At 37.3% G+C, this 144,179-nt stretch overlaps 3 protein-coding genes and 3 long non-coding RNA genes across 29 annotated transcripts in view; 4 read left to right on the plus strand and 2 right to left on the minus strand.

Moving 5' to 3' along the window:
* Positions 1-4,616: 4,616 nt before the first annotated feature.
* On the plus strand, positions 4,617-121,055 carry tspoap1 (TSPO associated protein 1). 23 transcript variants are annotated; one of them, XR_014531819.1, is made up of 35 exons: positions 4,641-4,862; positions 5,899-6,886; positions 64,234-64,341; positions 64,534-64,662; positions 68,622-68,798; positions 70,462-70,620; positions 75,263-75,424; positions 77,250-77,333; positions 77,818-77,907; positions 78,109-78,231; positions 78,895-78,999; positions 79,582-79,632; positions 81,973-82,005; positions 85,164-85,341; positions 86,095-86,172; positions 88,483-88,697; positions 89,770-89,873; positions 90,051-90,160; positions 91,106-91,933; positions 92,032-92,183; positions 92,285-92,767; positions 92,844-93,236; positions 94,301-94,459; positions 94,732-95,451; positions 96,182-96,275; positions 100,838-100,968; positions 102,566-102,734; positions 103,695-103,763; positions 105,295-105,348; positions 106,057-106,163; positions 106,896-106,967; positions 107,617-107,736; positions 113,326-113,453; positions 116,846-116,896; positions 120,876-121,055. XR_014531819.1 is itself a non-coding variant. In XM_083531661.1 (34 exons), exons 2-33 carry the CDS (start codon positions 6,068-6,070, stop codon positions 113,437-113,439), a joined length of 6,390 nt encoding a protein of 2,129 aa, XP_083387787.1. In that variant the 5' UTR covers positions 4,641-4,862; positions 5,899-6,067; the 3' UTR covers positions 113,440-113,453; positions 120,876-121,055. The 23 variants fall into 23 exon arrangements, 22 of the variants coding, with proteins under 22 accessions (XP_083387795.1, XP_083387787.1, XP_083387788.1 ...); XM_083531661.1 differs by lacking the exon at positions 116,846-116,896; XM_083531662.1 differs by lacking the exons at positions 113,326-113,453; positions 116,846-116,896; positions 120,876-121,055 and adding exons at positions 108,077-108,112; positions 108,409-108,548.
* Positions 25,009-28,915, plus strand: LOC310720939. The gene is made up of 3 exons (XR_014531881.1): positions 25,009-25,587; positions 25,697-27,197; positions 27,402-28,915. It is a non-coding gene; the product is annotated as an uncharacterized lncRNA (long non-coding RNA).
* On the plus strand, positions 44,076-57,528 carry LOC310720936. Its single transcript, XR_014531878.1, has 3 exons — positions 44,076-48,211; positions 48,458-53,776; positions 54,253-57,528. It is a non-coding gene; the product is annotated as an uncharacterized lncRNA (long non-coding RNA).
* Positions 111,889-113,368, minus strand: LOC310720930. Its single transcript, XR_014531872.1, has 2 exons — positions 113,275-113,368; positions 111,889-112,248 (listed from the first exon to the last, which is right to left on the minus strand). It is a non-coding gene; the product is annotated as an uncharacterized lncRNA (long non-coding RNA).
* Positions 121,056-130,011: 8,956 nt separating the features above from the next.
* On the minus strand, positions 130,012-133,647 carry supt4h1 (SPT4 homolog, DSIF elongation factor subunit). The gene is made up of 5 exons (XM_083532077.1): positions 133,448-133,647; positions 132,153-132,259; positions 132,007-132,062; positions 131,862-131,915; positions 130,012-130,517 (listed from the first exon to the last, which is right to left on the minus strand). Exons 1-5 carry the CDS (start codon positions 133,514-133,516, stop codon positions 130,450-130,452), a joined length of 354 nt encoding a protein of 117 aa, XP_083388203.1. The 5' UTR covers positions 133,517-133,647; the 3' UTR covers positions 130,012-130,449.
* A 6,720-nt stretch (positions 133,648-140,367) lies between these two features.
* rnf43 (ring finger protein 43) overlaps positions 140,368-144,179 on the plus strand; it is a 101,991-nt gene continuing 98,179 nt past the window's right edge. The window contains exon 1 of one of the 2 annotated variants that reach the window (XM_083531839.1): positions 140,368-141,822. In XM_083531839.1, coding sequence (XP_083387965.1) covers positions 141,607-141,822 — 216 coding nt within the window. In that variant the 5' untranslated portion in view covers positions 140,368-141,606. The remainder of the gene's footprint in view (positions 141,823-144,179) is intronic. The other variant, XM_083531838.1, reaches the window with a different exon arrangement.

A 144,179-nucleotide genomic window follows, 5' to 3' on the forward strand; every position in this document is an offset into this window, starting at 1 on the left:
CGCTTAGGCAATAAAAACAAGAAGACAAGACCCTGATCAGAGGCTACATTTTGTTTGTACCTGATTTCTTTGTTCTGTTTCCTCTCCTTCTGTTTCTTTCTCCCACTCACCGTTTGTCACAGGTTCTAGTTGGCAGAAAACTAGTTGCATGAAAAGGACTGATCAGAGAAATGATTCAAATGGGAAAACTGAGATCGCATTTGATTGTTCGGTGACACAGAAATTAGAAAGACGATACAGTGCTTTATTGTAAGTAAGAAAGAAAATTATTTTTGGTTACGATTAGATACAAGGTTAGGTGCAAACACTTACTGAATGACAGGATTTGTTAAGAATATAGGTTGAGGGACTGAAAAGAACAGGTGCATTGACAATAGACTGGACCAGGAGGAAGAAAATCAATAGCTGTAGTATGGGCTTTAGCCTGGCAAAGTCTGATACCATATCACCACTGGGAGTGAAATCTATCTTAGTTTATCTAGGACTAGAAGCCATTGTGGATTTGGGAAAATTGAAAGGCACTAACAAATAAATTAAAAATGTATAACCTATTTATTTATGTAAAGCTGTTTTGGGATGATGTTCATTGTTAAAAGCGTTATACAAATATTGCATTAAACGGAATTGAATTATATTGAACTGTGGCAAAGTTGACCCAGAAAGTTGGCACAAAGAAAAAAAAAAAGTTTTTACCCGATTGACGTAATAATGCCACCCACCCACTAGCTCCCTCCAAAAAGCGGTGAGATAAAAATAATAATAATAACTTTAATGATAACACTTCTTGTTGAGGGATGGAGCATTCATCTTGTACTCTGAGTAAGATGAGCACTGGCATAGAAACCCTTTTAAACCCCTGGGCATTGTAGAAAACTTGCTAGTAAAAGCAGGTCATCGGGAACAAGTAGGGAGCAAGAAGTAAACAGCAATCTTTTGATTACTGCAGGTACGAATGTTTAGGTTTGTTAATGGAATAATCATGCAGACATTTGGTCACACAAGAGAAAAAAAATCTGACCACTTTTCCTCCTACTATTGATCAAATAGGGCAAATTTCTGAAATCTGAATCATTCAGGCAGGGTAATTTTCTTATTCTAAGCATCCCATTATTGACATGTGCACTTTCTCTTGTAGCTTTGGTTAGGAAGGGTGCCACATTTTTTGAAGTCAGTGTAAATGAAACACTTTAGTCAACTAATGTATGTCCTTTCCACTTTACAAATACATCCCAGGAGAATCTGGGTCAACTATGACGCAAAAAGTTTTCTTCACTTGACACAAGTGTTCCCTGAATTCTGTAATATGTGTATTGCCCAGAGGGCAGCTGCATGTAGGACATAATCCAGAATGAAGTGCAAAAAATGGAATTGCAATATTCAGTTAAAAAGGTCAGTGTGGAAAACAGTGACAATAGTTTATTGACATAAATTGTAAGGACATACGGAAAAACAGATTTTGAAATGCAAGAAACAAAAGTGTTTGTATGTCAAAAGGGTACCATGAGCAGTGTAAAAATCGAAGATTATGCATGTGCAGAAGTCTTGCCCAGGAACATCGGTCTGTATGTAACACTTCATTCGTGTTTCATGTATCATAAATAAATGTATTCCTTTATTATATGCATTATTGTTTACATAAGTAATATAGATAAGAAACTATGAATTTTCCACAAAAGCAAAAATGATTTTACTGCTATATACTTAAGATTAAAGTGATCCTATTCCAAAAACCTCTTAAAAACTGAACGCTAAAGTAAAACTTTTTATCAGCTTGGTCATGCGACAGACATAATCATGTTATATATGCGTCACGAGTTGACTCGCCCTGACTTTTCATGTCCATGTTGTGCCATGTTTTCATCACCAGTAATTGTAACTACCTGTAATTGAACACCTTTACCACAGCAGATGTCTACGCAGAGCTCACACCATCATCAAGGACTCTACACATCTCATTCACAAACTGGGATACAGGAACATACGCACCAGAACCAGCCGGTTCAGGGACATCTTTTTTCCATCCACCATCAGACTACTGAACTCTACACTACACCGTTATATCACTGTAAAAACACTTTATATAACTTCTGTACAATTATACATACAATGTACATTATCCATTTATAATGTTTAATATCATGACAGTCGGTCACAATTTTTAATAATTGTATTGTAGTTTTTTTGCATATAATTTTAATAGGCATATTTTCTACTTATAGTCACAAACGACTTATTTCTTGCTTACATACATTCTTACATACTAACTTACTATTCCACCACTAGTTCCCTAGTATATTAAACTAACACACTTGGTTGCTTGTAAACTATTTATGACATGTTTATATCAGTCTTTTGGTGTCAGATTTAAACTTTAGACCCTTTCCATTTCAAGCTAATTTGTTTGATTAATGACTTCTTCATTATCTTTCTACCCACCAACTTTCTTACTTAATTACTTAACAACATATACCTGCCTAATTTCCAAAATACTTACTTACATGCTTAATTATTTATTCATCTATTTATTTATTTACTGATTATCAACCTATTAATTTGCCTTCTTACTTATTTACTTAATTATTTGCCTATATAATTTCTATTTTTGTATTTATTCAACTACTGGTCTACACTTAAAGCCACTTAAATTGTATGTGTTTTTACTTACTTACCTAAAGTACAAGTTTACTTACATAATAAGTAACTTAATAAGACATTAACTTTATGACTTTCTTACTTACTTAGTTACTGTACCTACTTATGTATTTACTTTCTTACACATTAAATAACTCGCTTATTTCTGACCTACTTACCGACTTATGTCCTATTTACCAAACTACTTACTCTTCAGTATGTATTTCTACAAACAATAGTATTTTTGTGACATGCTCCCAATATCTATTCACAACTACACACCTGATAGCTATGACATAAAACTATTAAGGTGGATAAGGTTTGAATAGAATAAGGGGGCGTATGATCTAAAGCATATGTGCCTTTCTATGAAGGGCCAAAAAGCAAGCTTTATTGAGTGTCGTGAGCCAAAAATATATGTTGTTTTACACCAAACATTATATTAAAATTAAAGTTGCGTTGGTTCCTCTTTTTTGTGAGTTCATAATTTTTAAAAATAAATAAATAGAAAACATTACTCTTTAATTTACTGAACTAATGCAGTTTATCTTTAGTGGAATTAAATGAAATATAGAAATAATCAAATTTTTGTACAGTAGAGTTTAATGCCTAAGTAACATTTAATGAGAGACATAAAGCTGATCCAGAGTTTTCCCAGAAGTCATATTTCCCACATTTCCCATATTTCTCATATATGGCATGGTGGAACAAATCACTGTCTACTTACTTATGCATCTACCTCTCACTTACATACTTATTGCTTAATATCTTAGTTGCTACTTTCCTACCTAATTACCTAACTACTGACTTACATTCTTACTTATTTATTCACTTATCTCTTTATTTATTAATTATCCACATATTCACTTAATTGCTTACTGACTCAATTACTGATTTACTTACTTATTCACCTACATAGTGTTTATTTATGTATGTTTACTACTTGCCTAACTACCGATTGGCCTAATCCTTACCAACCTACGTGTTTACTAATTTTCTTATATAGCTACTTATATTTTTGTCTTTACTTACTTACCTACAATACATGCCTACTTACTGACTTGCATATTAAATCATTTAATTACCTATTTATGTAATACTTATTAAATTACTTGCTTATTTACTTACCTACCCAAAATACCTATTAAGTTACTGACCTACAAACCTATTTATCTTTTTATCAAACTACTTACTTACTTTTTTAGGGTTGTAACACTACGAACAATAGTATTTTTGTGAATTGCTCCCGGAATCTATTTACACCTATGAACTCGCTCTAACAGTAATTTATTAAGGTGGATAAGGTTTGGAAAGAAAAAGTGAGTGTATGATCTAAGGCATATGTGTCTTCCTATGAAGGGCCAAAAATCAAACTTGACTGAGGGCCATGGGCCAAAACTAAATGTTGCATAATACCAAACATTATATTAAATTTAAAGTTGCCATGGTATTTGTAAATTCATAACATGCTCTGAAATCTGCTTAACTAATGCAGTTCAAAATGTATTCAGAGTTTGGAAGATTATAATACAATATAATAAAAAAACAATCCAATTTATTGTACAATAGACTTCAATGCCTAAATCACTATTAGAGATATTAAGATAGTCCTTATTTTTTAAAGGTTTTCCCAAATGGTATGTTTTCCCTCTTCTCATTTATTACATAGTGAATCAAATCGAAGGACACCATAAAGGTTTTTAGTGTTTCTATTAAAATGTGTACTTACTTGTCGCTTAACAACTTATTTGCTTACTTACTTACTAATTACTGAAATACTTACTTAGGTTCTTAATTATTTATTTACCTATCTATTTATTTAATAATCATTCACCTGACTACTTATTTATTTACTGACTTATTCACCTATAAATTACTTTGAGCGTCGAAGAAAATAACGAGGCGTGCAGTACCAGTAGAATAACCACTAGATGTCAGTGTACACTCGTTAAAAAGCTCTGCTACCTCGGTAACGGGCTGCTTGCAGGTTTTGTGGGTTTTCAGGAGCCGGACGTTCGGTTTAAGCTGGAAGCAACTGGTGCTTTTGCGGATTCAGTCCGGGATCGTGCAACGCAAACATAATACACATCGACATGACAATGCTGCGTCGCTGTGCGTCTTTTCCGGCTTTTAGTGCATTTATTGCATTGATATAAACCTTTAATCCGCGGCCAGTCAAATAAAATGAATAAATAGAAAAAGATAAGGAGCTGCTGGACCCTGACTCAGAGGTAAGCGTGTGTTCTTGTCCCTAAAAAATGCATGGCGTAACATGAACACATGAATACTAATAACTATTTAACTGCTTCTCAACTTCAGCGTTGTACATTTAAAGCGCTGTGTTTATTAAAGAGACGCGGAAACACTGAGCGTTTATTCCCTTCTTTAATTATTCCTTTTGGCCTACCCGTATTCCGACTACATCCGTACAATTACAACGAATCCCGATTCCGGTTTATCCGTTCGAACTGCTCGTTTATTGGACCTTGTTACAAATATATCCAATCACCATGCAGGAGGCGGGACTAACTGAAAACGGGTAGGAGATATAATTATTTGATCTGCCGCATAACGGTTTGGATGTAAGAAGGAATGTCATGAATTCTGTACATGTGAAAGGTTATGGCTTTTTTTTTTAAGTAGATAAATTATATCTTTAATGTTATAATAATAATAATGCAATATAATACCAGCCACTGTTAATGAACCTGAAATCAAAGTTTTAAGACTAAAATTAATTAGAAGAGGATTTATTACTTTTCATATTGAATTATTTTTATATCTAGCCATTTTTGAAAGCCGGAGAACGCAGGGGTTTTCCAAAATGACATGTTCATGTGGATCCATAGGTCATTAATAATGAGGGTAAAGGCATAGTTTAGTATTTTTTCTTTGACATTCAAATACCAAGTGATCATTGGACTAAATTGATGTTTTTTAATTGCATGCTTTTAAACTAAATGCCATCATTTGTTGGATTTAATTCAATGAAAGTACTGATGCTCATGGCATGAAGTTGGTTCATGCTGCAGAGTCTAACTGAGGACATTACAGCTTACTTAAGCAGAAACAATGGAAACGGCTTCCTTCCCTTCTTTCAGTAATGTAATTTACAGGAAGCGTGGTTTCTCTCTGTTACTCAATGAACATGCTTGGACATTGCATGTAAACGCTTTCTTTATCCTGCTGAATGTAATGTCAGAATGAATGTGATGAATGTATTTCTGTTTGGTTAGTCTCACCTGTCCTTATCTTTGCTAATTTCAGTGGTCGTACGGAGTAGATTTTGCGATGCGTGCTTCTGACCAGCCATATCATGCATGAATGCATTTCTTCACTGTTCATTCTTCCATCGTGCATGCCTTCTGCCCTGGCCTGACCAGGCCTTTTTTCTCTCTGTCTCTTCTTCATATATAAAAACTAACATCACATCGCAATGGGCAAGAATGAAGCCGAGAGTAACTACCATTGTGTCTTCTCCAAAAAAGCAATTCTGCAATCAAGGAGGAAAACGGAGAACAAGAAAGTCTCGCCTTGCCACAGCGAACTTAAAGCTCAATCCCAGCCTGTTCTTGGTCCTGGATGTGAGAAGGAAAAGGCCCTGCAGCACCAGTACTTTGACCACACTAACCTCAAGCAGGCCGGTGAACTGTGCCAAAGGCTTGCAGATGAGATCACTGGCATCGTAAGACCAAGCAGGACAACGGACGTGGGTGAGAATTTGGCAGAAATTGACTCAAGTTGTAAAGGCAATGGAGCAGCATACTGTAAACTGGAGGAGTTGCTGAAGACTCTCCATGGAGGGACAAACAAGGAGAAGGATGGTCTTCTGCAGTGCCTCTGGGAGGAAGTGGAGCTGGAGAAGAGCTACTTCCTGTGCCACTTTTTAAAAGTACATGGGCATCCTTCACTAGTGGTAGAAGAGAGCGAGGACAAAGTTATAAAAGAGACAGCTAAGTGGAGGTCAGAGGACTTTCGGAGCAAGAAGTCCTTCACACAGAGAAGGCAAACCCATTACTACCCTGATTCTCAGAAACGTCTCCTTATGAAAAGAAACAGACAAAAACTGGAAAGCTCATCTGAAAAGCAGGATTCTGGAATAAGCCCTCTCCGTTCTTCCTTAGTGGAGGAACTGAACAACAAGAGGCATCTTCATCAATCTTTTCCTGATGAGGGGTGGGAACTCCAGAGTTCTTGTCCACCTCTGGAAAAGTTGTCTCCCTCCAGATGTTCAGAAGACAACATGGAAGACACAGTAAGTTCTGGTATTCTGCCTGCTTTTTTGAAAGGCTGGTTACTAAGCAACAAGAGTGAGATGCTCTGTGTGGGGAGTTTTTGTCTTTTTCATGAAATCTGATACACTGCTGCATCAATGGATTCCAGTTCAAATTAAACACAGTAGAAACAAAGCAAGCAGCCTGAGTGTGGTAGTAGTAACACCTGTATCCCTTTTCGGATGATTTTGGAGCAAAGGTTTTGTAATTACAAATGATGGTTGTTTGATAGAATAGCGAAGGCAGGGCCTGCATGTATTCTCTGTGCACTTTATAACCTTGCCTGACATTAGGCTAAAAAGATGTCTAAAATAGCTAAAAAGAGGCTAAAATAGCACCTTGCAGCCCAATAATAAAGATATTGGATATAAACAGAGGGCAGAGATACGTGGATGTGCACCAGATCTAAAGATCAACAAAGTCAAAATAAAGTCCTTAGGTCCTTAATATTTCATTGATACCCTGTATATATGTGGAGGCCGGAGCATTGATGTGTTCATGCTGTTCTACCTCTTTGCTCGTGCTGTTGAATAATTTATCCCTGCCGGTGCATTGCAGGCCAAGGAACAACGAGCCATGTCACTGTTCTGGAAAAGACAGCAAACTGCACCAATGTGCCATTAGTTCAGTCTCAAGTCATACATTTGTTGCTTTGAAAAAGAAATAATGGCACCCCTGGTCCATGGTGTAGTCATTGATCTATCAATAAGTCCCAGCCCTGTTGAGTGTAAAGTTTAAATGTGGATTTTTGAGAATTTATATTTAAGGTTTACAACCAAGAGTCTCCACCTAGCATTCTTTCACTTAATCCAGGGGTGTCCATCCTTTTCACAAAGGGCCATTGTGGGTGCAGGTTTTTAGTTTAACACAGCGTCCACACCAAATTCTACCTGTTTAAATCTAATGATTTTTATTTTCAATGACTATTAAGTGTGGCCCTTTATTTGGTTGGAATAAAAACCTGCACCTACACCGGCCCTTGGAAAATATTCGACACCCCTGACTTCAGTTATATCCCCATTTAAAGAATATGGAAAATAGGATGGAAAATAGATATGATATATGATATATATCACATAGAAATTATATACAAGAATGTCTTTTTTTTTCTTTTTTACTTAGCATGGAAAATGTCACTGAGGAGATTTTTGGGATTTAGCAGCATGATTTGTGTTAGGTGAATTGGTGAAGTTGACAAAGTTCATTATTCCAAGCATTTCTGGCACTTATTCAAGTTGTCTGAACAGGAATTAAGTCAAGTCAAGTCGAGTTTATTTATATAGCGTTTTTTACAGTGGACATTGTCTTAAAGCCATTTTACAGAATTTAAGAATTAAGGTGAACGATGTGTATTTATCCCTGATGAGCAGCCATGGCGACTGTGGCAAGGAAAAACTCTCTTAGATGTTATGAGGAAGAAACCATGAGAGGAACCAGACTCAAAAGGGGAAACCATCCTCATTTGGGTGATATCGTGTGATTATAAATCTTAAAACAATACACAACACTAAAGAGTGAGAACTAACGTGAGTACCAGAGTGTGTAATTATGAGTAATGTCCTTTCTACAGTCTTCTACAGTCAGTTGACGTTATGGAACCAGGAGCTACTGAGCAACATAAAATAGTCAACATTTGAGATCATCATAGATCCAACACCAACTTCTCCATGCCAGAGCATTTAAACACTCAAAGAGGTCCAATGTCCAAACTCTAAATGAAGTGGAATCCAAATGGTGCTGGTACGTCTCTAGATTGTTCGGGATGTTTGTGGGGTCAGCATCTACTTCTATAAAGGTCCTGTGAAGGACTGAGCTATTTCCATCTGTTTTGCTGAGTGTATGGTAATAGAGTTTTTTGCAGTATTAAAGTGGGAAGAAGAAAGAAGAAGACTTTGTAGATTTTTGACAGGGATTTAAGTCGTAATCATAAATATATACAGCACTCATTGTTAACTAACTTGACACGATTTATGACAGGATTTTAGACCATTTCACTGCTAAGCAGCTAGCGAACATAAGCTAACCTGACAAATATTCTCCCCTGGCAGAGAAATGGTATAAACTCCGGTTATAAATCATGTTAGTTCGTATTGTTTAGATAATTAGTTAGTTAAAGTTATACTCATAATTCTTAACCTTTACCATGCCATGTCCAAACCTTTTTTTACTGCAATGTTTCACTCATTCACTGTGATTGCTAGTTCCATAGCTAACATAAGCAAACCATAGCTAACAAACTCAAACACACTTCTGCTGGTCTGCAATCTGGAAAATTTAAAAAGAATATTTGTTTAGTGCCTATTTTTAGTTTTTGGAGACTACACTTGAGCTTGAGGTTAATGTTAAACTCTTGTTTGTTTTTTCGGTTTATTCCAATGTTGTTCATATAAAATGTATATTTTGTATAGCAACAAGATGCAGCAATAGCACAAAAAATAAAGAAATGAATTTGAACAATTTTTGAATATGGAGGAATTAACTCCCAGGCACATCTCTTTCTCCAGTTGGTATTGTTTCCTATACCCAGGGCAGTACCAGTTAAAATAATTCTTTATAACAGCTAGAATGTAAGTAGGCTTTACGAGCAAGTGTCCCAAAATAAAAAAAAAAGCTCCTCAAGCAGCTAGTGTTTATCCCTTATTGTGAAAGACAACTTAATTCAGTAGAGATTGTGTAGCAGGGTAAGCCTTTCTTGTGCCAATGTAATAACCTTGTTCTCCCTCTGCCTTTCTCTCTGTCAACACATGCTGCATTAATAAATTATGTTTTTCATCACTGTTTTAATGAAGGCACAAAATACTAGTTAAAGGCAAATGGTAAAAAATGGTACTTTATGCTAGAACAAATGTTTATAGGTTTATAGACAGCCAACGATTTATAATACTACTAGCAAATGCTATTGTTATAGATGGTAATAAGATTTGGTCTGGCTATTTATGTTGGTACAGTAGGTTAGTGTTCATTAAATATTCTGATAATCAACATCCAAATAGTTTACGACCATTCCTGCTAAAAAAAAAAACATGCAATGGTTTTAATAGTTGTAATTTGGAATCTGGAATGGAATGGAAATTGGAATATGGGTCTTTACTGGTAATTTGCTGCCTCTTATTGGTGCCATCTTATGTCTAGTGGATAACATTAAGGACCAAATAAATTTTTTTGCAATGGTTTCTTTAGTCTCATGATTTAATGGTGATAATACATAATAAAAACCAATTGGTAATGGTATTAATGGTTAACAAGTAATGGTTTGCAATGGTATGTTTAGAGAAAACCATTAACATTTCTTTTTAAAAGGTACTATTTTATTTTTTTCACAATGCATCTCTGAGTGCTTCACCAGTTGCTGTATGTGCACAATAATCTGTCAGTCCCTTTGTGTCAGCACTAATAATCTGTTTTTTATTCAATTTGGGCAATATTATGATATAAAGAAATTAGTTTCTAGCCAGTAATATTCAGGCTATTCATTGCACCTGCACAAACAAGATAAAAAAACATACTTTGAAGCATTTAACACCACAGAACACACAAACAGACTAATGAGGGTGTTTTTAAGTAATTTTTTTAGTTGAATGAAGAAAAAAAAAAATGAGTAATTAAGGACTCAGTAAATGTAATTAACAGTCTGATGTGCAGGAAAAAAATTGTTTTGCTTTATTTAACAGAATCAGTTTTTTAGTAAAATTGGTATGCAACATCATAATAAAGAAAAGTGTTCATCATCATTAAAAAACATCTTTTACAAGCAGAAAAGAGGCAAAAAAAAAAATCTGAATTTAAAATTATTCACATTCATCCTATATTTACACTATATATGGTGGTGTTTAAGTGCTTACATACAGTATTTGAGATTACAATGCAGAAAAAATTACTTAAAATGTATTTATTTATTTTTTCACATTCTCTGGAAAAAAAGTATTGTCACCCTTGGGTTTGTCAGCCATTTCTGTAATGCCCGATTTACTTACGTGTCTGGATTATGTCACAGACTACGATTCCCATCAGCCACTATACATCAAGGAGCCATGTCTGTTTGTGAAACAAAGTGTTTATTGACTAGAAAAGGCTGAAGAAAGAAGTTGGTGTGACTGAGATGCGATATTTGTCTATGCATAGCTTTTGTTCATGCTCAGTTTTTGTACCCTCAAGTTCAAGTTTTGCTTATTGATTCTTTGCTCATTTATTCTTTGTATTTAGTTTCATTGCGTTTGTTTTAAATGTAGATGTGATTTTTTATTTTTTTTTACTGCTGGCCACTTAAAAAATTGTAAAAATTAGTGTTTATTAGAGTTTTGCTAATTTATTGCCTAGTTAAATTGTTACTTGATAAATACAATTACAATTCATACTGCAGAATACATGCATGTAGAAATTAATACTATTTAAACTAATAACCTATTATTATTATTATATCACTGGTGTATATATTTTTTTTAATTGTAGCCATATAGCTAGTCAGGTGTGTCAAAGAAGTATTTGAGAGTGGTGCAGGACATTGTATGGGGACAGTGTGACAGCAGTGAAGTGTGCAGTAGGAACGACAGACTGGTTTAAATTGGAGGTTGGACTGCATCAAGGATTGGCTCTGAGCCCTTTTCTGTTTGCGGTGCTGATGGACAGGTTGACGAATGAGGTCAGACAGGAGTCTCAGTGGACTATGATGTTTGTGGATGATATTGTGATTTGTGAGCAGATTGAGAAAAGCCTGGAGAGGTTTAGGTTCGTGCTGGAAAGAAGGGGAATGAAAGTCAGTAAGAGTAAGACAGAGTACATGTGTGTTAATGAGAGGGAGGGGAGTGGAGTGCTGCGGTTGCAGGGAGAAGAGGTGGAAAAGGTGGAGGAGTTTAAGTACCTGGGGTCAACAATGCAAAGTAATGGAGAGTGTGTTAGAGAAGTAAAGAAAAGAGTGCAGGCAGGGTGGAGTGGGTGGAGAAGAGTGATAGCAGGAGTGATTTGTGATAGAAGAGTATCTGCAAGAGTGAAAGGGAAAGTTTATAGGACTTTGGTGAGACCTGCGATGTTGTATCGTTTAGAGACAGTGGCATTGAGTAAAAGACAGGAGGTGGAGCTGGAGGTAGCAGAGCTAAAGATGTTGAGGTTTTCGTTGGGAGTGACGGAGGATTGACAGGATTTGAAACGAGTTTATTAGAGGGACAGCGCATGTAGGACGTTTTGGAGACAAGGTGAGGGAGGCGAGATTGAGATGGTTTGGACATGTGCAGAGGAAGGACATGGGGTATATCGGTAGGAGAATGCTGAGGATGAAGCCGACAGGAGGGAGGAAAAGAAGAAGACCAAGGAGGAGGTTTATGGATGTGGCAAGGAAAGACATTAAGGTAGTTGGTTTGAAAGAGGCAGATGTAAAGGACAGGGGGTATGGAGACGGATGATCCACTGTGGCGACCCCTAATGGGAGCAGCCAAAAGAATAAGATTTGTAGTCATATAGCTGTAGTAAATTGTATTCTTTTTGTATTGTTGATGCTTCTTGTGAGGTGTGTGTGTGTGTGTGTGTGTGTGTGTGTGTGTGTGTGTGTGTGTGTTTGTGTTTGTGTTAGGCCGAATTTGCTACAGCTGTCAGAATAGGTAACGGAGGCTTCACAGACTTGTGGCACAGCTGTGCTGACAAATGGATTTGTCACTTTTTTGTATTAAAGACGTCACTTTTACACACCTTTATACACCTAAAATATGACTACACATTTAGTTTATGTGCATGCATCTTTGCTTACATGTGTGTTTGGCTGATCGGGCCATTTTTTCACACATATGAACTTTGAAATATCTCATAGCAGTGATTCATTTTAGACTGTCAGTCGATGATGTGGAGCTTAGCGTAAATCAAGTATTAATGTGTTCTCCTAAATCTTGACAGAAATGTGGCCTATTGCTGAGCTGCAATTTAAAATGCACTGTTCCCAGGAGGATATTAAAATACAGCGTGACATTTTGCTAAGGTTAAGAAAGACAGAAAACAGGTAGAAGGAAGAACAAGCAGTGTTTCAGGTTAGAAGGTTTAAGAGCACGGTTTAGCCCTTTATTAGCCCTATTTGGTTGGGATTTATATAACATAGGCATCTGGGACAGGTTCATTTCTTTCCTGCTTCCTAATGATATTGTTTTCTAAAATCGGTTCAGTAAACAGTGTAATTTGTTGTTTTAATCGCTTTTACAGAAGTACAATAAAAGACAAAGAAAAGTAATCAGAGAAAAGTGCACAATTCTTTACACTGATTGAATTATTGTAATAGCTACAGGAATAATTAAGAGCCAGTTGATATATGCTTTTGATAAATGCTTTTTTCTCCCTTTACAATTTGGTCATTTGAGAATTTCTATCCAATAACTACTGTAGCTCCTTTCTATCTGCCTTTAGTTACCAACCAGAGAAGCTAGAATCCCAAGACATCCAGGCAGCTATCACATTATTATTTTTTTTTTTGTTTCTTCAAACTGCCAATAATACTACATTACAGGGAAGCATAATGTACTTGTATAAAACTGCTATCTGCCCTCTTCTGCATGCCTGCACTCAGGCATAGAATAGAATAGACAGATAAAATTGCAGCATCTATTTTTTGTGCTTATGTATAGGATTTTTGCTGTGTATGGCTGCAAGGTACAGCAGTCTATTGTTCTAATAAGAGGGTGTACAACTAAAACCTTTAATTGTATAAAACTATTCTTTTTTTTATTCTCTCTCTCTATCTTTCTATATGTCTTTTTTGATTGACTATAATGGCCTTAAATTTAGATATTCAGTTCTTGGTTTGTTTATCTCTTCACAAATTATCATCTGAATTGTGACAGATTGAGACAGGCAGATGTACTTGTCTGTCTACGTGTTCTGCATACCGGGAAGCACTATTTAGGATTCATTTGAAGTCTCAGTCTCTTGAGGATTGGGTTCGTCAGGGATCGGGGATGGGAGTCTCTGTGTGTCTTTTTATTTCGGGGAATACGGGGTGGATGGTGGCATAACTAGGTCATGCCTGCGAGCCCCCCCACCCCCTCCCTCTATCATCCCAAAACTGGCATGAGATTGCCTTGAACAAGTGTTCAATTATTGATTAAACCCAAGTTTGATCTGATGCAACTTCAGGATTTGATGCTCCTTTGTGCATCGTTGTCTTCTTTGTCTTTAAAATGAATGTTTGGGGAAAACCTGGCACTTGCCCACAAAAAAACACCCCATAATCTATAAACCAGGGGTTTAGTGTATTGCCACATTTTGCCATTCTGGTGGAAGGGCTTTTGGTATAATTTTCCAAAATTGTATGTCAGAGCATGTGTGAAATTAGCTACGTCTTTGAAGTGTGCAGAAAATTTGCATTGCCTTTCTCTGGACCTAGTCAACTATTTTGTTTTCCTCTTTCCTTTCAGAGTCTTTTTTTTTCCTTTGCCAGAAAACACGCTTCTGTCTAATTCAAGTCGCTGTTGTCCTTTCCTTTATAGTCTTCAGTCCTTTTTTTATTCCTGTCCTTGAGAAAAAGAACTATAACTAAACTGCTGAAAGCTTGATATGAAGGATAAACTGAAAACAAGGCAATATTTATGACCCATAGTTTGTTTTCCATTTATGCTTTGGAGGTCACATTCTTCACCTTACTTCATGAATAGTTCTTTCAGGAAATTTGGCAGATGATGGAATATTGCTTGTCTGAAATCTGATAGGAAAAAAAATTGGGCCTCATTTATAAAGACGTGTATAAAATGTCAATTGTAATTGTCAATATAAAGTATTTTACAAATAGGTATGTCTAAAAATAATTCAATACAATTTCTATTTATCGGCTATTTGTCAATTGCTAAAAAGTGTATTATAAAGCACATTAAATTTGATTAAATTCAAGCAATTTTTTATATTACACAAAGATAACCCGAGTAAATACAACATGCAGTTTTTAAATGATGATTTTATTTATTATAGGAAAGAAGCTGTTTAAATGTACCTGGCCCTATGTGTAGAAGTAATTGCCCACTAAACCTAATAACTGGTTTTGCCACCTTTGGCGCCAACAACTGCAATCAAGCGATAACTGCCTTTCAGATCACTGTAGAGGAATTTTAGCCCACTCCTCTTTGCAGAATTGTTTCAATTTCAAACATGAGTGGCTTGTTTAAGGTCATGCCACAACATCTCAATCAGATTTTAGTTACTTTGACTAAGCCACTCCAAAACCTTTATTTATTTAGTATTGGAGCCATTCAGAGGTGGACTTGCTGGTGCATTTTAGATCATTGTTCTGCTGCATAACCGAAGGGCACTTGAGCATGAGGATGTGAACTGATGGCCAGACATTCTCCTCCAGGATTTTCTGGTAGAGTGCAGAATTCATGGTTCCATCAATGATGGCAAGTCATTTGGGTGCTGAAGCTGCAAAGCAGCCCCCATACCATCGCTCTACCACCACCATGTTTGACTCTTGGTATGTTCTTTTTGTGAAACACTGTGTTAGTTTTACGCTAGATGTACCAGGATGCACATTTTCCAGAAAGTTAAACTTTTGTCTCATCAGTTTACAGAATATTTTCCCAAATGTCTTGAGGATGTTTTTGGCAAATGTGAGACGAGCCTTTGTGTTCTTCTTTTATTGTTGAATCATAAGCGCTGGCCTTAACTGAGCTAAGTGAGGTCTTTAGGTTCTTTTCTGAGTTCCTCGTTAAGTCTTCTTTGTGCTTGTGGAGTCTTTTTAGGTAGGCCAGCCACTTTTGGAAAGCTTTACCAATGTTCCAAATTTTTCTTTTTTCCTTTGTTTGTAAATAATGTCTATCAAAAATAGCCATAGAAATAATTACTTGTTTAGGCAGGTTTAGACAGCTTTTTTTTTTTTGCCTTAAAAAAATTAAATCATCATTTAAAAAACTGCATTTTGTATTTATTCGGGTTATCTTTGTGTAATAATAAAATTTGCTCATTTGCTCAAAAAAAAAATCTCAGAAACAAAAAAATCAGGAAATACTTTTTCACAGCACAGTAGAACATGATAAATATTTTCTGATATCCTTAGACAGTGGGACACAAGCAATTGGATCTTAAAACTTAATATCATTGTCAAACAGACCTTGTCTATTAGTGAGGTCTTTAACAAATTGAGGACATGTGATTTCATGTTTGTTTTGTCACATGCACTTTCCATATCAGATCAAATTCTAATTCATAAAACAAAAATCCCTTTAAATGAAATATGCTGTTTAACCTGGAAGCCTGTCTCGCTGTTTTAGTACTCAACCAATCCAAACACAGAATTTTCAGTATCATTGTGTGCCAACCAGATTTATAAATGTTCCATCTGTTATCTGTGATAGGTATAATCCGAATGTGAGCTGAATGTCGATCTGACAGGAGATTCTAAAATTCATAGCTACTTTTCAGGTTAAACCAGTACAATGCTGGGATGAAACACCTCATTTATTAATCATTCATAAGCATGGTTTTGTGTGTACTGATTTCTTGAGTTTTGCTTACGCATGTGTGTAGATTACTGATCGTAGCATAATAGCTGGTAGAATAATTATGCAGGGCTTCCATATCACATTAGCATAATCGGGAGGGTAATCACCGATTTCACTGCACTAAGATGCAGCGAGTTGACGCAGTTGGTTCTTGCAGCTTTGTGGAGAGAATTGATTTATTTTTTCACACCACTGGAAACTCTTTTGTAGAAAGTAAAAAGTGGGTCATCAGTCTCTTTTCTTAACCCAGTACCATTTTATTTGATCTCTGTTATAAGACTTTGAGCTACTTATGCATTTAAAACGTGATTGGGGACGGTACTGGCATTTCCTAATTAACTATGAGTTAATTAATGACAAGTCATACTTTCATTAATATCTCTTATACTAGAACACATTGTCCAGAACCACTAGTTTCTAAATGTAAAACCAAATGAAATGCACACAAGTACTCAAAATATGAATAAATAATACAATTAATAATTTTTGTAATTCAACTTTTTTTTATTGTTCAACAGTCGAAACTTCATACCTCACCACAGTATGCAATATTTACCTTTCTGATCAATTACAAATCCACTAGTCACCATCAATGGAACAAAATAAGACAAGAGCACATGTAAATTATACAGTTTTTACATAGTCCTGCTCATCACCATTTAATTTGCTGGCAAAAATGATACCATGGTTTTTTAGTTTTTTCCCCTCACTATGCAGTTTCCCCAACATGCTCTCATATGATGCATTTTCATTCATGCCATCAATCCAATCTTTTAGACCAGAGGTTTAGGGGGCAATCCCATCTCGCAGCTGTGATACAACCAATCTTAGAAAAGGTAAATGCAATTGTTTGCTATGTTTGGTACCACTGATTTATCTCCAAAAAGGCATAATAGTGAATTCACAGTTAAACTGAAGCCTAACCACTCTTCAAGTATTTTCACATTTCTACGCCAAATCATATGTAAATAGGTGCCCTCTTCTCCCTTACATTTTCAGCATAAATATTTCCAGCTATAACCATCCTGTAAAGTCTAGATGATGTAAAAGTAGTATTTTGTAATGAATGAATTTCCCCCTAGCCTCCTTTGTGTTCTTACCCTCATTAGGTAGGATATCCATATGTTAAAATTTGTTTATTAGACAAAGTCTAAATTAATCTCAGACCTTATTATTGTTTCCTGTCATTTAAAACAAGCAGCTTTACAAGGCTACTGTGCTTTTTTCTATCAATTGGCATTTTGTACAGCTGTGCATACACATGTGTGATAAACACCCCTTTTCCCATGGTGGCCCTTGCACACAAATTTGTGAGATCCCAGGTACCCAAGGATAAATCTAACTGACAACTGGGATGCATCATCAGGGTTTGAGTTCATTCCATACACATGTATATAATGTGGAATACAAAAAAGAAGAATAGAGTAGAGATAATGAATAACATAACCCAAGAGTCACTGAAGACACAATTCACCAAAATTTCATAATCACTGTGGCAAGTGCGATAGTGAAAGAGAGAAACTGGCCCTATTTTAATATTTTATGCTGCGTTTGGTTCTGGTGGTTTTTGCCCATTGTATCTCACCTTCTCTTAGAAGGAGAGGTAAGTATACTGGATGTACCGGATAGAATGAACTTCCCCTAGATGTCCCTACAGCAGAGTCCCTGACTATTTTCAAGCGACGATTACAGACCTACCTCTTCCTGAAACACTTAAATGAGCACTTTCCAAGTTTGCTTTGTAGAATTCAAGAGTTATATTTATGTTATGTTTGTAATCTTGTGTACCAGTGTATATTTATTTATTGCTAGAGACTCAAAGCACTTTTGTACGTCACTCTGGATAAGGGCGTCTGCTAAATGCCGCAAATGTAAATGTATAAAGACATATAACAATGTAGTGACAAGCCTGAAACCAGTCGTCTCTCCAGAGAGTCTGGGACACATTTTAATTTTTTCTGTGCATTTTTTCCTCAACTTCTTCCACATAACTCCTCTAAATCTAATGATATTAATATTATACTTTATTTTTGTACACATAAATTTAAATGAGCAAAGATTCTTCTTATCCAGGTGATATAGACATCATTTGCCTTCTCCTCATACTTATGAATGACTTCGTCTTTAAGCTCTCCTCTAGTTCTCTAGTCTACACATTACAGGACAGATCTATTACTCAGTAAGATGAAAAAATGGCTCTAACCTCATCTCAAGCTGCTTTCCACCACAGCCGACGCGATAAATATGATTTCTACATCTCATTTTTTATTTCCTGCAGAGGAATATATTACAATATATAGTATTACATTTTACATATGAGACATGAATTGAATCCAGGAGCAGTCTACCTGCACCACAGAGATTTGTAGAGATTTTTTATTTTTTTTTTCACCGCTAGGTTTCTGTTGTAATTATTCTTTATTTATTCCTGACTGTATATAGTGTGTGGATAAAGAAAACTGGCCTCGTTTCTGTAGATCAATGCTGAATTGGTGGATGGATGAAGGTCAACCAGGAGCTGTACTTTGTCTCAAACCCCCAACTGAATCAAATCAACCATTCGGATTAAGTTGTTCAGTGCATTTCCATTTCATTCAGTTAAACGTATCAGGTTACACTGAATGCTGAGTTGGTCACTTGTGTATTTAAAAGCCAGCCTATACAACTAGATTCATTTAATTTAATTGAAGCAGCGAGCGCTAGTAATGAACACAGCTGAGCATCTGGTTTTTTTAGCCACACTGTCCGGTTTATCGCCTCAGATTCCACCTCAAATTTAGTTTTGATACCTTCTATGACCTTGTATAAGTAACATGTCTTATCTAACAGCTAATTAAAAGCTGTTGCATATAAGAGTTTTACTCTCCAGGTACATATGTAATAGAAGTTTATTCGAATTTCACAGTCACCTGTGTTAGATTATGCGATGTCCTTATTTCCCATAAAAATGAAACTGACTGTGCCAAGAAGTGCGCACCAGAGATAAAAATAAACTCCAAGACGGAGTTAATATCTCTGAAATTAAACTCTCGGAGTGTAGGAAGCAATAAAGTAATTAACAGGATGATGTCTGCGATTGGAATCTGTGGGAAGTGGTTTGGGATCTAATAAACTTCATTTTTTAGATATACACACACACTTGCTTGTAACATTTATTTAACTGGGATTCATTGTGAATTTTGTGTGGCAGTTCGATTTGTGTGTATACAGGGAGATGAAGAGATATAATGTGTTTGTTGTGGAGCTGATGGCATGATGTAATTTCCTGTTTTGTCCACATCGGGCTCTTGTATTCAGCGATCACGTCTCCATACGTCACTGGCAACATTGTGTTTCGATGGTAATGCTTGCAAAGTGTGCGTGTGTGTGTGTCCACTCGTGTGCGCCCGCCCACAGCCCACCGTGCTGCCTTTTCAGCAATCAATAGGCACGAACATCATTCCAGCGTCATCTCCATGGAAACCAGCTTTCTCCGCAGTTCAGATTGGCTCTGACTCAGAGTCTGCCTGCTTGCGATTGGTCGGCTGATTGCAGCCATCCCACCCCCATTCTCCTTCTTTATCATATAGATACACACAAACACGCACTGGCTTTTTCAGCCAGGTTTCAACCGAGGATTCTTCCGGCCGTCATCCTTTCGGATAAAATGTTGTCCCGGCGAGCACGGATTAGGCAGGAGGGAATAAGCAGAGGACTGTTTCATATTATCCTTCAAGTGGCATGATTGCAGAAGAGGAGGGTTTTAAAGAGAGAAGAGACAAAGATGGATACATAATGTACAAATGTGCTTTCATGTAGACGAGCTTATTTAGGAATCGTTTTCATTTTAAATAGGCATCCTGTATGTTTTGAGAGATCCTCAGACGATCTTATGAGGGAGCAGAAGCCTGCACTTCATGGTAGCACATAAAGATGTGCTTTAGACAGCTTTAGAGCTGCATCCTAACGTATCCCGACTTGGACTAAATTGTCTCATGCAGACTTGTGTCACCCCAGGAAGCAACGTGACATTCATCTCAATTTTCATCTGAGCATGATTCTGAGGGACATTCTGCACAGTTGACTGCTACCTTACCATTAAAGTACATTACAGTACCATCCTGTCCACCTTACCATTACAGTACAAGAGAGGAGCAGTTGTTCTCTGTCGTGATGCAGTTCTTGCTTTTCTATGAATAGGCACCAGTTTGACCGCTCGTTTACTGTGACAGTGCATTTTTGCTTTTCGACGTGATTCCTGGAGGCGACTCTCAAACTAATGCGCTGTGCAAGTGCACTGAGTGCAAACCTATCCTTTCACCTCAAACTCCAAAGTCAGCCTATGCCTGGCTGTTCTCTTTATCTCTTTTTTTCTCTTAACGAACCCCTACTGCCTTTCATGTCTTTCTGTCCATCGATTCACAAAAGCGAAAGGGCTGTTATTCCTTTACTGATCACCGTAATCGCTTCAGCCTCAGGCTTGAATGAAGCTTCAACACTGCCTTCCTGTTGCCTTGCAATTTTATGTGCTTTTTCTGGCGTAGTATTGACCTCCCCTGCTTTACTCAGCGTGCAGTGAAAGGGAGCTATGCATGACCTGTGCACCACGCCGGAACCCCCTGAACCCTTGCAGCACTTCTCTTCTGTAACTGCCTCCAGTGCAGGTGAACCTGAACCTCCAGTAGGACCAGAACCACCAGAGGAGAGAAAGCCGGAAATAGAGAAGGGAACGTCAGGCACTGTGAACATGGCAAGCCTGAGCCTGGCGACCATAACGAAGGAGAATGGCAGCATGCTCGGAAAACGTCACCATTCCCTATACGAGGATTTTAGCAACTACGAGGCGCAAGGGTTCAGAAAGGTAAGCAGATTGCTTCAAAATGTATCCTGAGAATTTATAGGATGCAACACCAACATAAAAACTAAAGGGACATAATGGGACTCATAGCTGTGTTTATTCTCTTGTACAGTTTTCAGTATGTTGCTGTTATCTGCATTTATTTTCTAGAATATGGAAGGTACAGAACATAACAGCAGTTATGTTAGAATGTTAGAAGAAAATATTCAGTGACTGGATGGTATGATGTCGTCGGATGCAATCGCAGCATGTCTGGAAGTGTTTTATTTCCCTTACACTGCAGCAGTTTGGCAGCCATCATGTTAACACACTGTACAGTTTGTCCGTTTATAATAATGTTTAATGTTGTTGAGTGCCTATGAAATGAGTTAGTTGTTCTTATAGCGGCTTTGCACTTTAAATCGTTCTCACAACCGCGTTTCTTCTCTTCTATATAAAACAATGCAGTTATGTTAAAATGCAAAAAGCAAATCCTTCCATCCTGGATATTCTGCAGTGTCGTAAGAATTTATCATGGACTGTTCCCTCGCCATATAATCTCTGACCCTGGCGACTCCTTTCGAAAAGTTAACGGAACACCAGTAAACTCCAGGAAGTTGTTAGTATAGAAATAAAGATATGAAGATGAAGATAGACTCCGCTGTACGGACATCTAGGGGAAGTTCATTCCACCACCTCGGTGCCAGAACAGAGAAGAGCCTTGAAGTATAGAGTAGTGTTATGGTACTAGTATAAGCCATAGTTTATAAAAAACTTTCTTTCTGCTACTCCTATTAGGGTTCGCCACAGCGAATCATCCGCATGTTTTGATTTGGCACGTTTTTACGCTGAATGCCCTTCCTAACGCAACCCTCCCCATTTATCCGGGCTTGGGACCGGCACTAAGAGTGCACTGGCTTGTGCAACCCTAATGGCTGGGGTTGGTTCCCTGACCCGGGACTCGAACCCCATAGTATATGACTTTTAAAATGTTAAAAGAAGCGTGGATTGTTCATATTTGTATAAAATACAAATGCTGCTCTATGACGATGAATACATGCCCTAGACTGTTGCACATGTTATAGGTTGGCATTAAAACATGCCCCCAAGTACGTTTCGCCTCTGACCTAGACACATGCACTCTATTATGCTTTAAGTATAACACAGCACTTACTTGCCATGCAGATCTGTTGTGCTTTGGAGGGTTTTTTTTTCTGTTGTGCTTTTGGCTGCTGTTTTGTCCTTCATTGCCATGTTGAAACACATATGTGCATTCTAAAACAGTGCTGACCAGCCTGTCTGTCTCCCAGACGAGCCGAATGTGGGCCAGTTAGCAGTAGCACAGGGGTAATGCGTTTAGCAGGAGCTATATACAGACACAGCGGGCGACCTCAACCCATATTTCACTGTTTCAGAAAAGAAACGGGACAGTGCCACATCCAGTGTGTCCTTCTAAATCAAAAAGGCATTTCAATGACTTCCTGTGGCACTTTAGTGGTGATTTAGTGAAGATTTGGGAAGGACACATATGCAATAGACATGCATACACACACACATACACATACACATACACATACGCACACACACACACACACACACACACACACATACACACACCATAAGTGGCCTGACCACAAGCCTATTTTTTTTTATTTTATTCTTCTCATTTTGGTTGATATATGTACATCCAAATTATCTTGACATGTTTTAAATATCACTTCTACATTAAATAATTGGGAACCATAAAGGAGAATTTGCATCCTAATTGTTATTCGAGAGATCAGTAGTAGATTTCTAAGAGAAGATCATTCACCATTTATTATTGATTAGACAGCATGTGGACAAAATGGATTGCTACAATTTAAAGATCCATGATTTGGGAGTTAGAGGTTAAAAAAATAAAAGATAGTAAAAAAAGTGGTAGGACAGAATAAGATTCCCCTGGTGCCTGTCCTCCGAAATAAATGTCTGCGCATGCCACCCACATGCTCATGTTCTAAAGGCCTGCAATAAAAATACCCAAGCGCAGAGGTAACGTGTGCGAGAGTTGCGTGAAGGCGAGCTTACAGTTTCTTCACAGTTTCATGTTGGCCTTCGCATACGAGTGCTCCTGTACTGCAGGCAGACCTGTTTAAAATTCATGACTATGTCCATGGCTGCAAGAAAAAAGCCTGTGTTCGACTTAACTATTTTTGACCTCGGTGTGATTAAACTACAAAATGTGAAAAAACAACATTTTCGCTGACAACCCAGCAACCTAACTGTGATGAGTAATATATTTACCTCAAAACTGTATTGTTATCAGTGTTACAAATTACGCAAGATATAATATCGGTGTTGATTAAACTAAAGTAAATACTATTATTTAATATTAAAAGTAAAGATATACTATTTTGTTTTCAGTTAATGGATGAAGCAGCCATATTGATGCCAAGCTCAGGGTTAGAGACCTTCCTGAAAGTGGAACCTCTAAAGGAGTTGTTTTCTTTGTTTATTTTTTTCAGTTAACAGATTCCTTAGTTATAGTTTAAGTGCTACCAACATTTTGCAGGAGGAATGCATTTTGTTTCGATATTTACAAAAAGAAACGACAAATAAGACACAGATGGTACAGACCATGATATATACATACATTAAAAACAAACATTTGAGCGTTTGTATAGTAAAACTGCAGTAAATCATGTTTGAAAACAGAAGTTAACTGTTGTGGTACTAATGTACAAATGCTATAAAAGAGAATCAAACAGTTTGTTGCAATGCATGCTCATAGCATATTTATGCATAGCATATTTTAGCATATTTAGCATATTTATCCTAGCTTTTGCATTTACAGCATTTGGAACATACCCGAGTTTAGAATGACTAATAATGATTTCAATTATACACGACTGAGGGCAGAGGTCCAGCTTTGATGGTGCTGGGACCTAAACTCAGGACATTCTGATTAGGAGTCCAACACCTTAACCATAGCTATTATGTATTTGAGCTGCATCTGCCAGTCAAATACAGTAGCATCCCTGCCTGAAGTATAATAAGACCTTTGGGCACTTTAGATCTGTGTAAAAAGTAAAAGTTTTTAACGTAAAACTGCATTTGAACATTTGTGTGTAACGCTGCATTAATTATACAGTGGCCTTTATCCCGTTGGACATATTATGAAGAAGATATACCACTGACCAATGTTTACTTTCCTCAAAAACAGTGGACCCCAGTAAAGTTGTGATCCAACCTCAGTTGTTTAATGGGTTATTTATTTTGGCCATGTTGTCTTGTTAATGCTAAAAGCTTGCTTATTGGTCCATTGGTTGGTTTGCTGCTTAGCGGATAATCATAAATAGACATTGTTTGGCAAAATGCTCAAGAAACAAGGTCTTAATGATTTAACCCTTTTTCTAGCTAAAATGAAATCAGTGTTAGTTAGAGCATATCAAGGCAGGAGAAAGAGGCGCTTAAAATGATGCATTGGAGATTATCATATAGAGCGATAGTCTCAGCAGGAGGCAGAGAACAGCATGTGTGTGTGTGTGTGTGTGTGTGTGTGTGTGTGTGTGTGTGTGTGTGTGTGTGTGTGTCCTCCAAGGAGTAATAAGGAATAATGAGTTTTCATGAAAGTGGAAGCAACGCACATCCTAATACTACTACCATGTGTGAGGTTTTATGTGTTTGGGGTTGTGGGGGGTTGAGATGTGGGGCTTTTTATGGTTGTGGGAGCAATAATGGGTAGGGCGTCAACCAATCTCGTTGTTTTTGTTTGTTTTTGATACAAGAGAGTAATGTTTCCAGAGCCAAAATGCTGTTATTAATCCAATGACGGCAAATTAAACATGAACATCTGATAAAGCATTCAAGGTGGTGGTGTTGGGGCGCCATTATTGTTGGCATGATACAGGACTATTGCTAATATCAGGCCAGTGTTGAAACTGACTTTCAGATTTGGTAGGGTTTTGGATATGTGCTTAATGGAAAACTTCACCCTGAAACACATGAAAATGCATTTTGTTGATATTGAGATATCTAGAGCTAATGTGTTGGTTGATGCTGTGTGGTATTTAGGCTATTGCTGTAAAACTATCCCCATGGTTGCCTCTCTCCATTCAATTGGGACATAGCTAGCTCATGCACAAAGGTACTGTAGACGAGAGAAAAAAAATCAACAATGTCTAACATAAAACATAGCAGCATGAGCTTCTTTTCTCGTCCACCATTTTTTCAGGGACTTCGATAAGATAAGATAAGATTTTATAAGCCCCACAGTCGGGAAATTTCCATGTTACGACAGCAAAAAAGTGCAAATTTGAAGCAGAAATACAGTACAAATATATGCAGTACAGTATAAAAATACAAAAGACAAAAACAACAATAATATTAGTAGTAGTTACGCTATCAAACAAACAATTTGCAATGAGTAATATTGAACTGTTTCAAACTAAAAACTAAAAAATTACTGTTATTGCACAGTTAAACAAAAACGGTATTAACACTGTGCATGATGGTGACTGGTTCACTGGAAGCAGCTCTGATTGTAAAGTCTAATCGCTCCTTCAGACACTTAGGGTGTAACATTTTGTCACTGAAAGAGCTGCTCAGAGATGCAACTGTTTATACAGGGGGTTAGAGTCAGTCTACAGCAATGATGATAGCTACCATACTCCTTTCTCCCACCTCCTGTACTGTGCCCAGGGGCATCCCCAGGACTCAGCTGGGCTTTCTGATCAACTTGCCCAATCTCTTCCTATCTGCAGTAGAGATGCTCCTGCACCCACAGACCACTCCATAGAAGATGGATGAGGCCACCACAGTAGTGCACCCTGCACTCCAAAACACCTTCGTCTCCCCAAGAGAAAGAGTCTGCTCTGTCCTTTTTTGTAAATTGCTTCTGTATTATTTTTCCAATTTGCTGTTCAGATAAACACTATTTTAAGAGTCCACTCTCTAAATGCCCTTCCCTGAAGGTTCACTGGTGAAAGTGACGAGTGTTTGTGCCGGCAAAAATCCACCAACAGTTCATATAGCAACGCGGCGGTTATGCCGAGTTACACCTGCAACCTGGTTTGGCTTAGTGATCTGCGACACGAGAAGCATTATGGTGTCACTGGTATTAGCATGGAATCTGGTGGAGTCTCTGTATTGAATCCCATCGGCACTACTATCAGCAGGTTACCGAACAGCATTGTGGGTAAAACCATTAAGAAGTAAAAAAAAAAAAAAAAAATTCTAATCAGAATTTTATCGCAGGATAAATCTTCGATGCGGGCGAATTATAACGATTTAACTGCAAGTCACTCAGGGTTGATTTGATGCGTTCATCGATTTTAAAACCAGTAATACCCAATAAAGCATTGCTAATAATACTATGCTTTCCATATAACATAAAGGTTATTAATTTTTTTATTTTTTATGTATAAATGAGTTAAAAAAAAAAAAACACTTCCACCCTAGTTTATGACTATGTGCTCTTTTTAAATTACTTTAGTTAATGTTGCTGCATTGAAGTCATTAAGATTTAGATGCATGCCCTATGTGGAGAACCAAAACTCTGCAGTGCTAAACCTCTGCCAAGACTATACTTACAATAATGAAACTCACAAAGTTTGGAATTCCTGACAGCACTCCTACTTGCCTTGCAGTTTGTGTGTATGAGAAAAATTTGTATAGTGATACACACCAAACAGGCATAACATTATGAGCAGTGTTGTGCTAGTTACTAAGAAATAGTAATGAAGTAAAATTACTTCATTCAAAAAGTTACTCAATTACTTTGTTGATTAGTTACACCAAAAGCAATGCGTTACTGTTAAAAGTAGCTTTTTAGTTACTTTTTTAAAGAACGTTCTTTAATGTTCCCATTAATGACCTTTTACACGTTATGGTCTATACAAACACAAAACTGACTTAAACACAAAGTCATTTTTAAACACTATTTTATTTAAGTCAGACCAGCACAAGCTGAATATATCACAAGGATTTCTGAAATAAATAACAAAACAAGCTGAATAATATATTCAGAATCAAAAAGTGGCTTCTGCATCATAAATGCTGTTGTGTTGAGCCCTTAAAAATGTTCCTTTCACAGCTTAAGTATGAAAACTATCAACAATGTACAACATAACACCGGGTTAGCTTCTAGCTTCGTCGAGGCATGGAGTTTCTGGAGGTGTTTCAACAGATTGGAGTTGCTGTTTATGCAGTAGATACGAGCTTCGAACCAGAAAGACACAGCTTACATTTGACTAAAAAGTTTTTGTCTTTATGCTCAACTAAAGTGAAATAATGAGCATATTTCCACTTTGAGAAACTCGTCTTGCTCTCGCCTCGCCTCGCCATTACTGCCGCACAGACCTGAATAAATGGAAACACGCCCACAGTGCGTCTTCTTTGTGTTTACAGTGGTTCATCCACCAATCCTACAGTGCGTCGCTGCTGTAAACAGGTTAGACTGTAGGCTACACTTCAGCCGAGATTTATTCATTTTAAAAAGTAACGGACAACGCACCATACGGAGTTACTTTATTTAAAAAGTAATGCGTTACTAGTAACGCGTTATTGCCCAACACTGATTATGACATTATAACATTATGACCGCTGAGTAAATAACACTGATCATCTCCTCATCGTGGTACCTGTTAGTTGGTGGGGTATTTTAGGCAGCAAGAGAACATTTTGTCCACATAGTTGATGTGTAAGAAGCAGGAAAAATGGGGAAGGTTTTGAACGAGTTTCACAAGGGCCAAATTGTGATTGCTAGACGACTGGGGCAGAGCATCTCCAAGACTGCAGCTCTTTTAGGATGTTTCTAGTCTGCTGTGGTCAGTATCTATCAAAAGTGCTCCAAGGAAGGAACAGTGGTGAACCGGCGACAGGGTCATGGGTGGCCAAGGCTCATTGATGCACGTGTGGAGCGAAGGCTGGCCCATGTGGTCCGATCCAATGGACAAGCTCCTGTAGCTCAAATTGATGAAGAAGTTAATGTTGTTAATGCTCAAGGAGTCACAACTGTTTTGGCAGAAAAAGGGGACTAACACAATATTCGGCAGGTGGCCATAAACTTATGCCTGATCAGTGGCCATAAAGTTTTGCCTGATCAGTGTAGAAATGTGTGATGTTCTGAAATTGTAAAGTTTGCTTAAGGACAGTGAAGGGCATTACATCATCTCATGCTGTGTCTCAGAAACCCTAATGTGTGTCATATTTTTTAGAGGTGTGTTGCAATTTAACTCCCAGATCTCCTCTGTTCTTTTTTTTTATGTTCTTTTATGTTTTTATTTTTTATTTTCTTATCTTCACCTGACATGGCCTTAAAAACTTTGCTCTCATGACTCCTTCTGTATTATGTTGGCTCCTTTGTGTAGAAGTATGAGGAAATTAAACTTTTATAAGCAGGTGAATATTATTCCCTGCACCCATCTGAGTTATTAAATGCTGAAGCTAAATTTTATTGTCTTTATTGTCTTTTTTTTATACTCAATCAAGCACTGAGATAACAGCTATTGTATGACGCTAATAAAGACAGTTCAAGCTTTTGGATAGCAGATAAAGACACGGGTGATGTTTGCCGTTTCTTAAATCTCGTGCTTTTTTAACAGTTAGATTTTTTGCTTCAGATTGCAGACAAACAGCATCATACATTAAATATAATACAGCATGGAGGCTCTCACACATAACGAGCAGATGCCTTTTAATAATTAAACAGAAGGCATGGAGGAAAAATGGGTAAAAGTAAAAAAATAAAAAAATAAGGAAATGGTGAGATCCATAAATAGTGTGGGAATATTTCCAAATTTTTTCACTTTATAACCACAAACTTGAATGTATTTTATTGGGATTTTATCTGATAAACCAACACAAAGTATCACATAATTGTGAAGTGGAAGGAAAATGATACACAGTGTTAAAGATTTTTTTTTTTTCAAAAAAACAAAAAAAACTGAAAAGTGTGGCGTGCATATGTATTGAGACCCAGAAGGCTCATGTTAACTCCCATGGAGGCCCATGGAGGAGCTGCAGAGATCCACAGCTCAGGTGAGAGAGTCTCTCCACAGGACAACTATTAGTCATACACTCCACCACTCTGGCTATTATGGAAGAGTGGCAAGAAGAAAGCCATTGTTGACAAAAAAGAATAAGAAGTCCCATTTGCAGTCATGCAGGGGACACAGCAAACATGTAGAGGAAGGTGCTGTGGTCAGATGAGACCAAAATGTTTTGGTCTACATGCAAAACACTATGTGTGGCGGAAACCTAACATTGTACATCAGCCTGAACACATCATCCACTGTGGAACATGGTGGTGGCAGCATCATGTGGTGGGGATGCTTTTCTTCAGTAGGGACAGGTAGGCTGGTCAGAGTTGCTGGGAAGATGGATGGAGCTAAATACAGGGAGAAAACCTATTAGAGGCTGCAAAAGCCTTGAGACTGGGGTGGAGGTTTACCTTCCAGCAGGACAACGACCCTAAACATACAGCCAGAGCTACAATGGAATGGTTGATATCAAAGCATACTCATGTCTTAGAATGGCCCAGTCAAAGTCCAGACCTAAATCCTATTGAGAATCTTTTGCAAGACTTGATTTGCTGTTCACAGACGTTCTCCATCCAATCTGATTTAACTGGAGCTGTTTTGCAAAGATTACAGTTTCTAGATGTGCAAAGCTGGTTCTTGCAGTTGTAACTGCAGAGAAAGGTGGATTGACAAAGTATTGACTCAGGAGGGGCTAAATTCATATGCACGCCACACTTAAAATTTTTATTTAATATTTTTTATTTTATATAAATCATTTTCCTTCCACTTCACAATTATGCAGTACTTTGTGTTGGTCTTTCACCTAAAATTCCGATAAAATCCATTTAAGTTTGTGGTTATAACGTGACAAAATGTGGAAATATTCAAAGGGGTATGAATACTTTTACAATGCACTGTACATTCCAAAATAAGCAGATGTGCAGAACAAAAATGCACATCTGCAAAAAAAAAAGAGAGAAAGAATCTCAAATGCTTTATATTTGCCAGTCGAAATTATGCTTTATTTAGACTAAGATCAAGAATAAATTCTTCAAATGCCAAGACAGGTATCTGAACGATCCAATTAAAGAATTCTTGTCAATAATTTGACGTGTTCCTACTGACATGGATGCATTAGTTATTTTTGCAGTTCTTAGCGCAAGCAAGCCTATAACACACAAGCCTAGTCTTGCTTTTGATGAAGCTAGTTAGCCAAGTTAAGATTTTATAATAAAATATAATACATTTAATAGACAAGTGTGTTTATTAATCAGTCAGAAACATTATAATATAGAAAATGTATTATACAATCGGTAGTCCTGATCCACAGGTCCTAGTTTGAAATCATTACTTAAGTAGTGTTAGCAAAAAACAGAAATGGCAAATGATACAACCTTTTGTGAATAGAACTAATGGAAAACGCAAAATTTTAATGTATTCCATGTGCAGTAATGTACAAATCAATGTGATTGAGATAATGTGCTAAAATGCTACAATCTTTCATACTGTTGTTACTCACAGCTATGCAAATATACAGCATAACCACACTCTCACATGTGCGATATTGCTACTTAAAAGCATCTTATTTAAAGGAAAATCAGGTATTTAAAACTATAATCATACACTAGTATTTAGAAGTGCATCACTGTAACTACAACTATACTTCAGAATATGGGTGGGGCAGTGACACAGATAATCATTTTCAACCATTAAATGTAATGAAGTACTGTGTTTAATGCTTTTTTTTATTAGGGTAATGCTTGGTGCAGCACTTTAGTCATTCCCTCTATATTGAATATATCAGAGCTCGAATTGTGATGTTTTAGTATTTGTTTAGACAGAAATGCCTATTCATTAACATAAAAGCCAGATCGGATGACGGATGAAAGTATTTTAATTCCATTTGCACCTACCGTAGAAAACCGCATTTTTATTTCTCTTACCACATTTTAAAAGTAGATTCGGCGAATAATTTTACTGTGCAGGAAAAAGAAGAATTAGCATTTTATAAAAAACGGTTTTGAAGAAAATCGATCTGCTCAACCGAGTCACACTGCTGTTTTGTCCATAATCAAGATTAATCATGTTAAATGATCAAAGACTTGGAGTCCTTGTGTGTGTGTGTGTGTGTGTGTGTGTGTGTGTGTGTGTGTGTGTGTGTGTGTCTGTGTGTCTGTGTGTCTGTGTGTCTGTGTGTCTGTGTGTTGGAGTGTGTCGGTCTCTCCAGGCTTGGCATGAGAACAGAGGGCTGATCGAAAATTCCAGCACTGTGTAACTCACTGCATGCTTCAATTTTGTGTTCCACTTTACACACACAAACTCAGGTTCAATTTTTCTAAAATGATGGGTGACCTTTAATATAAGTGATTCTTGACATATATTTTTTCTCAGAGAACGGATGATAGAGTGCCTAAATTTTAGTTTTGTTGCTGCTTGAAAAAGCAATCATATATATATATATATATATATATATATATATATATATATATATATATATATATATATATATATATATATATATATATATATATATATATGCATGTGGAATATATATATATAAACTATAAGATATAACAATATTGGTCTATAGCAAATATTACTGAGGGAAAATGCATTTAGGTCTATCTATCTATCTATCTATCTATCTATCTATCTATCTATCTATCTATCTATCTGTCTGTCTGTCTGTCTGTCTGTCTGTCTGTCTGTCTGTCTGTCTGTCTGTCTGTCTATCTATCTATCTATCTATCTATCTATCTATCTATCTATCTATCTATCTATCTATCTATCTATCTATCTATCTATCTATCTATCTATCTATCTATCTATCTACAGTACAGACCAAATGTTTGGACACACCTGCTCATTCAAAGAGTTTTCTTTATTTTCATGACTATGAAAATTGTAGTGTCACACTGAAGGCATCAAAACTATGAATTAACACGTGGAATTATATACATAACAAAAAAATGAACTGAAAATATGTCATATTGTAGGTTCTTTAAAGTAGGCATCAAGAGAATGCCAAGAGTGTGCAAAGCAGTAATCTAAGCAAAAGGTGGCTACTTTGAAGAACCTACAATATGATATATTTTCAGTTGTTTCACACTTTTTTGTTATGTATATAATTCCACATGTGTTAATTCATAGTTTTGATGCCTTCAGTGTGACTCTGAGGAGTTTTGATGTATGGTCAGACAGCGTTCTCGGTTTCATCATATTTTTAGTTACACCCGAGCAGAAGAAAAAAAAGTGAGACAATGCTGTATACTATGTGCCTTCTGTTTCTTTTAACCCTCAAACCCTTATTCTGCCATCGCTGCGCAGCCTGTCAGTGCGAATTGCCGATCAAAGCCAAACACCCACGCACACACACACACACACACACACACACACACACACACACACACACACACACACACACACACACACACAAGATTGTAACCTTCTTAGATGCAACACAACTCTATTTATCTCACCCCCTTTGACTGAACATTTGTCAGGGTCTGACATCATTATGTCTGCTTTAGTTTTTGCCTATTCTGGAAAGCAGTTTTACAGCCAGCAGCGTTAAAGGAAACACGTATTTTTTCGTGCGACTTGAAAATGCAAGATTCTCCAGTGGTTTCTAAAAACAAAAGCAAGAAAATCAGTCTAAAAAAATAAAGTTCTACAAAGCAGTTCCTGGCACACCTGTCAAACACGAACACACTTTTCATTATTGTGGTGTTTCTGAGCTGTGAATTTATTTTTGTTTTATTAATAGAAGTAGTGCAGCCGAACTCGTAGTGTGTCATTTTTATTTATTTATAGGCCACATCAGAATTCAGAAGCGTGAATATTATCTTAGGGAAGTGAGAAGCAAAGCAGCTCTGCTTCTTTATTCATCTGGCACACATACACATTATCATAATGCATGTTTATTGCACAGTGGATTCAGGCAAATTCATGATGTTTGTGGGGAAAAATGCAAAAAAAAAAAAAAAAAAAAAAAAAGCAGCTGAATTGCAAACCATGTTACAAGTAAATAAAATGTCAATTTCTATTTTTTTTCTTTGCATGTGTATTGATGTAGACTGAAAATTTGGGCTTCTCCGATCCTTACCTTCCACCCACACAAACACAGGCCTCTTTTTAGGATGTCAAGCTTGTTATCAGATCAGGCCGCCCCTTCCTGTGACGTGTAAGAGGAAAGACTTGTTGTTCTCATGCCTGTAGTTTTCAGTCTTTTCTTCTTCTTCTTTTTTTTTTTTTTACATTTTATTTATTGACTAATATTATAACTTCTAGATCAACATACAAACAGTTAAAGTTGTGAATGAAGTGGGTATTATCTGGTTGATACATTCTGCTCATTAAAGTCCGAGTTGTTTGAGAGATGCCATTTATAAAAATTTTTTGTCTAAAAGGCTAAAAACTGCTGTTTTTTTTTTTTATCAAACTTGAGCTTCGAATTTGCCCCTTTTCAGTGAGTCAGTTTATCTGAAACTGAAAATGAGTCGACTCTTTTGCACTTAAACAGCTCATCACTAACGTGAGATGACTCTTTTCGGCTCCCAAAAGGTTCACTGCCAATGTGAGTCAGATTTTTTTAGCTCCCAGTAGCCTCATGCCGTGGTGAGTTGACTGTTTCTGCTCCCAAGCAATTTATGTCAAGGTGAGTCGATTCTTTTGGCTCCGAACCAGTTAACTGCTAACGTAAATAGACTCTTTTGGCTTTTTGTGCTGTGCGACAGGTGAGGAAGCTGGCTTAAAAAAAAACAGACGCATGAATGCTGCCAGCTTTGCTTTGGAGGTTGCCTCTTTACAAATAAGCCTGCAAAGAGTTGGCTGAAGACAACCTGTCCAAGAGCATGGATTACTGGAACTATGTCCTGTGGTCTGATGAGACTAATATAAATTTGTTTGGTCTAGATGGTACCAGCATGTGTGTTAACACCCTGTTGAGCAGTACCAAGAAAAATGGGTCTGGCTCACATGGTGGTGGTTGCATCATGGTCTGGGGCTGCATAAGTGCTGCTGTTACTGGGGAGCTATGGTTCTTTGAGGGAAACATGGTTTCCAACTTGTATTGTGATATTCTGAAGCAGAACATGATGCTTAACCTTCAGAAACTGGGCCGTACGGCAGTTTTCCAACATAATAACGACCCCGAACACCATCCTCATCATAAAATGATTGATTTTTGGGTTTTAGTGCTTTCAAAAAGAACATTAGGTATTCAAACATATGAGAAAATACTTTTGCAATACACTATAAGTTATAAGTTATAAATAAATAAAATGTATTAAAATTAAATAAATAAAATATTCACAAAATAATTTATGAATCTACAAAACAATTTTTAATAAAACATAAAAAAACAGAATCATACAACTGAAACTGTAGTTATTTAAATGTAACCACTTACACACAGAATTTTTCGAATGTTGCTTTACATTCTTACATGCTTTTATTATTTTGGTAATTTTATATGCAGAACAATTTTGCATGGTGTTCCAGCTTTTAGTTTAGCACATGGCAGAGGAAGTTTAACATTATGAAGCTCTTTTATTATAACTTTAAAATCAGTGTGGGCAGTAAGAGATCTAGAAATTATGTAGGTGCATGCTGCTGTTTTTGCTTTCTGGTATGCAATTTTGGTTTGGTTTCTTCACTAGATTGCTTGAAATGTTGTACTTAGCGTAAAATAATGCAATGTTCCTTTAAGGTTGACACCCACAAGCAGGCACACAAGCAATTTTCGAGTTCTGAAATTGGGAGAGTCTGTTGGCATGCTGAATCTCCTAAAAAAAAATTGCCTGTCTTTTTCTGTTCCTTAGCCATTACTCAGACACACATACACAAACACACCTAAACCTACTTTAGTTGTGGCTATCGTTCCCTCTTGAGCTACAAATGTATGCAGACCTTAACACCATAATGCCATCAATAAAATTAAAATTTTTTAAAATGTCATATAATTTTGCATAATGTTTTTCATGAATAATGTTCTTTTTTTGTGAGGAAAAGATTGTACACAAGCATTGGCTTCAGGTTTAGTTGGGAGGCGGAGGCTTAGTGGTTAAAGCATTGGATTTTACCTCAGAAGGCCATGAGTTTAAATCCCAGCCAGACCATGCTGCCACTCCTGGGTTCCAGAACAAGGCTGTTAACCCCATGGCTTCTCAGTGCAAATGAGATAAATGTACAGTAAGTAGCGCTGGATGAGGGCATCTACCAAATACTGTAAATGTGAATGTAAGACTTTTGTACACACACATATATATATATATATATATATATATATATATATATATATATATATATATATATATATATATATATATATATATATATATATATATATATATACCCTGTTTTTTTTTGTTGTTGTTTGTTTTAGTAATCCCATGTACACTGTATTCATAGATTTTGATTCTTGTTTTGAGTGTAACCCGTTGTAGCCTGCTGCTGTTGTGGCTCGTCCACCTCAAGTTTTGCCAGTTTGTGAGCTGCTTTTCTGCTCACTATGGTTGTAATGTGTGGTTATTTGAGTTACTGTAGCCTTTCTGTCAGATTGAGCCAGTCTGGTCTTTCTGACTTCTAAAGGAATTTTATTTTATTGCTCTATTTTTTGAGTATGCTCTATGTAAAAATACCAGAAGAATTTCCTTTAAAATATTAGTAATTTTTTTTAAAATCCCCATCTGGCACCAGCAAACGTGCCGCATTCAAAGAACCAGAGTGCACAACTTTTCTCTCTTCTGTTGTTTAGTTCGAACTTTGCGCAGCACTCTTGCCATGTATCTGCATAAATCTGTGTTGTGTTGCTGATTGGAATATTTTTATACGAGCAGCTGTACCGATATTCCTAATAAATTGGTGTATTCCAGGTTTTTCCTTTGCAGACAAAAAACAATCACCACCTGGTTGCTTTGAATATAGATATTCTCACACCACCAAAGACATTCGTAGAGGTCTCAATGGTGTCAGTGTATGACACTTTCGACATTTTACTTGCGGGATAGACTGAGGACTTATGAATTATTGACCAGAAGATAAGAGGAAGCACTAGACCCTCCCATAGCGTGTCTTGTCTTTGTTCAGTGCTGCAGACAAAACATGGAGAGAAATGGACAAAAACATGTGTCTTAATCAAAACATCAGTAACAATAACTGTGTGTTTAGGTAGAGTCTCATGCTCGGTTTACTGTCTGAGTTTCCTTCAGGTTCTTCTGTTTGGCCCGATGATTAAACACCCCAGTAGGTTGATCAGCCACACTAAACAGGTGTGAATAAATGAGCGTGTAAATGTGTGTGGTGTCCAGATTGTAGCGGTGTCTCACATTCGGTGATCCTGTGATAGACCCCGGACTCTTCATGGTCTTGTCCAGGATGAAGTAGTTTCTAAAAATGATTTATTAAATAAATTATTGAGCTGAAATCTAATATGTTTTAAAGTTAATAACCCGCTCCTGGATGATGGTTGATAGCAGGATGTTGACATTCAAGAAAGGAACAATTCTCTCAAAGGGGATAGATTATTATTATTATATGCCAATTACAGAGTCCTCAGGTGTGGATAGAAATGTGATTTAATTACCCCCAGTTAATTACCATTAATCATGACTAGCAGAGGCAAAGTAGGCTTTACTGGCTTGTGGCATCATTAGATGCTTTCGAGATGAAAAGCTGAAATAGTTAGGTGAAGCTTAAGACCCTCAATGGATACTGAGTCGAAATATGAATTATATATCGTGCATTGCAACTGAAATTTGATTGTCTACTGTGTTTCCAATATCGAGGTATAAACTAGTAGTTTTGAATTGATTTATTTATTATGATTAAACACATTTGCTAGTAATTATTAAAATGACAGTTTTTATGCTAAGCATTTGCTCCTGGATCATAGGTGATAGCAGGAAGTTCACAGGGGCTATATCCGAAATGCTATTGTTTCCATACAAACAGGATGTACTATAGTCATGTGTACAGTGTAGAGTTAGACAGTATCATCATCATCATCATGATCATCAACACTCACTATTCTCTCTTGTTTCATGTTTTACTTTTAAGCTTTATTTTTGGCAAAAAAACTTTTATTTAGAAATCACTGCACCAAATTCAAAGAATTTGACGAGGATTTAGGAAAGCTGCAGTTCCCTCACGATAACACTTGGTATTCAGAACAGCGTGGGCTGTTGGGATCTGAGTCAACTTAGCGATTTGTCTCTTTGCATTCACACAGCTAATGTATTCTTTGTTTGCTTACTCTTTGTCTCTCACCTTCTTTTTTCTCACTCTGCCTCTCATTTGGCTAATTAGTAGTTCGTTTAAACGTTCATCATTCACCGAGTGTTCAGAAGAGTGTACACTCATATGCACACAAACAGGCTCAATGAAACTTTAAGGACCTTTTGACATTTGGGTGGTATTTTATTCAGCTCATGCTCGTGACACAGTTTTACACACATATGCACAGACAAACACTATGATTAGTGCAACTAAACCATTATATTGCCTTGCATACACTATCTGGACAAAAGTATTGGGACACCTGCTTTTTCCAGCCACATTCCCCAAACTGTTCCCACAGAAATGGAGGCACACAAATGTATAAGATGTCTTTGAGTGTGGTAGCATTACATTTTCCCTTCACTTTAGCTAGGAGACCCAAACCTGTTCCAGCATGACAATGTGCGCAAAGCCAGCTCCATAAGCTTATGTTTTCCATCAGTTGAAGTGGGAGATCTTGAGTGGCCTGCTATAGAACTCTGACCTAAAACACCTTTGGGACACAGGCTTTCTTACCCTACATCACTACCTGACTAACTCTTTGTGGCTAAATTAACACAAACCTTTACAAGCACCCTCTAAAATCTAGTGGAACATAGATTTCTACTTTCCAGAAGAGTTGAGGTTATTATAACAGCAAATAGTGACCAAATGTATGTATATGTAGCGTATTACCTCGAGGCTGTCAGAATTCATTTCAACATTCTACTCTAATGCAGGCTTTTAGATTTGTTTATTTCTTTAAAAGAGAAATTCTTCGATGTATACATTTCCATGTTCTATTTTTAGTCACCTCAGGCATTTCTATCAAAATGCATTTACTCAAATGTCAAAATTAAAATTGCCTATAGTTTCACTAGTGCTGTGAATAAATGTATTTATTGATGAATAGTAAACTTTATTTACATATCTAATTCTTTTCTTTTATATTGCTTAGATAACACATCAAATATTGACCGTTTAACAGTATCACAGCCGACAACCACTTATCAAGATTAGCAGTGACAATGTTAATATATTTGCTTGTGGCCAATCTTTACAGATGCTTTAAAGTTGAGGAGCTGAGAAAAGTGAAGAAGGGGCAGGTTGATGATGGATACTGTGTCGGAACATGAATTATCCTCCTGTTAATTGCAATTGATATTTACCGCCATGTTTCCAATATGAAGGTATCAAACTAACATCCTGTACATAATGTCATTTTTTTGTTTTTATGATATACAATATATTTATTTAATACTAATTTTACTGCCAGTAATCAATAGGCAGCGCTAAGCGCTGACGATACCTGCGATACCTCAGAAAAGTGATACCTTCGTACAATGGCAAAATTGTATTGTCATTGTTAACAACTAAATACTATGTACTATTCTATATATAGTATAGTATATAGTGTCAGAAATCTAACTGTACAATTATCTGTCATTACACAAAGAACACCACTCATTCCCTCATCAACAGCCCATTCGGAAATATGAGCGGTTAGGGAGTATCCTGTTGGGAAATCAATGCTTATTTGGGCCACCTGTCCTCATTAAAGGCAGATAGCCATGGGAGCCGAATACAATCCCAAATCCTAAACTCAAAGTCGTCCCAACACAGAGAATTTCTGACATTAATCCAATTCAACTCTAAACAAGGTTCTGAGCTAAATGTAAATTCTTTTATTCTTTTATGAGGCAAGTGTGAAAAATGACCGGCATCCTGCTGGAGACCGAACTCTGACAGTGATGGACGACAAACTGTGCAGACTCAAACAAATGCTGCAAGTCGAGGTCTCCTCAGTCACAACGTGCTGATGAGCTCTGGGTTGTGGCCACCCCAGTATGCTAAGCTCATATATAGTTCTTTATTTAATAACCATTATTACACTGAATGTCTGGAAATTACGAGGAGCTGAATGAGATTAGGACTTTGATTTGAAAGGGGAGAAAGATTTGATGCCACGAGTAGTTTGGCCTAAATGTGTCAATCGATATATTTTGATTTCATCATCCATCCTGCTCCATTTTAATTTCATTGTTTAAAGGTGCAATAAGCAGAGTTCTTTCTTACTAATACAACTAACCTGGAAAATAGATAGACCATGAGGGAGCTAATAAAATCAGAAAAATCTGTGGATCATCACAGAATGTATTTTTATGAAAAGTCCAAAATTCCCCTTCACTCTGCAACTATCTTGATTATTTTGGGGGAAAAAAACATTAAAGAATCCAGTCATCCAGCACAGTCCGATACTTACCATGCTGTGTTTCCAAACACAACATGACATTGAACATTGGATGGAATTGTCCAGTGTTCCTAAACAGGTATGCAAATCAGTATAAATGTTGGAATGGCTTTACATATAAAATCAAACATTCATTGTATGACAGAGGTGTTGATTTTGAACATTTTTGCAGCAGTAGATCAATATAAGAGAATCGGGCTGTTTATTTTTGTATTTTCAAATTAATCGGCCTGCAAATTAGGCCGACTATTATGGAAGGCGCTTCTGATACACCAAACCAAAAGTACATTCTGTGCTTGTGTGAGAAAACATAACTCTTCCATATCAAAAAGTGGCAGTAGTCTGAATTCGGCATCCACACAGGAAAACCAGAAGCGTTAGAACTGTGAATATAGCATATTTGTTTGCACCTACCACGATCATTACTAACGGATATGTGTATTAATTTTTTTTCAATCACGTCAAGTTGCAAAAACGAGCAAGAATGACAAGCGTGTTTTTTCTTCTTCTAGTGTGCTCATTTGCTAAGCTGAATAGCCAATTAGAATTTTTTTTCTCATTAACAAACTCTACCATTGATTCGACCTGCAGAATCGGCCGAAAAACCATCGAATCGCCAACGAATCGCCATCTGTCTAAAGTCTGTCTAAAGTTTAAAAAAACCACCCGACATTTCCCTGATGGCCGACCATCAGCTTGATGTTTTCTAAGCTTTAAATTCTTATTTTTTCGTTCTTAATCTAGCTTCACATATTTCATTGGTTAAATATGATGCTGCATTTAGAGAGAGAACAATAAATTTTTTTAAAAGTATTGTTAGAGAGCATTTAACCAGCTGTAGTTTAGACTACAGGTAGGAACAGGGACCAATACCTGTGCCTGGTTAAAGAATAATACTGATTAGAGAGGCTTGTGTTGTTTAATCTTCTTCTTTCGGCTTCTCCCATTCGGGGTCACCACAGCGGATCATCTGTCTCCATACCCCCCGTCCTCTACATTTGTCTCTTTCAACCCAACTACCTGCATGTCCCTCACCACACCCATAAACATCCTCCTTGGCCGTCCTCTTTTCCTCACTCCCGGTGGCTCTATCCTCAGCATTCATCTACCGATATACCCCATGTCCCTCCTCTGCACATGTCCAAACCATCTCAATTTCACTTCCCTCAGCTTGTCTCCAAAACATCCTACATGCGCTGTCCCTGTAATGAACTCATTTTTAATGTTCAATAAATGTTTAATTTAATAAATTTTCTGTACCATGTCTTATTAATTAACTGTTAGATTTTATGAGGTGGAGAAAACAGAAAATATCTATCATGCACATATACATCATATATCGGCCATTCCTTGCCTTCATTTCTAAATATCAACATCGGTTGGAGAAAAAACCTATATCGGTCGATCTCTAATTAAAGTGCAAACACTCATGTAATTGAACAGATTCTGGTGGTGTGTCTTTGTGTATATTGGCGGTAATGGGGTTTAAGTTTAGAGAGAACCTAATTCCAGTGTACTACATAATCTTTCTTTCTAACGCCTTTGAAGAGAGTTAGTCGTAATGCATTTGTTGGACGCTATTTTTTATTTTTGCTAAACCATGACTATATAGCCTCTATAACTAGAGTTTGCCTAGACACTGTGTTGACAGAACCACCTGATGCAGTAATGTTTGAGTATCAGGGGCAATCTGCCAGCTGTCATTTACAGCAGAGGTGGATGTTCATTCCCCTTGAAGATGCCCTCAGCAATTTGGAGGTGAGAAAACACAATCATCAATTTTGTCAGTCTTTCACTGGTGCATTGGAAAACCTAAATAAAGGCATAAAATAAAGTGAGAAAATTGTTCCTTTTCTTTTTTGGAAAAGTAAAATGTGTATGTTTTATTCATTTTTATGTAGTGAAGGTCTCTTAAAATTGACAAATTGAACTTTTGTCATTTAGCTGAAAAATATTGAAAATCTGAACTTCAGATGAGGTCGAATGGAAAATATGAGCCCAGATTTTTTTGCCTCACCATATCGAAAACATACTGTAGTTTTAGCTTCAGATTTATGTTCAGATTTTCAGATTTTTAGCCAATGTGATCATCTGATGTTGTATCCTGTTTACCTCATTTGATTTGTTGTGTTTTCTGAGTGCTTTTCTGCGCAACACAGACTTAAAGAGTTGTTATTTGAGTTTCCGTAGATCATCTCATATGGCAATTCTAATATGCCGTCTCTCATTAACAAGGCTTTTTGCCTCTCTGGATGTTTTCCCCATTGATTTTAGTGTCATATCTATGTCTATTGCTCGTGCAAATCCCAAGAGATCTGCTATTTTTTAAATACTCGAAGCAGCCCATTTGGATGCAACATCCAAATCACTGAGATGACATATTTTCTCCATTTTGATGTTGTGAACATTAGCCAATTGCCCAGCAGCCATGAATCATGAATGAGCAGATGTAAGGTGCTCCTGTAAAAACTGACAGGAGAATGTATCCTGTAAACAGCATGCACAAAGTAAATACAATAAATTTTTTCACTCGGTATGGAGCCTGTGGATAAGCACTCGAAGTCCCAGTGCATGGTATTGACCTCTTTTTGATAAAAGTATTTTGGCAGATACACGGGCAGAGTACATTCAGCAAAGCAGGTCACAGCGGTTACACCATCAAACCTTAACCAATTCCAAAAATGACCAAACACTGTGGGTTTTTTATAAGGTTGTGTGGGTTGAGCAATTTTTAGGCTCTTGAAAATGGCTCACAGAGCCTTTAGAGTGTTCTGTGTGTTGTACAAGATAACCAGAGCGTTCCGCTTTCTGAGATTAGGAAAAGCTTGTGTATTTTGCTACATATTATTATCACCTGCCTTCTCATAAAATTGCAGCAGCATTTGCTGAACTGTAGTCAACTGCTTAGTGTTGGGAAGAGATAGAGGACGAGTGTGCGCTACAATTTTTGTGTGCTCTGTGTAGGATTATCGCTCGCATTGCAGAGGAGTGACGAAAAAGAGGTGGTAGGATGTGCAGTTCTTGACTTCATTAAAGCTCTATTTCTATATGAGGCGTGGGCAGAATGTGTGTGTGTGTAGGAGAGTGTTTTTTGGATGATTGCACAGTGCAGAATTAAAACCTCTAGACTTAAAAGAAGCGAATCCAGTACATTATACAAAACGAAACCACACACCAACTTTTCTTTTGCCGCATTTGGTCGAATCGTATCATTTGAAATCTGAAAGGTCAGAGCTGAATTTTTAACAATGACTTTACACTAGCCTTTTAAAACTGACCTCAAGTTCAGTCTAAAAGGCAAGATGATGGCAGTGTAGCAGTGCGTGGGCATGAAGTGAGTATTAATTATACAGCGGCAGCGTGTGTGTTAAATTCTCCACACTGCTGTAGGCCGTAATTCAGAGTAAGAGATTAGCATCATTTGTTTCTAAGGTGTTTTTTTTTTTTTTAGTTACTTATTAACAGAAAACTCTTGGAGAATTGAAGTTGTTAGGAAAGAATGGGCTCTGCCCGTAGACCATCAATTGCGCAGATCATTACACTCGACTCTGAGCATGCTCAATAGTGCTCAATTGTGCTCAGTGAGCCCTTAACACAAGAGTGTTAGCAAATGTACAGTAGGTAAGATGAGGAGACCAGGGCCAGCATTCCATTCATCCCAAAGGTGTTCACTAGGGTTGAGGTCAGAGCTCTGTAGCAGGACACTTAAGATCTTTCACTTCAACACATGTAAAGCATGTTTTTGTGCACAGGTGCATTGTACTGGAAGGTTTGGGTCCCCTAGTGGAAGTGAAGGGAAAATCAGTGCTTTCACATTCAAAGACACCCTATACAAGCATATGCCTTCTTTTATGTGGTAACAGTTTGGGGAAGAATCACATTGGGCTTTAAAAGTCAAGTATCCCAATAGATTTGTCCATATAATGTATTTATCATCCAAAGTCGGATTGATGTTCGTGACAGAAAATCATTTGGCCGACGTATTTTCCACCATTCAAAAATTTTTTGGAAAAAGATGTGTTTCTTATGACCAAAAGCAAAGGGTCAGCAATGATAAAGCGCTTCTGTAGCACAGCGGGTTGAGGGCCTTGATCAAGGGCCCAAGACTGGCAGCTTGCCGATACCGGGTCTTGAATCCCTGATCTTCCGATCAGTGCGACCCCCACGATCAGAAATTACACAATCGAGATTTACACATTTGGGGAATTCGCAAAGGTCATCACAACCCGGGTGCAATGGCTGAGCCTTATTTTGGGCAAACCACAATCCTGATCATGAATAACTTAACACAATAATGTGCATATTATATTGTTAATATACATATTATGATTTATTGATTACATTGATTAGTTATTGATTAGCATTACTCATGTACTCATAGTCCTTTTGTGGTCTAAGCAGGCATGAGCGAATCCACCGAATTGTTTTGTTTTGTAGAGTTATTAAATAAATATCACATCCTCAGCCAATCATTACTGAAGCTCTGACCTCTTCATCTTTTTTTTTTTTTTTTGTATATCATAGCATGCACAGGAAAAAGCAGACAGTAATACCTTATTTTAAGATGCCTCATAGACTGAATTACAGGGCATCACGAGTCAGGGGTCGTAAAAAATATGAACCAAGGTCATACCCTGGGGGCAAAAATAAACTCAATGGGCATTCAGCTATGTGTATACTAGTTTTATTAAAGCTTTAGAAAAGAGCTGCGAAAATATTTACAAGTCCTTCACTCTGGTGATGGTTTCCAGGCTACTAATAGGATCGCATTACTACAAAAGCAGAGCACGATTCATCCTTTTTAACCGCAGCAATTTGATTTTCTAATTTCTTGAAGGCCCTCAAAGACTCTTTTAATTATCACCATGCATTCATTACATACACACACTCGAGTGAAATTCTCTCTCTCTCTCTCTCTCTCTCTCTCTCTCTCTCTCTCTCTCTCTCTCTCTCTCTCTTTCTTTCTCTCTCTCTCTCTCTCTCTCTCTCTCTCTCTCTCTCTCTCTCTCTCTCTCTTACTCTTTTTCTTATAGGAGCAAATTAATTGAAAATGTCTCCATTTTATCTTAGAGATCTGGCAGGCAATGATCCAGCACAGCCATTTAGGCTACTGTGCATAATTCTGTCTGAGTAAAGATTCATTATCAGGGGTGCTATCGGGCCATCTAATCGATCAGCAGGATTGATGCCGCCCTCTGAAGCAGAACCAGCATAGGCCCTGAGAGTGATGTATATCTTTTTTCATGGCTTGATACTGCATGTGGCAGGTCGAACCCAATGCTATAGTTGACTAATTTTGTTTGCTGAGATCAGCATTGCTTTCTGGCAAATAGTTTGGACTTTTTTTCTTGGATTCCTCATACACAGTGCCATTTGTAATTATCATTGCTTCTATTGTTTGTTATATTATAGTCTTCAGTTACCCCAAAACTGTTGTGTGTTTTGTAAGTTGGTTGTTTTTTTTTATTTACAAAATGAAATGGTGATTATTTTACTGGTCCAGAATCAAAGCTTTATTTATATAGTATGTAGTAAATGATAAGGATTTGTACCAACATGAACAGCTTGCTTTATTGTGTTCTCAATGTCTGAGGATTTCTAGGTTCAAATTTTTAGGGCACTAACGGAAATAGTTTTGTTTTATACTTTCATTGACTGTGCAAAGGTTACCTGAAGTTCATTGCTTTAATAAGGTTCCTATGGTTTGCTTTCTTATTATTGTTTTTGATATGAAGTTGTGTTTCTTTCTTAATTAACACATTTGTCGGTCATTTTATTGCAGCAAATACTGTAAAACCAAATCAAGCCATTTAGATGAAGAACCAATGTTAATCCAAGCAATTGTGCTTTGTTGGGTGTAAAAAACATATTTGTCATATTTATGATGTAAATAAAAGCCTCCTTGGTTTATGTCAACCATCATGATGATCATCATTATCACTATCGCCATTGAGTCTGATCCCAAAAACTGCAAAAAACTGGAATCACTACACAACACCCACTGCCTCAACTTGCCCTGTTTGAACAGCACTCACTACCTCATTTCTTTTGCACATCAATAATTACATTTTGCACAGTTGCACTTTAGTAGGGAGCAATCATAAGAAGTCACACTGTTTCTACCTTCCCAGAACTGTATTATGTATAATTCTGAAACATGTTTACTTCACATTCTGGTTCAACTTTTTCTTCTACTTCTGTGTTTCTTTCCTTTTTTTTTTCCATTTCTGTTTTTATTGTAAATTAAATTGTATCCTTATAGATTACTGTAAATAATTATATTTTATATATTGTTCATTGTTCTATTCCTTTATTATATTTTTGGTTTACAGTTTTAGATTTTTTTAGGTTACAGAAAATTCCTAAAAATCATTTCACTGCATGTCATACTGTGTATTGTTATGTACCTAATTTAAATCATTATCATCATCATTTCATTTATCTGGACAGAAAATGTGTGTAACAGAGATATATGAAGATCATAAGTGTCTGTATCCTTATTTGCTTCCTTGTTCCAATCCTGGTCATCCCTGAGAGGAAATGATTAGCAGATCTGAGAGAGCCCTGTTCTACATTCCCCTTCTCCTGAACTTACACTGATTGTAAAACCGTGGCGAGTCACACGAGAGAAACTAAATGGCACCCAAGTGATCCACTTTATGACTTATAGATGAGAGCGTAGTTCTCAACTGCTGTCATCAATACCCGCTCCTAAGCCGCTCCTCTGCAGTTAATTTCATTACATTGCTTTGTCATAAAGCGCCGTCAGGACTTGCTGCTGTGTGCACTTCATTCTCATCACATCCAGTATGCACATCTGTATTGCAGATTTGAGTTAAAGAGACAAAGAATGAATTGTGCATAGAGCAGAATAGGGTTTAACCTTTCTATTTGTATTCTGCATATTAAAATATGTAATATGTTGATAATAAGTAGTAATAGTTGAGTAATAAGTTGAAAGCATTCTATACATTTCCATACTTTTCCATTTCCAATCAGGCAGCAGGCTTTGACTGCAAAAACGGTAGCTGGTGAGTAGATTCATGACCCAGATTTCGTAGTGAAGATGAAAGTGGTTGGAAAAAAAAATGCTGAGTTTTAGATATTTGGGATTCAGCAAAGTGCCTTGGAGCTTATTTTTCCCAGTTCTGCATGTGCAAGGATTATTTTAGGAAAAAGCAGCATGGCAGGGAGTTATTTGTGGGCGTCCGTTCACCACAAGTGTTTTAGCACAATGCAGAGGCTGAACTGAGTAAGGCTCTTGTATGAGTAGTGCCACAAATGCAGCTCAGAGCTTTTTATTTTGCATGAAGGTAAGGGCCACTACAGACCAGTGATTTGCCAAAAGTCTGCGTTTTATTTTGTTATTTTTGTTGTTGTTGTTGTTGGTTTTTAATAATGGTGGAAATAACAACCAACCATTTTGAAAGCTAATACAATTATTATTGAGTTGTCATAGGCATTAGCCTGTTTTACTGACCACTTCAAATGAATAGGTTTAATTCAAACCTCAACTTTTAAAAAACATTATAAATATTGACCTAATGGGTTTTGCCAGTGGAAAATTCACCTCCAACATAAGCAGAATATTGCTTGTAGTGAACATCAAGTTCATTTGACACTTGAGGTTAAATAGCAAAAGAACCACGACAGCTTTACAAATTATTCTGCTAGCCTAAGCCTAACCAGTTTGAGAAAAGCATCAAGAACATGATACGATATCCAATCAGTTCATGTGATTCCCTCAAGGTCTGCTCTAGTGATCTCAGAAATCCACGTTTAAATCCAGCATTCAGATTGTAGAAAGTGCATTTTTCGTGTAAATTCCAAAAATTCATCAGCCTTTTAACCATAAAACGAGGTTTGTGAGAAGATATGTGTCATGTTTTTAAGCTTGACATCAATGGTTTAATCAACGGTTTTTAGTGTTGTCTTTCGGACCGTAACTCAAAATTGCAGACCTTGACAAGTCAGCTCTGGAGACCTCTCATGGTTTCTCTAATTAGAACCCAAGACAGGAAATTGATAGATAGGGAAGAAAAATGAAGAGAGGACAGAAAGTAGAGGAAAGCTCAGCAGGTCAGCCTGGCTGTGATTAAATAAAAAATGAAACCTAATTTCAACCCTGATTAGTGATATTTCATTGGATGGCATGCAGAAGCACAGTACAGTCAGGGGGTGGTTTTCTATTGCTTAATTGCATTTTGGTATTGATTTTGAAAAAGATTTCCAATTGCTATAGTAACTTCATTTAGGAGACCTAATGTGTTTTGCATATTGCCTTTTTAAAATGGTGAAAGTCTGTCTACAGTTTATACATGACTGAATTTGACCAGTTATTAGTCTGCGCTATTTATTTAGCTCCACCCAGGTCTTTTGTTTCTTCTGGCACACCAGCAAGAATAGAAATTGAGGTAACATGTTGGAACTAGACAACACCCTATTGTGAGTTAGGGTTGGGGTAAGAATAGTCATGAATCAGAGTGCAGTTTATAATCATAGAAAAAAGAGCTATACAATTAGTTTTCCCCTTTATTAAACTAAAAAAACTTTCTTTTCGGCTTCTCCCGTTAGGGGTCGCCACAGCGGATCCTCCGCACGTTTGATTTGGCACATGTTTTACGCTGGATGCCCTTCCTAACGCAACCCTCCCCAATTTATCCGGGCTTGGGACCGGCACTAAGAGTGGCTGGGGATGGTTCCCTGACCGGGAATCGAACCCGGGTCGCAGCGGTGGGAGCGCTGCATCTTAACCACTAGACCACCAGGGGTGTTTTCCCCTTTATTATGTTGTGTATAAAGAAATTCCTCCGATTCAAGCCTGGTTCTGTTTTATATGTGGTTTTGTTTTCATTTTGTTCATACTTATGAACTTATACATTTCTTATGTAATTGTTTTCACCTAAGTTGGATTTGTTCTAGAAACATTTGCTTGGTTACATCCTGGTATTTTATTCCTTTTTAATCGAATATACTTTTGTATGTGTTCATTGTCTTGTCCTGAATTTCTATTTTTGACCTTTTTTTATTTTTTTTTATTTTTTGCAAAAGATTTTTCACAAGTTTTTATTATACATTTCCTGAGTATTACAGGATATTGTTGCAGCTCACAATGGATTTTGGGTCATTTCTTTTCTTAAAGTCTTTCAAACAATTATCTTGACTTAGTCCCTCATGCCACCGAGAGGCTCATCTAACAATCTTCACTTGAGCGGAAAGTCGTCCCACAAGGAAAAGTGATAAATAGAAGCCGGGAAATGCTAAAAACAGACCTGGACTTTGTGGTCAAGTCAGTGATGGAACAACCCGCCCTATTTTCGACATGCACGCAATAAACTAGTGTTTGGAAAAAGGAGGCCTACTGTAGCTTCCTATACTTGATGCAGAATAATCACTGAGCTTTTAAGAGACTGAGAGAAATCAAGGAGTTTCTGACCTTCACCATTCCTGTTTTGCAGCAAAATGAAGTAAGGGCATGTTTACTCATTATTAAATGCATTCATTAAGGAAGTGCAAGAGTTGGGCAATTTTAAGGAACAAATGATTGAAGCCTGGTGGAAGGATGTTGGAGAATAATAATTTTCAGTTATAAAATTATTTTATGTTTGCTGTTTTTTGTCTGCTGAGAGGAACCTTGTAGGGGAAATCATGTTTTCATATAATAAATACTTTACAAGGTGTTAGACTATGATGTCCTTCTGTAACTGGTAGCAACTGATTATAATTTGTTGTTTGTTTGTTTTTTTTCCAGTATAGTCCATCCTTCTTGTTTTTCAAATCTGTATTGGTCCTGTGTCAAGCTCTGCTGATCAGAATGGTTATAGGCAAAGACCATTTTAAACCAAAAAGAAAAAGCACAGTTTGAATTTTGCCTAGGTTTTTAATAGGATAAGCAATGGCATTTATAAATCCTGGGAATCAAGGAAACAGGGCCATTTTTGCAATTAGGACAAGTTAAGGTTCTTTTTTCTAAAATACAGTACAGGTCTGAGTTTTGAAATACACTGACCTTATTTGGCGGTCTGTTTTTAAAGTTATGTATACCGTATTTTCCAGAATATAAGTCGCTACTTTTTTCCCACGCTTTGAACCCTGCGGCTTAAACAACGAAGCGGGTAATTTATGGATTTTTTCTGGGTTTTTCCCGGTTTCACAAACTTCAAGCCAAAAAACTCAGCCCCATAACATTAGACTAATAAAATTGCAGAATGGGCATGAAAAAACGCGCTTCACCTGTGTTCTCAGCTGCACGTCATTGGGAGAAAAGCTTCACCGATGGTGATTTTTAAACGCACGACGATGCCAAAAGATAAACTCTCAAGAGAAATAGTTGTGAAAGGAAGGAGGAAGACAGTGAACCATGACTTTCTTGGTAGACTACTGTTTAGATACGTTGTAGCGCGTTGAGTCTGGGTGAAGGGAGAGCTCGCTAACTCCAGTTGCAACAGAAATCATATAAGCACAAACAGGTTTCCAAAACTTGTGCTTTTTTATTTTTCTTGGCAACAACGTTACGGGTTAGTCAAAGAAACTTAGAAATGAGCATCAGGACATATTCCTTGCACACATGCAGTAATACCGGAAAAAATGCGGCGGCAGGCTATTCCCAAAATGCCGCTCTGCTTTTAAAGGAGCCACAACATATTTCACCGTTACACCGTGTAACAGACACTGTCTTTGGTTAAAGCCTGTGTAAAGTTCATTAGTTTCAATGTAGACGGCTTATAGACAGGTGCGGCTTATTTATGTTCAAAATAAAAATCTTTGTAAAATTCAGTGGGTGCGGCTTATATTTGGGTGCGTTTAATAGTCCGGAAATTACGGTAAATGTTTTTTGTAGGCCAAACTGAACTAAGCATTATTATATATAAATACGTTAATCATTTAATAACTGACGTAAGTTTTTATAACTGATTTTTGGGGGGATTTACAATTCTTGCTATACAGTATCTTATTTGAATTTAGTAACATAAACCAACACTCAATTTCACATTCGAAGCCGATAAACCGAGATTCACATTGACTGAATGATTCTCGTTATGTGAATTTACCAAAATTCATTAGTTCTTGTTTATTGATATCAATTTACCAAATGTAAAGTAAGCGAAGAGTATAAAAATCTTCATTAAATCAGTATTTGGTGTGACCACCCTTTATCTTTTAATTCTTACTTCTCAGAGTCAGGTGTATGATTAACCAATTACTGTATACCAAGTAGGTGCTAATGGTTGAAACACAGTAGGAGACTTAAATCAGGGTGAGGAACGTAGATGCGGTGGTTGCCCAGGGAAACTTAATGCAGCAAATGAAAGACGCATTATGCTTACTTCCCTTGAACATCAGGAGATATCCCACAGTGCAATCAGCAAAGAACTGGCGGAAACCAGGGGACCCAGGTACACCCATTAACTGTTTGGAGAAGTCTAACCAATAGTGGTCTTCAATGGAGAACTGCAGCCAAAAAGCCATACTTCTAACACTGCAACAAGTCTAAGCGACTCAGCTATGCAGAAAAACACAGGATCCGGGGTGCAGAAACATGGCAGCAGATGCTCTGGAATATTTGGCTGTAGCAGGATGCAGGTTGTTTGCTGAAGAGCTGGAGAGCAGTACAATAATAAGTGTCTGCAGGCAACAGTCCCTTGCAAGTTTGGGGCTGTATTTTTGGAGATCAAGTTGGTCAGGATTAATGGTGTCCTCAATGCTGAAAAATACAGGCAGATACTTACTGTATCCATCATGCAATACCATTAGGGGAGTAATCAGATTGGCCCCAAATTTATTATGAACCAACCCAAACATGCAACCAGTGTAATTAAGAACTTTCTTCAGAGAAGAATAGTGAAGTACTGGAAGTCTTGGTTTGCCCCCCTTAAAGCCCTGCTCTCAAAATGATTGAGTTTCTCTTAGATTACATCAAGAGACTGGAGGATTTGAGGCAGTCTACATCCACAGAAGATCTGTGGTTAGTTCTTCAAGATGTTAGGAACAACCTACCTGCTGAGCTCCTTTAAAAACTGTGAAAGTGTACCTAGAATAGCTGATGCTATTTTGCAGGCAAAGGGTGGTCACACCAAATATTTATTTAATTTTAATTTCATTTACTTTCCATTTTGTTTGTAATTATGCAACATTTTTTGTTTAAGTGATCAAAGGAATGGTTAGAACTTAAACATTTCAGAATCATCTGGATTGAAAAACTTTTTTTTTTGTCTAATATTTGGACGTAATATTGGTAATCATTGTTGGTATCCACCTTCCTACAGTATATTAACTCCAATCTGACTGATTTGCCTCATCATATACTGGTTCTGTAGCTAATAATAAGATAGGAGAACTTCACCAGTTCAGTGGGAAGCACAAAATGAAAAGAATGGAGGCCACTGCTGTAGACGGTGAGTATCTCGTTATTAAAATCTTATGCTGCGTTGCCTTAGGCTAATCTTCCCGCCAACATCCCGTCCAGGTGAGAAATAGAATCCCTCCCAGATCTGTCGCTGCTGCAACCCCCTAGAATCCAATTTATGCAGCTAAAATGAAATTCGCCCTCTTCCTGGGGCCAGCCTCAGACATCTCTAGGGAGGGATGGGGGGAAGCGAACAAAATGTAAATCTGGGATTTCCATTTCTGTCGGATAAAACGAAGAGCGCGAACAGTGCTGCTTTGTTCATTTTTTGCAATCGTGCTTGGGTGAAATAAGACTATGTGACCAACTCTTATATGCAGTACCATCCATCACTTCACACCTTCCTTTTTAGTTAATTTAAATGTCAGGGTCCTGTCATTGCCGCAACCTGATTTCGAGGGTTCAGATTTTGCATCAGGTAGCTGTCTATGTAGGGAGAGTATATTTAATGTATGCACCCTCCTCCCATTTTCCCATACATTCATCTTCACTATTCCCCCACAGCCTTTTTCTCCCTGTCATCCATTCAATCCCTAATTAATGCTATCCATCAGTCTATATTATAACAGTACATTAAGTAAAGTGTGGAAATTTGCACATGGCTGAGGGCCCCACTGCTTCCTACACATACAATTCACTACTGTCTCTTAGGCGTGAAGGTGACCAGACCTTTATTTATTGCTTTTTGTTGCCACTTGTAACTTGATGTCATTAGGTGGACCTGATTCCAATAAAGCATCACCAACCACCTCATCTAAAACTGCTTTGAAGTGGGCAGAGGAGGCTTTAAATTTCATCTGTTTACCAATAGATAGCCAGTCAAATAGCAAATTTGCAAATATTTAGTAATCTTTTTGGAACTAATTTATTGTTTTGCATACCCAAAGGTTAGTTTTGGAGTCATTCTTGCTCTATTTCACAGTGAAATGCACGAATCCACGCTTGTTTGTAATGGGGGACATCAAGATGAAGTTCTATCAAGAAGCATGTGTGCATGCAATTTCTAGGTGCAATTCTTTATTGGTTGCTTGTTTAGAAGATATACACATTCAAAATGTACAGTTTCTTTCTACAACCAATTGGAATCGACTATTTTATTGACTTCAGCTTCTAATCATAAAGTTCTGTCCAATCACATGCTCTCTACAATCTGAAGTGTCCCAAATATTATAGAATTTAAAATGCCATGGGTGGGCAGTAACGAAGAAAATGTAATTTGTTCTTACGTACCTTTTTTTTATATCTGTACTTTAAGTATTTCCATTTGGGGAGACTTTTACTTTTACTTCACTACATTTCAAAGTCAAATATTGTACTTTTTACTGAACTAAATTATGGGAAATCAGTCGTTCCTTTTTATTTATAAAAAACTTACCTGGTCAATCACGCAGCAATCCACCAATCAGGGTAGAGTTCTGAGTTTTGAACTTGTTTTTATTGCCACTTGGTGGTATCTACTTATCACAAACAAAGTTCATCATCAGTATAACAGCAAGTAGATCATTTTGAGATGAATAAATGATGGAAGAATCCCTCGACTCAAACTGATATTAATCAGTTTTTGACTAATTAATATCATGCTATTAATAGATTGATGTGCTTAAAGCAACATTAGTCTTTTCACATAAACTAAGTTGATTGAGTAAGAGTCTTATAACAAAAATGATAAAAGGACATTACAGTGGAACCTTGGAGCTCGCGGCCTCAGCGCTCGCGACCTCGCATGCTCGCGACTTTCATTCTGACCGGCGACTCTCATTCAGATCGGCTCGTGAGCAACCGCGAGCTGCTCAAAACGCTAGTTTTAACATTTCTAATCAAGGTTTATCTCATTAAAATTGTCTAAAAAATGCTTTAAAACTATTGTTATTATGTATTATTATACTGTACTTCTCTACTGCATACTTTACTGTACCTGTACTTTATTTTTTTTAATTAAGCATTGTAATTGCTGTTAATTTACATAAAGTATTGTTAAAATAGTCTAATAATTAAGTGTTATGGAGTGAAATAGTGTTATTTACTCATTTAAATCGATTTCATATAGTGTTCTTTGGGTTTTTACTGGGTTGGAAGGGGCGTATCTAAAGGTCGCGAAAATTTTCGCGACCGGTCTTGGTCCCTAACCCTCGCGAGATCCGAGGTTCCACTGTATAGCCATAATAAATCATAGTACTTTGGATACTTACAATAAGTACATTTGAGGCAAATACTTTTGTACTTTTACTCAAGTGAAAGTTTTAAAAGAGCACTTTTACTGGAGTCAGATTTTACCTAGTGTATCACTACAGCTTAGCCTATTTAAATGATATTGCCTATTTAAAAAGGAGGAGAAGCCAAAAGATATACCCTGCTTGACTTTCAATTACGTCAACACATTAAATAACGCTTCCTTTCAAGCCACTTCAAGGGGACTTTAGCACTGATTATTAGCTCCAGTTCAATCAAAACTGCTCACGTGTATGCTCTGTTCACTCTTTATAAAAAGAAGCACACCATTTCCTTTAAGCAGGAAGCAACATACATTACATTAATATGCATTATTCAATGAACAATGTTTATTTAAAATAAATTATTGACTGATATTTGCAGACAAATCCTGAGACTGCACCTCAGTCCCAAAACCCAGAATCCAATCAGCACCCTTCAAGTTGGAAACATGCCTAAATGATCATAGAGTAAATGTTCATGGCTTTCTGAAATATTTTATTTTGAATATATAACTGTTTAAACAGATATTACCAAGGATATATATGTATAATATATTATACATATTATGGTACAGTATATTACTATTTATTTATGTATTTTGTAAAGAATGTATGTAGCATGGGCCAACATTTGGTATATTTTGACCAACATTATTTCTTTTTGCCATTTTTTTTATTTATTTATTTTTTTTTACTATTATTGATAGCACAAGGCTCATATAAACAATTCACCTCTCCAGACAACCTTACCTGAGGAGTTCACCATCTGGGGGTTCTCCCTCTGCAAAAGAAATTAACTGCTGATGCAGTATGTAATTTTTTTTTACTACATACTGTCTGAAATAAAGGGTTGCCAAATGTCCCCAATTAGACCTGTTCTTTAAGACAGATCAGTGTCAATTGTCTATATAGAACGCTTTTTCTGTGTTTTTATTCCTTTTTATAGACTAAAGAAAAAAAATTGCAGTATGTTCTGTATTTTATTGCTTTTTATTTTATTGCAAACACACACACACACACACACACACACACACACACACACACACACACACTTTTAGTGGTATTTTCGCTTATCTATTCTTTTCTCTTTCAGCCCTTGAACAATGCCCTAATCACTTTTGATTTACTGCTCTATGTTTCTGTTTTGCTGAATTCGCAGTGGCGTTTATAGAACAAAGCAGCCATCTGTGATATTCCTCAACTCCAGTGTTTTTGTCATTATTCACTTCTACAGTCGTGAACATTTGACCCATGTGTTGATTATATGTTTCAATTATACTGGTTTTGCTATATTGCAGGCATGATATGATTATTATTGTGGAGTCTTTAAAATATATTTACTAAAACTGACCTAGGACTATACATTCATTATTTTATCTTTTAGTTTATTTAGTTTCAGTTTAATTGAAAATAAAAAATAACAAAGTCTAAATTCAGAATGAATTTTTTACCTGCTTTTATTTAAAATATCTATTTTATTTATATAACTGTATTATAACTTTAATTCTTACATTTTAGGTAATTAAGTGATAAATAATAGGAGTAAACAATAAGTGTAAATGGTTATGGGGTCCTTATTTGCTGGCTTAAATTTGGGTTAATTGAGCTACAACAAGCAAATACTTACATACATTTATTAATGAAGCTTTCTTTGATAATATTTAAGTTAAAATTACTGTATAGATCAGTTAAGAAACCAAAATGTTGTTTCATGTGTATCTATATTTTATTTTAGGTCTTTTTTTAGATCTTTTATCTGGTAGGTATTAGGTAGAAGGTACTGTAGGTGGACTAATTAGACAATTCGAACATTGACGTTAGTGTGTGGGCTCTATTAGGCAGCAAGTGAACATTTTGTCCTCAAAGTTGATGTGTTAGAAGCAGAAAAAATGGGCGAGCGTAAGGATGTGAGCGAGTTTCACAAGGGACAAATTGTGTTGATTAAACAACTGGGGCAGAGCATCTCCAAAACTGTAGCTCTTGTGGGATGTTTCTGGTCTGCAGTGGTCAGTATCTATTGAAAGTGCTCCAAGGAAGGAACAGTGGTGAACTGGCGAAAGGGTCATGGGCGGCTGAGGCACATTGATGCATGTGGGGAGCAAAGGCTGGCTCGTGTGGTCCGATCCAACAGACGAGGTACTATACTGTTAATGATGTTAATGCTCGATGGGTCTTTGGCAGCAAAAGGGGGACCAACTAATAATAAGGCCGGTGGTCATAATGTTACGCCTGATCAGCGGCCATAATGTTATGCTGTATTTACATTAAAAATACATTCAGCAAAACGTTTTAAAATTGTTTTTATAATTAAAGATATTTTCATTTAATATAATAAATAACGAACTGAAATGGAGTTGGATATTTGTAATTTTTTTTGCTGCTGTTCATCTTTGTCATGCGTTCATTTATTTGTATTGATTTCGTCCAGCTCTCTTTATTCCTTTAATCTTTTTTATAATGCCCCATACATTTTATCCAAGGCTCATTAGTAATGCTCAGTGCCATATGGATTTATCTGTATATTGTTCAACAGCAACTCCATCTTTATGATGCTTTCCATATGCACCTGTAATAAATAATGACACACGGCAGCATGTGTAGGCATCAGCAGTTTTCAGACACAACATTTAAACAGATGCAGAGTGGATTCGCAGGTGCCGGGGGGAAATGCATGTGTCTCCTGTCTCCTCACCCACTTTTTCTTCTTGTTCATAGCTTTTTTGTAATCCTGAACGTCGCTGCCTGAGTTTTGTGGATAACCGGGGTTTTTTTTTTTTTTTTTTAAAAAGGTAAAGGCAAATTATGATAAAGGAAATAAAGAAGGATATGAAGGATGTCAAAAAGAGAAGAAGCCTAGAATTAAGAACTAAAGAAACATAATAAAAAAGAGATTTTAGTAGTAGAGCAAATAGCATGAAGGAAGCAAAGGAGTGAGAAAGAAAGAAGAAAGGAAGGAAGACAAGAAATGCAGGAAAGAGAAAGGTAAAGTGACTGCAGGAAGATGGGAAGTAATGGAGAACTGAGGCAATGGTTGAATGGTTTACAGGAAAGAACTAAGGAAAGGAAAGAGAAAAAAAGCCTAGGAAAGGAAAGAAGGAATGAAGGAAAACTACAGAAGGGGGGTGAGGGAGGTTAGAAGATTACTAAAGGAAGGAAGGAAATTACTGAAGGAAAAAAAAAAGAAAATATTAAAAATACAATATGAGAATAGAAATAGAAAAAATGGAAGGAATGTAGGCAAGGACCATACAATGAACAAAGATCTTTTTTTATATGTAATTGTTTGTGTGTGTGTGTGTGTGTGTGTGTGTGTGTGTGTGTGTGAGAGTGAGAGAGAGAGAGAGAGAGAGAGAGAGAGAGAGAGAGAGAGAGAGAGAGAGAGAGAGAGAGAGAGAGAGAGAGATTCTTTGTGTCTTTGGGGTCTTTGTTAATACTTTAGTTGGCAAAGCGGGTCTGGTGCTTTTAAGAGTGACAGTCAACATGTCATCTATGTCTATCTATGTCTATCTCACTGTCTCACACACACACACACACACACACACACACACACACACACACACACACACACACACACACACACACACACACACACACACACACACCTAAACATGCACAATCTGTCTTAGTGCCTCCGAATTCTCAGGACTCCTCTGAGACAGAGCGTTCACTGACCTGTGTCTTTCCAGATACATGTTTTAGGATTAAAAATCTTTAGAGGATTTTTTTTTTCTTTTTTGCAACCACAAAGCGAACGCCTACATAGAAACACATCTTATTTTTAATGATCAGATGCATTTTTGCTTCATCTTTTTACACAGATATCCTCTGTTTTGTTTATCTTTGGCACATTGTTTTCCGGAATATTTCTTGATACGATTTGTGAAACCTTGCAACTTTACGTCAAAACATCTCAGATCTAACAGGACAGTCTTTTCTTACGATGTGAAAAAACATCCAGCTGTGACTGTTGTGCTGATTTGCATCCCATAGTGCCTCTTTGATTGCTATCGCTGTCAAAAAAAGTATCATTGTTGTTTTGTGTGTGTGTGTGTGTGTGTGTGTGTGTGTGTGTGTGTGTGTGTGTGTGTGTGTGTGTGTGTGTGTGTGCCCATCTGCACTTCATTAGCAAAAACATGGTTTACCTAAGTCTCTGCACTTTCTCTGCCCAGGTTTAGCACAACAGGATGCGCTGTAATGTAGGAATCGTCATGGAAACCATCTCTACTTTGGTCGCCTAGATGATGTGTGTGTTTAAAACCACTGCTCGTTCTTTAATTATCTCTGCTTGCGTCTGTTCTAAAGGCGGAGATATATACGGGTTTGAAAGGAAAGAATGATGGTGGAGAAGATTTGGGAGAGTGAGAAAGCAAAAGAAAAATGGCAATGGTTGAATCTAACACACTGCCACCAGAAAAGAATCCGGTCCCACCTTTTTTCACTATTTCCCCACAAATCTTTTCTTCTTCCCCATGTTGTTCTTTGTGTAAGCACGGGCAGCATCTGTGAGCCGACTGAATAGACCTCTGCGAGAGCTATTACCAACACATGGGTACACTCCAGTGCCCTTTGAATATAAATCAGGAGTGTGTATAGAACAGACTTTGGAGAGGGTGGAAAACTGGGCAATTTATAAGCAACTCAGAGGTTATGCTAAAAGCGATGGCAATTTTTTTTTTTTACCATGATAGGAAATGGCTTGGATCATGTTTATAGAGTGTCTTAAGAAAGGAATTAAGCATGTTGTTCAAATATGTTAATCAGTGATGGGGTAGTGTGACGGATCAGTATGCTGTGAAATTCTTTCTTCACATATCCCACTGATGTTAGGAAGCTGGGGTCAACCATCATACAGCACCTCTGGAGCAGAAAAGGTTAGGGCCTTGCTCAGAGGCTCAATAGTGGCATCTTGACAAAGCTGGGGCTTGAACCCCCAACCTTTTGTTCAGTAACCCAGAGCCTTAATCACTGAGCTACCACTTCCCTTGGTGATAGAGTTCTCCTGAAGGTGAATATTTTCCAATCTTTTTCTCTTATGCCAGAAATGTTCTAACAAAAAGCTTGTTTTATTTGTTAAAGACATGTATTTTTTATCTATTTTAAATTTATACAGAATTATACAGCATTGATATTTAGTATTTCAGCACTGGGCTACATCACTTGTCTGTGTTAATTATGTAAAAGTTCAACTCGAGCAATAGCTTGTTTCATTTCAACTGTAACTACACTACAGTCAGTCAGTCAGTCTTAGCGCTAGAAACACACCATGCTCTACCCAGCTGTGGCCCCTTTGGGAACTGTTTTCATTTGAGAGAGAACAAATAAAATTAGCGACTATATTGCGTCTGAAATGCATTTTCTGTTTTTATAACTGTATTAACACAATATCACACTCTCAATTGTGCTGCTTAACTGAATATCAACATGGCTGTGATCACCTGCCGTGCTGATGTTCAGTACGATAGCAATGCTAAGAAATAGCTCAAAGCCTGAGAACGTTTCTGTTGCAAAAAACACACTACCTGTTACAAAGCACTGACCCTGGAGACTCCTTTGATAAATTTTACAGAAGAAAACCAATAAAGCTTTACTCAAACCCCGTTACTCAGAATTTCTAATTGTAAAATAAGGCACAGTCTCCTCAAGTTCAGCAAGTAAAGACAAATCTAACAGAATAGCACATCTTTTCTTTACATGGCCTTTAGGACAATCAACCCACAGATCTAATACGGTTTGCTGTATTAAGTGGCATGTCTGACCATACTAGCAAAATACACGGTTATAGAAACAGTGAAAAAAAGCCAGGGATGCAAAAGTTATTACATCATACAATAGAAATGGAATATAGGTTTAAGGTGTTGCTCTTGGAAATACTTCATGTGAACATCATTATGAAAGAACAAAAAGAAAAGATGTGTGGTGTGAGAATAGTAGTGCAGGTGAAGGTGCTGGTACCAGGAGAGACATCATTTTTTTAGAACTGGGCAGGTTTTTATTGGTGTGTGTGTGTGTGTGTGTGTGTGTGTGTGTGTGTGTGTGTGTGTGTGTGTGTGTGTGTGTGTTCGCTTTATTTTGCTGGAGGCAGTGTGTTGTCTGTGACTGATGGCCCCCCTGAGAGCTGAAGGACAAAATGTGTTTCCCCTCCTGAGTCATTAAGAAGCTGTGTGCTGAGCGTTCTGAGGGATTAATGACAGCCAGGCTCTAATTGAGGTGTGTGTGTGTGTATGTGTGTGTGTGTGTGTGTGTGTGTGTGTGTGTGTGTGTGTGTGTGTGTGTGTTGTGGCTACTGCTTTTTGGCTTGGCTTTTTTCTATTAATAAAATCATATAATACATGACAGAATAATAGTTGTTATATACAGAATAATAGCTGTTTATCAGTTAAGTAGAAATTTCCATTAACTTACCAATTCACCGTTGTGTGTGTGTGTGTGTGTGTGTGTGTGTGTGTGTGTGTGTGTGTGTGTGTGTGTGTGTGTGTGTGTGTGTGTGTGTGTATTTGAGGTCTCAATGTTGGAATCGACAAAATAAAATTTGTGTGTAATGGAATATGCAAATAAACAGCCTTCACATGCAGGTTGCTTTATCATACCTCATCAAATTCCCCTGTCCAATTAAGGGCCGTCCTTTCGTCCTTGTACAGATCAGTCTGCAAATACAAATTCTATTATTTTATTTTTTTTTATCGTTTCAGCAACATTAGTAACTCCAATAATAATACCAATTTCTTTAAGGAAACTCAAATTGAAAAAGCAGACAGAATATGAGTAATGTGGGGTATTTACATGTTAACCCCTCTAGCTCCTTGTGATTATTTCATAAGTAGCATTCTGGTATTTATGGGTTTTTAAATATTATGCTCATCTCTGAAACTGACAAACTCAATGTCGCATACAAGAAACAGGTACTTACAGATCTTTTGGAACGTGTTTGTTTTTAAAAAGATTTCCAGATCTCTAAAACTGAACCAACAAGCCCTTAGATAAAATCTCATTTGTGGTTCAATAAAGCTTTTTTGACCAAGAGATGTATCATTATTAAAGTGGGGTCTATGAAGAAAAGACAGTGGGGCTGTTATTGATTCTTAAAAATATGTATACATTTATTTATTTATTGAAATTCGAAAATAAAAATAAATTGAAATAAATGGAAATAAATTGTTGCAGAAAAATATAGTATATATTTTTTAATTGTGTGGTTATGATCATGAGTGTTTATTTTGTAATATTTCCATTAGTTGGTTTTCCAGTTAAAGGGGTTCTTGTTTGTAAAAGGTTCAAGAACTGTTACACAACCAAATTAATATGACATCTTGTTGAGGTTACTGTTAATGGTCTGGAAAATGGAGAAATGGAAAAGTATGACAAATTTTCCCATTAAGCTTTATGAATACAACTTTAAGAAAAAATGTTGAATTATAGAAATATGTGGAGACAAAATATATATAAACTTATAGAGCTCTAAGTCAATTGCTTTTAGACTTTCCAATATATTCTGTGCAGATCTAGTTTCAGATTCATGATACACTAAGTTAGCAATAATTTACATAAACATAAAAATAATGGCATGAACCCTATATTTGGACCCGACAGTTGTTCATATTCATACCAAAAACAAAGAATCTTCTCATTAAAAATCCCATTATGGCTACCCAGAGTAGCTCGAATGAGAGACTTATTATTGGACATAATTAAATAAACATTACATCAATTAAGACTAAATAACAAATGATGTAAATGAAACAAGTGGTTGCTCAATGGTTAAAATGTTGGATTTCTGTTTTGGAGGTTGTCTGTTTAAATTTGAAGGCTGCCACTGCTTCAAGTCATGAATATAAAATTTAGCTTCAAACATGAAACTAACAGCACCTACACAATTAGCAATTCAGCATGACAAAGAACGCCATGACCTTAAATTTATATTGTTATACTGTAAATAGCAATGCGATTCTGTTTCATTTGAATACCTTATAATCAATAGTCCATCCACATCTACTTTATCATTAATTGATATCAGGGTCTTGGCAGGTCTGAGCCAATAACAGCTTAAGTTTTTGTCTTGAAAAACATTGGTCATTTATCAACTGTGTGCAACAAGCACAAATCCTAACTAGAAGGTAAAAAAATAATCAAATCAAGCAAAAAAAAAAAAAACCAAAAAAGTTACTCAGAGTAGGGTAAAAAAGTAGATTAGAAATGTGCTGCTAATGACAGTAAGTTAAAAATGTCATGCTGCTTGAATAAGATTGACCACTGCATAGATTCATTTTCCGATTTAGCAACTATACCATTTATTACACTAATATACAATTACATATAGAGTTTATTCATTGCAAATCTGTAAGCAAGATTGATTCATGGAAACATGTGAGGTTTGTATTAAATAGAGACACAGCTAAAATAAATACTGTGTTTACCAAATTTGTCTAATTGTGCAGCTTCATGCAGTCGCAATCACACTAATCATCAAGAAAAGTGAGCCCTGTTGGGTGACTCTGATTGCACAGCGGTATTTTTGCCAGGTTGTGTCTATTCATGCTGCCCGTCTCCATCTTCATGCACCACCTTGGCAGGATTGCTGCTTGTGAGGATTGAGCCTTGGCACTTTTTTAGACCCTTTGGCTGCAGGTTTAATAGGCCACGCGGCTGTTGGTTGATCATTGAGTCTGAAAGAGGCAGATGTTAGGGTGTCTAATGATCCTCGAGTCCAGACACAATGGCTATCACAAGCAGAAGTCTGGCATTGTGGGCACATTATCAAGGATTTTCAGTGTGTTTAATGAATTGGGTTTCTGATATGATTTGGTTGACTGTGACCAAAAAGAGTTTGCAGTCTGCTTCACAAATAATCCGATGGTTTTGCGTTTGTGCCATCCTTTTTAATGCATTTTTAGGTTTATTATTTAAATGCATTCAGATATTAATGAGCTTGCCACATACCGAGGGCACATTAGTAATAGTTTCCATATCGCAAAAATGCTGAAAAGATTATACATAAACTGTCACTTTGTATCCTAAAGAAAAAATCTATTATATATTATAATGCTTTTGTTATGTAATACTGTATTTATGTTTGTTTGTAGTTGTAATGAATCACAACAGCATATGAAAAAAAAAAAATTTACAACAGCATATGAAAAATCAAGCCTTTTTTTAGTGGTAGTGAGGACAGTTTGTTGCAGTGATATATTTGGGACATTTACAGCATTTGGCATATGCCGTTACCCAGAGCGACTTATAATTATCTCATTCATATTACTGAGCAGTTGAGGGTTGAGGGACTTGCTCAAGGGCCCAGCAGTGGCTCCTTAGTGATAATGAGATTTGAACTTGTAAGCTTCTAAACCCTCTTTGCTCTTTACAAGCAAATCTAGCAGCAACAAAAAAATTGGATAAAAACTGATTTTTCTTTTTTTATTCTTAGCCAATTAAGCGTGCATGTCTATTTCTGTGGAAAATGTACATTTGGTCTCTGTTCTGTTGTCCAGTGAGAAACAGAGGTCGGAGATATCAATCTGGTCCAACTGGCACAGATGCATACACACCATGATTCTGGAAGCAAAAGTGTGATAATAGTCCAGTTCATTAATTTAAATCTTGGAAAGCTCACAATGTTCAATTACAACAAAAGATTAAACAAAAATATTCATAAAAAAGAAATTCAAAGTCATACAAACATTATAATTAGTGATGTCACTTTCAGCTTGGCCCAACTGGGCTATATGTGTGTGTGTGTGTGTGTGTGTGTGTGTGTGTGTGTGTGTGTGTGTGTGTGTGTGTGTGTGTGTGTGTGTGTGTGTGTGTGTGTGCATGTGTGTCTGTGTCTTAATTAAGCACCTTGTCACTTCTGTTATGAAAGACCTGTGTGTAATTAAAGCTGTTGCAAAGAATGTGAACAATGCATAAAAATAACTCAGCTGTATTGTTTTGTCAGAACGGGGAAGATTGTGACTATCTAGTGCGGCAGAACTCAGAGCTCCTGAGAGCACTGGAGGAACTAGAGAAGACCGTCTCCATACTCCGAGAGGAAAACAGCCTTTTGGTAAGAGTCTGCTGATCTGAGAGCAGATCACTTCAGAATGATTTTTGTCCTCTCAATTTCTTCCCTATCTCTCCCGCCTTAACATCTGTTTCTCCCTCTCTCTCTCTCTCTCTCTCTCTCTCTCTCTCTCTCTCTCTCTCTCTCTCTCTCTCTCTCTCTCTCTTTCTCTTTCTCTTTATCCGTCACTCTAAGCGTAAGAGCAGTTGTCCTGAAACGGATGACAAGGTGAGGAGGCTGAGGAGAAAAAATGCTGAGCTGGCTGTCATCGCCAAGCGTCTGGAGGAGAGGGCACACAAACTGCAGGAGGCCAATCTTAAAGTGGTACATACACACACACACACACGCACACACGCACACACACACACACACACACACACACACACCACACACACACACACACACACACACACACACACACACACACACATGCACTCACACACCTGCCTGTGCATCTCTGTCTTAGAACCCTAAATTATTTCATACAAAGATTTAATGATAGAGGTAAATAGCGAGTTAAATTTGACTAAAATGTAGGGACATCTGAAGGTAATCCACCTGTGGGTAGCCTAGAATCCCAAAATAGTGGCCACACCGTAATATAGGACACTACCAGCTGAACATTCCCTGATCTCAGAGGCCTGTAGTTATTAAATGTAGTGATTATTAAATGCATTTTTAATGAATGGTATATCTTTATTCCCCACAACAAACTAATAAACTTGATTCAACTGATTAAAAATATGCACAAGAGTGGGGTCTGTTGGACTGGGATTGTAACTCAAATTGCTATATTCATTCTTAGACATTTTTTTTTTTATTCTAGAACCTCAGTACAACTTTCAAATCCCCTGTGTTCGTCTTTGTGTCCTCATTTCGATTATTCTGAGAGCCGTGGCTTGGGGATCTGCCTATTGATCTATTTTCCAGCAAACACACGCTGAGCTGAGATCTTATTTGTCATTCTTGTGTTCATTACAGGACTTGAGCACGTCTTTTTCCAAAAAATAACAAGCAAAAGCATTTGTGTGCTTGTTATAGGGGCACTGAATCTGGACATTTAATAGTGCTCTTGAGTCATTGTTAAAAGCTAAATAAAACCGTGTGTGAGAATTAGCAGTAATTTCACACAGCCTTTAATGTCATTTGGGGACTACAAGCTCAGGGTCATTCTAATTTAGTATGTGAGCTAGCTTACTATCCTTAAAAAAAGAAGAAGACTAGCCTTTAGTTGTCACATATACATTACAGCAGAGTGAAATTTGTTCCTCGCATATCCCAGCCTGCTCAGAAGCTGGGGTCATAGCGCAGGGTCAGCCATGATACAGCGCCCCTGGAGAGGGTTAAGGGCCTTGCTCAAGGGCCCAACATTGGCAGCTTAGCGATACCAGGGCTTGAACCCCCGACCTTCTGATCAGTAACCCAGCACCTTAACCACTGAGCTACCATCGACCATTATTATAAGGTTTCATTATAATATGTTCACACATTTTTCACTCAAATAGAAGTACAGATACTCGTGTTTTAAAAGTACTGGTTAAAGTTGAAGTACTGACTACATGTACTGAAGAAAAAATAGCCAACACTACTACTACCTTTTTTAGTGTCACGCTGGTAACTGGACCTTACATCTTATTAATATATTAATACAAAAGAATTTCACATTTTGTTACCTAATGAATGTATCCAGGCTGAACAACCACCATATAGAACACAAGCAGAGAAAAGTGATCAGGAATGTCTCTGTTCTCAGTCATGTTTACGTCACGGACTCTGTCTGTCTCATCCATGTTACCCCATACTACTTGTTGCCTTCTTCCGTGCTTGTTGTCAGCTGCGTAGGCTAGCACCTGTGGTAGATTGGAAAAAATTGAGTGAAAGTTCAAGTCCAAAAAATAAATAGTAAAGTAAAGTACTGATACAAAAAAAAAAAAATCTACATAAATACAGTAACAAAGTATTTTTACTTTACTTGCATTTTTGGCACCTAAATGAAATCTAAATCAAATGCAGGAAAATAGGAATATACCACACTCTATTATGCTAAAATATTTGTAATATTAAAGTGTGCTTGTGTGTGTTTAATTCTCATAGATAAGTGCTTTCAATTTTGCAACTTAAGTACAGTAACAAAGTATTTTTACTTTACTTGCATTTTTGGCACCTAAATGAAATCTAAATCAAATGCAGGAAAATAGGAATATACCACACTCTATTATGCTAAAATATTTGTAACATTAAAGTGTGCTTGTGTGTGTTTAATTCTCATAGATAAGTGCTTTCAATTTTGCAACTTAAGTACATCCAAAAGCTAGCATTTAAGTAGTAATATAAAAGAACATTTACCTCTGAGTAGGGCATTTGTGCTTTTATTATAAGTACAAGATTGCTCTACTTTGTTTCTTTTTATTATAATCAATTGTCTTACAATAATTCATGTTAGATTTTAGATTTCTGTGAAATATAATGACTAGTCGTCACTTCTACCTCCCATAACTGTGTGTGTGTGTGTGTGTGTGTGTGTGTGTGTGTGTGTGTGTGTGTGTGTGTGTGTGTGTGTGTGTGTGTGTGTGTGTGTGTAAGGGGAAAAATGTGATGAAAGGCAGGTACAGGAGATAGGGGTGACTGTGACATGCTGTGTGTGTGTATTTGTGTGTGTGTGGTAACTTTATCCCCAAAAGCCTCCTGTCCTGAATGGCCACCTGTCTACTCTCTGGTGGCCATGCAGTTTGGTGGTCTGTTATTACACCACACCTGTTATGCTCGCACTCTTCCAGGCGTTTCCTTCCACTACACACTTCTAGGAAACACACAGTCAGGGGTTAATAATGTTAGAAACTCCTTCAAATGAGAGAAAAATCAATTGCTAGTAGAAAGTCTGCCAAGTCAGGAGCTGTTATGTGCATCATTTGGGCTAGCTGTGGTTATGTTCTTTGATTTGCTTCTCATCATTATTAGATGACACACTATATTTCATATTTCCCTTTAGATAGTCAAAGTTACCTGTACGTAGAACGAGAGTTGACTCTTGTACGTTGGTTAAGCTAGCTAGCTGATTTACCTTACATTCATCTTGTCAAATTAACCACGGATTTATATTGAATTTAAAGTCTTCAAGGCTTATTATTGGGAATGATATATTACACTGTTTTTTGTTTTATCATTAATTAAAGAAAAGATTTTGTTTTGTTGATCAGGGCAGCCGTATCGGGGCGGTTGTAGTGAGCTAAGCTAGCATGCAATGCTGAGGTAAACAAGTTAACTGACAATTTTGTGTTACATTTAAATTCTATTGACTTTGTATATGTGGTAAGCGAGTTTTTTTTTTTTTTGTAGCATTGCTTCTTTTTTAAGTGGAGCTGCTTTTATTTATTTTATTTATTTAACTTTTATTTCTACATTTTGGGTGTAAAGAACCGAGCCCTGATACTAGGTTTTTTTTTTTAGCTGATGGGTTTAGCATTTATATATAGCGATTTAATATTTCTCTCCTGTAGGTTGTTTTGTTAATTTGTCGAACTGTGAGTAAAACAGTTTTAAATGAATGTACAGTACATTAACTACAGTAACTTAATGTCTCTTAATATTTGAAGTTCATATCTTGAATCGACCTTTGAATCCATCTAATCTTTGTTCCTAACAAGATGGCTAAGTATTAGCTATGTATTCTGCTCCATAGTTTCAGAGCTTGTGTTTTTCTAGCTGTCTTATTCTTTGTCAAATGTGGAAAGATCTTTTGCTGCAGCACTGAGGAAACATTGCAGTGTCTAAACAACATTGGGAATTTAGTTTTAAACCCCAATAGTTCACCTGGTGTGAAAAAAATGTAACCTTGAATAATCATTTCAGTGCTATTTCATGTTGGTGTTCTTAAAAAATGTGAAATTTGAATTAGAAAACCGGTTTGTTTGCAAAACTTTGGAGATCATGACAAAACCAAGTCATCCTTTGGAGTAAGAGTAGAAGTGCATCAGCTGAGCCGAGCGTCAAGATGGACTGTACTGCTTCAGATGTTCAGTGAGATAAGCTTGATCTGAAACCTTCAATACTTGTAATGCCATGAGACAGATTTCTTCATGCTCATAAATGATAGTTCAATGAATAAAAGTGGTTCTACGTACTAGTTTCAATCGGATCATGTTTAGTCTTATGGCTTGAATAAAGTTTTCCTGATGGGCAGGACAGTAGTAAAGTACAGTATGAAATGTCAATCAAAATGTCTATGTTGATTTCTGTGTCAGTTTCTGTTTTTCTTGAACTTCCTATCCGTCTTTTTTGTGAAGGTGAATGCCCCGATCCCCATAAAACCCGGGATAGCTGAGCAATACAAGAGAGCGTTTGCAAGGCAGCGGGCACGAGACCTGGCGCAGCACGCAGACACGCTCCTCTCCAAAGACAAGGAGATCGCCGCCCTGCAGAACGAATGCCGCCAGTTAGAGGCCAGAATCGGACAGGACAAAGTATGCCACGAACATAATTCATTCACACAACTGTTTTCCTTTACAGAAAAATTACCCTGCTATATTTTTTTCTTTAGGGTACAGCATACTAGGGAATGTTATTTTGTATGGCTGCTACTTTTGCCACTTTGACATCTTTAACTTAATTATGATTGAACAATTGAACATTCAATAACCACTGGTATATCAAACAAAATGTAAGGGAAATGCAAAGTGAATATAAATAGGAGTTAAGTGATTTTAAACAGTGACTATCCATATACATAAGAAGATCATACTGTAATGCTTTTGTTTCACTGTGAGGTTTTAGCAGTAAAACCGATTTAATTAACATTTAGTCTGTGACCTGGTTTGACTTTGTCTTGGTTTGCCCCCTGGTGGCATTTCTTTGGCACTGCACATACCCAGCTTCAAAATATTTTCAGCTTCAGAGAAAAAAGTTTCTTTCGGCTTCTCCCGTTAGGGGTCGCCACAGCGGATCCTCCGCACGTTTGATTTGGCATATGTTTTACGCTGGATGCCCTTCCTAACGCAACCCTCCCCAATTTATCCGGGCTTGGGACCGGCACTAAGAGTGGCTGGGGATGGTTCCCTGACCGGGAATCGAACCCGGGTCGCAGCGGTGAGAGCGCTGCATCTTAACCACTAGACCACCAGGGAGAAACATTACTGAATTTAATAAAAGTTGGCAATTATGGATTCAAACCATTCAAAACCTGCATACCTTACCTACATTTCTGTTATTTTTTTCGTAGATACTGAATAGTATGCTTTAAGGAGTTAAGTACAGAGATTGTGAGCAATTATCTTTTACATCTGTAGCAAAAGCCCACTTAGCATTTTAGAATAAGGTCACTGAGGTTCTCCATGCAGAGTGCATGACTCAGCAGGAAATGCTGTGGGAAATTTTTGAGAAAAAAGTACCATAAATACTTTACAGGGGAATTGGCTTAAAAAAATGTAAACTGTGCTGATAGATATAAGTAGTGTCTTTGTAAGAAAGCTTAATTAAGCTAAATTGTTTTATATATTTTAAATCAGTCTAGAGATCACAAATCCATGCACTTTGTCAATATTATGTAAAAACTTTTAATAGACTGAACTCACTTTAAGACTTCAGTTGTATGACTTAGTACAAAGTCACATTGACAATAGTAGAAATCTATGTATGTATGTATCTATCCATCTATCTATTTGTCTATCCGTCTGTCTGTCTGTCAGTCTGTCTGTCTGTCTGTCTGTCTGTCTGTCTGTCTGTCTGTCTGTCTGTCTGTTTCTGTTGTATGCTTATTTCTGTCTATGTCTGTTTCTTTCAGTTTCTCTCTTTTTACACTCAACAGTATAATTATTTCTATCTATCTATCTATCTATCTATCTATCTATCTATCTATCTATCTATCTATCTATCTATCTATCTATCTATCTATCTATCTATCTATCTATCTATCTATCTATCTATCTATCTATCTATCTATCTATCTGTTTCTTTCAGTTTCTCTCTTTTTAACACTCAACAGTATAATTGTTTCCTGTCTGTCTGTCTGTCTGTCTGTCTGTCTGTCTGTCTGTCTGTCTGTCTGTCTGTCTGTCTGTCTGTCTGTCTGTCTGTCTGTCTGTCTGTCTGTTTATCTCACAGTCTCTCGCTCGCTCTTTCTTTCAACAGGGTGGTCCTGGTCCAGCAGGAGCAGGGGGATTTGAGCGTTTGCTGAAGGAGTCCCAGAAGGAGGTGCTGCGACTGCAGAGGCAGCTTTCGGCCAGCTCGGCTCGGGATCAGAGCACAGCTGGAGGAGCCGAGAAAGAGCGAGAACTAAAAGAGACACCCGTAAGATCAGTTTCTTACTTTGCACCTGCCCCAAGTGGCTCCTGATAACACAGTGTTTTAGACCTAATTATAAGGCCTCAGTGTTATACAGTATGTTCTCACTTTCAGACTTGCACGACTTTATGCACTCGTCATGTGCTGCAAGTGGCCATTCATGTGTAACTTTCTAAAACTTTCGTGCTTTAAGTTTTGTGTCTGAAAGACATTTGTTATTTGTTAACGCTGATATATAATTCACAACAGAGAGATTTCTGGTAAGAAGGCTACTTTAATTGAAAGCTACTGGATGTATTTATTAATGGATTAAATTAATTTTCAATGTGTTTTTAGATATTTTTAGATGTTACAGCGTTTCTCATTGGGAGTGATGAGGATAAACAGGATCAGAAATTAGTTTATTAAACGGACTGCGCAGGTAGGACATTTTTGCAGACAAGGTGGGAGAGGCGCGAATGAGATGGTTTGGTCATGTGGCATATCGGTAGTAGAATGCTGAGGATGGAGCCACTAGGCAGGAGAAAATAAAGAAGGCCAAGGAGAAAGTTTATGAATGTCTTGAGAAAAGACATGCAGGTAGTTATTTTGAAAGAGGCAGATGTAGAGGACCAGGTAATACGGAGACGGATGATCCACTGTGGCGACCCCTAACAGGAGCAGCCGAAAGAAAAAGAAGTAGAAGGTACTGATCTATTACACAATATACAGTATATAAATGAGTATAGTGCTAATTCACATGAGCTAAAACCACTTGACAAAACCAAACTAGAACCCTAGAAGAACAAAAATCCCAGGAAAAATTCATTATCCACATAGAAGAGCAAATCTATTCTGTTTATTTGTTTGTTTGTTTGTTCGATTGTCTGTCATTCTATCTATTCATTTGCTCATTTAATTAGCATATTAGTTGCTTATTTATGAATTTATTTATTTTTTTGAATAGCCACAAGGGGCAGTGTCTTCTACATTTTGATTTTTTTTTCTTTGGGCCACTCAGTTGTGTTGATCATATGCCCTGCTCAGGTCTCACGCTGTCAGTATGTGATCATTACTAAGAATTTTTGCTCCGACCCCAAACGTCAGATGCGTACAGAGCACTTATTACACAGCATATCTGTTCTCAGTGTTAATAAATGGGTGTTTAACTGTATATACACAGTTTTGTTACAAAGCCTAATAATCCTAATACAATCATAATGTGTGTGTGTGTGTGTGTGTGTGTGTGTGTGTGTGTGTGTTTAGGTTATTAAGGTTTTGCAGGGGCTTAGTGTGTGTTTAAACTGATATAAATGCTGTTTGCTGCTCTTACATAATGGACTAGGCCATCATCCATTTCACTGCCTAATGAGCTGACTGTTGAACTTACGCCAGAGAGAGACAGAGATAAAGAGTGTGTGGGCTGAAGTAAATGGATTGAGAGCTGCATCGTATAGCATTGCTACATAAATGTTACAGACAGTATCTTACCACGCTTTCAGTGCACATATACATTCTGTATTTTATTTTTTTTTCCATAGGTGCTATTTGTTAACCAAAAGCTATGCATGTAAAAACTGGCTGTGCTGTTTTTCGATATTTGCGGTGGGGGGCAACGTAACAGGTTATAGGAAAATATCCGGCGACAGTTTAGTGTGATGTAGCCCAACATTTACGTTTTTTTTTATGACTAAACAAGGATTGTTCATGATATGAAACATTGTAGAGTTTATTGTTAAAAACAAGTCACCCCATGTTAGCATTTATGTTATAACAGGCATAAACAGTTTAATTGTCACCCATTACAAAGACACTTGAGACTCCTTACGAAATTAAATAAACATCTAACAGAAAAAAACACCTTATTAGCAAAGGTTTTCTTAGTTAAATAAGGGCACACTATATCATTTATTTTCTACTAGGCTCAGATTATTTGAACAAGAGCATTAAATCAAACCTAAGATTTGTCTTATCTTTTAACCATCATCACTGCTGTTGTTTACTAGGTAACCTGTTATAAGGACATATACAAATATTAGCCCTGGACTGGATATACTGTAATTCAGTGGAACAATATTCCAGTTTTAGGTCTAGGACTTCAGAATATTCTGTATGACTATGAAGACTATTAACTATTAAGTGAACAAAACAACACACGATTATATTAAAAGCCCTTTTTCAGAAGTTAGGTTTGGCCACAACTAGCAACCGAACTCAAAACCTAATTTTAATACCATTAGATCATTTTCCATTTGAACTCTAGATGTGAACCATTTTAACTGCTGTACCACTGGAACAGTTCTATTACTTGCAAAGCTCCAAATCATTAAGCAGGACGATTCTGCCAACTTTTTCGTATCACCATGATAATACACGTGTACACGCAAATATCCTTCTCTAAAGGAAAAATAAATCTTCCCAAACCAATCAGTCAGTTGAATTTGGGTCTAACAGTAAGTACTCTATGTGTGTTTCCCAATTTGCTGACTTTACTTTTCACTTTGTCATGTCCCTACTATCACTGCAAAGCCTGGATGAGAACGACAGCGCTGGTAATCTGGTCATCTGTGACAGTCACACACTCATGCCTCTTGTGCTGAAAGGGGCCAGGTTGCATGTCCTTTAATCCCCTGTGACAATGGAATGGTATGGTCCAGTAATCCCTTGGCTGTTGCAGTGGTAGTGGTGACAGGGTTTATTTGGTTGGTTTGCACTCCGAACTGGTGATCAAACGAAAGATTTTGACCAACTGTCCCTGCGAAAGTTTCTCGCAGCACTTTCAGCACACAGAACAGGGGGTACGTGTGTATTGGTGTATTTCACTAATGTGTCATGCGTAGTTGGTGTTCATATTAGGTCAGAATATGTGCTGTGTGCATGCTAGACGTGTTTGTCTTTTAGTTTTTTTGCAAATATGCAAATATTCATGATGCACTAATACAGTGTGTCTTCTTATGTCTTATTGTTTAGTTATGTGTTTCTCTGTAAGTGGATTTAAAGACACATTGCTTTCTGTAGCTGTGTATGGTGTGTGTGTGTGTGTGTGTGTGTGTGTGTGTGTGTGTGTGTGTGTGTGTGTGTGTAAGTGTGTGAGTGTGTGTGTGTGTGTGTGTGTGTGTGTACAGGAAGTGTTTTTCTGGAAAGTACGTTGATTTCAGCAGTGACGGTCTGAAGCTCTGCTCTGTAAAACACAGTGATTTTGAGCTTTACCATATCTGGGGATTTTGCACATTGAGGCATGTTGTGAATCTTCATACTGCTGCAGCAGGCAAACTCTCAGTATCAGCACTTCAATATGTATTTAAATAGGGAAACCTCACTTGGGCCAATCCATTAAGGTGCTTTTAAAAGAAGTGATCCAGTCACCCGTTTTAGGAGTGTACAGGGATTACTGCAATGTGCTTATGGCAAACAAGGCCTACTGTATCCGATACACCGGCTTTAGTACCACTCCATACAGAACACGCTAGCTAGCATAGCTACGGACGTGGCTACAGTATTAGCCTAGCCTGTGTTAGCTGTTAAACAGAACAAGGACTAAAATGTGAGCTGGAGTTAAAGGTTTAGGCATTTAGCTTCTTCCATGCATCTCATGACGGGTTAATTTACCGTCTTTAAGCCCAAAATATTTTCAATGAGGAGAGAAAGAGAGAGAGAAAAATAGAAGGATCAAGAGGGAGGAGGGGGGCAGATAAAAATGAAGTTCATTTGTATTAAGACACTAATTGATAGTAATAAAACTTCACCAGCTTTATATATGATTTAAGGGCACCCATCATTTTAGAACCATCATATTCATGTTTACATTAATTCACTTGGCATTTACAGGTGTCCGTTTCTGATGTGACACCTAATACACAAAATGGTGTAATTCGAATATCGACATTATCGACATATTTATTAAATGCATTAAAAAATACAACAAATGAAGACATACAAGGCATACGGTATAAACTTTCCTACAATGTTTATATTTAACAATTATGGATTTCTTCGGTTTCAGCACTTTGTAACAGTCAGAAGTAAAGCTGTTCCATTAAGTTTTGTTTTTTAGGACTGACATGGTCATGCTTTGTGGTTTCCCTGTTACACGAGAGAGTCTGTTCATCCATAATAGTGCTTTGTAGGTGATATTATGGGATAACTTGTTTCATTGATGTTTAACATCATTAAATGTTACTATAACTAATTTTCTTTTCTTTTTTTTTTTTTATAATATGACGATCATTGCGAAATAAATAAATGTAAATGATTTTTGCGAAAACGCTGTGGAAGTGTATACAGTTGATGTATTTTTCTATATTATTTTATTTAAGTATTGCCCTTGTGATGTGTAGCAATTGCATTACACACCTGGCCACCTGCAGCACAGTACAGGATGCTATATAAGGTGGAAAATCTTATTTTTGCACCCAACAGATAATCTTTCACCACCTTTTAAATGATAATCGGGTTAAATAATACTAATAACTGATGTAATGATGAGTTTAAATCTGGACTGCAATTGCTTCAATTTGGGAAGGTCCCTTTACTCCAACCCCCTGCACTTTTTCTCATCATATGACTTCCAGTATGACTCTGTTTCCAGGAAACTGCTGTATTCTTGTATTCTACCCTTCTGAATTTTTCTTTTTCTTTGTTTTTCTGAAGCTGTTTTTCTTCTTTCTAGGTTGTATGTGAAACCTCACAGTTTGTAGTTAATGAAGTTCTTGTTAAGGGGGAGGAATCCCTTAGAAAAGGGGAGGAGAATAGAGCACGAGTAATCCCAGAGCAGGACACAAGCTCCACCCACCAGGAAGAACAGACACCAAAGGACCGTATAGAGTTTCTGGTAAGAGAAATGTTGAGTGTGTGTGTGTGTGTGTGTGTGGATCAGAGGATGGAACAGGTTTGCATCTTCTCGTTCATGTGACAGGAACTTGGAGATGCAAACCTGTTCCAGCCCCTGTGCACAAAGCCAACTCTATGAAGATATGGTTTTCAAGGATCTTAATTGGCTGGCTATAGGGCGATGACCTCAACCCGCTTAAACGCTTTAGGCATAAAGCTTTTGTTCCATCTATTTGGACAATAATGGCTGTATATTTTGTTATTTTCAGAGGACAGTAAATCTATACTGCTATACAAGCTGCACATTGACTACTTTAAAATATATATGTTTCATTTCTATAGCATTGTCCCTTGAGAAATGTGGAGTGTACTCACTTTTGTGAGATACTGTATTATAGTCAGGTCAAACGTTTGTCTTTTATCATATAAAATCATTATCGTATGTTTCTGAGGAGTTCGGTATAAATCCGATTGAGGAGGTGAGACATATGGGCATATTTGATTTGATAGCAAGACAATGCTAACTGAATTCTGCATCTCTTACAATAGCATGAATTCATAGTCGAAGAATCCGGGTGCTGAACTGGTCTGCCTGCTGTTTACACCTTTTAATATTTTATATATAAACATCTGGCATATCATGAAACAAAAAATACAACAAAGGACACCCCGTATAGTTGAGCAGCTAGAATCCTGTATCAGACACATATGGGACAAAATTCCTCTCCAAAAACTTCAGCAACTGGTCTCCTGAGTTCCCAGATGTATACGGACAGAAGACGTGATGCTTCACAGTGGTATTGTGTATTGAAATTAGGGTATCTTCTTCTTCTTCTTTCGGCTGCTCCCATTAGGGGTCGCCAAAGTGGATCATCCGTCTCCATACCACCCTGTCCTCTACATCTGCCTCTTTTACACCAACTACCTGCATGTCTTTCCTCACCACATCCATAAACCTCCTCCTTGGCCTTCCTCTTTTCCTCCTACCTAGTGGCTTTATCCTCAGCATTCTTTTACCAATATAACTCATGTCCCTCTTCTGCACATGTCCAAACCATCTCAATCTCGCCTCCCTCACCTTGTCACCAAAACATCCTACATGGGCTGTCCCTCAATAAGGGTATACTGTACTAAAATAAAAAGATTTTGTTGGTCAGATAAAAAATGTAAGCGTGATATTAATCAGTGTTAAAGTTGAGCGTACAGTATCAATATTCAACATCATTCTACATCTGAAAGTTGGAAAAGCAGAAACTTCATCATTGCCATAGTTCTGATGTAGACACAAATATACAAATAAGTCTTCCCACACCTCCAGTCCACATCTGATAAGGTTATGTCATATAATCCCAAATCTGGGACAGCTACACTCAAATGCTGTTTTATATCATCAGTGTCTCGCTTATACTTTTACATACTCTCATACTCTCATCAATAATTGTGGTCCCTCTGTAAGTACTTGTTCTTCCACGTTCCCATTGAGTCCAGTCCCTGGTCTAACCAAGAGTGTGTAAGCTGCAATTAGGATAATTAAACAGGGCTAATCGTTTTAATTCTTTCCATGTTAGAGGTCAGTGTAGAAATTAGGCATAGACCAGAATTACCAGAACCTGTCAGTCATTTCAATTGATCCGGTTTTCAAATAATTTTAATCAGTAGCATAAAACAATAGCAGACGAGCATAAAACGTACATCGTTCAGCCATTTCTTGTTGAATGAAAGTGCCATTCTTTCATTGCTGTATTATAAAACATTTGCTTATGATATGTTTTGATTCTATTCATTTGAATGCCTGTTATGTTGTGGTTCTTTGCTGGTCCTTACAGGAAAGCGAGTTGAGCAAGAAGAGAAAAGAATGTGAAGGTCTCGAGCATGAAGTAAGGAAGAGGCAGAAGAGATGTCTCGATTTGGTGAGCTTATTCAATATGCATTCTGGAGCAACACTTGAATCCCACATTTCTACTTTATATACGATGTAACCTGTATTAAACAACCCATCTACTGTAAAAGCTGCACTATGAGTTGCTTCTAAGGAAATTGTCCAAAAAAAACAATGTCACATTGCTATTAAGTTGTATTGCAACTACTGATGCTGTTTGGGGCACAGACGGGATTTGTTTGAAGAAAAATGAAAAAAAACTTACATTTACGCTATTTGGCAGACGACCTTATACGCAGCGACTTTTGGTCATTTTGTCATTTTATACAACTGAGTAGTTGAGGATTGAGGACCTTGCTCAAGGGCCCAGCAGTGGCAGCTTAGTGGTGCTGGGATTTAAACTCATGATCTTTCAAGCAGCAGTCAAACAGATGAATCACTGAGCTACCAATTCCCCCAGAATCCCAATCTTCAGCAATAGCAGGTTGATTATGTTGAATTGTGTGTGTGTACAGGAGAGCCAGCTTGAGGATGAGCGCAGCAAAAATGAGCACTTAACAGAGGAGACCGAACTCCTCAGGAGGAAGGCTCAGCTGCTTGAGCAGGTCAGTGGCAGGACTAATGTGTGTGTAACTAACTTAACAACCACAACTTAGAAATTGTGTATAATGTTTGAGCATCATGCCGTGTTTTTTGACATCTTATTTCTGTGTGTGTGTGTGTGTGTGTGTGTGTGTGTGTGTGTGTGTGTGTGTGTGTGTGTGTGTGTGTGTCTTTCTCTTTCTTTCTCTCTCTGTAACGTCCAGTCTCAGGTCGAGAATGAGGAGCTGAGAGAGGAGCTCTCTACAGTGAGCGCTCGCTATAGTTCAGTTCTCGAGGAGAACCAGAGACTCCGTGCCAAGCTGGAGAACCTAGAGCAGGTCCTAAAGGTATTTCAGAGTTGAATTCAAATCCTAGGCAGACTGACACTAGTCCTGTTCTAATAAATTGTTTATCCAATAAATTCCTTTTTAATGGTCTGAGAGGTCTAATGGAATAACACTTCTGCTTATATATATACATACATACATACATACATAAAGATTGATCATTTAAGGAAATATGATCATTACATACGTTTGTGTCTACTAATAATGAAACTTTTGGTGTTAATTTATTTTCATGTTTAATCTAAATTCTTGTTTTAACGTTATTTATCTAGTTTGTCATATATATATCGAAATTTCGGCTTAGAAATCATCTATTTAGCTCAGTAAGGTCATTAGGAAATGTTTACTATAGTTGATAGTTGTCTCATGCTGTATGCAGCTGAGACTGTTATTATGGTCACAAAAATAGTTATGGTTTATAAGGCAGCACATGAATATAAAACAGTGATTGAACTGACTGGAACTACTAGTGCTTTCAACTGTTTGAACACACACTTTCACCAATCGAAATCAAATTACCAGATAGACCATCACGCGTTGTACATATATAAAACCATATACAGATATAACTGTGTTTTTAAGTGTTGGTCTGACTCAGTTTTAAAAGTTAGTCTGGCATAATGCAGTACTTTATATCATTGATTTTTTTGTATGTGTGTGTAGCATATGCGAGAGGTCGCAGAGCGCAGGCAGCAGCTGGAACTAGAGCATGAGCAGGCACTGGCAATCCTCAAGTTCAAACAGGATGAAATCAAACGACTTCAGCGGGTCTGTTGTGAAATATTCTACACCTCAGAACATTAAAAACAATGATAATCAATTCTAATTCATTTCTTTCGTTTTGCGTTGGACCAAATGTGAATTGTTTAATCAGATTGCAGTCAGCTTTGCTCTCTTGTCATTCTGGGTGTATTTAGTACAGAAACTAGAAACCCAAATATATTAAAAGATAGATATAGATATTTGATTTGACATCATCTGAACTAAATTGCATGTGGTCCAAATCTGATACATTTCTGCCTGAATCCAGAATCCAACAAAATATATAATATATATATATATATATATATATATATATATTATATATATTTTGTTGGATTCTGGATTCAGGCAGAAATGTATCAGATTTGGACCACATGCAATTTAGTTCAGATGATGTCAAATCAAGTGGCTGAGTGAATCAGTTGTGAGCTGTCTGAAGGTAAACAGCCTTCATGACTAGACTCCTAACCATTAACCCTGACTCATCATCTGCCTGGATATTTTTGAGATCTTACCACATTTTCTTTATACCTCCATGTTCGTTAGATGTTGTTCATTATTGTAACTGTGTGCTCTGTTTTCCATCAGGCTCAGTTATTTGCTAAGAGAGAGCATGAAGGAGTTGTGCAAATGCTGGAGGTGAGAATTCAGAAATCAAACCACTGTTTTTTTTTTTTTTCACATCTCACTGATTACCTGTCAAAACGAGTGTCTGGTTATGTCTCTTTCTACCTGTATTACAGCAGACAGACAATAGAGTTAATATATGTTAATGATGAGCTCTTTCTCCTTATGTGCAATTAATTTTCACATGAGAAATGTATGCAGCTAGTGCATTTTAAATGCATAATTAATCACTTTTTACTGTCATCTGTCAGTGTTGCTCACTCTGTGTCTAATCTAGTAGTACTGTGTGTATGTGTGTGTGTGTGTGTGTGTGTGTGTGTGTGTGTGTGTGTGTGTGTGTGTGTGTGTCTTCAAAATCCTAGGTTTTTTTGCTGTTCGAATAAATGTGTGTTTAATTGAACAGTTTTGTACACAGTGTTTCCCCTACAATTCTCAAAACTCACATGAATTAAAAGATTTTTAGAAGAAAAATCGGCTCTTAGATGTATAAGAATTTACCCTCATGACAAAATTAATAAAACACCTTGCAGGAAAAAATTCTTTACATCATGTCACTGATGTAAATAAAAAAAAAAAAGAAGTATCACAAGATTAATTCTGTGGTAGCATTTTTCCAGTTCTACCTCGTGTCCAGTGTTCGTGTTAGGCTTCGGATCCTGAGACTCAAGTGGTTATGACAGATAAACATGTTACAGTCGTTGTGTAAAAAAGTCAGTGATTAGGTGAGAAAAGAAACCAAGAGTAAGAGTTATTGTCGAGATACACAATGTATCTCACAGCACAACCGTAGTCTAGATATTGAACAAAGGCAGGAGGGCCCTATATAATCCTGTGTGATGTTTGTCACAAGCTATATTAGCAGAAGGTTCCCTGGTTTAATGTGTGACGGATAGACCAAGCGTCAGAAACCGGGAGTAACACAGAATGTTCTTTATTGTCCAAATATACACACACGAGAGTTTGAGATGTGACTGAAGTAAATGGTACACTTAACTGAGTACCATAGCCAGGAGCATGGAAGCACAGGGAACAGAGCAGTAGATAGTCCGGAATGATCTATGGTTGTAACCTCTAGATCAGACCATGAGTGAAGGGGAATAGGGACCTTATAAAGGGGACAGGTAAATGGAGGGAGGCGTGACTGGTGGTTCCCTGACATAATGAGAGCATAATGCATTTTTTACTTTTACTTTTTTACTTTTGAACAAACCTAACATTGCTCATAAAAAAACAGTGAAGCATGATGGTGGTAGTATTATGTGTAGTATATGTATGTTTGTCGTCAGGTATCTCTCTTAGCTGGTCATCTAAAAACTATTTTTCTTTCAATATGAGAAGAATTGTATTAAACTAACAGTATACACTATATGCACAGGTTTGTAAACACCTGAGTTTAAGATTCGCATATGATTTTTGAATATCCCATTCCACCTTTAGTCCCTATCTGCTGTTATAATAACCTCCACTCTTTTGAGAAGGTACTCCACTAGATTTTAGAGTGCTTGTGGAGATTTTTGCTGATTTAGCCATAAGGGGTAAGGAGGCCTGGGGTGCAGTCAGTGTTCCAATTCATCCCAAAGGTGCTCAATAGGATTGAGGTCAAAGCTCCATAGCAAGACACTCAAGATCTTCCACTCCGCTCTATGTAAAACAAACTGTAGGTTGAACCATTTGTGCACAGGGGAATTGTCATGCTGGAACAAGTTCGGGTCTCCTGGTTCATGTGAAGGGAAAATGTAATTTTACCACATCCAAATGCTATTCAATTAAAGTGTGGGGTAGAACCACATATGGCTGGGGAATTCACTTGTCTCAATACTTGTGTCCATTTATTATATGTCCACAAAATGAAAAGTTTTGTAATTCATTTATTGCTAAAAAAAAGTAATAATCAGTCTTGATCAGACAAAGTACAGACACAAGTATTGTATAACAGTCATGTTATACATCATAGCCCATAATCACAATTCTAAGCTGCGCTCTTTGAAAAACGTAAAACAGAAGCGAAATACCTACTAGAGTTATGGCTTACAAGATTTCACATACTGAGAGCTGTTATATGAGTAGATCTAACGTACTGAATGTGTAAATAAATATTACATTTCATGTGTAACCATATTCACAGTTAATTTATCTGTTGCTATAGTTACTGTATGCACATTGCATGAGCCTTTTTTTTTTTTAATATTAGCACAACCACCAAATTTTCCAAATTTTTACCAAAGTTTCCAGTCTCTGTGGGAAACACTGTGTGTGTATGTGTTTGAAGTATGCCCCGTGCAGGAATGCGAGTGTGCATGATATGGAATGAGTTACTGTCAATTGTCTAAATGAAATTTGTGTCATTTGTAGGCATTGATCCAGTTTGTATTGCTGAGAGAGCTGGTAAACTCCATCGTTCTTTGACTCTCTCTCTCTCTCTCTCTCTCTCTCTCTCTCTCTCTCTCTCTCTTTCTCTCTTTTTCTCTCTTTCTCTCTTTCTCTCTTTTTCACTCTCTCTCTCTCTCTCTCTCTCTCTCTCTCTCTCTCTCTCTCTCTCTCTCTCACTCTCTATCTTTCTCACATTATAAACTAAATGACTGAGTGAGTGTGGTATCTCTCCCCTCCAGAGGGCTCTCTCTCTCTCTCTCTCTCTCTAAATTTGCATAGACTTTTTAAATAGACCCAGTTGACTGACTGTTAATCATCTCCATAATTCATCAATATTTGACTCATTCAAGTCTCAAGTTTCTGGCTTCTGGAGAGATTTTGAGAGATACTGTGCATACACTTATTGTTCAACAGGTACTGGAATCTAATTGCAGTGTGTACTAACTATAAGCTATTATGTGGTTGACCTTTGACTTTCAATGCATGCATGCGTATTCTGAAGCTCTTTCTCTTCCTCTCTCTATCTTCCTCCCTTTCTCTCTCTCTCTTTCTCCCTCTCTCTCTTTCTGATGTGTGCTGAGCAGAACACATTGGACTGCATGCAGGTATTGATACTAAGCAGTTCTGTCATTCTTGCCTAATGCCTCCCAAAACCTCAGCTTCTTAGTCATGGTTGTGATTGCATACATGTATGTTTGTCCTTAAAACACACAAACGCACACACAAACATCAAGCACTACACTAGATTTTACAGATAAATTGCGATTAATTTTCAAGACAATTTTTATAGTCTAGTTGAAGTATTTATTAATTTTTATTTATTCTATTTATCATTTATTATTATTTTTTTATATTTATAACACAGCTTTATTAGTCTCTCAAATCCAATCAGCCAGAAGCTCCTGATGAATTGAGCTCTGATATTATTTTTACTGATAATAATAATAATAATAATAATAATAATAATAATAATAATAATAACCAAATTAATTATCATTAATGTACTGATTGTTATGAATTATCATTTCTATAGTAACAATCTACACAGAAAAGTGCATTTGGATCCTCAAATATTTTAAAACCTGTAATAAATTGGTTATTTAACTATGAAAATTTTTTTATTTACAATAATTTTTTAATTGAAAAAAATATATTTTTTTCTATCTATTTGTAGTTGCATTTACTGTTGCAGAATGTCTGTGAAACTAGTTGGTTCCTGATATCACTTATACTATATAAGCTCAAAAATAAACACGCACTCTGTTTAAAAAACAACAACAAAAAACTAAAATAATAAATACATTGTGTGTATAATTTAGATAAACAAATTGTGTGTTGTCATGTTACTTTAAACCTCACAATCGACAAGGTACTCGGTCCAGATAACTTTCCTGGTGGTGGAAAACTTCTGCTTTACTTTCTGTTACAAAGAACTGACCATTGAATCTCCTTCCATAAAGAATATTTTTTTAATAAAAAAATATTCTTTATGGAAGGAGATTCAAAACAGACATTCTGCAACAGTAAATGCAACTACAAATAGATAGAAAAAAAGATTTTTTTTTTATTAAAAAATTATTGTAATTGTTTGCAGGATCACATGCAGATTTTAAGAAATAAAATACATTATAAGAAAGTAAATGTTACAAAGTACATTCAATATATAATGTAGTTTGCACTACATTACAATTTAATCTTAGGATGTAGAATATGAAAGGAAAAGCTGTGTTATTGATCAAATGTGGATTGATATTGTACATAAATACATTTGCTGATTAAATTTAAAAGAAGTATGCTTGATGTTAGCACAGATAAACATAAATGTATGTACGTTCAAAGGTAATGATATTTAAGCCTATACCCATATACAAGTTTGATTTTTTTAACATAAAATCTCTGATCAGTCTTTTTCTCTATTACACAGTTAAACAGTTTTCCTCTCCTTTTGTACTTTAGGTGACACGTACTTAGTTGAGATATTTTACAGGAAACTGGCTGTTTTTTTAGAACTCTGTGTGTGTGTGTGTGTGTGTGTGTGTGTGTGTGTGTGTGTGTGTGTGTGTGTGTTTGTTTGAGTGTGATGAGGCCCTGTTTGCTCGGTGTCTGCCAAGAAGCTGAACCACAGTCCCGGAAGTGAAACTAGCTGTAGTTTCTCTTGGTCTGAGATACATGCTCTTTTCTCTGTCCCTGTAATACATACTCAGCAAAAAAGGCAAAATGGCTGCAAACCTCTCCCTATTTCCCGCTTCATCTTTCTACCTCTTTCTCCCTGCTACGATAAAATTCTCTGCCTGTTTCTCTGTTTCATTCTTACCAAAAGTTGTTTTAGTTGATCACTTCCCAGAAATGAACACCTTTCTGCCAGTTCATTATTCTCACATCCTAGTGATCACCTGATATTCACTCAGAAACATTTTTTAATAAAAGGTACTTTTTGTCACATGCACATTACAGCACAGTGAAATTCTTTCTTCGCATATCCCACCGACATAATAGCGCCCTGGAGCACAGAAGGTTAAGAGTCTTGCTTAAGGGCCCATAAGTAGCATTAAAGATGATAATAAAGAATAAATTGGAATAAAAAATACACTTCTTCTTTTAAATTCAATAATTGTGACCTGGACACAAAAATTTCAGAAATAGTGTTTTAATTTATTAAAACACTTTTTTGGCTTTTGGAGCACAACCCATATTATAGGACACCATGTTGTATATGCGTGCTAAACATGCTAGCTAACTATCCTATCTGATGTTATTGTTCTAATAGTTTGTTTTGTTGTAGTGGATTTTATCTGGTTTGATTTCTACTGTTAATAAAAGAGATAATAATTAAAATAAGAATGCAGCTCAAGCTTCAGATACTTAAGCAACCTCATGGCAAACTGAAAACAATACAAGCTAGTCAGTTAGCTAGCCTACTAGCTTTCTAAAACAGGGAAAGGATTTGTTTTCTATTTGCCTTTCCATTAATATTCTTAAAGGATATCGTTGTAGATTATTTTGCTGTATTGCCAATGTCAGATATACTAAAAAAATTCTTGTTTTGCTATCAGCTGCTCTGATATGCTAATATCATAAAGCTCCATCAGCTCCATCATGATCTATCATAAATTTCCTCTTTACATTAATCCTTAGAAGAATCTTAGTATTAATCTGTGTGTGTAAAATATTAGGCGAAGGTACGGGAGCTGGAGCAGAAGTGTCGCAGTCAGAGCGAGCAGTTCAGCCTTCTCTCTCAGGAGCTGGACAAATTTCGACAGCAGGCCTCTAAGATCGACCTGTCGGCTCCTGGACTGCTGTGCTCCAGCCTCACACAACTTCCCAACGGCCTCAGTCTGCCCACAGACACCGGTAAACTAGTTCACACACAGCACTGCTGCTTATAGTATCACGGTACTTTACACTTAAATATTACATTTATATCACTACTACTATTAAACTGCAATTAAATCTTATGATATTTATAGTTCCTCACTTTGATGTTCACTTTACTGTAGTATATATAACATGAGAGGGCATGCGGTTGCAAGAAAATAATAACCAGAGGGTGTTTTTGTTTATAGAATTTCATATGATTTGCTGTTGTGAATTAAAAAGCTGTTTTTTATAATTCTTTTACCTATTTGCAGTACCGTATTTACAATACATTTTTTTATAAAATCGCACAAGTTAGATCTTATCAATTACAGTATAGCAGCTATGAATTACATCGGTTTTAGATCATGTGGCTCATTCATTCATGTAAGTCTATGTGCATGCTGTTACTATAAAAAGTGATAACGTTTAAGAACAAGTGCAAATTGTATGCGATTTGCCTCACAGCTGGGACGACATCGCTGCTCTTATAGAAAATTCAGCACCTTCTGACCAATCGCAAATTCAAAACATTATTACTGATGGGATTAAAGGGTTCAGGATAACAGTAATAATAATTTCGTTGTTCGTTTTTTATTCCCCAAATTCGCATTTTTCTAATACTCGTTGATTCCTGTGGCCCGTTTTCTGTGTGCACATTCTGCCATGCTATTTCTCTCTCTCTTTCTTATCCTCCTCTCTTCTCTCTATCCTTTCATTTTGTCCATTACCCACACTTCTACTCTCTAGGCTGTAGTGCCTCATGGGATGACATCGCCTTCTGGAGTCTGGAGGGTAATGAGGCCCTCTGTGACGTCTCTGAGCAGGGTATTCGGGTTCATGTTTCTCTTATCAGGAGGCTGTAACTCCTGCATGACCAAACCAAACACAGTGTTTTAGTGAGAATAAACTCACTGGCTGCCTGCTTTTTAGCTGTATTTGTAGTTTGGTTCTGCATTATTAATATAATAGATTATGATTTGCATTTGTTTTTGCTGCGGTTAAGGGTACAATTTCATATAATGCAGCTCAAAAATTATTTTTTTGAGGATTGGTTTCAACTTTGCTTCAAAACTTAGCCATTTTGTTTCTTTCTTTAAAACATACGCCTGCATGCGGGATTTTCGTCTCAACTCAACCCTTATGGCTTTACTGGTTCTTTTGCTATTCATGCTTCAAGTCGCTGTTGTTGCCTATTTTTATTTTCCTCACATACCTTTAAGCATGTAGCTATAAGTACACGGTGATATATTTAATATTGGTCACCCTACCGACATTTTTAAACTAAGCATTGCGCCCATTTTTTTTTACCGATTTACTAGAAGAAGACTTAGTAAAGACCAGTCAGAAAAAAATAGACCTGTACCCTAACAAAATAAAATGGCTGTTTTGTCTGTTATATATATTATCTTGTACAAGTTGTACTGCTAACTTATTTTATAATATATATTTTTTTTTGTTGCAAAATTGCAATTTAAAATCTTTTAACAGCAATATGATGACCAGCTAACCAGACAAAAATACAACGGTGGTGTTACATGTCATATTATGATCATCATAATATTAATAATAATAATAATAATAATAATAATAATAATAATAATAATAATAATAAAGATGCGATCACTAAATCTATGGTCATAGTGTGCATATCTTAAACAGGTGTCTAGTCTGTTGTTGGCTTTTGAATAAACGATGTGTAACGTCAGTTTTTAACCCTGCGTTCACAATAGCAGGTGACAGTTTACTTATGTAACTTGTAGTTTGTCCCTGGTGCAAATATAGTGATTTCCACAGCTTTCAACCGCTTATTGACATGGTTTAATTGTTCCAATCAGAATCTGTAGTTATTTGAAATGTAAATGCTGTTATAGCTAACTATAGCTTAAATACAAATCCATTAATGCACTAATCAGTGATTTAGTAGGGAGTTTAGTGCAGTTTGACACTGAAATTATGGGTCAAGTAAAAACTAAAATGTATTTTTTTAACATCAATGAAATTAATGAGATTGAGGGATGCATTTTCTTGGATAAACTGATGAAAAGAAAGGCTATAAAATGGGTTCAATTATCTTTTAATTTGTGCTTGTCTTGATGTGTAGCCAGAGCCTCCCATAAGAGTGTGCAATCAGCTATAGGCATAAGCCATACGTCTCTCTTCACGTTTCCATCTCTTGCACACATCTATACATGCATTAAACATTCTCACACTTGTGCACAATATCTCTCACATGTTCTCTCTCTCTTTCTTTCTCTCTTTCTCTCTCTCTCTCTCTCTCTCTCTCTCTCTCACGCACGCACGCGCACACACACACACACACACACACACACACACACACACACACACACACACACACACATGCAAATGTGCCATAGTAAATGACTAGCTGGCTTAACTGTGAACTTTTCATATAGGAAAAGCATTTTTTCACAGCCAGTCAATCCTTTTATAGGGTTATACAAAGTGTAGGACAAAAGACGTACTTGCTGCATGCCCAATTACAATAATAACAAAGGGTGCCAATACTTTAATCTTGGTAAAACTACAAATAATTTTTAATGCATGATTGCCAAGTAAAGTATGTGAATTGTTATCTACTATGTAGGTTGCGTGAATAGTGAATAGGAGGTGATTTGTATTTGAAGCCTAAATATGTCTTTCATGTATTTCTAAAATAAATTAAGATACGATGGCACGTTTATTTTTTTATCGGGATTCTGTAAATACGAGTAAAAAGAAAATGTTATTGTAAAATAATGACATTATCAAGTAAGTGAAACATTTCTACCTTTCAGAGTTTATGTGAAGGACATGCATAGTATATTAAATTATTAAATATTATTTAAATACATTTGGAGAGTGTTTATTTATTAATTTAATCTCCTTGGTTTTTGCCAAAGTTACACATGACACTTGCGCTTTTTAAGCATGTCACCAGTTTCTGTAGCCATCATTCACCAATATTCTGTTTAAACTTTTTTTACTGTACAAAAGGCATGCGAGTTTGTGATAATGTGTGGCATCTGTGGTAACAATTCCCGACCCCCCCATCCACCCCCCTCCCCCTGCCTACGTTTTCTTTCCCTCTTGCTTTTCTCTTTTTCATTCCCCCTTTCTGTATAATTTTCCGGACAGATTTGGCTGCGGTCCTTCGGTCCGGCTCGACGCCATACTCAGCAGGTCTGTCCCAGTCCGAGCGCTCACCAGGCACCAAACACCGCGAGCTGCCCAGCCTAAACCCCAAATCCACCTCCACTTCCACCTCGAGCACATCTCCACAAAAGTCTGAAAACATCCACCTGTCGCCAAAATCAGCCACAAACCCACGTAAAGCCAGCCCCACTCACGAGGTGAGCCAGACATCATGCACACGATCAGTGTTTTATCAACCTGTTCAGAATATTTGTTAATTGATACAAAGAATAATCTTGAATTTTGACTCCAAGCTAAAATTTACAATGGAGGTCTAAGGACAGTGAATTGAGTTGCTATAAGACTCAAATATTAACAATTAATAATGCTATAATGTTTACTACACTGACTGAAGTCATACAGTTACAGGTTACAAGTTACATTCTTTACAGGTATTCGAAGAAGGCATAGCCTTTATTTGTAACAGTCCCACTAAGAAGAAGGGCCCTTCAGTGGAAGTTGGCGAGTGCCAGGGCTTAAATATTATGGAGCCATAATCACTGAGTCAGCATTGCCTTTAGAATACACAGTCACAGCAAACACATGATATATGCCTCCCATTTTTGAATTGGTTTCATTATTATTTGATAGTAAATCCTGTTTAATACTGTAGAAAATGTACAGCTGGACTGGTTTGCATGGTTGTTTTGTGCTGATGTTTGTTTTCTTACTTTGGAAGATTGTTGGGAAATATTTAGCTCCTACTCTGCTCTAAAGTCAAGGTTAAAGCTTTCATTCATGATGTGTAATTGTTCATTGGTGGAACCCAGTCCAAAAAAATTGGGCGTGGCTTTCAACTGGACCTTGTGCAAAATGACCAATAATTCTGTAGTGTATGTAGTATTGTAGTAATTCTTTAGTAGTTATAATAAAGTTAGTTATCTGGAAATATTTTTCCATTAGCCTTGATTTTGTTTCTGATAAAGGTTTACAAAAATAAAGGCTTAACCTGTAAGTACTATGTTATACTTATTTTTACTCTTCCTTTTCGATTGAAATATTCACCACACTTTGGACAATAGCATATAGAATTTTCAGGTTTATCTGTCTTATCAGCAAAATAACCATGTTCCTGCTCTGCTATCTTATACTGCTAGCACTCCTATGCAAGACGTGATAGTGCTTGCATAATGTAATTAGCTCTCTTTTTTGTCAGATTGAATACGATTAAACAAAGAACCCACGTCTAAAATCCTGGTGAAATTTCTTACACATGTTTGTCTGTTTTAGGTGGACACTGCCAGTGAGGTTGAGGAGCTAGACATCGATGTATCACCCATTCCCTTCCCAGCCAGTCGAGCTGCTAAACTCCAGGTCTTTATTGCACGTTACAGGTACCCTTTTCCTACTTTCTGTTGCATGATATTCACGAGCGACTTTGTGCTACTTTCCAGTGTTTCCCTAGCAAATTTTGTTCATTTTCTTGATAAAACTAGGTTTGAACTGTTTATGAATTCTAATCTCGATTTCTTAAACCCATATGATAACCCGCTATAAAACCTCGAATGAAGCTACAACCCATATGATGGCCCAAATGATAATCCAGAGGTAGAGCTGCCCTTGACAGCAGGGGAATACATCTATGTGTATGGAGACATGGACGATGATGGCTTCTATGAAGGTGATTTTAACTTCTTCCATCTTTTATATGTATAGATTATGGTTTACTCAGACCCTTATAATTTTTTGCATCCCTCCAAAAATATGCAAAACCTGTAGAGATCCAAATGCATCAATTCAAAATGGCAGCCGAATCAATCAACATGAAAATCTAGAATTATTTAGAAATCCATTAAACGAATTGAACGGAAGCCCCGCCCCATTCTTTCCATTTAATGTTAGTGGTCTTTTTGCCACTAAACTTTCGTTATTTCTCTTGAGGCTGGCAGGTCAATACAAGTAGTCCCTGAGTTATGACGGTTCGACTAATTATTCTTCGATTTTATGATGATGATCGCCAGACAACAAAATTGTAAAAACATAATTTTCGTGCCACAGGCAAAAGTTGAAGCATATATGTGGTACGATATTTTGGATCACTGCCAGGATCCCACCTTGTGAGAGAGTAAGGTTTACTTTCACCCCCGGTTGTCTCGTTGTAAGAACCTGTATTCTTTTCTGCATTTTTGGTGTTTCAATGCCCAATTTTTGCTTGGGTCTCTGCTTTATATTGGCATCACCGGACACTAAAAGCAGAGCACACTGATTAGTCTCACCAGCTGCAGATGTGCATCTTACTGCTTGCTTCATCTGGCAGTAAGAAGCATCTTCATTCACTCGACCATGCGCCTGCTACTACATACAAAATATACTGTAAAGTTTATACATCACGGTGCTATAAATTGCTATGTTTTGCTAAATTATGTATTGTACTGTACTTATGTATACTACCCCATATTGATCACAATTCTTTAAGACTCTTGGTTAGCCTAGGCTATATCTTGACTTTTTTTATATTTACAATATTTTATGATGGGGTCAGTGGAGCGTATCTCCATCGTAAGTCGGGGGCTACCTGTATTATTAACCCAGTAATTAAGTTTGCATCTATAATAATGTGCTGCAGGAGAGTTGATGGATGGCCGTCGAGGCCTGGTCCCATCCAACTTTGTGGAGCGCATCTCGGACGATGAGGCACATGAAGCCACCGACTTTTCCCACAACTCCTTCGTGGAAAGCAGCTTTCACAGCAACTCAGAGAGACCACATCAGCACCAACACCATGTGCGTTTAAGCCACAGCAGTACAGACAGGACAGAGGCCTCAGCTACCAATGAAATCAGTAAACCAGGCACTGTGCAACTTGTGAATGGTTTGGACATGGATCTGGACTTGGAGGATGACACAGAGGCTCACATCGTGCCTCATCCTCACAAGCTGACTCTCATCAAACAGTTAGCTAAGAGCATAGTGTTGGGCTGGGAGGCACCCACGGGAAGAGTCACAGTTCGAAGCTACAACGTCTACGTAGACCAAGAACTGCGCCTCAGTGTGCCTACGGGGAACCCAACCAAGGCCGTGTTAGAGAGGATGGATACGAGCCATAAGATTCAACGTGTGGCTGTGCAGAGCGTGACGGAGCATGGTAGCTCTGACCCGTTGCGTTGCTGTATGCTGGTAGGAAAGGATGTTTGCGCGGCACCCACCAAGCTGCGGGTAGATCGCATCATGGCCACTTCAGCTCGTCTCACTTGGTTGCCTAGCAACAGCATTTATGCACATGCCGTCTCTTTGAATGGTGAGCTGCGTGAGCTGGTGCAGGCTGGCAGATATTCACTGCGCCTTGGTGACCTTATACCTGGTCTGCACTACCATGTGGAGGTGGAGGCACAGCTGCCGTTAGAGCGAAGGGAGCACAAGTGTGCTGTTACTTCCTTTACCACACTTACCGCAGGTAAGGCACAGGACTAGCTAGATGGGATAAACAAATAGTACAATCTGCAGGCTCTGTCTTATTAACTTGTGTCTTTACACTGACTTTTAACAACCAAGGTCCTCCTGATGCTCCTCTGGATGTGCAGCTGGAACAGGGGCCTACCCCAGGGATTGCTCAGATCAGCTGGCTCCCTGTCACTATAGATGCTGCTGGAACTTCCAACGGCGTCCGTGTCACCGGCTACACCATTTACGCTGACAAAAAAAGGGTGATTGCAATTTTAAACGTACATGACTTTTAAATACGATATAAAATTGCTTACATTTGTACATTGTTACTTTTTTTGCACACTTTTTTTCCCACTTGTAGGTGTTGGAGGTGTCCTCACCCACAGCGGGCAGCGCTCTGATTGGTCCTTCACAGATCGAAATGCTTCAAACAGCCCACGAGCTTACTGTGCGCACCATGTCTCCTCATAGTGAGTCGGCAGACTCGACACCCGTGAATGTGCCTGCCAAGCTTCCTGCCATCGTGGCGGGTGCCTCCATGCCTCCCTGCCAACTTGTGCCAATCCACACTAGTGTCCTAACCACCAGTGCCAACAACAAGGAGCCCAGTGTCTGTGCCACCTCTCTGTCTGCTGCCAAAACACCCACAATGCCACTGAGCTCTGTACTAGGTGCAAGTCCTGTTCAAGATGCTTCTCCCATCAGGGATGTTTATGCCAACACACCCAAAGCTGCCACCAATGATGCCCCTCTGCCCACTGCCTCATATGTAGAGGCATGGGCGAATCCAGCTGTGGCTTTGCAGCAGTCACCGTCACCTCCTTGTGCCAGTGCCAACCTGCAGGTGGGTGAAAAGTGCAGTAATGTTTCTTTTTTACATTTATATAGTTCTTTATGCTTTCAAATGTTTTCTCTATCAGCAGGAAACTGTACCTTCACCAAAAGTTATCCCCTCTCCTGTGGCAGTCCCAATACCCATTCCCACATCCAGTGCCCTGGGATCAGCACAGCCCAGTGTAACACTTATAACAACTCCAGAGCCTAGCAGAGAGCCCAAGAGCCCAGGGCCACAACGTTCCCTTACTTCGGTTACTGATTTCCTGGATGACCCCTTGCCACACAAGTCATCATCCATGCCCAGTGTGCCCAAAGTCATGGCCCCAGAGACTGATCTGCTTGACACACCTGATACACATCCCCTGCGGCCACCTCACCCCTCACCCATAGAGTCAGAGCCGGAAGGTGACCGGGAAAATACTCGCCTGGTATCCATCGAAGAGTTCCTGCAGCCTGAACCTGTGCCCAGAACAAAGGTTTGATGAAGAGCAAATCTTCAGCTGACCATATCATTTTGCACTGCTATGATAACATTATATAACATTAAACACTAGTTTCTGTGATACTTTTTTGAAGACTTGTAGATTTCCCTTGCTACCAATGCCTCTGGCATGTTTACTAGGGATCTAAATCTATATCCCCAGTTCCAAAAAAGTTGGCACTGTGTAAAATATAAATTAAAACTGAAGGTAATAATTTGCAAATCTTATAAACATATATTTTATTCAAAATAGAATATAAAAAACATATCAAAGTGAGAATATATATATATACACCATTTTATGGGGAAAAAAAGATCATTTTGAATTTAATGGCTGCAAAAGGTCTCATAAAAAGTTGGGACATGACCAGTGTGTAGCATTACATCTTCTGTCAGTATACATCTGCGAATTTGAGGAGACCAGTTGCTGAGGTTTAGGGAGAGGAATGTTGTCCCATATACTGTCTGAAACAGGATTCTAGCTGCTGATCAGTCCAGGGTGTCCTTGTTGTATTTTTCGTTCTTTGATGCACCAAATGTTTTCAAACTGGGCTTTTCTATTGCAAAGTCATGCTATTGGTATATAATATTTAACCAGTATTTGTGGATGACATTGCAAACTGTGTTCACAGACAATGATTTTTGGAGGTGTTAATGAGCCTGTTTATTGATTTCCATTACATTACATCATGACCGTTTTAAATGCAGTGCCCCTGATGTTCCACAAATTGTGGATAGTCTTTCACAGATTGGTGAAGCTCATCCTATCAAATTCAAAATGACCTTTTTGTTTTTTAATTGGTACATTTCCTCAGTTTAAACATTTGATATGTTTTCTGTGTTTTATTGTGAACAATGATTGAGTTTTTGAGAGTTGCAAATAACGGCCTTCTGTTTTTATTTACATTTTACACATTGTCCCAACTTTTTTTAAATTGAAGTTGTACATCTGGATTTTGTATATTTGGGATTGTAAATCTGAATATTCTAGATCTGGTTTATATCTAATAGATGTCTGATGAAATGTAATTGTATTTGTTATTTACTGCGATGGTGCAGATTTATGCAGGAGGTCTGATGGACCCTCCGCCTGACTATCATGTGGAGAGTAGCCGTTCAGACCTGTCCGATATCCTGGAAGAGGAGGAAGAAGATCTGTATTCCGAGTCTGCCGCTGATGTAACACCCAAGAATTACAATTCTGGAAGTTCAGGCAAGGTAAGCAAAAATGACAAAGATGCATGTTTATTCTCATTTAACGTTCTTAATGTGAGTTGCAATATGCGGTTACATAGCTTTTATGATTACGTAGCTTTATTTTTTTTTCCATTTGGCTTCTCTAATTATCTTTCTGTTTTCCTTTTGTCTATATTTTTTCTCTAACATTCTCCAATGCCGACTTTTCCTGCTTGTGTTTCTGTGTGTGACCTGCACACTCAAACTCAAACATGTAACCTCTGATTGTATTTGGCTGTGGACCTGTTCCTCAGGCAGAGGGATGGGAAGTTGACAGTGATGAGGAGGTCTTGGAGAAGATCCTGAAACTTCATCCCCAGGTTTTTTCTAATAAACAGCTCTTCAGTATACCTGAGGTGACTGAGGAAGAGGACAATAGCGAATCAGAGCCTCACTTGAGGCAATCTCCAGCCAAAGGGCGCCTTCGGCGCCAGCCTGCTTCTGGAAAATTGAATCCATGTGGAGACAAATTAAAAACTACAAGAGGGACCACGCAGGTCCGGTCTCGACCCGAGCCGAATTACGTCAACACAGAGGACACCACCAACTACGAGGACGATGAGGAGGTGGATATTGATTTAGAAAGCAGCCCGTATGTGGGTCTATGCAGCAAAGTAATGACCCCACGACGTTCGCATCGGGTACAGCGTGAAAGGGACAGACTTCGGAGAGAAGCTCTACTTCGGAGCCAAATGACCTCCAACCTTTCCACCAAAAGGGTGACAGCACAAGGGCCATACATGCTCAGCACAACAGTTCGCCATGTTAAGACACCTGCTGTGGAGATAGATGTGGAGTACGGGACAGATAACGATGAAGAGTCATCGCAGTTTGACCCTGAAGAAGTTGTGGTGGAGCAGATGAGCTCAGAGTGGTGGGTGGAGGGTGGAAACAATGATTACCACCACACCTCGTCACTGCGCCAGTCCAAACAAGATACACTTAACGTCGTGGCACCCAGTCACCACAAATGGGTGTGTTGCATCACTTGTCCTGCAAATGTACCACCCCTTGGAACTATCCCACCTCAATGGAGATGGACAAAACCTTTTGCACCCCAAAATGATGGCAAACCCTCATCCTTAAGGCAGCCCTTACTATTTTAAGTAGATTTTCTCTGCATCCTTGATTTTCTTAGACTGTCCTTAGACTCTCACTATATCAGTACACACATTACATCATGGATCTTTCTATGCAAAAGGTTTAAGTCTATACTTTTTCCTCTTTCTCATCCCATAGTCATTATTGTCTATAGCTGGGATCCCTGTGTGCCTGTTTAATGTCTAAAATTGGAGCAAAAAGCCATATAGTGAGACATCCAGTGTTTGGACCCCTATATATGCTTTACTCTGTTGTAGTGTCCTCGTCCCTCTTGTCTTCCCAAGGAATTTCAACATGAAACTTTATGTCTTTCAAAGCCTCAGACATTCAGTTTTTGTTGAGGTGGTTTGGTTATCGAACCTGATGGATGTATTACCATCCCTTCACCCGGTCATGAAGGCTGTGTGGGCCTGCATGTGTCTGTAGTCAGAACAAACCCCTAGCTGCTGCTTTTGTTGTGCTTGAAGACAGTGTATAAGACAGCCTGCCATTGTGTATATGTAGGCACGTGGATGTGTGTCTGGCATGTACTTTATGTGCAACAGTGTGTAGCTTTCCTGTGTCAAGTACTTACTTTATGTTTGTGTGTGTGGCTTGCTTCAGAAGGCTGCTGGTCTTGCAGACGCAGGAACGGCTTGGTGTGGCCCCAGAGACGTCTCTCCAAAATGTAATCGATCGGAGACCAAATTGCCTAGAGGTAAGATATTCACAAACCTGTCCTTTAAATGTGCTGATTGTTAAAGATTTAGATCCCGGATTAAAATAGACCCTTGTGCTTGATTGGTTAGTGTGGCTTTTTTTTTATATAAGACAACTCTTGGCTATGATAAATGACATTAAGAAACGAAAAGAATAAAAAAAACTACATTGACAAAACTAAACATTTAATAAATTAAAATTATACCAAGTGCTATTTTGTAAGCTGATGTATAATGAGAGTGTGCATGCCATATTTTAATGATATTAATGATCAGTCAGATCATTTTTGCTATTTGTTGCACCATATAACATGCAATATCTGTCCACATTTCGCACCCCTGCCTGTTTTTCTGGGTTAAAACAGATATCTAGAAGATAATTGGTCAAACCCAATAGATATAAACCTAACCACGATTTACATACTTTAAAAGAATAAGTTGGGGAGAAAAATTGGTTTTAGCATGTGTATAGGCCCTCTCTACATAACTTCCCCTCATAGTTTTTTTGTATTGTAAGTAGAAAGAAAGGCTTGTGATATGAAAGCTCTCTTGGATTCAGCTGTAGGATTGTGAATTTCAAATTTTAATAAGCCAAAGTAGACAAAAACAGAAGTAATCCAAAACCAAAGGTAAAAGCAGCTGAGACTGTGGAACCAAAAAATGACATTGTCTCATAACAGTTTTACAGATAAAGCGGTTATAAAATTGTATAAAAGAATTTATAAGTTAAGTGTCTATCAGGTTTTTTTCTTGTAATTGAAAGTTTGTCCCTAATGAGTGAGCCAGTAACGACTGTGGCAAGAAAAAGCTCCCTTAGATGGTATGAGGGAGAACCGTTGAGAGGAACCAGACTCAAAAGGGAACCCACCTTGGTGGCACAGAAGGTCTATTCATTACAATTCTATCAATGTTAAGGTGTGCAGTGATAGGTGCTTAAATGAAGCCTGTGGTCCTGAGCCACTGCAGTAGACTTTTAATATTAAATAAAATATTACTAATCAATTAGTATAGTAGTAAGATATGAATTACAGTCCAAATTCATCCTCAAAGTTGTTAAGTTGTACAGTCATTTTATTTCATGGCTCTTTAGGCAGTATCAGAAGGGCAATCAGTAAAGTTTGGTAAAACAGTAAGGCTGGGTAAGTCAGACATATGGGAACAAACCTTAAGCAATACATTGCATTGTGAATGAGTTTGGAGTTTCCTTTTATTTTGTGGGAGGGTGTGTGTGAGAGTGAAACCCGGTGTGCTCTATGAGTAGGTTGGCTACCATAATCAATGGACAATTGTGGGTGTTGTGGTTCATGGCATCCATGTTTGTAGGCCGCAGTGCTTGTTGGGAATAGCAAACATTTAAAACGAATGTTATCAAATTCCGCTTACCTTCTAAATAAAACAAAAATGTTCAAATTGTATTATTTTTTCCAAGATTGGCGGTGACTTTCAAGGAAGATAATGTCAATCAGTCAACAGAGGAATCGACTGACTACAAGAACGCTTTGCTGTGCTTCTCACTTCTCCATCATGATTATTTCTCACTGAGTTGAGCTGAAGTGAATCTTCTTCCCCCTCTTAACTACTTGATAGAATTTAGAGAGGCTTAAAAGGTCTTGTTTTGACAGCAAATAACCCAGATTATCCTTCCATGAAATCACTCTCGTAGTTTGCATCATGCCACTGCCTCTCTTGGACATTGACTTTCTTTATGACCTTTATCAGACTCTAAAAATTACACTTTTGTTTTTTCCTGCTTAATCATTAAAATGTTCTTTCATATTGGTCTGTGAGTACTGTACATAAGCATTCAGGCAGGTATTATTTTGTGTATGGCTGTTCAAAGAATAGATCATACTTAAATTGTTTTTTTAAATATTATAAGCACAAAAATACAACCCCAATTACTAAGAAGTTGGGACATCATGTTTACCACTGGGTAGCATCACGTCTTCTGTTCGTATACATCTGGGAACTAAGGAGACCAGTTCCTGAGGCTTTGGGAGAGGAATGTTATCCCATATATATCTGATACAGGATTCTAGCCGCTTAACAGTTCTGGGTGTCCTTTGTTGTATTTTTACATTTTATGATGCGCCAAATGTTTTCAACTAGTGATAGGTCTAGACTTCAGGCAGGCCAGTTCAGCACCCGGACTCTTTCACTATGAAATCATGCTATTGTAATAGATGCAGTGTTCAGTTCATCTCAAATATGCAAGGCTTTCTTTGAAAAAGATGTGTTGCAGCCAACAAATTCAAAATTACTCATTTCTTTTCATTAAAACACTGGCACATTTCCTTAGTTTGAACATTATCTATTTTCTATTGTGAATAGAATATGGATTTATGAGATTTGCAAACCATTGCATTGTTTTTATTTACATTTTACACAGTCTTCCAACTGAAATTGGGGTTGTAAGACTTGAGTGAGTCAGAACCCATTTAATAAAATCCAAAGAAATTTATAAGTTCATAACTGCCCTGCTGCATTAGTAGTGTTATTTAGTACTAATGCATTTTAATGCAGTGTAATCTCCAAAATTTAAATATGAAATATAAGCGGTTAACATTATGTACTTGCTGTAACCGCTCACCATATTTAATTATGTGTAAATAATATCAATAGTAGACTGGTTACTGATATTGCAGTTGGCCAGAGTGTAATATCATGTTTATTCACACCATAAACCGTGTTAAGTTTATCAAACAAATGGCATCTCGATTTTTACTGTCTGTATCTCATTCATAAATATATACTTTGCCTGCAATTTCTGCATAGTTTTTACAACTTTTGGATTTAGTTTAATGCACAGCTGAGACTCAGCGGTGCCTAACACCGTTACAGTGCACCTATTTAAAGCACACAATGCCCACATACATGCTGTGTTTAGGGGAAGTGAAAACGTTCTTTCGTCCGTGCTTCAGTCACGATCTCGTGCACTAAATTAATCAATGTATCGTGAAACTGATATGTAGCTTATAACTCAGATCTGGTTTTTAACTCAGACCTTGTTTGAGAGCAAATTTACACCTTGCAAAATTCTTAGCTGTGTCCATCCACATTAATAAAGACGCTGATATATATAGTCAGCAGTGGTGGACGAACTACACAAAGCATGAAGTTGAGTTGAAGTAGAAATACAGTAGGTAAAATATGACTCCAGTAAAAGTGCTGCCTTTAAACTTTCACTTGAGTAAAAGTATTTGCCTTCAAATGTATCCAAAGTACTATCATTTATTATGTCTCTAATTTCCTCTCTCTCTCTCTCTCTCTCTCTCTCTCTCTCTCTCTCTCTCTCTCTCTCTCCTCTCTCTCTCTCTCTCTCTCTCTCTCTCTCTCTCACATACACACACACACATACACACACTCTCTCTCTCTCTCTCTTTCTCTCTCGCTCTCTCTCTCTCTCTCTTACACACACACACACACACACACACACACACATACACACAAACACTCTCTCTCTCTCTCTCTCTCTCTCTCTCTCTCTCTCTTACACACACTCTCTTTCTCTCTCTCTCACACACACACACACACACACACACACACACACACACACACACACACACACACACACATTTACTTTGAAATGTAGTGAAGTTAAAGTCAAAGTTTTCCCAAACAGAAATATTTAAATTAAGTACAGATACGCAAAAAAAAAATTATAATAAATTAAGTACAGTAATGAATTACATTTACCTCCTTACTGTCCACCACTGATAATCAGGCAATATATTTGGCAAAAAGGTGCACCAACCACTAAACAGTAGTAACTGAATAATATTAACATAATAGTGTCTATTTACATTAAGCTCAAATGCACTTATTTCAGTTGGAGTATAAGATCTTGAGTGGCCTGCTATAGACCTCAACCCTTCTGACCTCAACGCTTCTGGACATAAATAAGATGCATTGGAATGCTGACTGCACCCACACCTACATCAGTACCTGACTTTACTAATACCCTTGTGGCTGAATGAATCAAATCTCCACAGCCACACTCTGATATCTAGTGGAACAACTTCCCAATTAGAGTGGAGATTATTATAACAGCAAATGGAGGCAAAATGTGGAATGGGATATTTAAAAAGCACCTACAAATCTTATGGCATCAAATGCCATCATGCTTTTTGTGATGCCACAACTGGCAAAACTGTCCTAGAAACCTGTATCCTGTTTCCAGTTTGACCTTCTGCACTCAAGATCCCTCCCACCAGAAGCTTTGGACATTAGTACTTGGTCATATGCTATTAGCGGATTGACATCAGAAGAAAGGGGTCTCAAACTGTGCGTGTGTGTGTTTGAAAGGATCACGTGAGCAGAGGCTTGTGTACTTTACGCTCAGTGGGTTTTACTCTGATTATCTCAATTAGCCCCTTGACTGCACTATTAGAAAATGGTATATGGCAATGACAATTCTGGTGCATACACAACAAGTGCCTCACTCATTGTGTGTGTGTGTGTGTGTGTGTGTGTATGTGTGTGTGTGTGTGTGTGTGTGTGTGTGTGTGTGTGTGTGTGTGTGTGTGTGTGTGTGTGTGTGTGTGTGTGTGTGTGCGAGCAGATGCACAACCAGTTGATGCCAGTGAGGTGCGGATTTTCGTTGCTCTCTTCCCATACGATCCTTCAACAATGTCACCCAATCGTGATGCAGCAGAGGAGGAGCTTCCCTTCAAGGAGGGACAGATCATTAAGGTACGGAATATTCTGAAAAACTCCAGAAAGATGCTTTCTGATGCTACTATTTATTTATCGATGCCTAATTTTGCGATTATTGCAAGTGCAATTATAAGTCTAATTTTAGTCATGCATAGACTTATCAAAATACTTTACCTTAATCTGGGTTCAATGTAGAAACACACAAAATGTTAACTAAGTATACAAGAAAGTGTCGATGTCCTTGTTTAATAGAGACTGTTGGGACACCCTGTATTTTATAAGACGTATTAAAAAAATGACACATCAGTGACCTGGTTATGGAGATATGGTGGCAAATAAAAAGGATATCTTTTGTTTAAAGATTTATAATCACAATGTTGATGTCGCCCAAATGAGGAAAGGTTCTTCTTTTGAGTCTGGTTCCTCTCAAGGTTTCTTCCGCATAACATCTAAGGACGTTTTTCCTTGCCACAGTCACCACGGCTGCTCATCAGGGATAAATACACATCGTTCACCTTAACTGTAAATTCTGTAAAGCTGCTCTGAGACAATGTCTGTTGTGAAAAGTGCTTTAGAAATAAACTTGACTTGACTTGACTTGAATGTGTTGTCACTTACTGTCATTACACTGTGGTAGGAAGTTCATTTTCTAACCCCTCTAACAATTAAAAGCTTAGGATATGTTCACATTCTCAGTGAGAATTTAACAGTAAAAATGCCCTATTGTTGCCTCAGACTTTAGAGTTGATAGGACGATTGCAGGACAGTTGTGCTTAATGGACATAGCACAACATAGCATAGTTTGTATGATCGAACAAGTCCAGCACTACTTTCTGACTATTTGATATAAACACAATAGGTTTGATTCAATATTTTCAAAATTGTATAGCACAATATGTCACGTTCATGTTTTATGTTTTGGGCTGTTAATACACTTAGACTAGAATACCTTTCATAAATGTAATACTATTCTTCTTCTTTCGGCTGCTCCCATTAGGGGTCGCCACAGCGGATCATCCGTCTCCATACCCTCCTGTCCTCTTCATCTGCCTATTTCAAACCAACTACCTGCATGTCTTCCCTCACCACATCCATAAACCTACTATTTGGTCTTCCTCTTTTCCTTCTTCCTGGTGGCTCCATCCTCAGCATTCTCCTACCGATATACCTCATGTCCCTCCTCTGCACATGTCCAAACCATCTCAATCTCGCCTCCCTCACCTTGTCTCCAAAACATCCCTCTAATAAACTCATTCCTAATCCTGTCCATCGTCGTAAACCCAACGAAAACCTCAACATCTTCAGCTCTGCTACCTGCAGCTCCACCTCCTGTTTTTTAGTCAAACCTTTCATAAATGTAATAGTATTCTTTAACGATTAATATTGCCCATTTAAAGTCCAAAAAATATTTTTTTGTCAAACACTGGACATCAGGGGAGACTGCTCATTTCAAGGGATATATATTACTCTTAAAGTGAGCTATAAGAGAATCACATGACTATAAGCAGAAGCTGAACTTATCTCTGAATACACATAACTTTCTCAAATTATTTATTTGCCATCTCTCAACAGAACACTTATAATAAATGATAATTATATGGTTTCATGTTTTTATTTTTTTTGCTTGATGAAGATCTACGGTGATAAGGACACAGATGGGTTTTACCACGGAGAGTCAGGTGGTCGTCATGGTTACGTGCCCTGCAACATGGTCTCTGAGATTCAGGTGGATGATGACGAGACCAGAGATCAGCTTCTACAGCAGGGCTTTCTGTCTACTGAGACTACTGTGGAGAAAATAGGTATGTTCTATGTTTTCAGTTATTCTTTAATACTCAGCACCTAATCCACTGTTTTTGGGATTTTTTGAATCAGTGCTGATGCATCTTGGGAGTTACAGTTGATCAGTGATATCAGTGAGTTGGCAGATGTGGCAATATGATATATAGAATATATATATAGAATATATTTTTTCGTTAGTAGTTTACTATTAAATGCTTCCAGAGACATTCATTTGAATATGCAAAGTGGACAAGAATTTTTTTTTTACTAAAATTATGCCCCTATAGCGGAAATTCTAACTTGCCTATTTCAATCTGAATACATTTTATGAGCTTTAAAATGCATTGAATGATTTTATTCTTCCTTGTATAAAAGAATAATCCTTTTATCCACTGCTATAGTTGAAGATTTTCATTTCGAACTACTGATGTTATTTTATAAAATGCGTAGTTTCTGAGTGTCTGTATCTCATTGTCATATGAAGACATCAAGCTTTCTGTAACGGAGAAAAACAATCACCTGGGTCTTCAAAGGAAGTGTGGATGTCTGGTGGTCAAGGTCTATTTCTGCACCTTGTCATGGCTTTGGTATTATGTGTCTGTGTGTGCTTTTCTTTCTGAAACATTCATGATCACATTTTGTGCTTCTTCATTCACAATAGTGCAAAGAAGTGCCAAAACAGAACGCTTCAGTGTTTTTGATGTTCTTGTTGACGTTTGCTGTTCTGTCATCATGGTAAAGTTTCAGCCATGACCCAGAAAAGGAGGCATGCTAAATCTACAGCAGGAATGAGTTAACACTTTCCAGCTTTCAGTAGCTTCCCTGGCTGACTCTGCCCCTGATGCAGTTCCGATGTCATCATGCAACGTTTGTTGTTGTTGTTTTTTCCTGCTTTATATCAGGCTTCATTCTTGTTTTCTGTCTGCTTGTTGTCTGGTTTCATTTTCAAATCCGCATTCTCCTGTTCGACCTCCATCAAGGCACACGCTCACTCGCTCAGCTTCCGCACCGTCCGGCTCCACCACCCAAACCTAGACGCTCCAAGAAAGGTGTGTCTCCACGTCTCTTCGCTGTCCCCCCTCTCCATCTTCTTCCAGCCATCTTACTGCATTTTTTATACATTTTTTGCCCTTAAATGATCATATTCTTTCAAAGGTGTAGAATTCATTAGTAATGCCTGAATACTAAACCTAACTAACGGGTTCAGTAATAAAGGCTCGTGTGTGAAAAATTAGTAAATAATGACACATTGGAAACTTCAGTAGAAACTCCAACACTAGGTGTGGAGTTACAGGAAAAGAATCTATTGCAGGATTGGGTGCTGCAGCCTTATGCTAAGCGTTACTATTGCTACAAGTTGATGATTATCTTATCGCGGAATGTCTTTTCGTGTTTAATTCCTCTTATCTGACAGCAGTTTATCAACAATTATTTTTTTTTAGTTAGTTAAGACAAAAACAGCTTGTCATATTACAAAGAAAATCTCATATTTCCAAAATGTCATCCATATTAAAAAAAAAAAAAAACAGACAACCTTTAAATGACCTTGGAGACATCTTTCAAATGCGAAATCAACATATCTTTTCAGATAAACGTCAGCCACATTTAGAAATTTGTATTCCATTTTTTTTATTTGATATTTATAATATTTCATTTTATTTCGATTATTTTTTTTCTTTCATTTTTCGTATTTGACCAGATGTAAGAACTTAGAAGTGCCATGTTGTAATTATTAATAGATTATAAGGCCAATATTTTTCAGAACAGATGAGACCTATTAAGAATTATTACCATCCTTCAATAACATGGCCAATACTGTCATTAAATATAAACTTAAGCTATAATTCATACTTCATTCCAACCTGCTGGAGAAAATGTTTGTGTCTCCATTAACTAAATAATTCTTGTAGGAACCTTTTAAAAGTAATAATGGGTAGAAAAACTAAGACTAAAAAATAATATAAAAAATAAATACAAACAAATTAAAAGTTTTTCTCTCAGTTTTCTGACAGTTTTGACAATTTTTTTTTTTTTTCTAAGGGTATAAATATAATATTTGGCATCCTATCTCATCATATTAATCAGCATGAAAGCCATTATCCCACCAAAATTACTGCCAATTGGAGTGTCAGTAATTTTAATACTATCATTTTGCAGAGCAAGTGCACTGGAAAATATTTGATATGTTCAGCTGGTTTTATTTTTGTGAAGGGTGCCAATAATTCTGCATATTTCAAACAATGAAAAGATTTGTGTTATATTTTACACATAACTGTTCACATATTAGAGCCATGATCGATTACAGAATCCCCTTCTCTGTGTTTTAGTATGCATGTGTACCATTATGTGTATGTGTGCGCGTGTGTGTGTGCACGCGTGTGCGTGTGTGTGTGTGTGTGTGCACGCGTGTGCGTGTGTGTGCGCGCACTCTCCTGGTGCTTTACTAATCATTTTTAACAATTTTAGTTCCATTTAAGGTGGATTTGTTCCCACTGTGTCCTAACCCACTCGATCCTTGAGTGAAGATAATAAAAGCTGCAGCAGATGAACTCTAACCCTCCGTTTCTTCCCCTTCCTCAGTGGAATCTACAGGAGTTTTGGAGGACAGTTCCAACACTGAGTCCTCCAACAAAGGTGTGCAGTCGCTCTCTCGATCTGTTTCCAGACTTTTGCAGCTGACTGCATGATCTTCGTGTGTCTGTACACTGTATTTGCATGTTGTTAGAATTTGTGTCTGTCAGGTCGTCTTTCTGCTACAACATTACTGACTTGCATGGTGTACAGGTGCATTGAGTGCAGAGAAGCCGGCATGCTAACCATTTTTTTTTTTTTTTTTTCGTGATCTTTCAGACATGAATGTACCACTTTTCCAACAGCTACTCTAAGTTCTCTTTGTTTTCACACCATAAAATATAAAAGCTAATAAGATACTAATATTCAACCCCATGAGACACTGGTTTGCCAAAAAAATTGAACGGAGTGTGTCAGATAGGGGTGGTGTTGAATTGCATATCTATAAAAAAAACCTGCCTTCTGGATTTTTAAATAGAATAATAAAATGCTTTGCTTTGCTTTGCCAATATCAGTGCATGAAACATTTTTGATCACTGAGTGTGAAACTGAGAACTTTTGTCTGCTGTTCTTATAACCTGTCTGTTTTCTGACATCTGTCTGTCTATCACACTATTTGTCACAATAGTCCATGTAAAAATCAGTAACCATTTTTACCATTTCTTTTCCATCCTGTAGAACGATGTCAGTTTCGAGCAGCAGAATGAAATGTTCCCACTTGTTCTCTTTATTTGTTGGTAACTTGTCGCATTGCTGTTATTTAATTGACAGATAACGCAAGGCAATCAGCCGCTGGCATGGGAAACCCTGTACCTTGCAGGATGGTGGCCATCTTTGATTACGACCCCAGAGAAAGCTCTCCTAATGCTGACGTTGAGGTAACACAATATATACACTCAGGCTTCACTTACTGTGCATAATACCATAAATAGCTCATAGCAAACAGAGCTGAAACCACATAATAACCAAAAGCATTGACTAAGAAGGAACTCTACTAAGACAGAAGTCTTTTACTTTAACGTTCACCATTGCGCACTTGATGGCATGTCATAAAGAAACCTGTTGTGTTTGATAAGAAGCCTGATGCCCTAATACCGACCCCTGATTACTGTTTCTTCATTGCCACATTTAGAATTTACAGAAACTATGACATATACAGATACGCCATAAGTGAGCCTTATTATGACCTCACAGGGATTTTCAGAAATCTTGCCAAAAGTTGTCAAGAAGCTTTTGTCATTTCAACACATATAGCTGATGCAGTACACAGTAAAATGAGAAACCGTTTCCTCCAGAACCCTGGTGCTACATAAAACAACATAAAGCTACATAACAGAAAAACACAGAGTGTCCTCGCCACATAAAGTGTATCGTGAGCAACCTGGTGCAAACAGTGCAAGACAAGACAGTGCAAAAGACAACACAAGACAGTGTAGGATAAATTACACAAAACACAAAATAGCGCCGCCAGTGAACCTACTGTATATTACACAGTGCAGTGTGTAGCAGAGAACTGAGTACAGAAGTGTACCTTGTAATTAAACCAAATGTAACCAGAAATGAGCCCCATAATCTTTATGTACATACTCCATCGTACTGCATTCTCACAGGCCGAGCTGACCTTTAATGCCGGGGACATCATCTATGTGTTTGGAGATATGGACGACGACGGCTTTTTTTACGTGAGTAGTCGATTTACACCGATATGTAATTCACTCAGCCATTAGGGTTGGACTTTTTTGTTTCGATGATCAAGTGTTGACCAGTTCTCTTGTTCTCTTTGTATTTAAGTAGCCCTGAACTTTAAAAAATTATGCCTTTTCAAAGGGCTAACATTCTTGGATTACTTATTTAGATTATATAATTGGATGTGTGTAGGTGTTACATTCGTTAAGATAGCACTGAAGTCTCTTTTTATTTTGTACAGAAACCTCTGTTTCAGTATATCAGTGATTTTTTTTTTTTTTTTTGGGAAAGTCACCTATGAGCTTGTTTGGTGATGCCACAAAAATTGGGTGTGGCCAGAAATGCATATTAATTTTACTGATAACAAAATAGAATGTATTAGTGCAAATCAAGACTTATATAGCAGGTACAGATCTCAGCTGGGTAACCAGTGTGAGGGAATATGAGAGGTTTTATTTAGCATTTTTATATATTCTGAGATTTTTTTGATAAGGTTAAATGTATAAATGGTCACAAGTCAGTTGTAGTTATTTGGTAATATATAATTAGAATCGAATGTCCAGGGGTGCAGGTCACTTCAAGAACTTTTTGAAATAAGGATTCTGATGGGGTTTTAGCTTTTTGATTTTTTTTTTGCCACTTTAGGGGGATTTAAATGGACAAAAAGGGCTGGTACCTTCCAATTTCCTTCAGGCTTTTCCAGAAAACGGAGATGAGTTTGCAAAACCCGAGCACACTATAGCCAACAGCCGGAGAGACTCGCAGGTAGGAATGTGTGTTTGTGTGTTTGTTTTGTGCGAAATGTAAACATGATCGCCTGCATGTGCAAATGTGTAATCGTCAAATCACCCAGTTATTACATGGTATCTATGTTGTTTTAGATGCACCATCACAGCACAAAAACAGCATGCTGTTCCCCATTGTACATCATCTTAATACCATCTTCTACACATGATATCTGTTCTTTCTGCTCTTATTTGTGCATGGGTGTGGCTTAGTTTTCTGTTTTTCTTTTTTGTGTGTGTGTGTGTGTGTGTGTGTGTGTGTGTGTGTGTGTGTGTGTGTATGTGTGTGTGTGTGTTTATTTCTGCATGCTGATGTGCAGAGGCACAGGAGAGGTGTACACTTTAAGCAGTAAACTGTAAGTCTCATGCTGACCCCATCTTGCTTACTGTTTTACACACAATAGTCCCGCATGTCACCTTTGTGCACCCACCTAGGACCGTAGTAACTCCTTTACCACACATGCCTTATCTTTGACCTTGATTCCGTTTGAGTGGGAGTGACCCAAGCTACAAAAACTACCGGCATTTTGAAATGAGTGTACAAAAATTTTCACCATCATTGCACAAGTCCACTGGCTTTGTCTTCTAGACATTTCAGTCATCTAGGTCATTGAAAGAGCCTCACAAACACTTCCATCTTTTTGCCTAAAAGGTGAGTCATGCTGTGTCTGTAGAGCAGACGGAGCTCCACACATCAAGTCCCGCAGACGAGACCCAGGCCAAGCCCAGTTCTCAACCTCATGCGCAGCAAAACCTCCTTCCAGACCAGCAGCTTGAAATCCACTCGGGTCCATCTCCGTTCTCAGGCAATTCTCCTTCTCTCCATGGTCCACCACAGGACCATGCTGTCACCGACATCTCTCCACCGGGAAAGAAGAAAAAAGGCTTTTTCTCTAAAGGAAAGAAGCTCTTCAAGAAGCTGGGTTCCAGCAAGAAGGAATAAAAGCTAAAGACTGTTCGCCAATTGCACTTTTCCTTGTTGATGTACATTTGTCTGCACGTGTTTCTGATTTTATGGATAGATTTAAGCTCTGACATGTTTTTTCCGTTTGCCACCAGGATAAAAGTGTGTTCTTCGTGCTTTAAACAAAGCAAACTCCTGACTAAAAACATTTACATCTCAATCAAACCACAGTAGTATATACACAGAAAATTCACAAAGCTAGCAACTAACAGCAAGTGGGCGCAAAATTGAAACAAACATTTAACCAAATGTCGGCTTTTTACAGTTGAAGTCGCATGTAGTGTTGCATTATTATGATTTAAACGTAACATGCAGTAAAAAATAACGTGCAAATGGTTAATGAATTGCACAGAATAGCAACAACATGGTTTTTGCGTGCGCTGAATGTTTTTATTATCCGTAGAAATTTCATATATAACGGTAGCAATGAAACAATGAGAAAACATGTAACACCTGAACTTCTGTCGTATTAATTTGCGCACACAAACGATTTGCCTGAACCCGACTTTTGGGTTTCGAGATTTTATTGCAGGTACATTGTAAAATAACTAAATTTTCATCTACATGCATTTTAGACCTGTAGGTAAAAATGCCCACAATTGCCTAACCGTTAAACCGAACTGACAAGTGCTCTGCTTCACGTCATACCTCAACCAAATGTCCCTGATCATTTTGTGATATTGACCCTATGATTCATATTTATCTGAGAAGACGTAAAAAGTCATTTATTAGTCCGAAGAGATAACCAGCTCAGATTAGTCATCATCACGTAACTACTGTAATGCACTATAAGACTCCCCTCTAGTGACTTAAAATGATGTCTTTTTTTGTTTGGTTTTTTGGTCCCTGAAATGAATTGTTGTGTAGTCATGGTGCAAACATCAGATCGGATCAGATGAGATGGGGGTGGATGTGGTTTTTGTGCTTTTAGCCTTTAAACTTTTTGCTGTTTGTGTATTTTATGGCAATAAGGTTCGGTCTGGTTTATGCAGGAATGTGTAATGTTCAATCTATTAGGACAAATTTCGGGAGGTTTGGTCTGTCTTTGCTTTGTTTATGGACTCAAGTAGCAAAAAGAAAAAAGCAGTGTGTGTATTTGTGTATGTGTGTGTGTGTGTGTGTGTGTGTGTGTGTGTGTGTGTGTGTGTGTGTGTGTGTGTGTGTGTCAAACAGGAAATTTCATCATTTCAATATTAGTAAAAACACGTTTGCATTAAATAGCGTGACTCTAGTTCAATAATCATTTATTTCTACTTTAATGACTAAAAATAATTTGTGTAAAGCAAAGTATGACATACCTCTGTTTTAGTATGTGTTTCCTGTAACGTGTAGGTCTAAAGCTTTTTGGCCAGATATTTAGCCAGATTGTGTTGTCGCTAGCTACCATAGCACACATACTGTACATGAATTCTGAAAATGTCGATTTTAACCAATTTAGGACCATTGCGACCAAACACAACAGCTGTCAGGCAGGTTTTATTAAAACCTCAAAGTGTGGCCTGTGCTACAATGTTCATCCGAACAACAATCAGTGACAAGAAACTCACAGATAGCTAAAGATTGTTGTAATATATTCATGAAAATGCTGACAAGTGAATTAGCATGAAGTTACATATGTACAGTGAGTTAGCAAATATAATGGACAGGAGAAAAAAAAATCATTATTACCTCAAGTTCACGTCGGAGAATGTTGCATTCCTTTTAATCATAAGACAATGAGGGCTAGTTTCTGTTTATGCAACAATTTTTAAGCACTAGCCCAGCGTCTACTGATTTATGACATAGACAATACATTGTAGTTTTCAAATTATCACTGGTCTATCGTAAGCATCTTCTTTGTATAAACTGACATAGAGAACATGTTATTACAGAGTCTGGTATACATTTGATTTGGCTCTTTTCGTCACAGTGTGACATGATATTTTAAGAATTCTAAAACGAACATTCGAAGCATCTTATCAGGCAGTGTATCAGCCTTTAGGACATGGTGGATGCTCCAAACCAGAACACCACACACTTTTATTCGCCAAACCCTTTCGGTGCTGTTTGTGTTACTATGACAGTAAGAAGCTGATGAGTGAGCGGGGACCAAGCACCAGGCACTCTGTAGACCAGAAGTCCAGTGTCTAGGTTTCTGCTCAAGTTTAGTTCGGTCTCTATTCTGAACCAAAAGATCAAATTTAATTACACAGTGACTGTATTCACCTTCAATATTTCAAAATAGCTAAAATTTTTCTGTGTAGCCTGTAGGTAACTTCGGTTTTTAAGCAAGCAAAGATCCCTCAGCTGTGCTATAAACCTAAAACTTGCTTGCTTATTATAGTTCACAGGCTTTAACCACATCTCAATGCAATAGCTACCGCTAAGCTAAGCTAAGCTAAGCCTTTCTCTCTGCTAACCTGCTCCCACAGCTAGACCACAGTAACTTACTAGCCTTACAAGAGACCTTGTTTAGTCTTACTTCGATGTTTACTTTTTACTGTACTTCTACTAACTGCATGCATAAAGGTGTCGCACCCAGACACTGCCTTATTTATCAATATTTAAATATTTATAATAGTATCTTGCATTTCTTTAAGGCTACAATGTATTTGCCGGACTTTTTTCACTGAAGTCAGTTGCAATGAAGGCCACTGGAAGATATCAGCTGATACTTTGGTTTGTGTATGATGATGTACAGTGTTTAGGTGAACGGTTTGCACTTTGTGATTTTGACGTACGGTATTTTCGAACACTATGAGAAGCTTTGTTCTCACGTTGGTCTCTCAGAGTTTCTGCAAGTGTCACTCGGAGAACAGGAACCTGTTTTGTAAATCTGAGGTTTTGTAATCAGTTTTTTTTTTTTTAACTTGTAAATAATTTTCTTTCACATTTTTCTTTTCTTTTTTTTTTTTTTTGCATGTTGAAGCAAGTTTTTTTTTGAGTGATGACTAGTAAGCTCATTGTTGCTCATTGAAGCGGCTGTGGTTGTTCAGTCTGACCTTTTTACAGAAATAAAAGTCTATTTTTGCAGAAAAATCTTAAACCCTGTTGTTTTTGTGGTGATTTCGTTTAAAATACTTTTCTAAAGTTTATTACATTATACAATGTATTATAGAAATATTTCTATTAAACCACTGAGAATGCATATAGACACAGCAAGAAAGAAATGCACCAGACAACAAAGAATAACTTTTTTGTTAAATTTTATTAATGAAAGTCCAGAACAAATCAGACACATTTACAACAACTAGTTTGCCTTTGCTTCTTCAAGTACAGCAGCTCATGTGGCTTGAAATTAACACAGTGAGCTGTGGACAAGTCTTATGAAACAAAGCCAGTTCCTCTTTTGTACCCTGTCCACCATGTTGAATTGGTAAAAGTGTGAGAATGTGTTCCCAGTAGCCAACAGTACACTCATCCATAAAGTAGGAAACACTACACTGTGGCGAGGGGTTTAGTAGTGCTTTCTACTTTATGGATGACTGCACTGTACTTCCAAAGCGAGGTCGTTTCCAGGGTCCTCAGTTCATCTGTGCTCAGTCACACCTGTAAAGATAGTGGTTAAGACTCCCCTTCCCCCTCTCTGTTTCATACAGACACACACACACAGAGAAAAACACACACTTTTTCTTCCAGTTCGTTTACAGCTGTCTGAGTAAACCACACCCAAACTGTTACTATTGAACTGATGTGACACCTTCACAGAAAAATATTTGCACACAGTTTCTACAGAATTATATTTATTTCTATGTCTAAGTATGTTTATCCACTGAATTTTTTTCAGACCTCTATTTAAGACAACAACAAAAAAAAAACACTTGATTACATAAGTTTCACATAAAGTTCAAAGTTTTTTTAACATACAAACACATTCATTAATTGAAATCAATGCCATCCTGAGAAATTATATATATTTTAATTAGCTTTGTTTATATAAAATATTAGTTACACAGTCAAGTGTAACCTGTTACTTCTTTCTTTTACTCTATGCTGTGCTAACTCGAGGATGGCGGCCATCTTTATCGAAATGAGTAAGCTGTTTCTAGCAAAGCCTATAGAAAAATTTTGAATGTTGAGTAAACATTTTTTGCAGGGTTTACGCTAAGATCTAACACCGAAGATGTAAGTATACTTCCTTATTCAATTACGGACAAGAAAAACAGCAAAAATAAAAACGGATTCAATAATTTGCTTCATTATTGGTTAACAGGAAATGGCTGGCACTTTACTTAAGATTGCCAGCCAAAATAAATAACCATCACAAAGATTATTATTTAGTTCTTAAATATTACAACGAATAAATTCATAAAATGATTTCTAAAGATTTCAGAACTTTATTTTAATGCTTGAGAGTCAATACCTGTGCAGTTCCTGTGAATGTCAAATAAATGTTTGCACAGAAGAACGCACTGAATTTCGATATTTATATACGTACATATTATAAAATGGAAATAATTCCGTTACAAGAAATACTTTATGCATTTAAAAAAATCATGTTTTACACAATTTAGTGTCAAATTATGCCAATTTGTACCAATTAAGTCATTTTTCTCAGTCAATTATATACCATACCTGTTTAAGCAATACCCAATGGAGCCTCTCTTTTATATTTTGTCTTTTCAGTGTCTTCTTGTCCCTTGGTCTTACCAGAGCGTTCGGTGTCTTCAGCCCGAGTTGGAATGGACCTGGGAGATGAGAGGCGCTCCTTTTAAACTTCTTGGCCACGTGGTGTCTTAACCACACAGGAAGAGGTTTAACAGTCACAGCCTTGCTGTCGTTCTTTTCTCAGTCGTTCTTTCACTTTTTCTCGTCTTTGCCAATGCAAAATGCTAATTTCGATAGTTATCTAAGCCTATGGAAATCTAATACGGTGCTTGGTGGTGCTTTCTAATGTGGTAATCATTATTGTATCAAAAAGTGTTTTGCACAACCGTCTCATGAATGTTCTTGATCTTTCTTTTCAACTTGGTTTTAAATGGTTTTAAATCATTGAAAGCTACGATTTACTTTTTAAAACGTGAACACGCCCAAAGACAAAAATCTTAATGATCTTAATACCAATTATTCTTGGTATTAATACCATGATCACACATAATGAAGCATGACTTCTAACTTGGGTACTTTAAACCCACAGTTAATTAGTTTACTCGCTTTTATTTTTCACACTGCAGTTCTCTTTGTACACAAGTCTTATGTTCTCTTTTCTCTTTACATGCTGTTTCACTATGCTACGGCCAATTGCCTAACACTTGCAACACCGAGGAAATGTTGAAGTCCCTGAAATGGTCAGTGGGAAGTGATAAGTCAGTCGGTGCAGATATGTTTGTAGGAAGTATGTGGGAATTTGGACAATAGTTGTGCACAGTGGTTGTTTGTCCAACTTTACAGATTAGGTAAGCAGCAATAGCAGCATCCTAATGAACAGACACACACACACATACACACACACACACACACAGGAATTTTCCAACTACTGTATTGTATATATTCAAAATTTAAGACCAAATATCTACTAAGATCAAGGGTTGGGGTTAGGTTAGGGTTATTGTTTGAATCCTCAGTTAAATCTTGTATAAAGTTGCATATAAAAACAAGCTACACACCCATTTCTTTTTATAAATGAAGGATTTTGTTGTACAAAAAAAATCAAATCTTTTTTTCTTGAAAGTAAATGAATCGACGTGAAAAAGCAACCATTTTCAACCATTACATTCAAACCTATGCCCAAAAGTAGTTACCAAACATCTTTTTTAATTAATCAAGTGATTTTGAATAAATCCCTAAATAAAGATCAGCAGGTTCTGTAGGAATTTTTGACATCTGCTTGGTTTTTATCTGACTGCTGAAGTTCTACAAAGACCTTGCCAAACAAGTACAGATCTTATGAAAGGAAAGGCTCATGAATGTCCAAAACATCAGGTGTACCATGGAATAAGGTGAAGGTCCTTGTCAAGAAAATAAAATAAAATTGCAGCGCTACAGTGACATTACCAATAACAGGACGTCCCTCAAAATTGATAAAAAGATTAGATGGAAACTTGAGATGAAAATTCACTGAGACAACAAAGAGACCTACAGCAGTATTAAAGGTTAAAAATTAGTTGATAGAATTTTACTTGTTAAATACATTTCATAGCAATCTCTCGAAGGGTCTAATCTTTTCTAAATCATTCCAAATCGTGTGACTAAATCAGTTATGATCTAACAAGTGTCATGGCACAAAAACAAGACATTCTATCTGCCCAAGAAGACCATACCCCCACTGAAGCATGCTGGTGGCAGCATTCTACACCCCTTCAGCTGGGATTGGGGCTCTAGTCAAAATCATAGATAGCTCCAGTCAATTCTGGCAGCTCTGAAAATAATTTTCAGGAAGATAATGAGCCAAAAACGCAACTATAATTCTTGAAGGGAATGCTCCAGAAGAAGTATTTGGAAAGGCCAAATAAGAGCACAGGAGATCAATAAGCAGTTTGATAGATCTTGAGTATTTTTTGCAAAAAATAGATTACAACATGACGTTGTAACGTTATGCATTTACCTTAAAAGACTGGCATTAATAGTAGCTTATTTATTTATAACTACTTATCAGCACGTGCACTTGTGCGTTACCAGGCTATTGTGAGCTTTGATTCTGAAAAAATTACAATTGATCTGACATAATTTCTGTTGGTTTTCAATTTTATTCAGCACAAAAACCTGCAATTTTATTAGCCTTGCACAGACCTTTATATACATTAGTACTTTTTTGAAAAGAATGGTGTAGAAAATTATATGTAGCACCCTTAATTTAGTTTTCATAAAAGTATTAAAAACCAACTGAAGACTATTGAAATACTCTTGTACACTGATCATCCTCATCCACCTGCCATTCTAACTGAGCAAACATGTTTTTGGCCAAACTTTTATGAGAAAACATGAAGCTATTAAAAGTAGCAATATACAAATTGGTGACGAATTCAAGGAAAAAGCGGTGGTTCAGTTAAGCTGTGGGAGGCTTCTTTTTTTTTCCACTTCGAGTGAAACATCACTGCAAGTCATTACAAAGTTATTTGAAGTGATAATCTTTATCCACTTCTAGCCAAGTGTTCATTGAATGGCTTAATGAAGATGGAAATGTTGTAAATCATAAACTATGGTCTTTAAGGTCATTGAATTGTGACAAAAAAAACATCTAGAACCTTATACTAGGTTTTGTAGCTTGAGCACGTTACAACAATGACTAATGTTCATCCTCTTGTATGTTCCGAAATGTGTAGAATCTATGTCAAAGTGCATTCGAGCTGCACTTACAAGATAATACAAGCTGCTTATTGCTATAAACTCTTACCTGCATTAAGGTCTAGTGGGGCCAAGTCCAGACTCTACAAGGAAGATTGAACTTTGTTCAAAACTACAGCTTAATTATTTTAATTTATATTTTCTTGGATTCCTTTTGGTTACTGAGGTCTGGGTTAAATAAAAATTGTATTAGTAATTATTTAAATGGAATGTCCTCACAAGGTTTTGAGTGTGTGTATGTATGTGTGTGTGGTGCAAAATTCAGTCTGGAATGTATAAAGTGCTCTATCTAAAAACTGCTATAAGCTTGTAACGTCTATAAACTTTCTAAGTGGTGCAGCTAAAACAGAGAAAAGGCCATGAATAATGATAATATCTAGCACAGGAAGAACAACTGCAGAACAACTCACTCAACTGTGTGATTTCCTGTGCAAGGAACTGCACTGACATCAAACATCACAGTTCCTTATCTACCAAAGTGCTTTTGCTGCTTTTTAAATAAGGTGCAAAAATAGAATGCCAAAGGTGTACCGGGTACATCATGAGAAATCTTCTTCTTGTTCATAAATCAGAACGATGAACAGATGACTCAGGAGATGGAAATGCATAGTATCATTTAATGTCGTTACATTTCTTTTTTTTTTTCTTTTTTTTATCATTACGATCTGGAGATCGATGGAAGCTTGCTGGAAGGGGTTGTCGCCAGAATTTTCACTGATGCTGCCTTTTTGGGTTTTTTGGGGGGTTTTTTGGAACAATGAATGTGCACAGACTGAGCGCTTTATAGTTTGGTGTGTTTTGATTATGGAATCATAGTCAGAACAACTAGGACTTCCTTCATCTTTCTTCTTCATCTTTGCAGGCCTCGACCCTAGGAGACAACATGAGCGATAGAAAGAAAGCGAGAGAGCGAGTGAGTGAGAGAGTGCAGAGGGAAGTGGGGGATGGGTCAACCACAAAAAGTGCAACGGGGAAATTCACACGAAAAGACCTTTTTGTCTTTTAGTCACTTCAAGCGCTCAAAAACAGCATGATCTATCTATCTATCTATCTATCTATCTATCTATCTATCTATCTATCTATCTATCTATCTATCTATCTATCTATCTATCTATCTATCTATCTATATATTATAAATATTATACATATTTTAACAACATATGTTACTGTTATCTGGATAAAACACAAATAATTTTTTTTTAGAAAGATTAGGGTTCTTTTTTGTATTTTAGATGAACAAGAATACTGTCCGATGGGTATCTGCACTTCTATAAAGACTTTTATAGGAAACAACCCAACCAATAAAATAAAGAAACAATATATAAAAATATATAATAAATTATAGATCTGTCGCTGGTCATTTCTATTCTGTCAACCAAGGAGGTGTATATATTTGTTATTTTTTAAATTCACTTTGAATCTGGAACAAGGCCAGACAAGGTTTCAATTCCCCTTCCTTATGAGAATACTCTCCTGTAACCATGGTGACAGTCTTGACAAGGTGTGGGTTAAGGTGGGGAGTTTGTTTCAGTTTGTGTGTGTGGGTGGCCATTTATTATTTTTTTTCTTTTGGCGGGGACCTAAAGTCTTCACAAGAATTGGTATATCTGACCGATTTGACCTTGTGAGAACATACGACTGGTCCCCACAAGAAAAACATCTATGTTTGTTTGATTGTTTGTTTTTAATGCAGAATTGCAGCTTTGATTAAAACAAAAAAACGGCACGCTTTCCTTTTGGTTGCTGGTGTTAAGTTCAAGTTTTGAAGTGTAGCACAGCATTAATTATCTTTATTAATATTTATGTAGGTCCTCACAAGGATCTGTAAATGGAGTGTAATGTGTGCATGTATATAAATATAATGTCTGAACATGTTTGTGTGGTGTGTGTGTGTGTGTGTGTGTGTGTGTGTGTGTGTGTGTGTGTGTGTGTGTGTGTGTCTGTATGAATATGTGGTCAAAGTGGTACTGCTTTAGCACAAAAGTTGGGTGGAAATAAGTGTGGTGAGAGAGAGATGAGATCTTGCTGCGAGCGCTTCGTCTCGTCCTGTTTGGTTTCGCTATGACACATTTTGCACACTGCTGACCTACAAGTGTTTTTACTACAGCACTTCCAAATGTGCAGATGACCAACGTGTTTCGGATTGAAAGGGGCTACCTAATGTTCATTACATGCTGCAGTATGTTAATGAGACGTGCAAGCAGATGCTTAGGTGTTTGTGGGATTTTTTACTTTTCTTTTTTTATGTGAAAAGTGAAATAATTTCTGATTACTGGGTCCTCCATTTAAAATGCCGGTCTATCTGTCTAAATGTTGAAAAGAAAAAAAAAGTATGGCCTACCAAGTCAATTCGAAAGGGTTATTTCAAGTACTATAAGATGTATGTAAACTATTTCCTGTCTATAAGAGCAGGTAAGTCAGTTAGAGAGGAAGAAAACATGTCAGAAAATAAATGTCAGCTCTTTCATTAAACAATTAAAAGAAATGAAGATAAATGTATAATCATGTCTTAGCTTTTTAAAAAAAGAGAGAATCAGGAGATGAGTCATATGCTTCTTAGTTGTACACTGATACATATTTTAAAAAAGTCTGTGTAAAAAAAGAAAAAAGCTGCATGAATGTGTGAAGCAGGGTCGATGTACGTCTATTTTAGTATACGGTTTGTATTAGTGTGAGAAGGGTGTCAGTTAGCATGTGTGTGTGTGTGTGTGTGTGTGTGTGTGTTTGTGTGTGCCACACCACACCGTTGCTGCAATGTGAGAGAGGATATGATCACTGACTGGGTCGCAAGCCTAAACCTCATTGGCTGACTCAAAAAGGCCACTCTGGCTAAACTGATAGACCTTATCAAGGTCAGCAGCCACTTCCCCTCCCTCTCTCTTCATCTCTTCTTCTTTATATACTTTCTTTATTTTTGATTCCTTTTTTCTTTTTTTGGGGGGGTGGGGGGGGGGGGGCTTGTCCTAAACAAACATCATAACTTAGACGCTAAGTCTTATTCCAAAATGGCCGCTCGGATCTTTGAGCTGCTGTGACGTGTATGTGTGTGAAAGCAGTTGTGCACATGCTGCAAATGTGTGATACGCAAGACAATGTCCTCATTCTGTGTTCATCGCTTCTTTAAAATGATCGCCTCATTCACATTGGTCTTGGCAAATACGTTTCCAAATAAGGGCAAAACTGTCTGCGCAGTCAACCAATCGCAGCAAGCTTTAAAGCCATGTGGCCTGTGGGAGACGGTGACAAAAGAGAAGTGTCTTTTTTTCTTTTTTTTTTTTTTTTTTTTTTTTTTTTAGGAGTCTCTGATCTTTTCATAAGGCTTCTGTACTTGGGTTAAAATAAAAAGCAGACAGAGCATGACCTGTATTATTAATGTTCATTTAGTCACTATTAAGACTAAACTTTATAAGTGTCTCTACAGTATGCATAGATATTAGATCACCCACTGTGTAGAAGTTTTCTATGAATTTATACCTATCTAATGTTTTGTTCCATGTTTAACTATTAGCCTGTGACTAGCTGTGAAGTTGAAATGACTTGCTATGCTAACTTGTTTCAAATGAATCAGTTTTCCAGTAAAACTGAAGTAGACGAGACTGATGACTCAAGGCATAAACATGTACCATGGTTGAAAGTTTGCACTTTTAGTAAAAGAGGTATATCGAAGGGTCGATGCTGTAACAGTTACCTTGATAGATTAATTGATAGATAGACTGAGATAGACTGGAGGAGGATAGGGATATGAACAATTTAGCAAAATCACTCAATGATGATTTGTAAAGACTTTATACCTTACATTTATTGCATTTTGACAGATGCCTTCACCCAGAACGACTTACATTTATCTCATTCATACAACTGAGCAGCTATTGGGTTAGGGGGCCTTGCTCAGGGGCCCAGGAGTGGCAGCTTGGTGTGGCACGATGTTTGCTTTAAATTATTAAGTAATTACACTAGATCATATGATATCTATTAAATACTTATAAAGAACAATCACACCTTTAAACTTACATTATAATTTCACGATAAATAAATTTTATATATATATATATATATATATATATATATATATATATATATATATATATATATATATATATATATATATATATAAAATTAAGGCCCACCCATTATTTCTCACGAACGGTTTTATATACTATATATAAAAATAAAAGTTCTGAATTATTATTACTATTTTCTTTTTTTTTCTTTTTTTTTTATGCACCAACTATATTCACCAAAAGAGGTTTTTAAGAAATATCTACAACATGAATTCCAGTCTTTTTGATTTCTTTTTCATTAAACACACTGGTGTGTAAGGAAGTGTCAGTTGGAATGATCAACGACAGAAACTGCTTTCTCAGCTAAATTAAAAACAAAAATAGTACGCTGCAAAACATGAACTCTTTTTACATATGCAGAGTAAGTGGTAAGTGAGAGGTAAAATGAGGAGTGATCATACTTTCATCACAATATAAGAAGTGATCAGACTTTTAGGAATGTGTTGCATTAAACCAGCACTATGTGCTAAAACAGTGAAAATAACTATTTACTGGGTATAAAGTAGAATTAAATGTGAAAGTGTATATGTACATGTTCATTAACATCTCCCAACACACCATTGGAGGGATGATGGATCATACATTTTGATGGCAGCCATTGAACCTTACAATCTGTACTTCTCTTTGTGTGCAACCTAGATAAATCCATCTTGTAAAAATAATATTCTTGACAGGTGTATCTACTAACGTCTTCGATCGGCATGGTCTAAAAACCGCATAGCCATATGGCTCACTAAATGGATTATCAAGAATAAAAATGGTATAATGGTAAATGGATTGTGAAGGACCTCAGCCATCCCAACAATGGACTCTTTTCTTTGTTGCGTTCAGGGAAATGCTTCTGCTCCCTGAAAGCCAACACAGGGAGAATGAGGAGGAGCATCTTCCCGCAGGCCATTCGGAGGTTAAACCAGGAAACACCCAGGATCTAAAAACTGGTCCACTCTCTCCATCGCCACACTTTTCTGCAAACATTTTTTCTTTTCGCACAACGACACTTTATCGCTGGACTGTGGATTTGCACAGCACAGTGCACTTTATACCACACTGCACACTTTAAGGACAATCACATCAACCCTTATGTGATTACTTTTTTCATGTTATAAGCATACCTTGTATATACACTTTTCCTCATATATATATATATATATATATATATATACATATTTTATATCTAACATAGTTTATACTCTTTATTTATCTGCCTTCTTTTTCCTTGTATCATTTTTGCCGGACAGTTGTATAAAGCATTTCACTGCATGTCGTACTCTGTATGTATGTGTATGTGACAAATAAAATTTTATTTGATTTGAATTGATAAATGATATGGATCTTCATAGTGACCAAATCTTAAATGACTTGAACAGCAATGGGGTTGTGGTCAAAAAAACCATCACTAAAACACCAAAAAGTAGAAGTATATTTGTTGAAGTATAGTGTAGTAAAGTATAGAAGTATTTTTTGCTTTAAAAAGAAATGTGATGTGGTTTAATGTTCACTCTTTGAAAAGGACCCCAATTAAGTCTTCGGATCATTGGATGGTGTAGTCAAGGGTTCTAAATCCAGGGTCCAGGATTTCCAGTTGGAACTCTGTCTCCAAAGGAACTGGCACCCTGCCATGAATTGGTCTCATTCATTTTTTTCAGGATAATGAAATACCCCAGTTCCAAAAATGTTTTAAATCTAATGTTTAAACTGAGGAAATGTACCGCTGAATTACCGCCATTGTCTGTGAACACAAATGCATGATCAAACGTTATCATACAGAGAAAAAGCCAGATGTGAACATGATCCAGGAACACTGTTGTCCTCTCTGGGCCAAAGCTCTTTTAAAATGGACTGAGGCAAAGTGGAAAACTGTCTAAGACTAATGAGAAGAAGGACTAATTGGCTTATCATCTGTGCTCAGTTCAAAAGCCTGCAGCTCTGATGGTATATGGATGCATTAGTGCATATAGAATGGGCAAGGCACTATTGCTGTTAAAAAGTATACACAGGTTAATCACAAATTAAAAGCATTTGGTACATCATGAAACAGAAAATACAACAAAGAAGACCCAGACCTTCTGTATAAGAGCGTATCAAATCCTGTATTGAATGGGACAACTCCAGGTTGGAGTTTTGAGAGAGAGATGTTGGTCTGTTCTCCGCATTTCATAGACATGTGTAAACTGTTGTTAAAAGAAGAAGGGATGTTAAATTTGGCTTTGTCCTTACTCTTTAAGCTGTGTTGCAACCATCAAATACAAATTTACCTTATATCTTCCTAAAAATGGTACATTTCCTTCGTTTAAACCTTTGACATGTTTTCTATGTTCAATATTGAATAACATTTGAATTTATGAGATTTGCAAATTAATTTATTTTTTCAACTTACATTTCCCCAACTGTTTTGTGTAGGGTAAACAGCATTGCTTATCTATGCATCCATACATCTTGGGTGGACGCTTGGTAGTGTAAAAAATATTCTGTCCACTTTAGTAGTAGAAAGCCATTTTTATTTCATGTACACTATATGACCATTCATTCATTCATTTTCTCCCGCTTATCCGTAATTCGGGTCGCGGGGGCAGCAGTCTAAGCAGCCCTTCGACTGCTGCCCAATCCTCACAGCACCGTCCCTTACGGTCCCTCCTGCAGGTGGTGAGCCCACGGGAAGGCGGCCCCACGTCACTCCGACGTCACGGACCTTGATATTTCCCTCGTAAGGGACCCCTGGAGCATAGAGGGTTAAGGGCTTTGCTCAAGGGCCCAAGAGTGGCAGCTTGGCGATACCGGGGCTTGAACCCCAGACCTTCCGATCGGCAACCCAGCGCCTTAACCGCTGGAGCCACCACTCCCCACTATACACTACATTACCAAATGTACACTATATGTACACTATATGACCAAAGGTTTGTAAACACCCTATCACACCTGTGATATAACCTGCTATCAGTCAAATTCTGGGTTTGCACACAACACAAACGATGGCAATAGGTGTTGAGATGGTGGGGTGTAAAGTGATGTTTATTTACATTGCTCGAGATGTGAAAAAATATATACAAAAAGTAACCTAAAGCCATCAAAAGAAAAAAACATAATGTAAATACACCGACCAGATATATACCAGATACCAGAGACACCTGCCACCCCTTTTTGCTGCCAAAACAGTCATGTCTCAAGTTCACTGCTGTTCCCTCCTTGGACCACATTTAATAGATACTGACCACTGCAGACTGAGAACATCCCACAAGAGCTGTAGTCTTGCAGATGCTCAGCCCCAGTTGTCCAGTCATCACAATTTAGCCCTTGTTAAACTCACTCAAATCCACAAGCTTGGACATTGTTCCTGTTTTTAACTTCATCAACTTTGAGGAGAAAATATCACACAAATCCACTAAGACCATGCGTTAGTATTTTATTTTCTTCTATTTTCTTCTTTATGTTATTTTTGCTTCTCAGTGATTACATGTATATGTATATACAGTGTATATCTGTGTATGTTTTGTAAGTAAGTATTCAAAGTAATAATAAAGCGTGTCATTGTGTTCCAGCCAGGTGAAACTCTCCACAAGCATCCATGAAACACGATATCGCCATTTCCAACTAACTCAGCTGGCAGCAGAGTATGCACTGTTCATAGATACACTCGTGTCCTTGTCTCCCTCATCTGACCCAAGTCTATGGCTATCATACCGTCTGGTTCCTGTCCCCCAAGTCTCAGAGGCTTCTACACAAATACTAAAATTTTTTTTCTCCAAACTACAAACCAATTCCTAGATGCTGACAAAGACAGCGTCGTGTAAAGTAGCAGCATCCGTGTTTTTTCAAGTCTTGGTGTATGTGGTCATGACTACAGTCCTGCCTCACCTATAGGTGAGAATTCTGCTGACTCGTGATCTCAGTCTGCCAACTGTTCATGCACATTCTTTACTTTCTTTCAAGTGTTAAGTGTGTGTCCTTTTTCTCCACCTTAAATTGGATTTTAGGGTGTGAATATTATTTATATAATATAATTTATTATATGACTTCATTATATGATTACAATAGTATTAAATGAATATGCTATAATTTCTTATAGTACTTTAAATATTTGCCTTCAGCACACAAACTACAGTTTCTACTACAGTTACGATTGCGAACATGGATCGGTCGCTATGTCACAAAAGCTTTATGTGCTTGTTGAACATCTCGTTTTAGATTTGGTCCCCTTTTACTGTCATAAGACGTTGCACTTTTCAGGGAAGACTTTACAAACAATTTAAGTGTGGATGTAAGGATTTGTGTTCGTTCGTACAAAAGACTTGTCAGGTAAGGAGGTCTGGTGTGCGAGTTCCTGTTAAGATTTTGTTCAGGGGCTCTGTTCAGGACACTTAAGTGCTTCTAATCCAGCCTTGGCAGACCAGTGGAGCTCCTGGAGCTTGCTTTATGTACAGGGATATTGTCATGCTGGAAATAGTTTGGACGTGAAATCTTAATGTTAAACACTCATGTGCTCAACTGTGTGGCAACAGTTTGGTAAAGAATGACATTTGAGTGTGTTGGGTGTGGCCACATACTTTGGTTATATAACCTTGTTAATCACAAGCACTTAAATGATTAATATATGGACCAGGGGTGGGTTTAACCTGCTGTAGGTCCTGGGGTTCACACCTCAAATATACCCTTCTATCTATGGCTTCAATATAGAAGAATCTTTAGGAAATACAAACCAGCCTTTGCTAGCTGATTTTATTAAGAATGTACTAAAGCTAATCTAGTGCAACGTCTTTTGATAGAAACTAACCATTTGAAACCTTCAATAAAAAGTACAGCTTTCAGTCTCACTATTGCACTATTACTCAACCAGGCATGGGGTGTTTGGGCCAAAAAAACATCCAAACAACATTTTAAAATCTTTCAAAAGAAAACAAACCTATTAGAGTTTCCTCTGAAGGGCAAAATGAGGAAATCTTTACACACATGGAGATAAAAGTACTGAACCGTACATTTACTTGTCTCTGGGGTCATACCATGATTGTTTGTAGCTTCACTATGTATCGTTATCTTGAAAAGGTGTTGGTAAATACAATGTAATTATTTAATTTAATATATATAATAAATGATTAAGGTGGGGATGGTGCTAGATTGCATCTTTCGTTTCTGAAATGTAGTTTTAAATCACTGTTCGTCTGTTACATATTCAGATCGCATCGTGTGGTGAAACAAAAAAAGAGAGAAAGAAAAATTACCAAAAGCGTGAACCCCACAAGAAAATGGAAAATCACAGAAACTTGAGTAATATCTGAACAGTAAAATCAATATGTGATGGCTTAGGAAAGTCTGCTTCATGGCCAGGCTAGCTTGGTGTTTGGAGAAATAAAACCATGAGGTTAAGACAGAAACAGGAAGTAGACACCTGACTACAGTCAGGCACACAGGCCTCGCTCATTTGGTTATCAGTGATGCTTAACACATTTTTGCAGAAATGTTCTTAGTTGGCTTGTAATGCTTCAGATCATCCGAATTCACCAACAGCAGGTGGTAAAAAAAGAAAAAAAACAGTGTTATTCAGATAAAGAGTTAATGAACATTAAAAAAAAATTTCTTTTCCTTATAACTCAGCCAGGCGTTAAACACATGCAGCCTTTTAGAGATTGTGTGTGACTCCGTAGAGGTGTGTGAGCTACAGCGTGGGTTGCTGTATGTTTTTTTTGCAGGTCTGGGTGCAAAACAGAGGCACTTTGAAGTGCATGACTAGCTTTTAAGCGCCAAGAAGCAATTATGTATATGCGGTTTAGCGCAGCAGAGCCTAAGGCAAACAAGCTCGTGACCCCACTTTCCCGCCAAATTACCTTGTAGCCCACAAGCACAGCCATGCACGAATACCTTCTTTCAATTGTTTTTTCCCCCCTTTCTTTTCTTTTAAGTCTTCACAATTCCAGCTAAACGGATCACTTGTGTTTATGTTCTGTCAGGATTATTAATTATGGATATTAAAGTTGCATCATTCATAATTCATCATTTAGTTAATGTCTTTATTACAGCAAAGTAAAAATTTTTTTTTTATTTATATATATATATATATATATATATATATATATATATATATTGCTCTTTGAATATGACACCAATTGAGTCCAATTTCTCCCAGTTATTTAATGTACTTGATTGGTAACAGCTAACTATAACTTCGTCTTAAACTTATGTCTCATCAGTTACTATATTTCTTTAGCTAACTAACAAAAATTTGTGTGTGATTTAATTCTGATGTCATTCCTGTATTTTGACTTTGAGTTTTGAAATCAAATCGATCGACTAAGAGAAAAAATAGTTTTTATGATCAGAGGAATTTGCGTAATAAGATGTTGATAACAATTTAGCAGAGCCAGACCTTAATTCATGACCCATACCTCCCTATGGGGTCAATCAAGTATTCTGATTCTGATTAAAATAAGCTATAAAATGATCTGGGAAAATCCAATAAAGTGAAGTGAGATCCGTTGCAATGTGCAGGATAACACGGACTGAATGACCTCTAAGTATAGTGAGTTGTAATAATTGATATACAATGAAATGAACTCATTAGTGATTTTCTATAAATTAATTAAAGCACAAAAAAAAGGTTTGACGTTTAAATGATGGAAGCAGCGTTTCTTAATGCTTGGCTTCAGAACATAAAAAACACTAAAATGTATCATACAGAATATTCAGGGAGCTGCATTTGAAAACTAATAATCCAAAAAGGAATTTAAACTGAGACTCTTCCTCAAAAGTTTATATACTTTCTATAACCAAGCCAGACGTTAAAGTGTGAAGAAATGGAAGGTTTTAAACAGCCACTAAATCTTTTTTGGGGAACTGTTGGCCTTTTACACTTACGCCATCCCTGAAAATAGCAACTTCTCCCTTAAGTCATCGATCCCTCTTTCACAAAGGAGGTCCAGTCGTGAACTCGAGGTAGGAATCGCTTTGGGATCTTTATGCAAAAAAAGATTACTCATTTTATTGTTCTTATGAGTGAATCTAAAAGTGTTTTGCTGTCATGTGAAGGGAATTGTGGTGGTTTCCCTCGAAACGTGATGGGCGTATATCTGAGGAGAGGTTAAAAAAAAAGCAAAAAAGCAGCCCCCTCCTAAAATGAACATCATACTCTTAAAAAAAATAAAATAAAAAATCTAACATAGTGGTTTCGAGTATAAAGCTTACTACTGCATATTTTTTTTGTTTTCTTTTGTAATATATATATAACAAATGGGTAAATTAGATTTATGATTGTGAAATAGAGCTGTGCCATATTCAAGTGTAATTCAAGTGGACACAAACTGGACAGATTGGAGACAGTAAGGGACAACAGGTCACTGAAAATCCATCCCACCCACTACATGATCCCAAACAGAGGCAGCAGAGTTTATTCTCCAACAGACTGCTTCAGGAAATCATTTCTACCGTATGCCATTGCACTGTGCAATGACACCTCTATGATAAAAAGAGATGATAATAGCAACTTCTATACGTATCCTGTTATTTACTGTCAATTTACGCACACACATACACTGACTATTTGTATTTTTGAATTGTCAGTTTGCCTACCTTTTTATTGTAGCATCATCTGCGATATTGTATTTATGTTATAATTATTTAATTACATTCTGCTTTTTTTTTTAACTTTTTTTTTCTCCCCCACTACTGTGTAACCTGCTGCTGCTGTAACGCAATAATTTCCCCCACGGGATCACTAAAGTATATCTAAGTCTAAGTAATTATGGCATGATAACACTTTATCTGATAGCACAAACTAGGATTTGTTTAACAAGGACACACATTCTAAATGTTTCTTTGTTTCTTTACTTCTCATGAAGGAGGATGGTGTTATAGGTTGCTCTGCTGCCTCAGAAATCCCTGGTTCGATCCTGAGATAAGGCTGCTGTCCTCTGGGTTGTCTGGTTTCCTCCTATCTCCTAAAAACAATCAGTGAACATGACTGGCTGCGCAAGGTGTCAATAAGTGTAGGAATGTGTTTGTATGCATCTCCGACATCTACATGTACCTCATGCAGGGATCGTCCCCTGATTCTTCACAGCACTGAGCAGGAAAAAGTGTGGGAAAAAAATGTAAATTAATGAATTAATAAAAATCCTAAACAAAAAAAAAAAACATGTACACACACTGACACACGTCTAACATTTTCTTCCCCTTTTGAACTATTGCTTATATTTCAGTCCTCCTTAATGTATTGTAACCTTCATACACACAAAACACAGTCTACCTGCTTACATTCTAGTAGGCAATAGAGCTACAGCTTCCCCTTGTGGTCATTATTAGTATTTCAGAGATTCCTGTTCTCCATGTGTGAGTATATGATAATGATAGACCTCCAATTAAAAGGAAAGAAAATGTCTACAGGCATCAATTAGTTCAATCCGGATTTATTATCTAGATACACTATATTGCCAAAAGTATTGGGTCACCTGGCGATAATTACGGTTATGTGTAATTATAATTATGTGAATTTTGATCCTTCTGAGAAGATGTTCCAATAGATTTTGGAGTGTTAATGGATATTTGTGTTCATCAGCCACAAGGGTTTTATGAAAGGCAGGTACTGATGTAGTTGAGGAGGCCTGGGGTGACGTCAGCGTTCCAATTCATCTCAAAGATGTTCAGTAGGGATGAGATCAAAACTCTATAGCAGGTCTTCCTCTCCAAAACATGTAAACCAGATCTTCAGAGCATAATGCACAGGGGCATTGCCATGCTGGACCAGGTTTGGGTTTCCAAGTTCAAGTGAACGCAAAATTTTATTATAGCGCATTTAAAGACTTCCTATACAGACTTCCTATAAAGACTTTGTGGTAACAGTTTGGAAAAGAACCACATATAGCAAGAAAGGTCAGGGGTCCCAATACTTTTGGCAAGATATTGTATATTAAATAGCAAAGCAAATTAAAGAGTCAGTATTTTGAAATGATACTTGGACAAATATTTCATTCTGATTATCAGATTTGACATAATCCAGTGGTCTGTGTGTGGATCCCTAGTGATTTTTGAAGCATAAGGTTGTGATGATATAATTGTACTTATTACTGAGTTATTATTAGTATTACCCTGTCTGACTAGTAACAGTCATTTAATAGGTTCACTACAAAAACCTATTAAAAAAAATCATAATAATCATACACCTTTAAACAATGAGCAAATGAATAATGTTGGACTGTGTATATTAAAATTCATGCATGCTGAGGTTTTCCAGAAAATCGGAATATTCTGCAGGGTTGCAAACATTTAAGAACCCCAGGCTTAGACTCGAAATCGTTGGATACTGCACGAACAAAGCTGAAAAATGGTTCTACATTAAAAACGTTAGATCTTTTGTTGGTAAGGCTACAGATAATAATTCTGGTTTGTAAATAAACTAAATATCTAAACCATACAGTACAGTTATTCTTCCTTTTTATTCTTCTCTTCTTTACCAAGGGGATGTACAACTTTTACACAAGTCTGTAAAACACATTCATCTTCCATAACTTCTTTATTCTGATCAGACACTTTGTGAAAACAGGCAAAGCCGTTGCCTCACAGCTCAAAGGGTTCCTGGTTTCATCCTCAGCTCAGGTTACCGCGTATGTGGAGTGTGACATGTTCTCCATATCCACTTTCTCCAGGTTCCTAAAACATGATGATTGGATTGGCTGATTAAAATTGCTAGATGTAAAGAAGTGCCTGAATAAGTGTGTATATTGCCTGATAGACTTCCACTCAAAAAGAAATCATTTCAACAGACCTACAGCAGTAAAAAAAAGAATTTGTTGATTGAGTGCAATAGTTTGGATCCTGGATATTGTTTTGCTCTTGAAAAGTCTCATTAAAGCGAACATTACAGCAATTTGAGTGTCAAATATTGACATTGTATGTAATTTATTTGAGTCCAATTTCATAATCCAGAAACTATAATTCGATACTGAATAAAAAAAAAAAATAATAATAATTTAAAATCATCACAAAAAAGTTTTGCTCATTTTTGTCGCCACCAGTAGTCAGTTTGCAGAAAATACATTAATTTATCAACATTTTTTAACAGAGTTTTATTCATTGGTTAACATTGATCAAAGTCACTGCAGTGGTGTTTTTGTGATCAAACAAGACTAAGATTATGTGAAAATAAAATGTTAGGCATTAAAAGAAATGCAGATGAAAATAAAAAGCAAAAGATTATTATATAGTGATAGACACAAAATATAACCACGTTCCCATCACATTCTCAAAGGCTTTTAGATATTTATTCTTTGATCAGAGGTGAGAAATGACGAGTTGTAAAGTGTTGTACAGTTCAGAAATAGAACACAATCGAGTGAAGCGGGTTTTTCAGACAGCTGGCGATATCGACGTCGACAATGGGTCGTTGAGCCGAGGAACATTTCTGGGACGGGATGCGGACTCACGTTTACGTCTTCACCGCCGTGTCTCTGGACCTGTAGATGACTCCTCTGCTCTTTAGTTCTCGCACCACTCCTAATAAACAGTGACACATTTTAACAATAAAAGATGAAGGTGTTATAAAATATTACTAATTAAATCCCTAACTGTCTTCATCATGGCTTTCTTTAATAGCATTTTCAGTGTGTGTGTGTATATTATAAAGCAGCTACATACACATTGTTTATATATTTATTTATATATGTGCAGCCTGTATAGCAGTGGAGATTTACGGTCCTCTAAAAACAACTTAGTTCAGCAATTTTTGTCGAAATAACTGGCAGCAAAAGTGAGTACACCCTGAATGAACATGTCAAAACTGTGTCCAAAGTGTCAATATTTTGAGTGAGCACCATTGTTTTCTAGCACTGCCTTAACCCTCATAGGCATAGAATTCACCAGAGCTGCACAGAGATCCATAATGACATCACAGAGCTGATGAATGTTAGACACATGGCACTTCTTTATATAAATCTCCTCCTTGGTCTTCCTCTTTTCCTCCTTCCTGGCGGCTCCATCCTCAGCATTCTCCTACTGATATACCCCATGTCCCTCCTCTGCACACGTCCAAACCATCTTAATCTCACCTCCCTCACCTCGTCCCCAAAATGCAAATGCACTAACCAAATAAAACTTAATTTATCATGCAAACAAGAAATCATTTTATTTTCCCCATCTTGCATTTGTAAATTTTTTTTATTATTTATTTATCTAAATTGTAAATTAATCTAATACTTCAAAAGAACTTGTGCATTTGTATGACATCTGTTTGCTTGGAAGTGATTTAATTTGGCAAATAATTTAGGGTCACATTTTTGACTGTCGTCTGCCCCCTAGTGGACCCTGAAGTACAGTGCATGAACAATGCTGCTTTATACTGTACACTATTTGAACGAAAGCATTGCGACACCTGACTTTTCTAGCCTCATGTGGTTCTGAGGTAGCATTAAATTGTCTCTTCAGTTAAACTAGGAGACCCAAAGCTGTTCTAGCCCCTGTGCACAAATTGAGCTCCATGACGATACGGTTTACATGGTTAAATGGAAGAGGGCTGCTATAGATCTCTGACCTCAACCCTTCTGTACAAATTTGGGATGAACTGGGATGTCTTCTGAACCAAAGGCCTCCTATCCCTACATCAGTAACTGACTTTTCTTCAGCCATTGTGGTTGAATGATCTCCACAAAAACTCTCCAAAATCTAGGAACTAGTAGACCTTTGCAGAAGAGTGGAGTTTATTATAACAGCAATCAAATTTGGAATGTGATGTTCATAAAATACAGGCAAATATTATAGTCAGTGTCCACAAACATCTGACCATATTGTATAATTTCATATTAAGAATCACACTGGCCTTGAAAAAAAAAATCTTTAACCAACCTGGGGGTAATCTTCCAGTTACGGTTACAGCATAGACGCCTGCTTTGAAATTTCCTGTCAGAGAAGTTCAGAAATTTAGAAATGCAGTAATTATTATATACAGATAGAACAGACACTAAGTTACAGTGGAGTGAATGAATGTTACCTATTCTTTGCCACTTAGACACCCAGCTGTCTTCAGGACTCATCATTGCAATGACGCTGTTAGGAAAACAGTCATTTAAAATCAAAAACAACAACAAAAAAACTTCATAGGGGAAAAAAAAAAAGAATCAAGGCAAATAAATTTACCCGTCAAAGGAGGAGCTTGTGCATTCATAAACCATCTCCCGGTTCCCCTTCATTTGCAGGTAGGACTCACAGTTATCACAGCCATCATACTCGAACTGGTCAATGGTCTGTAGAAGCAAAGAACATTAAACCAGATCATGCTTCATTCCTACAGCCTTTACCTCCGGACTAATAGATCTACACGTGCATCGTGAATACAATAATCTGTAGTAGTTTTTTTTTATTTTTATTTTTATTAGATTTTACACATTTTTTATTCATTTAATGCTTAATTGAAAATACCAAATTCTATACACTGATTGACCATATACAATTTAATGGCTTAAAAACAACTATTTATATATATAAAACATTTTTTTTTTTTTTGCAGATGCAAAACAAATCAAGATCCTTCGCTCATATGATGCTGGATCTATGGGACACACTGTACTTTCAGTAGAGGAAAATACATTCAGGAAAATATAAATAAGTCCATAGAAAACGATGATTTGATGATTTAATGCACGGCATAACATTGTAAGAAGAGGACATGGGTCAGACTTCCATTTACTGTCACATCTGTTACTGCTTTTGAGAAGCGTCTCTGTGCATAGACAGAAGCAGGTGATAGTTGATCAGTTCTTTCATTCATTTATTCAGGAATACTACAAAAACATGTAACACAAAGTTGAACAAAAAGACCCCAACCACTAACCTATAAACAATATATACACACTTAAATGTAGATTTCTTGAATCCCCACGTTTGTTTTGTTATATTCAGAAAATAATTCAAACATTTCTCAAAAGCTCATAAGCTAAATTTAAAAGTGAGAAAGCTTTACATTTTGGATTTTTTCTAATAAACAACATATTCTGTATCTTTTCGTTATTGAATATCGATTATAAATCCATAAATAGATTTATAAGTGTGTGCTGTGGAGTTTTCCAAAGTCAGCTACTGTTTGAAAACTGACCATTCGTTGTTATTTCATATTCAACTATTCATAAAGAAAGAATTCAATCAACAACCTTTTTGAAAAAGAAAAAAAGAGAGAGAGAGAGTAAGGAGAAAATAAATGAAAATAAAACACCGTGGTTTTTTTTTTTATTATTAATTAATGAATTCCTCGACGAATACTTTAGGAACCGATTGTAAAGACTGGATATAACCAAAGCGCGTTTCTACTGTATAAATAACAACACGGAAGCTTCCTGATTATTTTAATAAAATTAACAAAAATACAGCTGTTTTCCCCTTTTAGCTGTTTAGCTAAATCGCAGTAAATACTGCAGTAGCTCAATAAACTAGCCTACCTTGACAAGAGAACACAGCAAACAAGCCCGTAGATGACGGAGATCTTTTGGTACGGTCTCCAAGGACATCGTGTAAACCAAAATTAAAACACTTTATTCCCCACTACAAAAAAATATTTATTAAATGATGCACACAAGAGTCTAGTCTGCTTTTCCGGCGAGTGCAATGACGCCATAAACCTGCGCCGGCAGTCTTTAACACAATGGATTACAGCGTTTTGCAGATCGGTTTAAGGTGCAAGTACTGCCATCTACTGGTCGAAAGTGGAGTTTTTTTTATCGTATTAGTGATGGAAAGATCGGATAATTTTAGTGATTGGTTCTTTAAAACTTGTTCATCAAACGTGTGAATCTTTTAGTCATTTAGTTAACATTTTCAATAAGTAAATCCCCTAACATGTGTGCATACAGTACATGAAATTTGACTATAGTTCCAATAATGGAAATATGCCAATGCCACTAAGAAAATATTATGAAACAGATTGAGTAGCTCACTGCTCACCTGATCTATTGCATTGTATATCGTCTTTTAACAATAATGTCAAGACTCTGACAAAAAAAAAACAGCAAAAAAAACACTGATTTTTTGCATTGTGTAGCGTCTATGGAAGTCGTGTGATAAAAGAACGAACCACTCGGACTAGAGGACTAACATGATGAACTACTCAATTCTGTTTCCTGTACAAAAACTACAGAGATTTTGCAATGCATTGCTCATGTGCGTCTAGTAGAAGAAGAAAAATTGGTTGGAATGAAAACCTGCACCCACACCCACCCTTTGTCGAAAAGGTTGGACACCCTTGTTTTAAGGCGTTCATGGCATCATTTCTAAGTTGCACAATACAATCTATGATGCATCACTATCAAAACCTAAATTTCAGACGGGCAAACCCAGAGTTTCTGTTAAACCTAAAGCCTCTCACACCGGCAACAAGGCCAAGAGTTCCCAGCTGGTTATTAAGACAATTCCATAATATGATGTGGAATTCACAAAACTCTGTTTTGTTGCAGAAAGGTTGGTAGAGTCATCAACAAATGGATAAAAAACGTAATCTTTTTTATGCTTTGATTGATGCTTTTAGTTGGTACATCTGGGTGCCCTGATTATTCAGTCTATTGCAAACACATTCATACCAAGGTGCAATTTAGCATAACCGATCTACTTACTGGAATGTTTTTGGCAGAAGTACAGGAAGAATTTGTACAAAACCGCCATACAGATAGAAATATGAGCTCACGATTGAACCAGAGAATGCAGGATCTATTTGGTTGCAACACTACCCAGTGCACAGTACCCCAAGCTAGGTCTAGCACTCAGAAAATGTGTTTATTATGAAAGGTCAGTAAATAAAGTGTAGTGAGTAAATGAAACAAATGATACAAATGTATAGATAAAGCTATTTAGGGCTGCTATGTGAACAAATACAATCTACCCTCAAGCATAGCCCACAGATTTCGGGGTCTCCTGTGTATCCAGAATGATTGGATCTGCCTTTTTTCCTTCGTTCTCCTGAAAATGTATTTTTCGGCCCCTGTAAAAGACTATATTGACAAAACTACAATTGTACTATTCCATGCACAGCCTTGAAAAATAATATCAGTTATGGATTTGAATTTTGTAAAGAAAATAGACAAAAAGAAGGATGAAATTTAAATCGCCTTGCTTGTAAAATGACAGCTAGCTTTTTCTTTTTACTTATTAAAATCTGAATTGTGGTAATCTGGCCCCTGCACTCATTGTTGCTAATACCATAAAATAGCTAAAAAAAACCCAAAAAACTTTTATGCTTTATGTACTAATCAGAAGAAATAGTTCTATATTAAGATTTCATAATACATGATGTGGTGTGATAGAAATAATTGGATAGCAAAAAAAGTCAAACAAAGCATATTGTACAGTAACACAGACTATTCAGTGAGCTACATTGACTACACTGGAAAAAATACAAACTGGCAAGCAGATGAGGCTCCAGATTGCAAGAGAGATGTGAATCTGGACCTGTGTTTAAAGTGGCAGATAAAATGCAGGGAAGATTAAATAGAAAGTGTAAGGGTCAGATTAAGTGTAATGCATACTGTAGTATTGATAAATTCTGACTCCAGCACTAGGTTTATCAGCTTAACCTTTGTTGTGTTTGTATTTTCTCTTTATTCAGGCTGCTCCTTCCTTCAATCTGTAGAGCAATGACAAGTCTCCTGGGAAGACATTTTCAATATGCATCTCATTTTCTTTTAAAATGTAACTGAATTGAATTGGAAATGTTGATTTAGTGCATTTGTTTGATTTTTTGACAAAGAGTCACTAAGAAGGCCTGTCATGAGTAGATTGTTTCCTTTGTTCCTGCAGTTTATCGTTAACAGCCATAGATAGTTTAGGCTTAAACAATGAAAAACGTGTTCGTATGTGACGCTTAAGGAAAAGCCCATAAGCTACAAACAGTCCTTCGAAAGTGGATCAGTGATGAGTAAGGAGTTGATAAAAAAAAAATTGGTACAACTTCTAAACATTTTAAATGGCTGTCGATCACTACTAGGAAAAACTGCTTGTTTTTCTCTGCAAAATCAATGTGAATCCTCTCAGCCCATCTCCATGGATGAATGGGTGCTACAGAATGTGACTTTTGAAGGGCTTTCATATGGCAGATACTCGGATGATCATGATATAACTTGTCCAGTAGTCTTGACCTATATTTGGGAGGGACTATAACACGCATACCCCATAACATACAGCCTTGTTCCTCTGACAACTCGTGCCTATGTGTGAAGTATGGTTTTAAAGTCTCCTCCGACACATCTTTGGGCTAGCCATTCACAGTATAATTCCACACTTTGCATAATGTTGGACCCTGCAGACACCAGAAGTTCATCCACCTGGAGGAAATAGAACACTTTTTCTTCTTCCACAGTACAACCTTTAACTACTGTTGGCAGTCTGGACATTGCATCAGCATTTATGTGGTCAGCTGATTTGTGGTATTCAGTGTCATAATTCTAAGCCATCAGCACTAATGCCCATCTTTGCATTCTAACAGCTGCCAAAGTTGGTATTGCTTCCTTCGGTCCGAGAATGTGGTCAGTGATGAGTGTGAACGTTTATCTATAAATATATTTATGGAACCTTCTTACCACAAAGATGATGGCCAAAGCTTCCCGTTCTATTTGAGCATACTTTTAATCAGTCTTAGTCAATGTGCAAGATGCTAATGCTTTGGGACGCTACTCTACATTGTGCATAATGTGTAAGATCACAGCTCCCACCCCATAAGGTGAGGCATCACTTGCTAATTTCAGGGGTCGATTGCTATAATAATACACCAGCACTGTGCTACTGAGTAATAGCTGTCACCTCAAAAACCCATAGGATCGCAGCTCAGTGGCACTGTTTGGGTTTAAAGCATTAACAATCATGGCTACCTTTTCTTTAGTAGGGTGAAGACCCTCTTTAGAGATGCGGTGCCCCAAATACTTAACCCTACTTTGCATGAACTGACACTTGGAAGGGTTTACTCTGAGTCCATAACACTCCAGTCTGGTAAGCACTTGGAACAGTCTCTTGATATGCTCCTCTTTTGAGTAGGCAGTGACAAGGATGTCATCCAGGAAACAGGTGACCTTATCTAGTCCTTGAATAATTTGATTCATGACAGCCTGGAAAAAAGAAGGAGCACTGGCCACTCCATAACTCACAATAGTGCCTGTACAGATCTTGGTGAGTGTTAATGGTGAGGCATTTCTCGGAGTGCTGTCCAGTTTTAATTGCAAATAAGCATGCGCAAAGTCCTGTTTGCTAAACAATGTTCCACCTGCCAACTTGGCGAACAAATCCGGGTAGCAGATATGTTTCCTTCCCCAGATTCTGGTTAATAGTGACTTTATAGACCCTTCAGATGCGGGTGGACTTATCTGTTTTAGGCACAACTACATTTGGCACTGCCCAGTCACCTCTGTCAATCTTGGATATTATGCCTGCTTTTTCCAGTCTATCCAGTTCCTTTTCCACCATTTCTTGTAAAGCATAAGGGACAGGTCTAGCTTTCTGAAAGATCGTGTTTCATCAGGATGAACCCTGATAGTTACTTTAAAGTCTTTAAATGCACTCGGTTCAACACCGCTTTAACTGCAGGTTCAGAGGTCACTTCAGGTTTCTCCACAATAAAAATGTTTGGCTAATCTATCTGAATTTTCTCCAGCCAGTTATGACCCATCAGGGCTGAATATTCTTTTACCTGTATGCTTGTTTTGCACCATAATATCTTTCTTCCCATTAGAGGTTGTGCACATTACATATACACCAAATGACTCATTCTCCTTGTTTCATTACAACTCTCTGCTTCCACATATGTGTCTGTCTAGCTGCTTTTTTTTTTTTTTTGACAGGTCTGATATGTCTGATTTTGTTACACTCATGACATTCCTCATTCTTGAACTTGAACCCAGCACATCTGTAGCATTTTTTCCCTTCATGTCTCTGTTCTCTTTTTTGGAATTTTTCCTTTTGTCAGAATCATCTCTCCCCTTAAACTTCCATATTCTTTTCCAATAAAAATGTTTTGCTTCATTCACAACATTCAGAGATTGTAAGTCATAAAGCGCTTTAATCTGTCCTGTGTATTCAGTCGAGAAATCGTCCTAGTATAGAGGTGTGAAGTAACGGTGTTTTAGCCAAGAACGTTGGCCAACCTCTTCTCACAATGTCTAGCTTTTCTTGAAAATGGATTTTTAAGAATGTCTGAGACCAAATCAATTTCTCTTCATTGATAATAGAGACTATGGTTAAAAAAAAAAAAAAAAGGCCATCAGTAAAGACTTTGAAGGCCCTGAGCATATTAGATTGGCATGGCAGCACATAGAGGCTGAAATCTGATTGGACAACAGTGCAGCCAAGAGAAACACCACGAAATGAAGAGAATAAACTTTTGGAAATATAGGTCAGTGCTTTTGATTGTGTTTAGGCCAGCAGAAAAGGCTTTGCTGGCCCTGACCGCCCGCCACTGAGTATACCTATTATTCATGTATTTCCAAAGCAAGTACAGGTTTGTTCAGAATCAAACATGACAGGGCATGCTGTTATAATATAATATAATATAATATAATATAATATAATATAATATAATATAATATAATATAATACAATATAATATAATATAATATAATACAATATAATATAATATAATATAATATAATATAATATAATATAATATAATACAATATAATATAATATAATATAATATAATATAATATAATATAATATAATATAATATAATATAATATAATATAATATAATATATACATTTTCTATAATTATTATTTTCCTTTGTTTTATTTGGAAATTATTTTCATCTATAAACATTGCAGCTATACTGGACACACGGTGCATAGACTAGAAAGGAAAAAAAGTAAAACAATATACGAACAGAATAATTTATACAGTCATTGATGAGACACTCTGACAACATTAATGTGTTTTATTTGTTTCCAAAGACAAGTACTGGTTTAGATTTACATTTATTTACTCGGCAGACACTTTTGTACACAATGACCTAGAAATAGAGGGTAATACAATCCACGCACAGAGCTGTTAAAGACGCCAGGCTGATAAAAATTGCCCAAAGACAAAGGCTGTATTCATATTACAAACTTTATTGCTCACTGTCTCTTTTTTTTCTGCCTTGGCCATTCAGATTTATGTTTTGTAAAGACTCTTTCACATGTACACATCTTTACTAAGTGAACCAGTCATGTGATGTACTGCATTTCACTCTGGTTTGGACAAGTACTGACTGTTAGGAGTAAAAGATCCTAGAGGGTGAATAGATCTCTGTGCACTTGCATTTCAAAACAATCAACATTACATTTATAATCCGTATATGATTTACTTTGCAAACAGTATTTTAAATAAGTCAAAGGCCAAACAAGAAATAAATAAAATGCCAGAATCAGCTCTATCTGTGCTTAGAGAGATGCAGTGAGAGGCGCCAGAAGTGATGGATATACTGTATGTGGAATACAGTGTAGTATAAAAAAGTGAAAAATCATAATTAGGCAAAATCAGGTTTATACAACTTTAGGAATATATAATTTATTTTCTGAAATATTTACTTACAATTAAATGAAATTACTGATCATCATGATCATCATTTCGAATTGTGGACATACACAAATACAGAAGATAGAAACCTGTGTTATGCTCTAATTGTACAATATATTAGATGATGCACAATGTTTGGCAAAAGAGATAAATTTTCATTCATTCATTCTCTGGGCATCTAAATGTAACAATGCATCCTGCAAGGAATAACACATCAACCCACACCAACATGGCAGGGAGCCTCTTCTGCTTGACCTGAACCCTATTGAGTAACTGTGGGGCATCCTCAAGCGGAAGGTGGAAGTTTTTCTACAGTATTGTCTTTTAAGAACATGTAATAAAATGGTTGATAAAATGTGAGGGGTGTATTTACTTTTGTTGGATACTGTACTGTGCATTTAATTCTCTGGAACCTGCTTTTTTTTATTCATTAATTGTTACATTTAATGGTCTTGACATGCTTTAAAAAAAAATTTCATTTATAATTACATTTAATGGCCTTGAACATTGTTTTTTTTTATCCATTTTTGGTTGCCTTTAACTGTCTGGATTATGCTTTTTTTAAATCCATTTCTAGTTACATTTAATGCCCTGCGACATATATTTTTCTACTCTTTTATAGTTACAGTTATGAATAATACATTTATACGCAACATGATCCATATGTAATATGTTTTTTATTATCATTCCTTGCTGTGCTTTTTTTTTTTTTTATTGTTTTTATTGATACTATGCTATTGATCTTATTCCCATGTTGGTCTGATCTAAGTTGTATCTCCATGTGTCCGCTGAAGGGCGCCGCGCGTCGTCAGAGCTGCTGTTTAGTATTGCTTTCTGCTCCACCCTCGCACACACTCACGCTCTCTCTCTCAAACACACACACACACACACACACACACACGCACACACACACACACACACGGCCAGTGAGCAACAGGTAGCATTGCTCCATGAGATCCTCAGGGAGGGAAACTCGCTTCAACACACACTTTTTTAGCTTGTTTTTCCACGCGCCCCGCAGCCGTGTCCGTGCGCCTCGGACGCGCATTAACGCCGAACAACTTTCCGACCGCGTGTTGACGGAGACAAGTTCACTCTGCGACTTGTGGAAATATCTCGGATTTGTGCGCAAGGATTTTTTTTGTAATCTGTCGAAAACCGAACAGGTTTAATATGACGGCTGGAGGAACATGCGGAGAACCGAGATCTAGGATCGGCTTGTAAGGAATCGCACCTGATTAGAGCGATTCGTTCAGCAGGACTAAAACTAAAGGGGGAAAGAATAAAGGAAAAACATATTTACACTGTCCGATTGTTGCGAATCGGAACCGGCGGGGTAACGGAGCGCGTAAAAATCCGCAAGAAGGTCACGCGTTCATGTTCACGTCGTGCGTCCGTTTTGCGTGACGCAGCTTTGGAGATTTGTCCGGTAACCGAGTTCTGATCGGGCCACCTGTTTATTTATTTATTTTTGTTTATTTTGTTTATATTTTTTGTTTGTTTTGTTTTTAAAGGGAATGCGTAACAGCCGAAATGTAAAACCATCCAATGGAGATCTCTAAGCGCATGTTTAGGACGGAGAGTTACAAACCTTTCTGGCTGCCTGAAATGTGGTGCCTGGTTTTCCTTCTGAACTGAATTGCATGACAGCATCTCGTATGACTGGGACAGTTGCACACGTTAGGGGTCCTGCTCCAGTCAGTGCCTTCATGCTGTCTTACCCACACTCTGCACAGGACATCCAACACTAATTAGTGGGATTTTAATTAGCCTTCATGTTCCACTGTAAGTGAGGTCACATCTGAGGCATTTTGTTTCCAACAATGATCACTGCTTTTCTTGAGCTCTTTAGAGAGCTGTCATTACTGAAGGATTTGCCTTTCCCAAGCACATGTCTCCGGGCCTATGTGGACCACTGGTATTAATTGAAAAATCCATCAAGGAAGTAGATTTAAATCTCGAGTTCGACCGCGTTGACACAACCAGACGGACCCTGGAAGTTTTCTTGGTGCGCCAGTGGTTTTGAACAGTGCATTATGCGTGCCTGGGCCCCGAAGCTGCAGCTGGGTCAATGAGGCTCGCCGCACAGCGCCTGGCCGGGCTTTGGCCGTGGCTGATCACGGCTGCCCTGCAGGTGGCGCTGGGCCATGCGGGCCTGGAGGTGGAGGCGACCCGCGCCCTCATCAAGGTCACGCTTCTCAACCCCAAAGCCACGGTCAGGCCCATCACCCTGGAAGGGGTGTTTGCTGGAAGCAGCAGCGGAATCGCTGAGGGTAAACTCATGCAGGTAGGTGAAGAAAAAAAAAATACAGAATGTCCCCAATTTTTTTGTGTGTGTGTTTCACACGTTGCTGCGAACTAATTGACATGCATCATGTTTCTTCTGGAATTTCTGAACTCTCCCTCAACCTCAGCACTTGTGATGTATTAAAACAATGATCTCATGCTGATGTTGCAGCTCTCGTACAGAGATATAAAACCGGGCGGTCACAGGCATCAGCCTGCCTGACATGTTGTGCTTCAACATCACTCAGAGCGATCTTGTTTGGACAAGATCCCTGTCTAAGCCACATTCGGTGCTCCATGTGTTGGCAGAAACGTCGTGAGCAGGTGAGCGAGGTGGCGTATCCTTAACCACAATCATCCCACACACGCCTTTCAAATCTCAGGCGAGCGCTTTTAATTATGACTGTCAATTACCTTGTTAAAAAGAGGTGTTGAATCCATCATGCCAAAGAGATGATGACACGCACCAGAATCCGTTCCACAATCCCCACCCCACCCCCCCACCGCCCCTTATGAGAGCTCTTCCGGTTGTTTTGTTGACAAGAGCTATGGTGTGAAAACTGAATTTGTCTTTTTTGTAATTGTGCCAGGTGCTCAATCCAGGTTTTGGTAGAGGTGAGAGATTTGTAGTTTTTGAAATGCTTGGGCCTGAGCTCTTAGGCAATGTCTGAGTTATAAAAATAAGAAGTTTGAAATCTTGGCGCAGTAAATAATCATTTGTCCCATCCTTCAGGAAATTGCATTCAATCCATGAACATATTGAGGAACTTTTCTTCCCACTGGATGTTTTTTTTTTTTTTTTTACAAGTGAAGGCCACAGTGTGTTTGGAATCTTTACCTGTGACAAGCCCGCTTCTTTTTATTAGGCAAAAACAGTTGGCTTTGTGTATAAATAGGATTGTGTGTGTAGATAACCCACTCATAAGTAAGATACTCTCTCGCCAACACAAAGAGTGTGTTGTACTGTGCGAGATTCTCTTTGTTGCTGTGCCGGCCTGTTGCAACAGGTCCGAGTTGCAGGGGTGCTCAGGCTTTATGCTGCTTTCCTCGAGGGGATAGAGGCAGGGAGAAGAAAGAAATACATCATCCCGTCTCATCCACATGGCCTCGTTGTGGTGTTATTTTGCCTTGAAATGTAGCAAGGTGTAGATGTGTAGCTGACTTATTTCATCGTATATTTATACATATATATATATATATATATATATATATATATATATATATATATATATATATCGCATGATATCATATTTCATTGTATTTAGAAAGAAAATCCGAGAAAAAATGCTAATTAAAAAAAAAATCCCCCAAAACTTCTTTCTATACACATCACGGTGTTTGTCTGTTGTTCTCTCGTGCATGCTCTCTTTTTCAAAGTTTTTTAGGCGTGTCTGCTGCCTTACTGTCCTCAGGCTACTCTGAATTCTACATGCTCATCCGTAGCAGAAAGATGACAGCCAGTTTTCATAACCACCAGTAATTACACATCTAAGTCCGGCTTTGATCTCCATAAGCGCGATTCCATCACAATCACTCTTAAGATGTTATTCTAAGCTTTAGTTAGTCTCTCAGGGACACCGATTCCTCTCCGTTATGCTAGCGGATAATAGTGTGAATGAGGGAGGGGGGGAACATAAAAAAGATCGCACATGATGATAATGGAAGCGTTTCATTTAGTTGGGGGTGTTGCAGCTCTGGAAAGCTTTTGTTCCTGAATGGAATTAGATCCAGTATGTATTGTGTACTTTGCTTTGTGAATGCTGGATATTAATAGACAGGAGTTGTTTTTTTTTATTGTTGTGAAGATCAAAAAACATGCTCGGTTTACAAGTAAGACATGGAGCTACCGGCAGTTTGGTCCTCCAGGACGTTTCTCCATTTTAGTTCGCTTTTATATTTGGCTTGTTGTAAATTCTCATAAATTCAAGCTAGCCTTTCATTAGCAGGGAAATGGTAGCTCAGTGGTTTAGATTTTGAACTTCTGATCTAAAGGTAGTCAGTTCAAAACCCAGCACAAACTTGCTTGCCATTCCTGGGCTCTTGAGTAAGGCCCTTAACCCTCAGCTGCATAAAAAAGAAGGAAAGACTGGTGATTTATACTTGTTCTCTACAGCACAGTGAAACACTTTCTTTGTACATCCCAGTGATGTTAGGAGCTGATGTCAGGGATGATACAATGCTCCTGAAGTACTAAGGGCCTTGCTGAGGGGCCCCAAAAGTGACAGCTTATTTTTATTTTATTACCAGGGCTTGAACCCCTGACCTTACAATCAGTGATCCAGAGCCTTAGCCACTGAGCTACCATATCCCTGTACATTCAAGTCACTCTGGCATCATATGGCATCTGCCAAACACCAC

Source organism: Silurus aristotelis (assembly GCF_946808225.1).
Source record: "Silurus aristotelis genome assembly, chromosome: 26".
Taxonomy (NCBI): domain Eukaryota; kingdom Metazoa; phylum Chordata; class Actinopteri; order Siluriformes; family Siluridae; genus Silurus; species Silurus aristotelis.

Excerpts from the sequence above, each read along its gene's own strand:
- tspoap1 (XM_083531660.1), top strand. The coding sequence starts at position 6,068 with ATGGGCAAGAATGAAGCCGAGAGTAACTACCATTGTGTCTTCTCCAAA. Across the intron at positions 64,663-68,621 it reads AGGAGGCCAATCTTAAAGTG|GTGAATGCCCCGATCCCCAT; the intron begins GTACATACACAC and ends TTTTTTGTGAAG. Across the intron at positions 68,799-70,461 it reads CCAGAATCGGACAGGACAAA|GGTGGTCCTGGTCCAGCAGG; the intron begins GTATGCCACGAA and ends TTCTTTCAACAG.
- supt4h1 (XM_083532077.1), bottom strand. The coding sequence starts at position 133,516 with ATGTCCTTGGAGACCGTACCAAAAGATCTCCGTCATCTACGGGCTTGT. Across the intron at positions 132,260-133,447 it reads TGCTGTGTTCTCTTGTCAAG|ACCATTGACCAGTTCGAGTA; the intron begins GTAGGCTAGTTT and ends TTGCTTCTACAG. Across the intron at positions 131,916-132,006 it reads GTCTAAGTGGCAAAGAATAG|GAAATTTCAAAGCAGGCGTC; the intron begins GTAACATTCATT and ends CTTCTCTGACAG.